This window comes from Bos javanicus, chromosome 2 (assembly GCF_032452875.1).
Source record: "Bos javanicus breed banteng chromosome 2, ARS-OSU_banteng_1.0, whole genome shotgun sequence".
Taxonomy (NCBI): Eukaryota; Metazoa; Chordata; class Mammalia; order Artiodactyla; family Bovidae; genus Bos; species Bos javanicus.
In genome coordinates, this window is record NC_083869.1 from 126,223,973 (window position 1) to 126,335,906 (window position 111,934).

Genomic DNA, 111,934 nt, shown 5'->3' on the forward strand with positions numbered 1-111,934 from the left:
TAAATGCTTTTCTTTTTCAATAGGAATTACACAAAGTAGAATTTATCGTAATTCTGACTACAAACCTACAAGCAGTACTACAGGTAGCGAACACATCTATGTGTGAAGGGGCATGTTTTATATCTCATTACTATCAAGAACAAAACTTAAAAAAAATTAACCTGAAACTTAAATTACCATATGTAAAATAGATAATGAACGGGAATTTGCTGTATGGCTCAGGAAACTCAAACAAGGGCTCTGTATCAACCTAGAGGGGTGGGATGGGGAGGGAAATGGGAGGGAGGTCCAAAAGGGAGGGGATGTATGTATACCTATGGCTGATTCATGTTGAGGTTTGACAGAAAACAGCAAAATTCTGTAAAGCGATTACCCTTCAATAAAAAATAAATTAATTTTAAAAAATTAACCTTGCAGACTTCCCCAGTGGTCCAGTGATTGAGTCCACCTGGCAATGCAGGGGGAAATGGGTTTGATCCTTGTTCCAGGAAGATTCCACATACCCTGAAACAACTAAGCCTGTGCAAGACAACTACTTAACTCCGCACCGAGAGCAGGTGCTCCACAAGAGAAGTCACTGCAATGAGGAACCTGCTTATCACAAGGAAGAGTAGCCCCCACCTGCCACAACTAGAGAAAGCCCATGCACAGCAACGAAGACCCAGCACATCCAAAAATAAAATAGAATTTTTTTTTAAAAAATTAACCTTGCAAGAGGAAAGACAGAATCATCTCTCTATTCTCACTGTAGAAAATTTCCAAAAATCACTGACAGCTCTACCTCCTTCCCTTCCTTTCTCTTCCTGAAAATGTCCATCCTAAAACTACTGGGTAGAAGGGGACAAGGTAAAAGCAGGCACCAGAGGAGGAAGAGCACCACACTGGCCTCAACAGGGACAGGAGGGTGTCCACACAGAGCAGCAACCTGGCTCAGAGGGACAGGTCCAGCAGGGTGAAAGTGACCCTGAACGGGTGGAGGCAACCTGACCCAAGGTATCAGCGCCCAGGTGGGAAGAGGAAGGCATCTCACAGCAGAGATGGTGCTGGCAGAGAAGGGAGATCAGTTACAAGTAGAGGCTTGATTCAATGAGTAAATAAATTAAGAATAATGGAAACCAGATTTCTCAATGTCAAAGAAGTGTGAGTCGTTCAGTCGTGTCGGAGTCTTTGTGATCCCATGGACTATAGCCCACCAGGTTCCTCTGTCCATGGAATTCTCCAGGCAAGAATACTGAAGTGTGTAGCCATTCCCTTCTCCAGGGGATCAAACCTGGGTTTCCCGCAGGTGGATTCTTTACCATCTGAGCCACCAGGGAAGCCCCTGTGTCAAGAAGGGAGGTATAATATATTTAATAGAAAGGGAGAAAAGTAGATTGAATCCCATTATAGTGGATTAAAATTACAGGTAATAGTATGCACTCATGAGCTCAGTTGGTAAAGAATCCGCCTGTAATGCAGGAGACCCCAGTTCAATTCCTGGGTTGGGAAGATCCTCTGGAGAAGGAATAGGCTACCTACTCCAGTATTCTTGGGCTTTCCTTGTGGCTCAGCTGGTAAAGAATCCACCTGCAATGTGGGAGACCTGGGTTCAACCCCTGGGTTGGGAAGATCCACTGGAGAAGGGAAAGGCTACCTACTCCAGTATTCTGGCATGGAGAATTCCATGGACTATACAGTCCATGGGGTCACAAAGAGTCGGACACGACTGAGCAACTTTCACATGTTTTTCAGTATGTATAAGTAAATATAACTGTGTGTGTGTGGACGCATGCACACTCAAATATTCCCTAGCTCTAGGAGGGCCTGAGAGCAGCAGTGCAGTGAAGTCGCTCAGTCGTGTCTGACTCTTTGCGACCCTGTGGACTGTAGCCCGCCAGGCTCCTCTGTCCATGGGATTCTCCAGGCAAGAATGCTGGAGTGGGTTGCCATTTCCTTCTCCAGGGGATCTTCTCAACCCAGGGATCGAACACAGGTCTCCTGCACTGCAGGCAGACGCTTTATCCTCTGAGCCACCAGGGAAGCTCTAGGAGGGACTAAGAGCAGTGGCACCCTAATAGCAATTAGCAGATCTTGGTTTCTAAATTATTAATTGTTTTATTTAATTAATTTTTTTTGGCTGTGCTGGGTCTTAGTTGTGGCACTTGGGATCTTTGATCTTCATTGCAGATGTGGGATCCTAGGGCTATGGAATGTGAGATCTAGTTCCCTGACCAGGGATTGAACACAGGCCCCCTGCATAGAGAGTGCAGCAGCCTAGCCACTGAACCACCAGGGAAGTCTCCAGATCTTGGTTTCCAAATATGATTCTGGCACCCAGATCATGGTTTTTAAATACTGCTGCTGCTGCTGCTAAGTCGCTTCAGTCGTGTCTGACTCTATGTGACCCCATAGATGGCAGCCCACCAGGCTCCCCCGTCCCTGGGATTCTCCAGGCAAGAACACTGGAGTGGGTTGCCATTTCCTTCTCCAATGCGTGAAAGTCAAGTCGTTCAGTCGTGTCCAACTGTTAGCGACCCCATGGACTGCAGCCCACCAGGCTCCTTCCTCCAAGGGATTTTCCAGGCAGGAGTGCTGGAGTGGGGTGCCATTGCCTTCTATTCCCCACTAAAACAGTAAATCAGAGCCTCTTTAGTACTGGTTGACTCCAGGGGCTGGAAAAGTGATATCTTCATATACCAGAAAACAAAAGATGTTTATAGAGTGATGGTGGTTGGTAGTGGTTTAGTTGCTAAGTCGTCTCTGACTCTTGTGACCCCATGGACTGTAGCCCGCAAGGCTCTGCTGTCCCGTGGGATTCTTCAGGCAAGAGTACTGGAGTGGGTTGTCATTTCCTTCTCCAGGGGATCTTCCCAACCCAGGGATAGAACCCAGGTATCCTGCATTTCAGGCAAATTCTTTACCAACTGAGATACAAGGGAAGTCCCAGGCATGTCAAAAAGACATAGATCCCAGCTGGACGGGATGCCCATTGACAAGTCTGTGACAATCTGAGCATCAGAATAAATAATGAAAGTAACAGATTACAAGCCATTGAATAAAACAGGAGACCATGAATTCATACTTAAATATACACAAACACACATATTCAATGTATGAGGAGGAATGTTTACATAGTTTCAAAGTTCAGTTCAGTCACTCAGTCCTGTCTGACTCTGCGACCCCATGAACTGCAGCACGCCAGGCCTCCCTGTCCATCACCAACTCCCGGAGCCCACCCAAACCCATGTCCATTGAGTCGGTGATGCCATCCAACCATCTCATCCTCTGTCGTCCCCTTCTCCTCCTGCCCTCAATCTTTCCCAGCATCAGGGTCTTTTCCAATGAGTCAACTCTTTGCATCAGGTGGCCAAAGTATTGGAGTTTCAGCTTCAGCATCAGTCCTTCCAATGAACACCCAGGACTGATCTCTTTTAGGATGGACTTGTTGGATCTCCTTGCAGTCTAAGGGACTCTCAAGAGTCTTCTCCAACACCACAGTTCAAAAGCATCAATTCTTCTCCTTTCAGCTTTCTTTATAGCCCAACTCTCACATCCATACATGATCACTGGAAAAACCATAGCCTTGACTAGATGGACCTTTGTTGGCAAAGTAATGTCTCTGCTTTTTGATATGCTTTTTTTAAAAAAAGATCTTCATGACCCAGATAATCACAATGGTGTGATCACTCACCTAGAGCCAGACATCCTGGAATGTGAAGTCAAGTGGGCCTTAGGAAGCATCACTACAAACAAAACTAATGGAGGTGATGGAATTCCAGTTGAGCTATTTCAAATCCTGAAAGATGATGCTGTGAAAGTGCTGCATTCAATATGCCAGCAAATTTGGAAAACTCAGCAGTGGCCACAGGACTGGAAAAGGTCAGTTTTCATTCCAATACCAAAGAAAGGCAATGCCAAAGACTGCTCAAACTACCGCGCAATTGCACTCATCTCACACGCTAGTAAAGTAATGCTTAAAATTCTCCAAGCCAGGCTTCAGCAATACATGAACTATACAATTCCAGATGTTCAAGCTGGTTTTAGAAAAGGCAGAGGAACCAGAGATCAAATTGCCAACATCCACTGGATCATCGAAAAAGCAAGAGAGTTCCAGAAAAAAACAACAACATCTATTTCTGCTTTATTGACTATGCCAAAGCCTTTGACTGTGTGGATCACAATAAACTGTGGAAAATTCTGAAAGAAATGGGAATACCAGACCACCTGGCCTGCCTCTTGAGAAACCTATATGCAGGTCAGGAAGCAACAGTTAGAATTGGACATGGAACAACAGACTGGTTCTAAATAGGAAAAGGAGTACGTCAAGGCTGTATATTGTCACCTTACTTATTTAACTTATATGCAGAGTACATCATGAGAAATGCTGGGCTGGAAGAAGCACAAGCTGGAATCAAGATTGCCAGGAGAAATATCAATAACCTCAGATATGCAGATGACACCACCCTTATGGCAGAAAGTGAAGAACTGAAGAGCCTCTTGATGAAAGTGAAAGAGGAGAGTGAAAAAGTTGGCTTAAAGCTCAACATTCAGAAAACTAAGATCATGGCATCCGGTCCCATCACTTCATGGCAAGTAGATGGGGAAACAGTGTAAACAGTGGCTGACTTTATTTTTCTGGGCTCCAAAATCAGTGCAGATGGTGATTGCAGCCATGAAATTAACAGACACTTACTCCTTGGAAGGAAAGTTATGACCAGCCTAGTTTCAAAGTACTTCCCCAAGAGATACTGATTCATTACAAAGAGGAAAAGAGTAACTGGTATATGGGAAAGTCTAGCAGAAATCCCCTTAATCAAGTAATCAAAGTGAACGAACCCTGGGACAAATGGAAATAGGTCCTCCTTGATATATCAGGGTGTATCAAGAACACAGCATCACTTCCAGGGACAGTCCTAGTAGGATACTAACCTGAGTCTAATCACAAAAAAGCCACAGACAAAACCTAATTGAAAGCCATGCTACAAAATAACAACTCTTCAAAAGTGTCAAGACTGTGAAAAGGGGAGGACAGACTGAGGATAAGTTTTCCTGACCAATAGAGGCTGAAGTGGGGCTTCCTCGGTGGCTCAGCGGTAAAGAATCCACCTGCAATGCAGGAGATGCAGTTTCGATCCCTGGGTAGGGAAGATCCCCTGGAGAAGGGCATGACAACCCACTCCAGTATTCTTGCCTGGAAATCTAGTAGACAGAGGAGCCTGGCAGGCTACAGTCCATGGAGTTGCAAAGAATCAGACAGAACTGAGCAGCTAAACAACAAGAAGCTGAAGTGTCATGGTGAAGAATTGCAACGTGTGATTCTGGACTGAGTCCTTTTACTACAGTGATTTCACTGGAGCATTTGATGAAATTTAAAAGGTAAAAACTAGAGATTAGGTATTAATTTCCTGATGTTATTCAATGAAATTAGATGTTAATTTCCTGGCTTTATTCAATGTCTGTTTCCTTATGTTGATTGTTACGTAGTATAGGAAAATGCCCTTGTTTGTAGGAATTGCACACTGAAGTATTTGGGGGTGCTGGGGCTCAGGTTGGCAACTTACTTTCAAATTATTTAAGGTAAGAAAAGTTCCCTGTACTATACTTGCAACCTTTTTGTGTCAGGCAGGATCTTAGTTCCTTGGCAGGGATCAAACTCACGCCCCCTGCGGTGGAAGCAGAGTCTTAACCATTGGACAGACCACCAGGGAAGTCCCAACAACTTTTCTGTGTTTGCATTAGCTTCAAAATAAATATCACTAACATGTGACGAGATGAGTAAAGAGTGTGCACGTAAAATATGTTGGCTCTTATTTCCAGGCACTTCATCAGTAAAAGTACTTTGGTGTTCTCCTGGGTTTGTGATGTTTGTATTTTTGGTCAGCTTATTTTAGTTTATAAATTATACTAACTTGTTTTTTCATTTATTAAATGTTCACTTTCACAACTGATTTTTCTAGTCTTAAAGAAGGCCCTACAAAATTGTATGAGTTTCAGTCCCCATAAAACCAATATTCACGAGTGGCTTTTCTTTTAAAGGTAAGGAAGCTGAGGCACAGAAGCATGAAGTGACGTGCCCAGGTCGCTCAGCCAAGTGCTGAAGCAGGGTTTAGACCTAGCTCATCTAACTCTAGACTCTCCTTCCAGGGAATGCTGTGAAGACATAGGAAGATATAAGGGCATTAAATGAAGTTTATAAGCGCAAGAATTAAGATTATTATGCGATTTCCAAAAAGGTCCACTTTCACAAATTTTATACAATTGTATGATCATGTGAACACATGGCTAGGGCTTCGCCCAGCATCTTAGAGCAGCTTTTTTAGTATGTATGTGTGGCCATAAAATTGATGTCCTTAGTTTGACATTAAACCTAGGTGATCAACCTAATTATAATTTATCAAAATCTACTTGTGCTTTTTTAAAAAGATTATTATGCGACTTTAATTGCATGAAAGATGCGTGCCTGTCCGTGGGGCCTGTTTGCCTCAGTTCCTCAGTCAGGGGAAGGGGGGAGCAAAGTCCTCCTCCAGTATGCCAGAAAGTGCTTGGAGTTTGACACCTAGGGCCTCACTTTGTCCTCACAGCACAGCCCTGCAAGCAGGCACTGTCCTGAGTGACGCTCTGAGGCCCACAGAGATTTGGGGTTCGGCCCACAGTCACACAACTGGGAAGAGAGAGAGCCAGGAGAGGATGTCGGGGGTGGCGATGGTTGCCCAACAGTGTGTCAGCAGAAGGCTTGCCAGGCTGGGCTTGCCAAGGTCCACAGACCTGACATAGCCAAGGACCTTGCCACCAGCATTCACGACCCGGGCCCCAGCATCCGAGACAGCTGCCTGGGGACAGAGGAGCCATGCAGCTGGCTGCAGAGCAACGTTTCTGCCCAGATCATAAGTGGGCAACATCTGCAGCAGTGAGGTGCGGGCCCAGGTCGTCACCAGCTCTGGCTGCACAACTGGCCCAGTGGGTCCAGGGGAACAAGTAAGGATTTTGGAGTCAGACTGATCTGGACTCTGTCTCTTTTTAGTGATGTGAACTTGGGCAAGTCACTTTACCTCTTTGAGTCTCAAAAAGTAAGAATCTTGCCTCAGAAGGAAGCTCTGAAAATTAGAGTGGAAAGTGCCTGGCACATAGTAGGTGCTCAATAAACAGTAGTATTTCACAATCATTCTGCCAGGGCTTCTCAGAAGACAAGGGCCCTTCAAGAGGTCCAGGAATCCAGGCTGGGGAGAAAGAGTTCTTAAGGACCTTATTTTTGCAGGCCTCCCCGCCACCCAGAACTTGGGGTCCGAGGAAGGGGGCCTCCTTCTAGACTGCACAGCCAGGCAAAGTCTTCCCAGCTCCCCCAGGATCCTGGCTCCCTTCCCTGCTGCCTGTTCCTTACTGACAACAGGAGCAGGGCCTCAAGGTTAGGCAAACAAGCAAGTGATAAGGCGCTTCCAGGTTGGGCCTTGCGTTCAAGGCTCGTCCGGCTCTGGGGCTGGCTCCCCTGCTGAGCGCAAGTCCTGCAGGCACCAATAGGGACACCTGCCATGGCCACCTGCTGATTGTGCACCTGAGGCCTTGGTGCCCTGGTACAGCCTGGGTTAATGACCCTGTTTATCCACTTGAATCATCTGATAAAGGGCAGCGGGGCCAGCGGGCAGGCAGCCCTGTGCCCTGCACCCGCTGCTTCATTGACTGAAGTGATATCGGGGCCACGTGGAGCTCCCAAGGCTCCCTCCCCCACCACTTCCCCCTGGGTCCTGCCAGGGTCAGCGTGAGTTTCTTTTTTTTTTTTTCAATGAACATGACTTTTGGAGTCAAGGTTGTTGGGCGGTTCCCCCCTCCCTCCCCCATTTGGGGATATAAATAGCACCCACGGCACCAAGCCGAGGGTGGGAGAGCCAGCAGGAAGGCGAAGCAGATCCTCGACCATGAGCTCCAGCCAGCCAGGGCCCTGCCCGTGCCAGGGTGCTGCAGGCCACCCGACCATTCTGTATACACTTCTGAGCCCCAGAGTCAGGGACCGGCCTTCCGTGGCCCCAGCCCGCGGCCGCTGCCTGTGCAGGCAGCACCGGCCTGTCCAGCTGTGTGCGCCCCATCGCACCTGCCGGGAGGCCCTGGATGTTCTGGCCAAGACGCTGGCCTTCCTCAGGAACCTGCCGTCTTTCTGCCAGCTGCCCCACCATGATCGGAGGCAGCTGCTGCGGGGCTGCTGGGGGCCCCTCTTCCTGCTGGGGTTGGCCCAAGACACTGTGACCTTCCAGGTGGCCGAGGTCCCGATGCCTAGCATACTCAAGAAGATCCTGCTGGAGAAGCCCAGCAACGGGGCAGGCAGCAGCCAGCGGCCCGATCGGCCCCAGCCCTCGCTAGCTGAGGTGCAGTGGCTACAGTGCTGCCTGGAGTCCTTCTGGAGTCTGGAGCTGGGCCCCAAGGAATATGCCTACCTGAAAGGGACCATCCTCTTCAACCCTGGTGAGATCCCAGACACTCCTGGATGGGGGCCAAGGCTGGAGGGGGGCAGGGCTGAGGCAGGGAAAGACACATTCTAAGGACTTAACAACTGAAATCCCTTTGGGTCCTGATTATCTCCAAATAGCCATTTTGCAAAACAAGCTCAGAGAGGCTCAGTGACTTGCGAAAAGTCACACAGCCAGGTAGGGGAAGAGAAAGAATGGGGACTCAGGTCTATTGATGTCAGAATCTAGTCCTTACTGCTCTGCTAAGAAATTTCCCTGACCCTTAGGGCAGAAGAAGGGGAGGGGAGGGTGGGCAGACCTAGCTATGCCTTGGGCACGCCTTCATGAGCAGACTGCATGGAGAAGTTCTGAAGATGAAACTGTGGTTTCAGAAAGACCACGTAGAGAAAAGGAATGAAAATGGGGGTCGGTTGCGGGGAAGAGGGAGGAGTCTTCGTAAATTTCAGCCAGGACAACAAATAGAGGAAGCCTTCTTTTTGATCTGAAAGGCGCCTAGATGAGAATTCCTCACCAAAATGCCCCCAAGGAATGCATGATCAGAGTAATTCATTATAATAATAGCAAACACTTGCATTACATTTACTGTATGTTAGGTCGAGTTCTAAAGGTTTTATATACACTAGCTCATTTAAACCTCATAACAAGCCTAGGAGATAGGTACTATTATTTGTTCCAATTTTACCAATGAGGAACCCGAGGCACAGAGATTGAGTAAATTTCCCCAAGGGCACACAGCTAATAAGTGACAGTGTGGGATTCAAAGCCAGGCCACCCAGGGTCTTACCCATGGTTCAATCCTGCCTCTCCATGGATGGATAAATGAAGTGAAAAATAAATAAATGAAGGAGGTAGTGATGGGGCCTCAAAGGCGCCAAGCTGGTGGCCTCGGGTCTTGGGCCAGTCTTGCCCTGTGGTATTGGAGTAGGCCACTCACCAGCCATCTTTGCCTTCTCTGCCCGCAGACGTGCCAGGTCTCTACGCCTCATCCCACATCAGGCACCTGCAGCAGGAGGCGCACCAGGCGCTGTGGGAGGTCCTGGAGCCCTGGTGCCCAGCAGGCCAAAGCCGCCTGGCGCGTGTCCTCCTCACGGCGTCCACCCTCAAGTCCATTCCACCCAGCCTGCTTGGAGATCTCTTCCTTCGCCCTGTCATTGGAGACGTTGACATCGCGGACCTCCTTGAAGACATGCTTCTGCTGAGCTGACCTTCTCCAGCCCAAGCAGGGCCTGGGTGGAGGCTGGCAGCACTGATTCGGCCTGGCTGTCCCCTGGGTGACCCAGTGCTCCCAGAGGCTTCCCCAGAGCAGCTGGCCCCAGCCCAGCCAGGTGGGCCCTCACTCAGCCACACCCCACCCTGTCCCTCCTCAGTTTGGACACAGTGCTCCAGCTGTCTGGCCAGCTCTTGGTGGTTCCAGAACCTCTGGGCCAAGCTTCCTGTCCCCTCCTGGGGCAGGGTATAAGTTTCCACTGCTCGCTGGGCCAGGAGTTCTACTGACTTTGCACAGAACTGACTTAAGTTATTGGTTTTTGTAATAAAAGGTGTGACACCCCTGGAACTGACAGTGTAGTTTGTACATGTGGAAGGGTCTGGTTCATCTCCAGAGTCCCCCGCCTGTCAGAGGAGCCCAAGAGGAAGGAACTACAGTGACACAGAAGCCAGAACTCAGGAAACTGGAGTTTTGACTTTTCAGGGTGGGACGGTGATTTCATTTCTGGCAGTGAGATTTATTTTACATGGATCTGATCCAGGAGTTAGTATCAGTTCAGGACCCCACACATCCTTGCCTTTATATCAAGGGGTAGGAGTATCCCTCCCTGTTCCTCAAATCCCCTGCTGATCCCTCCCTCTGCTCCTGCCCCAGCCTCCGTCTCACCTCACTGAGAATCACCAGTAAGGAAAATGAGGCAGCCCATTTCCAAATTGAAACAGTTTACGGGAATCTCTGCCATTTGGGATCATTCACTTCCCCTATGGCATCACTGATTCAATGGACATGAGTTTGAATAAACTCCGGGAGTTGATGATTGTCAGGGAGGCCTGGCGTGCTGCAGTCCATGGGGTCACAAAGAGTCGGACACGACTGAGAGACTGAACTGAACTGAACTTCCCCTATTCTTGCAGCAGAGGGGAGTGGTCCCCTGTTCTCCTGATGGGAAGGGGCAAGGCAGTTAGGGCTGACCTGGGGGCTGCTTGGAAGCCAAGGCAGACCAAGGTTTAGCTACCACACCAGCTGTTAAAGTCTGAAACGCATCCCCATGGCAGCTGGCTCACAGCCACTGCCTGAAGGCCCCCTGCATTCTCTCCCACTGCCCCTCAGTGCTCACCCTTCGCCTGGTACCCATCCTCCTGTCCAGCACCTAGAGAGGCAACGCTTGGCACAGCCATGGCGTCCAGGGCTGCTCCATTCAGTGCATGGCTTGTGTCTATTCTGATTGGTCAATGTCTGTGCCTCACTGTTCATTAAATATTTTGAACATCACCCAGTTCACGGTCAATGACCTGCAGGATGGGCAGGAGGGGATGATAACAACACACACGCCTATAGGACCCCCCTTTCTGGCCTCGCTCTTTCTCCAGCAATGAGGCCTGACCTGACCAGGCCCCACCCCCCTCACCACCACAGTCTGGATTCTTCTCACAGGGGGCCAAGTTAATGATTACTCCACAAGAGGTCATTCACTCAGGGACAACAGTCTAGGAGTCATCACTCAGACCTCTCCCTAAGGCCCCAGGGAAAGAGACCACAACTGAATAGGCCATAGACCCATTATGGGCACCCCGTGCTAGCAGCAAGGGTGCCCCTGTCCCTAACCCAATCACCCACTCACCACTCAGACACCGGAATGAGGCTGAAACTCACAGCTCAGACCCCACAGTGAAGACAGATGTGAAACTCGGACCTACACACACCCTAAGTTGAACAACTCAGACATTGCCTACATTGACCCGCAAAACAGACCTTCCATCAGCACACACACATCACAGAAATGCACGGCCCAGATACACTCACCCAGTGACACACGGCAAACACGTTCAGGGAAAGGAGAGACGCTCCCAAGCCAGATGTTCACACCTACGCCAACTCTGCAAATGAATGGGGCACACCAGGGCATGCTCACCATCTTCTGTGTGCCACAGGAAAAAGATCAGTGGCCCCCAGCATAGGGAGACCTGTGCCCGCGCACCTCCAGGGTCTACCCAGAGGCTACAAGTCCAGCCAAACTGCTCTGACCAGCATCAGGGCCTCAGTCACTCCCTTTTCCCATGGTGACCCCAACATCCACTGTCAGAAAGGCCATGTCCTGCTCAACAATCACCCCCAGCCAGGACTAATCATAATCCTTAAATAGAGACATCCTCTAGAGACCAGGAGCAAGCCCTACATCTCTCCACCCTCCTCCCCTCCACCAGAACCCCAGACCCAGACCTCAGCCCCAGGCACCCCTCCCAGCCCTGCCCCCCTGCCACCCCTTGGGCTCATTTCACCTGGAAGATGGATGAGGCAACCCTTTCAAGAGCATATACCTTGGGGGACTTCCCTGGTTTCCCAGTGGTTACGATTCTGTGCTTCACTGCAGGGGGCATGGATTCGCTCCCAGGTTGGGAAACCAAGAGTTCACGTGCCCCAGCTAAGGATCCTGCATGCCACAGCTAATGAATAGAGAGGAGAGGCTCGTCTCCCCATGGGAGCCAGTTGCAGCAGTTCAGGGGTCCGGGGCCATTCTATCGTTTATGTCCCTTCAGTAAGCCCCCCAGTAGTTTACTGCGGCACCTCTCGGAACTCTCAGGCTGAGTTCTTCCTGCCTCTCACCCGCCACCGCCACCCACCCCCCCAGCTCCAATGCTGAGCAGCCATTAGACAGCGCTCTTCTCTGCTATCCACTCCAGCCATTTCCCTCAATTTACCTAATGTTTCCATCATCCAAATAGCTTTCCTTACTAGCCTACCTCGTTCCTTTGCAAATTTCTTTCCTACCCCTCCACACGATTGGGGAGCCACACTTCTATTTCTTGTCTGTGTCTCTTGAGTCACTCCCTGTACCCTAACCAAGCCTTCTAGATGAACATAAAGACAAACTGAGCAAAACTAAAGAAGTAAATTATAATACAGTTTGATAAAGGCAGTAATGCTTTCTCCAAGAGACTGCAAGGTTTCCGAAGGTGGGGCACTGTGCCTTCATTATCAATATTTTAAGAGCAGGAATAGTGCCACATCACTCAGAGAGGATAGAGGAAGAAACAGGCTTAGACAGGGTCTACAACTCACTCAGGGTCTGCAGTGCTCACCCTCTGTGCTGGGATTTGAACTGTGTGACTGTTGAGGCCAGGCTCCAGCCACCAGCACAGGCTGGAGTGAGTCATGGCCAAGATCAGACTGTCTAGAGCCGGCTCAGTCACCATTTACTGACTCTCAGTCTGATTCCTGTCCTCAGGCCCAGCCAGGGATGACTCACTAGGAAGCAGGAGAATGGTATGGCTCTGGGTCAGCCTCAGGTGATTTGATTATCATCATTATTTCTACCTTCATTAGCCAAATCATTGACTGCTTATTAAGCAGTCAGGCTGCTGACATGTCCTGTGCCCTGTGCCGACACTCCCTGGCCTTGAAACAGTCACATAGCCTAGAACCTATGATGCCAGCAAAAAGCCAGTGCCCACTATCCATTCATCCATTCCTGCCATTTTCAACATCCTTCTCTATGTCCACTTGTACCAGACCCAGTGCTAGATGCTGAGGAGCACAGAATAAATAAGATACAGTCCCTGCCTTCACGGAATATCCTATCTACAGCAGAGAAAGACACACAAGTAATTGCAACACAGAGTGATCTGAACTGTGATAGAGGGACATCCAACAGGCAGCAGGGGCTTAGAAATGTGCATGTAAGTGCTCAGTCACTCAGTCATGTCCAACTCTTTACGACTCCATGGACTGCCAAGATTCTCTGTCCATGGAATATTCCAGGCAAGAATACTGGATCAGGTTGTCATTTCCTACTCCAGGGGATCTTCCTGACCCAAGGATCAAACCCAAGTCTCTTGCATCTTCTGCTCTGGAAGGTGGATTCACTGTGCCAATCTGTCTGGATTTGGGAAAAATTCTTCAGCCAGGTGGTGACCACTATGACCTAAAGAGATTGAATAGGGGGTTGCCAGGCAAGCCAAGGGGGTGGGCATTCTAGACAGATGGAACACAGCTGCAAAGGCACAGAGGTATCAGAGTCCAAGAGTGTTCCACTCACTGCCAGTGGTCTAGGGCAACTGGATCCCAGGAGACCCAAGAGTACCAGAGGATCCTGGAGAGGTGAAAAGCCAGCATGTCACAGAACAAGGCAGCAGAGAAAAGCCATCCCAGTGAAACTGGTGGAGGCAACAAGGTTAAGGTGTCAGGGAATCAGAGTTAACAAAGGGAACCCCCCACTCCTGGCAAGTCATTCTGGGGAGCTACTAAACAGTTATGGAGAGCGATGCTCTACACACGTTACATCGATTATGTTATTTAATTCTTACAACTCAGTGCTGGAAGTACTATCATTATCTCCATTACACAGATGGAGAAACCGAAGCACCGAGAAGTTAGATAACTTACTCAAGGTTACACAGTTAACAGTAGTAGGGTCAGGATTTGAACTCAGATGGTTATGATTTAGGTCCTGTGCTCCTTTTTTTTAAATTACTTATTTCTGGTTGCGCTGGGTCTTCATTGCTGTGTGTGGGCCTTCTCCAGTTGTGGAGTGTGGGGGCTACCCTCTAGCTGCAATGCCCGGGCTTCTCATTGCAGTGGCTTCTCTTGTGGAGCACGGGCTCTAGGTGCTTGGGCTTCAGTGGCTGCAGCACAGGGGCTCATTAGTTGTGGCTCGTGGGCCCCACAGCGTGCACACCTCAGTAGTTGTGATGCACGGCTTGGCTGCTCTGAGGCATGAGGGATCCTCCTGGACCAGGGATCAAACCCATGTTCCCTGCATTGGCATGCGGCTTCTTATCCACTACACCACCAGGGAAATCCACAGCTCCTATTCCCTTAAACACTATGCTATCATGAGTCTTTAAAAGTCAGAGATGATCAAGTGGAGAATAAATAACAGCACCTAGACTCTTTCCTCTCCTCACTTCACTGCAAGGCAGACTGACAGTGAAAGTACCGTCTTGGTTACTTTTGGGTTTAAGTTTTTGATGAGAAATCTGGCCTGCTTGTTCCCCCAGGGAAGTGGCCAATTTCCCCCAGAAAGAGTCCTCAGCCACACTCAACAGCACATCCCCACGTTAGTGCCAGGAATATTCATTCCATCAATGATGATTTACTGAGAATCTACTACACACTGAGCACCATTCGGGGTCTTGGGAATTTCATCCCACAAATAACAGTTGCATGTAATCAAAAGTACATAACTTCTCGGGTCATCTAACAACTTTTCCAGAGCATGCCATCTTTATTTTGGCACACACTATTTACTGTATAACACTTACTTTTCAATTCTTGGATTTTTAAAAAAGATAGTTTTAACTAAACATTTTCTGTGTAATATAAAGTATGCAAATCAAACCTGTATAACTTGGTGAATTATCATGAAATGAATACAACCTTGTAATCACTACCCGGAGCAGGAAATAGAACATTGGCAATGCCCCAGAAACCCTTCCCATCACTCTCTCTCCCTCCTGCCCAAAGGGTATCACTAACCCCTGATTTCCAACATGATAAACAAGATTGCTCACCTTAAATTAAAAAAAAAATTTTTTTTTCAATTTACTTATTTCTGTTTTTGGCTGCACTGGGTCTTTGTTGCTATGCATGGGCTTTCTCTAGTTGCGGCAAGTGGGGGCTACTCTCTAGCTGTGGTGCTCAGGCTTCTTATTGCAGTAGCCTCTCTTGTTGCAGAGCACAGCCTCTAGGGTGTGCAGGCTTCAGTAGCTGTGGCACTCAGGCTCAGTGGTTGTGCTACATGGGCTTAGTGGCCCCAAGGCACATGGGATCTTAACGGATCAGGGATCAAACCGGTGTTCCCTGCACTGCAAGGTGGATTCCTAACCACTGGGCCACCAGGGAAACCCAAATTTTATATAAATGGAATTGTACAGCATGTACTCCTTTGTGTTTGTCTTCTTTTACTTGATATTGTATCTGAGAGCCACTCTATGCTCTATGTAGCAGTAATCTATTCATTTTCATTGTTGTAAAGTATTCCATTACACTACAATTTATTTATCCATTATGCTACTGAAGAACATTTGGGCCATCAAATAATATTGCTAGCATTATTCTTGCACACGTGTTTTGATACACAGATGTTTGCAGAACTGGTGCTATATAATAAGAATCGGAATTATGGAGTCACAGAATGAGTGCTCAACTTGAGTAGATCATGCTAGTTTTCTAAGAAAGTGAAAGTTGTTCAGTCGTGTCTGACTCTTTGCAACCCCATGGACTATGCAGTCCAAGGAATTCTCCAGGTCAGAATACTGGAGTGCATAGCCCATTCCCTTCTCCAGGGGATCTTCCCAACCAAGGGATTGAACACAGGTCTCCTGCATTGCAGGTGGATTCTTTACCAGCTGAGCCACCAGGGAAGCCTAAGAATACTGGGATGGGTAGCCTATCCCTTCTCCAGTGGATTTTCCCAACCCAGGAATCAAACTGGGGTATCCTGCATTGCAGGCTGATTCTTTACCAGCTGAGCTGCCAGGGAATCCCAGCAATACTGGAGTGGGTTGCCATACCCTCCTTCAGGGGATCTTCCCAACCCAAGGATCAAACCCAGGTATCTCACATTGCAAGATCCCTGGGAGGGATCATTTCTTGATCCCTTCCAAAGGTAGCAAGTCCTCCAACAACCAACCAGCTTTCCCTAAGCACCTACTATGTGAAAGGCGTACAAAGATGAATACTGAAAATAAGAACAGAAAGCCCTCTCATATCTGCAGCTCCCCATTATCATGAAAACAACAGGGAACTTTTAAGGAGGGCTTACTGTATCTAATATTCTTGTCTGGGAACTCCCATGGATAGAGGAGCCTGGTGGGCTACAGTCCATGCTGCTGCCAGAGTAGGACACGATTTAGTGACTCAACCACCACCGCCACTGTATGCTAGGCATTTACTGAGTACTCGTATATGCATGATGACATTACATTCTCACCACAATCCTCCAAGGGGAGGCAGTAACTTTCCTATCCAGTAGATGAGGAAATGTAGGTTCAGAGAAGTTAAGTAACTTGCCCAAAGCCACACAGTTAGCTAAGGATTGAATTTTTGGCCATACCATGTGGCTTGCAGCATCTCAGATGGAACTCAGGCCCTGGCAGTGAAAGCCCAGAATCCTAACCTACCAGGCCACCAGGAAACTCCCTTTTCTTCATGATCTTAAAGTATACTTACATGTGTATCCTTAAAAAATGTTTTTGATTTGTACTTTTTGAACTTTATATAAGTGGAATATTCTGTGCTTTCTGACTTGCTTATTTTCATTCAATATCATACACCTGAAATTATTGTACTAAATGCCAGTTTTTGCTCTTACAAATACTGCAGCTATGAATTCATATATATACTGTCAAATAAAAAGAAACCTGGACTAAGGAAGGAGAGATTTTATTTGTAACAGTTATTGCAAGGAAGGAAAAGAACTACTGTAATAGACACAGGGAAGCTATTGCAAAGAGAAGCTCTAACCATAAGATCCACACGTGCCTCAAGGGTCAGGCAAAGAGTTTTTCTTTCATAGGGAGGAGTAAATACAGCTAGAAAGAACTTAGTGTGACGAAGTGGGATGACTGGGAATGACATATGAGACAGTAAGTCAGAAAATGCTTTACTCTGAACCCAGACTATTCTTCGGGGGCAAGGGAGCTGTTAAGGAGGAGTTGCCCGCAGCTCAAGCTGGGGGAGAGAAACACAGGGCAAAGTTCATGGACCTGGAGGAAGGAGAGAAGCTAAACTATAGTTAACAAGCATTTTGTTTTTATTGATCTGTGGGGAAAAGCAGTTCATCTAAGCATTTATGAGGCAAAGAATTGGAATTTGGAGTCTGTATCCAGCCTTGCCACAGGTAAACAAGAAGGCACTCATGAGTTTTATCTAAGTCGTAAAAGGAAGGTTGTCTCTTTGCAGTAAGTTGGTTCCAGAACACAAAAGGGTGGAGGGGGTTTCTTAACTTCCACTGTTTTCCAGGATCACAGGGCTTGAGCAAGGTTCAACACTGTCAATACATCTCTTGATAAACACATGCAAGAATTTCTTTAAAATGTATAACTAGAGGACTTCCCTGGTGGTACAGTGGATATGAATCTGCCTGCCAAAGCAGGGGACACAGGTTTAATTTCTGGCCTGGGAAGATTCCACATGCTTCAGCCCAGGCAACTCAACTACTGAAGCCCATGCACCCAGAGCCTGTCCTCCACAACGAGAAGCCACCGCGATGAGAAGCCTGCATACCACAGCTAGAGAAAGACTGCACACGGCAGTGATGACACAGGGCAACCAAATAAATAATTACAAAAAAACCCAAAACATATAACTAGAAGTGGAATTTCTGGGTCAAAAGATATGTGGAGTTCCATTTTTACAGGGTAATGCCAAACTGTTTTCCAAAGCGGTGGTACCTGTTTACACTTCTAACAACGTAAGGGAGCTCCAGTTGCTCTACATCTTCAGGATTTAAGAGAGGATTTGAGGATTTAAAAATGTTTGCCAATCTGCTGGCTATGAAGTGGGTCTCATTATATTTCCTTGATGAAACGAGATTGAGTATCTTTCATTATTAATTAGATGTGTTTCTCTTCTGTGAAAGGTCTTCCGCTCACTTTTCAATTGGATTGCCTTTAGTTGCTTCAGTCGTGTCTGACTCTCCGACCCTATGGACTGCAGCCGGCCAGGCTTCTCTGGCGATGGGATGGATTCTCTAGGCAAGAGTACTGGAGTGGATTGCCATGCCCTCCTCCAGGTGATCTTCCCCACCCAGGGATCGAACCCAGGTCTGCCGAGTTGCAGGATCCCTGGGAGGGATCATTTCTTGATCCTTTCCAACGGCAGCAAGGCCTCCAACAACCAACCAGCTTTCCCTAAGCATCTACTATGTGAAAGACGTACAAAGATGAATAATGAAAACAAGAACAGAAAGCCCTCTCATATTGCAGCTCCCCGTTATCATGAAAATATCAGGGAACTGAGCCACCAGGGAAGCCCCGGATTCTCTTCTTCTAAATGATTTGTGGGAGTTCACCAATACGTTTTGGAAGAATGAATGGATTAACGACTGAAAACGCTCTAAACTGATAATTACAATTAGGTTTGGGAAATCTTAAACACTGTCCCTCCCTCAGACTTCTGATTTGATCCTCACTAGTGTAAAAGAGGAGAAGGCAATGGCAACCCACTCCAGTACTCTTGCCTGGAAAATCCCATGGGCAGAGGAGCCTGGTAGGCTGCAGTCCATGGAGTCGCTGAGGGTCGGACATGACTGAGCGACTTCACTTTCACTTTTCACTTTATGCGTTGGAGAAGGAAATGGCAACCCACTCCAGAGTTCTTGCCTGGAGAATCCCAGGGACGGGAGAGCCTGGTGGGCTGCCGTCTATGGGGTCGCACAGAGTCGGACACGACTGAAGCGACTTAGCAGCAGCAGCAGTGTAAAAGAACGCTGTAACACCACTTCTCAGGTGACTTTTTTCCATCACCACTTGCCTGTCTGTGGGAAAGGGACAGAACGACTTCATTCGAACCTTCCCAACTCTCGGTTCCATAGGCACAATCCCAGCTGACTCATCACCGAATACGCAATATTGCTACGCCTCAGCGCCAGCTCGCGATGTTCTCGCGAGAGTTGGTTCCAGCCGATCATGTGACAGCTAAGATGGCGCTGTCCAGCGAGGCAGAAGAGGAGGCGGTAGTTTACTTAGTCGTGAGCGGTATCCCCTCGGAGTTGCGGTCAGCACAGCTTCGGAGCTACTTTAGCCAGTTCCGGGAACAACGCGACTGTGGCTTCCTCTGTTTCCATTACCGGCATCGGCCTGAGCGGGCCCCTCCCCAGGCTGCTCCCGACTGTACCCCAACTCCTATCCGCCAGGGTCTTGCCCAGACTTCACTCAACGATGCCGGTGCTCTCTCCACTCGGGACTCTAACCCTACCCGGACCCGCACCTGCTGCTGTGTTGTCTCTGTACGGGGGGCCGCTCAAGCCCAGAGGTTTCTCCGCATGTACTCGGGCCGCCGGTGGCTGGATTCTCAGGGGACTTGGTTACCTGGTCGTTGTTTCATCCGCAGACTTCGGTTACCTACTGAGGCATCAGGTACCCGTGGGAAAGAGACTAGACTTGGCCTATGGGCACTGGAACAGAGGTACCTTTCCTGAGGAGTGATGAGGATAAGTTAGGTCCCTCGTTAGGGCTCTTCAAGAGTTTAGATAATTTGTGGACAAAGTTTCAGGCTTAGTTTGCACGGTAGAAAAACTTGGGGAGAGGGGAACCTATTCAGATGATCTTTCCAGTTTGTTAAGTCTATTCCTAGATCCTTTCGATTTTGCACTGACATAGAGGGGTGAAAAGGAAGTCAAGTATTGTTTTTGTTGCCCCTTCTTTGTTGTCCGCCGCCCAGTCCTCTCTTGGCAAGATGCAGTTGCTCAGTCTCCAGCTGTTTGCAATCCCATGGATTGCAGCATGCCAGGCTCCTCTGGCAAGATGCAGATGAAGAGACAAGGTTTTTTATTTGGACTGTTCCCATTTTCTTGGGAAATCACTGATATGGAAACAGGAACCACAGGGCAGGGCCCTCTAATTTATTCATTCAACAAATCTAGCCTGTATTTATAGACTGAGTGTGACTCTAGCTGGTATGTAGAAAACAGTCCGACACAGTCTGTGCTTCGAATTCAAAAAGGAACACAGATTTATAAAAAGATAATTGTTACAGGGATGCCGTTCTAATTGTTAACATTTACTGAACGCTTCCTTATTAGGCACTGTTCTAAGCCTTTCGTTTTCTTATTGACGCCTGACAACAATCCTATAAGGCAGGAGCTATTGTCACCCGTTTTGTAAGTGAGGAAACTGAAGGATGCAGAAGTTATGTTACAAGATGACAGTCACAATATTAATCAGGCATTTTGCTCTGGAGCCTGTGCCCTTTATCTCCCATTGCTGTGAGATGGCAGAGGAGAAACTGATTTCCTAGAAGGATTAGGAGATGTGGCTTTCCATCTGGATCTTGAAATATAAACAGGAGTTTGTGGGAAAGAATGGTATTCAAAGTAAGTGGTATTTACAAAGATACAGAAATGTGAAGTCCAAAAACTTTCAGGGCATGTTAAATTGTTTGATGTGATTGGAACACATGATATGAGGGTGTGCGTGGGATGAGGGTTAGTGGCAGTTGAGAATCAAAAGGTCGTCAGGAACCAGATCTGAAAGAAACCTGTGAGCTTACCGAGGTGATGAGAAATGGCATAAAATTACTAGGTGGTTCTGGTCAGGAAACAGAGGAAAGGACTCTGGAAATGTTTGAAAGGGAGAAACAGTATTAGTGAAAGGATTTAAGCCTTGTCCAGTTTCTGGCTTACGTGTGGCTGGAGACTTTCAGGTTTCAAGTGCCATTCTTCTCCCTGCTTTCCAAGGTTTGGGCTCCTTTCCCTTCAAGACCCGGAAGGAACTGCAGAGTCGCCAGGCTAAGAGTGAAACCTTCACACTGGCTGACCTGAGGCAGCTGCCAGAGCTGAATCCACCGGTGCTGATGCCCAATGGGAATGTTGGCACTCCCCTGCGGGTCTTTTTAGAATTGATCCGGGCCTGCCGCCTACCCCCTCGGATCATCACCCAGCTTCAGCTCCAGTTCCCCAAGACAGGTTCCTCTAGGCGCTATGGCAATGTGCCCTTCACTTATGAGGACTCAGAGACTGTGGAGCAAGAAGAGTTTGTGTACACAGCCGAGGGTGAGGAAATACCCCAGGGAAGCTGCTTGGCAGACATACCATCCAACTCCCGTGAAGAGCCAGAGGAAGAAGAGGAAGAGGAAGAAGAGTCACACTCAGATGACGTGAGTATGGAGCACCGTCTTGTCCTTGCTGGCAGCTTAGAGAGGCAAACGCATTGCTGCTGCCACTCTTCAATTGTGTGTTCCAAGAGCTCTAAACCTGGGGTCCTCAGGAGGCTTCTAAAGACTTGGAACTCCCTGACATTGAATATAAAACTGCATTTGCTTGTGCAGGTGTATGTTCCTTTGGGAAAAGGGACCAGAGCTTTTTTCCAAAGATTCTCAAAGGCATCTTTTCATTGCTTCAGAAGACATGTGAGGAGGGTCTCTTTCATTGATGAAATCTACTGACTAAGAGATACGATCACCTAAGGAAGTAGAGGCAGAGCTAGGATGTGAACCCAGTCCCCTTCGCTCCTTGTCTGACCTCTGTGTGCTTTCATCATGTTGAGAACTCACCTCTGTTTTCTGACCTTGAATCTGTGGATTGAACGCTAGCCTCCAGTCTAACCTCATCAGTGAAAGAGACATTTCTTCTACCTCTTTCTCCAAACTTCATTGTTCACCCATTGAATCAGGAGATTTTGTTATTTATTGGGAAACTTTTTTTTAAATGCGTGCCTTGTGTAAAAAGCAATTGATCTATGTCTTCAAAGCTCCCCGCTCAGAGTTACTAACACATCTGGACCACATCCTTAGTGTGGTACTGTTATGCCTTTTCTTCAGCACTTTCTCTGCAGCAGTGATTCCTGAGGCCTCCTGGAGTTTAAATGGGGCAGGGGGCCCCCAGGATTTTAAGCCAGGAGTCATTCTATCATTCCACAAGTCCAGTCAAGCAGCCGTAAACACAGGGGCTAGCACAGGATTCCAGAGACCCTCTAAAGCTCATTTCCTTCCCTCCAAGAGCCTTCAGTCTCCCTGAAGAGGAAGAACCAGTATCTGCAAAGGGTACATGGTACAGAATGGGTTTGCAGGCTGGTGCTGCCCCTCTCTTGGTGTACCATCTTGGGCAAATCACTTTGCTTCACTAAATCGAAGTTTCCTTATCTGTAGAACGGGAATAATGGTACTTATTCACAGAGTTGTTCGGGTGATTAAAGGAGCTAAAGTATGTGAAGGGTCTGACACAGTTGACAGTAGGTATTAGTTCTTGTCCCTTCTTTCTTTGTGACATAATGTAGAAAAGCATGAACAGTGTATATTGATTAACACAGAAGTTCACAGACCAGTGAGAGTGCTGTGGGCCTCAGTGTGGGGGACTTCATGTGCGCTAAAGCACTTGAGGATTAAGGAGGTGGTGGCGGAAGAGCAGGGCAGAGAGGCCGGGAGAGCGACGTGACCAAAAGTGCAACGATAAGAGTGAGTCAGGCTTGGGACTTCCTGGAGGTCCAGTGGTTAAGATTGGACGCCAGGGAAGTGCTTCCAGTGCAGGGGACACAGGTTCAGTCCCTGGTCAGGGAACTAAGATCCCTATCTGCTGTGTGGTGCAGCTTTAAAAAAAAAAAAAAAAAAAAAGACTAGTAGGGGAAGTGGCCAAGTATGTTGAGAAACACTCAGGGCGTGGAGAGATTGTCAGGTCAGGCCTCAGGGGCCAAAAACATGCTGCTTCTCTGAGAAATCGGGAGGAATAGAGCTGAGGTCCCATCCCTAGGACCTCCTGTGCAGCCAGCTGCCTACCTGTGGGCCTCAGGTCAGGAAGCTGGACAGGCAGGTCTCCTCTCTCCACCTTCTCCCAGGATGATGACCGGGGTGAGGAGTGGGAGCGGCACGTGGCACTGCATGAGGACGTGACGGGGCAGGAGCGGACCTCTGAGCGGCTCTTTGAGGAGGAGATCGAGCTCAAGTGGGAGAAGGGCGGCTCCGGCCTGGTGTTCTACACCGACGCCCAGTTCTGGCAGGAGGAGGAAGGAGGTAATGCTAGCACCAGGCAAGGGCAGGGGTGGTCCCTGCTGCATTCGCTCAGGGCGCTCTGCTCCACGTGGTGGGTTCCCTGGCGGTGAGCCCGACCAGAGGGCTAGGAAAGAGGCTTACATTGTTGTATTTGAGAGACCAGCCATCCTTTCTAGGGGTTGGGGGTCAGGGGAGTGGGGAGAAAATGCCCTCCTCCCAATTCTGAGTGACCCTCCCAGAGGAGAGATTTGAATATACACTCCAAGTTCTAGAATGTCTAGATTTAACTCTTGATAGAACTGAGAGTCCTTGGTTCACTCTGCTTGATGCTTTTCTCTCTGCAGACTTTGATGAACAGACAGCTGATGACTGGGATGTGGACATGAGTGTGTACTACGACACAGGTACTGGGCCCGGGCTTGCAGTACTTGGAGATGGAATGGTGCCCTGGCCGTGCAGTGACACTTTACCAGACCTGCTTAGCAGAGTCTGTGACAGGGCACCAGTCTCTTAAAAGATCACTAGTTGAGTGCATTAAGTGCTGGTTGTGGGCAGCATCTTTTTTCTTTCTGTGTGGAGGAAGGACATGTGGGCACAGCCCTCAGGGAGGTCTGGTTCTGATGGGCAGGCCCTAGTAGAGTGAGAAAATCAGGAGTTCAGGCTCTGGTTAAGAATTTAGATTCTGGAGTCAAGAATCACCTAGGGTTGAGACCTCGCAGTGGTTAAGATTCCCAAGTTTCCAGTGCAGAGGGCTTGGGTTCGATACCTGGTTGAAGAACTAAGATCCCACATGCAGCGCAATGTGGTCAAAAAAAAAAAAAAAATGACCTAGGGTGATATACAGAGTGGGAGGTGAAGACCTGGGTCCTAATTCCAGCTCTCATTTTTTGGCTCTGTGACTTTTCTGCACCACAGTTTTTCCTCATCTGTAAGATGGGACAGCCATGGTTCTTCCTCTTGGCAAACTCCCAGTCTAATGAGAAAAATACAGTAATGACACACTATAAAGATGAATATGTAAATCTTGTGAGGAGGGCCTAGAAACCTGATCTTCCCTACTTCTGCTGAGAGAGACCCTTCCACAAACTGGGCTCTGCTTCCTCAGATGGTGGAGACAAAGACGCCCGAGACTCTGTCCAAATGCGTCTGGAACGGAGGCTCCGTGATGGCCAGGAGGCCGGCTCTGTGATCAGACACCAGGTGGGCACCTTCGAGCGCCATACCAAGGTGAGCATTGTGCCCAGCCCACTGACCCCTTTCTTTTCCTTCTTTACCCCCATTCCCTCCCCTGCCCCCACAGGAGCCCCATGTCTTGAGTCTTCTCTCTTTCCTCTGCAGGGCATTGGGCGGAAGGTGCTGGAACGGCAGGGCTGGGCTGAGGGCCAGGGCCTGGGCAGCCAGTGCTCAGGCGTTCCCGACGCCCTGGATAATGACGGCCAGCATCCCAGATGTAAGCGTGGATTGGGGTGAGTACGGCTGAGGGACTTCCCTGGGAGCCCAAGTGAGCCTTTCAGCTATACCCAGGTTCCCCATTTCCCTCTGGTTCTGGGTTGGGCGCTAGAGACCCCCCAGGGACTGAACTTTAAAGCAGAATTGGAAGAAGTTGATCTGGCACTAGTCTTTTCAAGACTGAGTCCTCAAGCTTGATTAAGGATGATTAATCTCCTGGAGGAGTCATTCCCTCAAGTCTGAGGAATTTGGACTTGATGATTGCTCTTAGGGAGTGACTGTAAGTCACGAAGTGGTAACAGTTCTGAATTTTGTGTACTATTTAAAATGAAAGCAGTATGTGAGGCCCCTGGTTGCTGGCACCATCAACAGATAAGATGAGGGGGCAGGAGATTCAATGCTCTGTCTTTGGGACAAACCAGATATGTTGGTGATGGACAGGGAGGCCTGGCATGCTTCAGTCCATGGGGTCACAAAGAGTCGGACACAACTGAGTGACTGAACTGAAGAAATACATAGTAGCTATTACCCTGTTCTTTCCCAACCCCTTTACTGGGGTAAGAGAGCAACCCTCTCACGGAGAGCCCTTTTTTTGTTTCAGGTACCATGGAGAGAAGCTCCAGCCATTTGGGCAACCGAAGAGGCCCCGTGGAACTGGCTTGGGGCTAATCTCCACCATCTACGATGAGCCCCTACCCCAGGACCAAGGAGAGTCGCTGCTCCGCCGCCAGCCACCCACCAGCATGAAGTTTCGCACAGAGGCTTTTGTGAGGAGTTCCAGCTGTGCACTGAACAGCCTCTCAGAGCCTGAGTGAAAGGTTCAAGGACTCCCCCTTAATCAGGATCACTCATAACTGCACAGTGGCAGCCCTGTGCCCAGCCTTATCTTCCACTGAAGGCAGAAAGAACTCTGGGAGCAGCAGTCTGCACGGTTGTTCAGGATGCTTTGTTCAGAACTTGCCTTCTGGTTGTCTACCTCAGGGACATTTTTACAAAAAGCCCCCGTTATATACTTCCCTTTAATGAAAGGAATTAATGACTCCTCCTCCTTGGTCTCCTAACCCTAGTCCCTATTTTTTGGGCTTGCTTCTGTTGCCTCCCCCAGCCCCTTGAAAAGCTGGACTGGCTGAGGTTATCAGCAAAACCTTACTGGGAGGAGGTTACCATGAAGCCCAGAAAGAGGGGCGTTAAGGACACGGAAGAGGAGAGGGCTCATGTTCCTAAGAGACGGTCTTGGGGCGGGCTCCAGTGCTGGGCCGGGGCAGCGGACAACCCGCCGCAGATGTGCCGGGTCTGCGACCTAACGGGAGAATAAAAAGGTTAACTACCGAATTTCTCTTTCTCTTCGGATTTGGGCCAGGAGTACGGTGGGGAAACCCCCGGAAAGGTCCCTGCAGGGCCCCCAATCGGCTCCACGCCCCAGCGTCACCACTTGGGGCTCATCTCCACAGCTCTCGGCGCCAAGCTGTGTCGTCACCGTGAGGGCGGGACTTCCTCTCCGGGCCGGGCTTTCCCGACGTCATCCGGAAGTCGGGTGCAGGTCCTGTCGGTACCTGGCCTTCTGATCCCCTCACAGCGCGTGGGTTCCCTCCTCTTCCTCAGGCGAGCCCCCGGCATCGCGGCCAGCCCGGGGCGAAGCGCACGTTGGGGGATCCCGTCGTTGCCCTCAGAGGTCGTCTCCGGTGTGGCTCCCGCCTCCCTCCCCTGCCGCGCTCAGCTGCTCCGCACGGAGCCGTGTGCCGGCCGCCCATGGCGGGAGCCGCTCCGACCACGGCGTTTGGGCAGGCGGTGATCGGCCCGCCGGGCTCGGGGAAGACCACGTATTGTCTGGGCATGAGCGAGTTCCTGCGCGCGCTGGGCCGGCGCGTGGCGGTGGTGAACCTGGACCCAGCCAACGAGGGGCTGCCATACGAGTGCGCCGTGGACGTGGGCGAGCTGGTGGGGCTGGGCGACGTGATGGACGCGCTGCAGCTGGGCCCCAACGGCGGCCTGCTCTACTGCATGGAGTACCTAGAGGCCAACCTGGACTGGCTGCGTGCCAAGCTCGACCCCCTGCGCGGCCACTACTTTCTCTTCGACTGCCCTGGCCAAGTGGAACTCTGCACGCACCACGGAGCCTTGCGCAGCATCTTCTCCCAGATGACGCAGTGGGACCTCAGGGTGCGTCTGGGGTCTGGCGGGCCTATTTTGCAGATGGAAGAACTGAGAAAGGGAGGAGGACAGATGCCACGCCCCCATGTCCCTCAGTGAGGTAGGGGCCCAGACGCTTTGAAGTAAAACAGGTGTGAGTTCGAATTCTGGCTTTGCCACTGACTCCACACTATGTGGTCCTGTGCAAGCCAGTTTAATCCCTCTGAACCTGCTTTCTCATCTGTAGGATGGATGTGTCGCTACCCAATTGGGGATTATTGGGAGTATAGAAGGGTTTAAGTGGAAAGTGGCATGATGATTGTTGTTGTGACTTGGTAGGCAAAAGAAAGTGAAACAGTGGAGTCAGATGCAGTGCCCACTGGGAGGCTCAGTGCAAGGCATCTTGTAGGAAAAAGTGTTCCACCTCTCCTGGGATAAGGGTTAGCAGTGGCTGTTAGAATGAAACAGAAGGAGGAGGAGACTAATGGGAAGACTTGCCCTTTGCCCTCAGAAGTCCCCAGTCTGATGGGAGGGACAGAGGCCCTAATGTTCCCTGCCTCCCTGGGCCACTCTCACGCCTTTCCCTTCCTCTCTTCCCAGCTGACTGCTGTTCACCTGGTGGATTCTCACTATTGCACAGACCCTGCCAAGTTCATTTCGGTACTGTGTACTTCCTTGGCCACCATGCTGCATGTGGAGCTGCCCCACGTCAACCTCCTCTCCAAGATGGACCTCATTGAACACTATGGGAAGCTGGGTAAGAGATCCTGTTCTGGAAGCCCAGGGCAGCAGGTGGGCTGGAGTGATGCAGAGATCTCTGCTGAAGGAAGCCGCTTCCAGGGACTGTGTATGGCCTGGTGATAGTAGCCACAGGCAGATCTGACCCCTGCCCATTTATTTTGTGCCCCTCTGTGCCAGATACTATTCTGGGTTTTGGAGACAAGAGAGCTACAGATGGTGATATGTATTATGAAGGAATTAGAAGAAAATGATGCATAGTGAGTGAATGAGAAGGAGGGTGTGAACTGTACCATTTGAGCTGAGTAGTAAAAAAAAAAAAAAAAAAAGCCAGTCAATGCAGAAGTGTCCTAGACAGGGGATCCAGTAACAGTAAAGGCCCTTAGGGAAAGAGCTTTTTGTGTTCAAGGGAAAGGGGATGGGAAGTGGGGGAGCCCAGTATAGCTCAGAGAGTGATAGGAGGAAGCGAGGTCAGAGAGGTGGGCAGGGGCTAAAGAGGAAAGCCATTGATGAATATGAAGCAGGAGAACACCATGAACTGAAAAGGCCCTTTTGGCTTCTTTGTGAATTGAAAGAGGCAAGAATGAAACAGATCCTATAGGAGGTTTTTGCGGCAACCCAGGCGGTGGTTAGTGGGAACGAAGAGAAGGAAATAGATATAAAACTTAACTCAGGAAATAGGATTTGCTGGTGGATTGGACATAGAGGAATTAAGAATGCCTCTCACATTTCTGACCGAACCAGTGGACAGATAAAGGTGGGAACAACAAAGGGAGAAGCAGGCTGGCAGGAGGCAGGGGTGTTGCCTAGGGTTCTAACAGCCAGCGTTTTTTCTCCTGCAAAATTAGTGCTCTCCTGACTGGAGCATCAGTTCTCTAAATACCATCTTCAGCCACAGAGAATGGAGAGAACAGCTGAAAGGAGGTTGTGGAGAGAGTGAAGTGTCGGGGCCTTGTCCAGGGAGGGTGACTGGGTGCCCGTCGGGACACGGAAGGATGTCAGCACCTTGGAGGGGCCGCCTCAGCCCAGAGTCTTGGTCCATCTCTTGGCAAGCCCAGATACCCCATTTTATCTGTGTACAGATTTATGCCTCTCTCCCCCTTCACAGCCTCCATTCCGATGGCCACGTTTGTCCTCTGCATTTCTAGCTCTGACTCTTGCCAGTCATCCTCACAAGAGATGGAGGCACACACCAGATCAGGCAGTTGAGACCCAGAGAAGTTACATGAATAGCCCAAGCTAGCATGTTAGCTGAGAGGAAATCTAAGTGCCAGTGTACCTGGCTGCAGTTTCTCCATTCTCAGTGAGAAACATACCTGTCAGGCAATCCAAGAAGTTTGCTGGAATGGCCACATTTTCTTCCTTGCAGACACGGGTGTCAGTTTCTAATCAGGGCTGGTAAGAATACAGAAAGCAGAGCTCAGGGTGTGAGTCAGTTGGTCCCGACAGCCAGATTCCCTCAACTGACTTCGGGACAGACCTGCTGAGTTCCCAGCTGCCTGAGTTTTCCAGGCAGAAATGGATAATACGGGAAGGCCCACTTTCCTTCTCTTAAGAGGAAGTTTGTATTCATAGAACTGAATTCAGGGACCTCTGAGTCATCTATTCTGATCTTCTCATTTTATGCTAAGAAGGAACTGGCCCAGAAAGGGAAAGTCATTTTCCCAAGAGGCCAGCTTGCTAGATCGATGACTTAGAGTGTGTGTGCCTGGTCCTGGGGGCACTGCTTGGCTGTGATCCTCGTGAGGCAGGGTCCAAGCAGTGTTATTGGTACATGTTCAGTCTTATTACCGTTGATCAGGCACTTCTCTGAACCAGACACTGAGGTTTATGGCAGTTAATCCTCACAGTAGCCTCATGAGGTGGGTAACTGCCCACAGAGCTGGTAAATGGCAGCGCCAACAAGTGAAATCAGTTGTTTTCTTCTTAGTAAGTTAATTTCACTGCCTCAACAAATATTTGTTGAATGAATGAATGAATGAGTGAGTGAGTGAATGAAGGTAAAGGAAGAAAGAAAAAAATAACGTTCTCTGTTCTCAGGTCTTTGCCTGATGCCAACTGCTCCTAATACCAGTTTCTCTTCTCTTTCTTCTTTTTTAATTGAAATATAATGGACTTACAATGTTGTGTTAACAAAGTGATTCAGTTATACATACATAACGTTCAGTTATACATATACATATATTCTTTTTTGTATTCTTTCCATTGTGGTTTATCTTTATCACAGGATATTGAATAGAGTTCCCTGTGCTAACCAGTTTCTCTTCTTAGCCTTCAACCTGGACTACTACACAGAGGTCCTGGACCTCTCCTACCTGCTGGACCATCTTGCTTCCGATCCTTTCTTCCGCCACTACCGGCAGCTCAACGAGAAACTGGTGCAGCTCATTGAAGACTACAGCCTAGTCTCCTTCATCCCTCTCAATATTCAGGTACAAGCATACTTCTTTTTTTTTCTTTCTCTCTCTCTTTTTTTTGGACATGCTGCGCAACTTGTGGAATCCCCAACCGGGGACTGAACCTGGGCCTTGGACAGTGAAAGCTCAGAGTGCTAACTGCTCACAGTGCTAACTGCTGGACCGGCAGAGAAGTCCCGAAGGACATCTCAGTTTTTTTGCACTTCACTTTACTGTACTTCACAGCTACTGCTTTTTTTTTTTTTTTAATGAATTGCAGGTTTGTGGCAACCCTGCATTCAACAAGTGTATGTTCCAACAGCATTTGCTCACTTTATGTCTCCATGTCACACTTTGATGATTCTCACAATATTTTAAGCTTTTTCATTATTATTATTATATTTGTTATGATGATCTGTGATCAGTGATCTTTAATGTTACTCTCTACAGTCGTTTGGGGCACCATCAACTACACCCATATAAGACAGTGAACTTAATCCACAGATGGCGTGTGGATTTTGACACGTATTTTGATAGCTTCGCTGACTGGCTGTTCCCGCATCTCGCTCCCTCTCCTTGGGCCGCCTTATTCCCTAAAACACAGCAGTGTGGAAATTAGGCCAGTTAATAACCCTACACTGGTCTCTGTGTTCAAGTGAAAGGAAGAGCTTCACGTCTCTCACTTTAAAAGCTAGAAATACTTAAAATCAGTGAGGAAGCCATGTCGAAAAGCTAAGAAAGGCCGAAAGCTAGGCCTCTGGTGCCAAACTGTTTGCCACGTTGTAAATGCAAAGGAAAAATTCATGAAGGAAATCAGAAGTGCTGCTCAGTGAACACAGGAGCAGTAAGAAAGCACAACAGAAATCTTTCAGCATATCAGAAAGCTGATATGAAGAAGCATATCAAAAAGCTGATATGGAGAAAGTTTTAGAGGTCTGAATAGATCAAACCAGCCATAGCATTTCCTTAAGCCAAAGCCCAATCCAGAGCAAGGCCCTACCTAACTCCTTCTTGTTCTTTGAAGGCTGAGAGGTGAGGAAGCTACAGAAAAAAAGTTTGAAACTTGCAGAGGTTGGTTCCTGAGGTTTAAGGAAGGAAGCCATCCCAGTAACATGAAAGTGTAGGTAAAGCAGCAAGTGCTAAGGAGAAGCTGCAGCAAATGATCCAGAAGATCTCGCTGAGATAATTAATGAAGGTGACGTCACTAAACAGATTCTCAGTGTAGACAAAACAGCCTTACACTGGAAGGTGTTATCTAGGACTTTGTAGCTAGAGAGGAGTCAGTGCCTGGCTTCAAAGGACAGGCTAACTCTTGTTAGGGACTAATGCATCTCGTGACTTTAAGTTGAAGCCAGAGCTCATTTACCATTCTGAAAATCCTAGGCCCTTAGGAATTCTATTAAATCTGCTCTATCTGTGCTTTATAAATGGAACAACAAAGCCTGGATGACAGCACATTTGTATACATGTTTTACTAAATATTTTAAGCCCACTATTGAGACCTACTACTCAGAGAAAAAGATGGTTTTCATAATATTACTGCTCATTGACAAGACACCTATTCACCCAGGGGCTGTGATGGAGAAGTTTTCATGCCTGCCAACACAACATCCATTCTGCAGCCCATGGATCAAGGAGTCGTTTTGACTTTCAAGTCTTAGTATTTAAAAAATACATTTCTGAAGGGTATAGCTGCCATAGATGGTGATTCCACTCATGGTTCTGGGCAAAGTAAATTAAAAATCTTCTGGAAAGGATCCCCATTCTAGATGTCATTAAGAACATCTGTGATTCATGGGAACAGGTCAAAATATCAACATTAAAAGGAGTTTGGAAAACGTTGATTCTAGCCCTTGTGGGTGACTCTGAGGGGTTCAAAACTTCTGTGGAGGAAGTAAGTGCAGATTGGTAGAAATGGCAAGAGAATTAGAATTAGAAGAGCCTGAAGTTGTGACTGAATTGCTGCAATCTCATGAAAAAAGTTGAATGGATAAGTTCCTTCTCAGGGATGAGCAAAGCAAGTGGTTTCTTGAGATGGAACCTACTGGTGAAGATAACTGGGAAGGATGAAATGGCAACAAAGGATTTAGAATATCACATGAGCTCAGTTGATACAGTAGCAGCAGGGTTTCAGAGGACTAACTCCAATTTTGAAAGAAGTTCTACTGTCATGCTATTAAATGCTGTCAAACAGCTTTGCGTGCTACAGGGAGATGGTTCATAAAAAGAAGAGTCAATTGATGCTGCACACTTCACTATTGTCTTATTTTAAGAAACTGCCACAACCATCTCAGCCTTCAGCCACCACCACCCTGATCAGTTAGCAGCCTTCAACATGGAGGCAAGACCCTCAACCAGCAAAAAGATTATGACTCACTGAAGGCTCAGATGATAGTTAGCATTTTTTAGCAATAAAGTACTTTTTGATTAAGGTTTTTTTTTTTAGACATAATTGTACACTTAGTAGACTACAGTAGAGCTTAAACACGACTTTTATATGCACTGGGAAACCGAAATATTCATGTGACTCACTTGATCATGGGATTTGCTTTATTGGAATACTCTAGAACCCAACCCACAGTATCTCCGAGGTGTGCTTGTACTAGGCACTGGAACGACTCCTCCCTTGGCTATCGGCTCTGACGTGCCTGGGACTGCACTTGCAGACCAAGGATATAGGAAGCGTGGAGGCCTCGAACAGTAGTCTTTGTCCTGGTCTCAGCTCTCATCAGTCTCATTGGCTTCGAGGCCAGTGGGAGGCAGGATTCCAGTAAAGAGGGTGGACCAGACTTTGGCCCTGTCTGTTCTGTTTTGCTGGGTTCTCTCCACGTATGTTACCTCCTCTGTGTAAAAATGGAGGGGTTCAGAAAGTGCCTGGCAAGGGACTTGACCAAGGCCAGAGACAAGTCTTCAGGCTCTTTCCAGATGGGCAACTGACTCTTGACTTTGCAAAGTAGTACCCAACTCTTGTGCCTCTCACCTTGTACCCTGCAAAGGGAACCTGGGAGGAAAAGTGCGTGTTAGATTATCCTTTCTGCTGTGGTGGACTTAAAGAACTTGTCTCTTCTGTTTAATGCCACACTTCTCTCCTCTACAGTGAGGAGGTGAACCCTATAATATTAATCGTACAATTTACAGCTTGTTGAAGGCTTTCTGTATTAGACACTGTGTGTGTGTGCTGAGGACTGTTACATGTACTGTCATGTGATGTAGGGACCATCCTTACCACTTTTATATGGAGGAACAATAAGTTACATGCATATTTACGGGTGCCTGCTGTTAGCTAAATGCTGTGCCAGGCACTGGGGATGTCTGGGCAAACAGGTTCCTGACCTCCAGGGGTGCACAGTCCAGTGGGGGAGTTACTAACTTGTTAATAGTAAGATGGTAGGCTCATAGCCACAGTGGGGATCAACCCAGGGGATGGTGAGTATGCATGGAGGAGCTTATCTGTTCTAATTTGGGTGAGTTGGCAGTCAGGAAAGAAGGGGTGTAGTTGGGCCTCTGGCGACACTAGATATATTCCAGGCCAAGGAAGCTGCATGGATTAGAGGCTTCACGAGGCAAGATGGAGGGGGCATATTTGGAGAATGCAGTTGGTTTGGTACAACCTCAGTTCCACATACCTCTGTTTCTCTCCTCCCTGCTCAGGACAAGGAGAGTATCCAGCAGGTGCTGCAGGCTGTGGATAAAGCCAACGGCTACTGCTTTGGGGTCCAGGAGCAGCGGAGCCTGGAGGCCATGATGTCTGCCGCCATGGGAGCTGACTTCCACTTCTCCTCGTATCCTTCCTCACCAGCCTCCACCGTGGCCAAGAGCAGAAGGCCAGGGGCTGAGGAATGGCCACGTCTGCCCTTACAGATGATTGGTTTCCTGTTGACCAGTGGGCTCCCTGGTGGCTGGTCCCTTGGAAGGCTTCAGGGTTGTTTGTACCTGAGGATAAGTAGGACTCTGATCAGAAGGAGCAACAAATACAGAGGCCCAGCCATGAAGGGGCACTGGTCACTTGGGAGAGACACGAGGGCTTCAGTTTGCCTGGTGTCTTGAACTTGAAGGAGAAGGGGAGATGCAGTGGTCAAGGAAGGTGGGCAGTGGAGGAGTGTGGACTTTGGTCTGTGGGTGGCTGGTGGGAACCAGCATCCTCCCGATGAGCTGAGCGTGATGTGATCAGATGTCCATTTTTGAAAAGCACCTCCAAGTACAGAAAGTGCATTTAAGGGATGTGATTGGAAGCAGGAGCGTTTTTAGTCTCCGGGTGAGAACGGATGAAATGTTAGTATGAGAATAGAAAAAGGGGTGTGGCCTGGGAAAAATACTAAGGAGATAGACAACCAGAGCTGGTGACCAGGTGGTTATAGGATAGAAGGAGGTGGAGCAGAAGTTAGACTCCCAGGTGGTTGGGCTGGTTGTAGGCCTCCTTGGTGGCTTGGATGGTAAAGGATGTGCCTGCAACGCAGGTTTGATCCCTGGATGGGGAAAACCTCTGACTCCTGGAGGGGCACGGCTACCCACTCCAGTATCCTTGCCTGGAGAATTCCATGGACACAGAAGCCTGATGGTCTGTGGTCCATGGGTTCGCAGTCAGACACGACTAAGCAACTAACACTTTGACTTTTCAGGGTGGTTGTGCTCACTGAGGCCAAAAAAGGAAGAGGAGAGGGCAGGTTTGTCAGGTGGGTAGCAGGGATGGGAGCTGAGGGCTGTGCCATCTTTGAGGGGCATGGCTCCAGAGCACGTGCCACAACACAGAGCCGGAAGGTTGGCGCGCTCCAGTTCTCTGCTGCTCAGCACTGTGGGGAAAAGGCACAAAGAGGAGCGTGTGGGTCTGGTTGCTTCAAGGGACTTCTCAGACCAGTTGGTCCCCATGGCCTGAAGCTATAATTAGGAGGAAGGGAACAGGATGGGAGGAACCTGCCAGACACAGTTGGGAGGCAGGCATCACAGAGATCAGATCCTGCCCAGACCAGTTCCCCATCCTTGCCTGTGCTGTCAGCCTTGACAAGCCCCCCATCAGCACCCTGGGCCTCCAGGAGAAGTACCTGGCGCCCTCAGAGCAGTCAGTGGAGCAGGAGGCCATGCAGCTGTAGCAGCAAGCTGGGCTCCGGAGGACAAGACACACGACCCAGCACTGGGGGGAGTGGCGGCTCCCAGTGACCAGCTGGACAGCTCAGCTGCAGCAGATCCAAGAGCAGCCCTCCGGGCTAGAGCTGGGAGACAGGCGTGAGGATACCTAGGCCTGCAGAGGACTTCTGGCCTGAAGCCAGACATGTCGCCAAGCAGAGCATCAGTCACACCCTTGTGAGCTCTGGACGCTGCCACTGGGCATTCAGCACTGACCCACTCGGGCTGTGATGGGATGTGCTGCAATACAAGAGCTTATTTTCTACTTCTTGTGGCTTCCAAACTTTCTTCCCGCTACCCTGGCCAAGGGAGGTGGGAACGTGGGAAGGCCACCCTTCCCCAGAAGAGGCCTGTTTCTTGGTATTCCAGGGCAGGCTCACCCCCAAGCCCAGGACCATGCTGGAGGGATGACCCAGTCTCCAGTGGTGCTCCTTTGTCCATCTTCAGCGCTAACAGTGAACTCAAGCCTGAGCTTTCACAAGCACCATTTCCTAGCAGATTTTGCAATGGTTTATTTTCATTGTATTTATTTCACAGTTTTATTCTTTTGAGGGGCAAGTGTTAATTAGTTTTCCATTTATAGTAATGATTAAAGTTTATTTTAAAATGAAGTTACTTATACAAAATATGTTGTTGAAAGAAAAATATTAGTATATAATACGGTATGAAGGCTGTGGCAAAACGATGACTTCAGGTTGGAAATACTGGTACTTGCTTCTTGTTGGGTGTTGCAGCTAGTTGGGGGCGATTCGTATTTTTAACCAGTAGGTGGCGCCCCAGGCTTTCTTTTCTTTCTTTTTTTTTTTTTTTAATTTTAATTTTCTTTCAGTTGTAGCCTGGAGGCAGAAGGGGACAGATGGCAGTTGTGCCAGTATTCTTATTTGCAGACACTCAGGCCTGTTAACACATGGGATGGGCTTCGCATTTCACAAAGAGCTTCCACACAGACAGTCCTCATATGACTCTCACAGGAATGCCTAGGGCTACAGATGAGGTGGGGAATGGTGCTAACCCCCACTTTATATGAGGAAACAGAAAACTGAGGAGTTTGAACCTCGGTCAGCCTGGCTCTCTCACACTCGCTTTGCTGACTTCTTAAATGGTGAATCCTTAGTGGTGAAAAGTCACGGCCCCTTCTCCCACAGGATTTGTAGCCACTCATGAGAAAGAATTTAGACACCTGTAGAGTATTCCTGGGAGAAGGCAATGGCACCCCACTCCAGTACTTTTGCCTGGAAAATCCCATGGACAGAGGAGCCTGGTAGGCTGCAGTCCATGGGGTCGCTAATAGTCGGACACGACTGAGCGACCTCGCTTTCACTTTTCACTTTCATGCATTGGAGAAGGAAATGGCAACCCACTCCAGTGTTCTTGCCTGGAGAATCCCAGGGACGGGGGAACCTGGTGGGCTGCCGTCTCTGGGGGTCGCACAGAGTCGGACACGACTGAAGCGACTTAGCAGCAGCAGCAGCAGCAAAGTATTCCTGAGTTGTAAATCAGGGGGAACTGTTCTGAAGTGGACTTGAAATGGTGATTGAGCTCTGCTTTCTTAGTTTTGGCCATCAGAGCAGAAGGCAGAGAGGAAGGGGCCATAAGGAGGCTCTTCGGACTGGAGCAGTGTGAAAGCAGTCGACCTGGACTCCCACGCCTGGCAGGATACAGGATAATAACTGGGTGCTACTTCCCCCATCTCTTTCATCTGAGGAGTTCAAAGCACCTCACCCCTTTTAACACTGTACACAGTAGGTGGGGAGTATCAACAGGGCAAGCCAGGGAAACTGAGGCCAGGGGGCACTGCCTGGGGCTGTCTGTGAGTCACCTGTGAGGCTTGGAGCCCGGGATCATGACGCCCAGGCTCTTGGACAAATCCCTCATCAATTAAGGCGTGAGGGTGGGTGCTGTGTGTTTGAAGCTGGTACCAATAGTTGTGGTCAGGGGTTTTGATGCTTACCCCGAACTAGAGGCCCCAGCCACCACCAAAGCACACCAGATGGAAGAAAGGCATCATGTAGAACTTTATGGCCTCATATGCAAGCACCCTCAGCATCAGTGAGTGGGGAAGGATGGAAACACTCCAGGCTTTATTTTCAGGCCTTGGTGTGACAAGGGTGTGTCTCCTCCAGTGGATGGAGCTCTGACCACTTCCCACTGATAGCAACATGATTCTCTGTTCGCCTGTTAGGACGGGCTGGACAGCACAATGCCGAAAAGCAGAGGCATCTGGGTTCCAGGTGAGGTCTGCTCAGCATGATATAGGCAGGGTCAGAGAAAGACTGGGCTTTCCTTGTGGTAAATCCGTCTGCAATGCGGGAGACCTGGGTTCGATCCCTGGATTGGGAAGATCCCCTGGAGAAGGGAAAGACTACCCACTCCAGTATTCTGGCCTAGAGAATTCACGGACTGTATAGTCCATGGGGTCGCAGAGTCGGACACGACTGAATGACGTTCACTTTAGGGCTTCTCTTGTAGCTCAGTTGGTAAAGAATCTGCCTGTAATACAGAAGACCTGGGTTCGATTCCTGGGTTGGGAAGATTCCCTGGAGAAGGAAATGGCAACCCACTCCAGTATTCTTGCCTGGAGAATCCCATGGACAGAGGAGCCTGGTGGGCTACAGTCCATGGGGTTACAAGAGTCAGACACGACTTAAGAGACTAAACCACCAGAGAAAGACTACCCTCGATTTGGCAGCAAGTGACAACTGTCCTTAAGATTTCTTTTTTTTTTCCCCCAATAGAAAAAGAAAACACTTGGAAAATGAAAATAATAAATTTTCTATTCAAATGTATAAATATATATTTTTTCTTTCAGTTTATTTTTCTATACATTCGAAGGATAGCTATAGCACTTATATATATGGGATATATTGTTATAGCTTTATAACCTTTTTGCAGTTAATATTTTTTCAGGTAATTAGAACTAGAAAAATCTTAGAATTTTTTTACCTTTTATATTAGAATATAACTGATTAACAATCTTGTGATAGTTTCAGGTGGACAGCAAAGGGCTTCAGCCACACACATACGTGTATCTATTTCCCCAAACTCCCCTCCTGTCCAGGCCTGCCACATGGTGTTGAGCAGAGCTCCCTGTGTGCACAGAAGGTCCTTGTTGAAAACTGGAAAAACCTTTTTTAATGTCTACATGATAATATTCTATAGTGTGGTCAAAACAGTGTTTATCCAGACTCCCACAGTTAGCCTTTAAATTGTTGCCAGTTTTTTGCTATTATAAATAAGGTTGTGATTAACCTTTGTCTGAGTCTCTGACTTTTAACTTACGATACATAAGTCCTAGAAATAAAATTACCAACATTTTCTAGGTTCTGTGTTCATGTTCCCAAAATGCCTCCCAGAAAAGTGCCACCTTACATCTCACATGCCCTGTCTGGAAGTGCTCTTCTCAGCCCCGACCTCACCTGGCAATCGTGACTTCTGAAGGGAGGAAACCACCCCTGAGTGTCTTCCAAGGGACCTTCTTGGTCATCTCTGTTAACCTCTGTGCATTTCCTGGCTCTGAATTGGGAACCTCCAACAATTGGAAGATAGCATTTGGAACCTATCAGAGACCACAGCTCACTGGAAAGCCTTCCAGCCCGGACAAAGAGGCTGAGGAGTGAGGATGACACCCTAAAACCCACAGAGCTGAAGCACAACCAGTATGCCCTCTGCTGTTGCTGAAGTAGCAAAATGCTCACCCACAGTTGGCTGAGAATAGGAAGCCTGACCCCATTAGGGTCTGTGGGAAGATGAGGCTCCCATCAGCGTCTGAGAGATTCTCAAGGCTTCTGACAGAGATGGGAGTGACTTCCCAGCACCACTCAGGCCCACCCTGTTTTTGAAAGAAGTGGGGAGGCCTACCCACCTCAGAATCCCTGGTGGGAAATTCCCTATCAAGCTGAGTAGCTCTCCTCTCCTTTTTCTTCTCTTGCCTCTGATTGTTGAACCTTTTACTCAGTCAGGTCTGGGCTGCTCACCTCTTCTTCCAGTCCCCTTTGAGTCCCAGATGACACAGACGTCAGTGGCATCAGGCTTGATGAGGGTAGGAGAGAACCATGTACCTCATTTCCAACCCACTGTGTCCTTCATGTCTGGCCAGCTGCACACAGTCCCAGAAGCCTGAGTTCCAAGTGACCTAAGACTGAGGGACTGTGAGGGATAGGCTGGGGGTTTGGAGCCCAAATGAGGTGAAAAATAAATGCTCTGGACTAGCACACAGCAAAGTCGAAATTTTTTTCTCCCCATCCCAAACCCTGAAGCAGTTACAGAGGAGGGAGATGAGAGGGCCCTTCAAAGTTATCCCAAATAAGCACATCTAAAGTGGTGTGCTCACTGTCCAAATACGGCTTCAAGAAATGTTCCCTAGCGCTCCCTTCGCTCTGGATTGTCACCTCTGCCTGTACGTTAATCCTGGAGCCTCCACAGTGCTCTGTGGGGTCACAGAAACAGCAAAGGAGGCATATTGGGACAACTCGTCAGTCACACCCGTGGTCACATCATCGATTCTGAGCTAAAAACCAGTCCCTTTACAGTCAGACAAGGAAATTTCAGGTTAACTTTAGTCTGAAGGAAGAAAAATGGGGAAATGTATCTTCCTCTTGCCTTCTCTTTTAGCAAATATTTATTGAATACCATAATCTGATGTATTTTTAAACACTGTGCCTAGCCACAGATTGAAGACTCTGTGTTCTCAGAGTCTGGGGTTTCTTCTTCTATCCCTAGACAAAAATCTCTATATTTCTCGGGAATTCCTGGGCAATCCAGTGGTTAGGACTCAGAGCTTTCACTGCCAGCAGACCCAGGTTCAATCCCCAGTGGAGGAAAACTAAGATCTTGCAAGCTGTGGCCAAAATAAGGAATTAAAATTTTTCAGAGAGCGGTAAGGGGAAGACTGGGTGGAGATGAGAGATGAATTAGCCCTCTGACAACCCCAGGGCGATAAACCTGTCTGCTGCCCCACAGACATTCCTGGATCCTGACTCAGTGGGTAGGTGGAGCTAGGGGGGTTTGTGAGAGGAGAGGGACTTAGCCCTGCAGAATCCTGCCTTCCTCAACCCCTCTCCTCCTACACACAGCAGGGCTGGGGGTGAAGACCCTAGGAACAGGGTGAAGAATTGAAAAGGAACAGAAGATGTAACCAGGTTAAGGAAATCTTAACTTGAGAACAAGCCAGGAAATTGGTCAACTACACATTTTTTTCTCATTTAAAACAACTCCTTTCTGCTGGGCCATGGGGTGGCTTTAGATTAAGTAGAGGAAGAAGCCTCTCTTGATTCTTAGAAAGTCCAAGATAGGAGCAGGACAGCATAGCATAAGGTGTTTCTTTTCAAATTTATTTTTAACTCATGAAACTCCCAATATACAAAAAAGGCATATGTGTGGCTATTTTAGCCAAAGTGTGGGGAAACTGGGGAACCCCTGACCACTGAGCCCATGTCCTGTGGCAGCTGCTAGGGAAACCTCTGAGCAAAGTTTGAAAACAGCCATTGTGGTTTAAAAATCATGAGCCTTGGAGCTGGACCTGTTCTACTCCCCGAGCACGTAAGTCATGTGTAACCTTGATTATTAGGTTATTTAGCTGCTCTGAGCTTCAGTCTCTTCATAAGCAAAACCAAGGAGATAATATGTGAGGATTAAGGTATGAAACCGCCTGGCATATAGCAGTCACACCGTGTGCTCTTACAACTGTATTCTGTTCTCTAGGAAGAAGCAAGAATAGGGACTTTTGGTCAGAAGAGCAATCTTGGTGCAAGCATCTGAAATTAAGTTCTTCCAAAAAGGCACTGGACACTTGGGCAGTATATAAGTTTGTGTGTGAGTCTCTTGCCTTTCTGCCTTTTTGGAAGAAGCCACAGTAGCCTGCCTGACCCCAATGCCTTGTCCTTCCTAGGGTGCCTATTTAGTCCTGATAAAGTACCTTAACCCCTTCACCTTGCTTCCCATCACCTACTCCTGTGGATTTACAGAGCCAATTTGAACTTTGCTCTCTGAAGTAACTACATGTAAGAGAGAGAAGAGTAGATACCTTCTCGAGAAATCTTAGGTTGTAAATTTTCCCCATACAAGGCAAATTCTTGGAAGAGGAAGATCTTTGTAAGCCCTGGGTCTCTGTTTCCTGGGGGATTATCCAGCAATGCAAAAAGGATAGGACTCTGTTTACTTGACTCTTGGTGAGCCCAATCTCTGTCTAGACAGCCTTGCTTTATCCCAGAACTAGTCGTATTTCCATTTCCACAGTAGAGGACCTGGTACTAACCTGGTTTCCAGGCATTTGGAAGGATGATTTTAAAACTAAGTTTTGAGCTCCTTCCGGTACACGAAACCTTGCTGGAGACAAGGAAGAAAGGAGTAATGGGACAACGTTACCATTTTAAGGGAGCTCTCTGGGGAGTTAAAAAAATAAACCCAGGACATAATTGCAAAGCTAGAGGTAGAACCAAATAGATATGAAACCATGGCTGAATAAATATACCTAAGAGGTGAAAAGAGTTGATAGACTAGGCAGCATATCCAAAGCTTGGTATGTGTTAAAGAGAAAGGAATGGTGGCTAGTCATTTTTGACCTGAAGATGGCTTTGAAATTTGGAAAAGTTTAGAAGAACGATCAAGTGGAGAGGACGATGAGAAAAGAAGAGTGGCCATCATGAAATTTCCATTGGAACTTTGCATTCTTACCGACTTTGCCCTCTGGGGCTGATTTTTTTTAAATTGAGCGTAATTCACAGATCATAAAATTCACTATAAAGTTCACAGTTCAGTGTTTTTTTTTTCCCCATATATTCACAAAATTGTGTGACCATCATGTTGCATGCTCAGTCGCTCAGTCTTTTCTGACTCCTTGCTACCCCATGGACTGCAGCCCGCCAAACTCCTCTGTCCATAGAATTTCCCAGGCAAGAATAGTGGAATGTGTTGCCATTTCCTACTCCATCATCACTATTTAAATCCAAGAAGATTTTATCACCCTAAGAGAAATTTCATACCCAATAGCAGCAGGACTGAAAAAAAATATTTTTTATTTTATTGAAGTACAGTTGATATACAGTGTTGGGTTGTATAGAACTGAACATTTTTAAATGTCAAATTTAGTCCAGGAAAAGATGACCAGAAATGCTCACTGAGGGCCCACCCTGGGTAACCTTAAGAAAGGTTTAGATAGAAAGGTCTGGGACCCAATTCAGAAGCTGGTGCCTAAGGCAGCTCACAGCTAGCTGTCTGGTGATATTCCAAACCATAGCATCTGCTTTTAAAATCTGTCAACACCAACACGCTACCTTAGAGTAGCTCGTTTCTTTCCCCATAGAGGGCAACCATGGGTGGTGTAAAGGGAGTAGGCAAAAGTCAAATGCAGAGAGAAAAGAAAAGAATTTGCTTTCCCAGGACCTACCTCATTAAGAGAAAGTCACCAGACCTGTCTGGTAAGAGAAACCAGGTCACTTCCAAAGCTAAGGGGAAGTCACCTGCTCTTTCCCAGAGTCTTTGACTGGTTTGAAAGCTTAACACTTAATACCCTTCTGAAAAGAGGAGACAAAGGACCCAGACAGCATCTGAGTGGTCCTGCCAGCTTCCCCTGAAGAATTAGAAATTCTATTAAGAGCCTTTTAGTCCATGAGTGTGACCAAACTTGGACTCTGAGGAACCTGATGAGGCTGGACTCAGTTCCCCCAACATTATCAGATGAAGGACTGACCACTTGTGTCAGGCCAGTATTCTCAGGTGATCCAGTGATCAGGCAGGTTGGCCTTGGCAGTAAAGCTATTCCTCAGGACTGGGCCTGATTATTCTGCTTTTGGCACAGAAATGCTAGATAAATCCTGGACTCCCGATGCTGGAAGGATTAATAACAGGTAACATGTATAAATATGTATTATGGGCTACTTTACATACATTTATTTTTCTTAAACTTCACAGCAACTTTTAAGAGGAAGGTACTATTTTTTAATCCTCACTTCACAAATAAGGACAAAAGGTAAGCATGGTTAAGAACGTTGGCCAAAGCAGGCTTGGAGTCAAACTAAAAAGCCATTAGTTCAAGCCCCTTATGATACAGAAGAGGAAACTGAGGCCCGGGGGGCGGTTAATGACTTTTCCAAGGTTGGTGGCTCAGTCGGTAAAGAATCCGCCTGCAAATGCGGGAGACCTGTGTTACATCCCCGGGTTGGGAAAATCCTCTGGAGGAGGGCATGGCCAGAGGAGCCTGGCAGGCTGCAGTTCATGGGGTCGCAGAGTCGGGCACAACTGAGAGACTAAGCGCAAAGCTGCTGCTGCTGCTGCTGCTAAGTCGCTTCAGTCGTGTCGACTCTGTGTGACCCCACAGACGGCAGCCCACCAGGCTCCCGCGTCCCTGGGATTCTCCAGGCAAGAACACTGGAGTGGGTTGCCATTTCCTTCTCCAATGCATGAAAGTGAAAAGTGAAAGTGAAGTCACTCAGTCGTGACTGACTCTTAGCGATCCCATGGACTGCAGCCTACCAGGCTGGAAATCCATGGGATTTTCCAGGAAAGAGTACTGGAGTGGGGTGCCATCGCCTTCTCCAAAGCACAAAGCACAGGGTTGCAAAGCCAGTGAGAGTCACATCCAAGCCTCCTGGGTCAGGTCAGGGCTGCTTGGGCTCTAGAGTGCGATGGAGACACCTTGGTGGCCTTTTTCCAGCCCATATTGCCAGCCAGGCCAGGCCCAGGCACCGCCGGTTGAGCGGATGACTCAGAGGGCGGGGACTGCTTTTTCCGCACGACCCCGCCCCGTCCCGCTGCTCTGAGGATGTAGAGCTCTCGGGTCGGGCGGGTGGCAACTCGTCCGAGTGAAACCAGGAAAGCTCCGCCCCTGGCACTCGGCGGGTGGCGGGGGCCTCTTCTCCCCGCTGTGCATCCCAGCGCCGGCTGGGCCCGGCGGGTGATGGGAACACGCTCCCAGCGCGTTCCGCCTCTCCTTCTTCTATTGGTCAGTCTGGCCCCGGGGGCGGTACCCTGAGCAGCTCCTTCCCGTGATTGGATGACATCAGCCTCGGGCCCGCCTCTGGCCTCAGGCTGTGAAGGTGGGGCTTCACTAGGCGGCCGCAGGCCAGGGAGCGTCGCTGCTGGGAGCTGAGGTGCGGAGGCCGTGGGCTTGGCCCGCCACGGCCGAACCCGCTCTCGGCGGCCCTTCGCACTCAAGTTGCGCCTCTTCGTCAACGGCCCGTTTTATTTTGTCCCCATCTCCGAACGTTGGAAGGCGGTCTTCTCCTCAGACCTGTGCTTTTAATGGCGGCGTCATACCCGGCCCCTGGTGATAACTTCCCTCCGCTCAGATCTGATGGGACTGTTCCCCGCTTTCAGGTCTGAGGTGCTCAGTGCCGCTCACTGCAGCGTCCCCTCCGACCTCACCCCGGAGACTGTCCCCTCACACCTGAGTGCTTCAGCCTCCCACCCCGCGTTCCTGGCAGAGGAGTCTTCAAGCCGCCTTTGCGCTGCTCACCCGACCCTCCCGGGATAGGACCAGTTTGAGGGGACGTGACCAGACCCTGATGGAGATAGCTGGATCCCCAGCCTCTCTCCTGGCTCCAGAGTCTTGCCTGCGGGTCACTGAGCCAGCCCCAAAGAGGTCAGGGTCTCTATAACTTACACACCAATCCCTGTCCCGCCCTTCCGCAATAACTGAAAAAGACAGGAGGAGTGTCACAGGGCAACTTTATTGAGAGGAAACATGGTCACACCCAGCAGACATGCTTTCCCTCTCATCCTGGGTCTTGGTTGCTGCACACACACACACACACACACACACACAGGCACACACACACACACACTTTCATCACCAACCTCTGCCACACAGTTCGGTTTTCAGCTCCAAGGATGGGACACTCCTCAATTCCTAAGATCCATAGGTAGCAGGGGCGGGAGGGGGTTGGAGTTGGGAGGAAGTGGTCAGGTTCTGGGTGGGGGTGGGGTCTGGAGTGGAGGTCGAGGGTGGAGACAGAGAGCAGGGCTGGATGATGACCAGTGGCCAGGAGCGCCTGACAGCTGGAAGCGTGGAATCCTCTGGCTCCAGGGGGGGCCTCGGCTCTGCTGGTTCCTCTCTATGGAGCCTTTCTGAGCTGGGCCAGAGCATTTGGGGAGAAGGGTCGGGCCTCCCACCCCATACAAGTCCTCTCTGCCGGGAGTGGGGGACTGGAGCGGGCAGGGCAGGGCAGGGCGTGCAGCGGGTGCGGCTCAGCTCTGGGGCTCCTCGGGAGCCTCGCCCCCTTCTTCCCCGGCGTTGTCGGCCGTCCACAGCGTCAGGTTGTCTCGCAACAGCTGCATGATGAGGGTGCTGTCTTTGTAGGAGTCCTCGCTGAGGGTGTGCAGGTCGGCCATGGCCTCGTCGAAGGTGGTCTTGGCCAGAGAGATGGCTTCCTCGGGGCTGTTGGCGATCTCATAGTGGAAGACGGAAAAGTTCAGGGCCAGGCCCAGGCGGATGGGGTTGGTGGGCGGCATCTCCTTCTTGCTGATGTCCATGGCCTCCTGGTAGGCCGACCGGGCTGAGTCGATGATGCGCTTCTTGTCGTCGCCAGTGGCCACTTCGGCCAGGTAGCGGTAGTAGTCGCCCTTCATTTTCAGGTAGAAGACCCGACTTTCGGCGTCACCGGCCTCCTTGATGAGGTGGGTGTCCAGCAAGCCCAGCACTGTGTCACACACGCCCCGGAGCTCCGTCTCCACCTTCTCCCGGTACTCTTGCACCTCCGGGCCCTTCTCTTCCGAGCTTTCTTCATTGCTCTTTTGCTCGATACTGGACAGGACCCTCCACGCCGCCCGCTGGCCACCCACCACGTTCTTGTAGGCCACTGAGAGCAGGTTGCGCTCTTCGCAGGATAGCTCTTCACCCTTTTCCACGGCGCTCTTCATGAAAGCTGCCATGTCTTCATAGCGTTCGGCCTGCTCGGCCAACTTGGCCTTCTGGATCAGACTGGCTCTCTCCATGGCTCTGGGGTCAGGCAGACAGGCAAGCGGCGGGCTAACTGGCTGCCTCGGAACCAAGGCCGGGTTCTGTGCCTGTCCTGCTCTCTGCCCGCCTTTTGGCTAGAAGGCCAGGCCCAGAGAAGGGTGGGAGGGGCGGAGGGCGGGGCTAGGGCCCTGGACCTGCCTTCCTCTCCTCTTCGCCCCCACACCCTTTCCGGCTCTTCCTTACAGGCAAAAGGGCTGGGATGGGGGGTAGGGAGGCTGGGGCCGGGGGTGAGTCATCCGGACTGTCAGGGGGAGAGATTTGGGCGTTGGCCTCACCTGCACCGACACCTTTCCAGGCCCCATGCTGCCCCCTCTGGTTCAGGGCTTCTATTACATGCCTACCGTAGGTAGCTATCCCAGTTTCTCAAATCAGATCCTCCTTCACCGTGTTCTTTCAGGGGTTGAGGATGGCTTCAGCTACCTGGCCGCTATGGGCCTAGGCAGAGCCCATAAGCCAGGTGCAGGAGGCTGAGGTTCCCAGTCCTGCCAGGTATGTTTCCCCCATTGGTTCAGGAGAGATAACTCTTTGTTTAGGTAGGGCGGTAGCTTCCCAAGCGCCTTCATACCCATGATCTAACTTAATCTAACCTGCTATGTCTGTGTGAAATGGGCAGGTCTATGACACTACTCCCACTGTAGAGATGGGAACACCAAGGCTCAGAGAAAGATGAGAGTTGCTCAGAGTCACACAGCTACTAAATTTGGCTTTGCTCCCATCAAGTCTTTTGACTTGTGAGCTCCAGACTATTTAAAAGTGACATGCAGGCTTCTTCCGGAGTCTACCTGAAATGGTTCTACCCCCCACCCCTCACTCCTCCTCAGGGTCCTGTCCCCTCTGAGCTGCCAGAATGCCCAAGTGGCAGCTTTCAGAGTGCCTCTTAATGAGGTGTTTAACGAGCGGCCTCTGACGCTCTGGCCCAGCCTTTGTAATTAGTCACCCAGTAGGTTTTTTGGATACCTTCCCCATCACAGCACAATTTTCCCTTTCAAGTTGGTGGCCTGTTGCCACTTGTCTGAGGACTTACCCTCTGGCTGTCCACACCAGGTCACCTGCCCCCTCTGTCTGCCATCATGTGTCAGGGGGTGCACAGAGGGTGGGGACCCAGCTCACTGGCTGTTCCACTTTCCTGCCTAACTCAGCCCCACCCTCTGTCAGAGGCAGGGATGCAGGCCACCCGGGTACCCTGCCCAGCTGGGTACCAGGAGGTGGGGGGCAGGCTAGCAACTGGGGAGAAAAGACAGGACCGAGGAGATGGAGGTGGCTGTGACGCATGTCATTTCGTTTTATGGGGCAGCAGTCCCAGCTGAGTGCTGCCTTCCCCTTCCCCTTCCAGCTGAGTGAGCCTGCCTCTCAGAAGTTTCCCTGCCCCTTCCCTCTGACCACGGCCCCACTTCTGATTCCTGGCAGAAGCCTCAGAGATGGAGACTTCTCTGTTGCCAATCTTTTGTCCCTGTTCTCTGAGACCCTGTCTCCGTGTCAGTTGAAATTTTCACCCAAAGGTGTTGGCATTGCACCTAGGAGGGTGGGTTCCTGCTTGTCTGCTCTACCTCTAGCCAAAGCTCAGATGGGGCTCAGGGCGGGGCTCCCCTCTCTGGGAGCCAGCCAGTTTAATGCTTGAACCAGAACTATTTCACAAGCCTGTCCCTCCCCAGTTCCTCTTGGTGTCTGAACACCCACCCTCTCCTCCTGGAGGGAGGCTTAGGCCAGAACTCTGAGGCCCAGAGGTGAGATCTGCCTCTTTGAAGGAAAAGTAGGGACATGTCTGAGCTGATGCATGTTTTCCAAGGAAGCAAGCAGAAGGGATTTTAGGCTTGCCATCCTGAAGGCTTTGCCTAAATCAGATCACTGACAGAGAAAACAATGAAACATACTGGAATATCAATTTACAGTGTATGTCTAGGTAATAGGATTCTAAGTGGGTTTTTCTTTTTCCTTTGACTTTCCTAGTGTCTTCAGGTTGTCAATGGTGAATGTGTATAATTTTTCTATGACAGAACAGCCTACAATCTTGGAATCAAACTGTCTGGGTTCAGTTCTTACAAGCTACTGTGGCTTTGGGTAAGTGACTTGGCCTCTATGAGCCTCAGTTTTCCTGAATAAAAATGGGGCTTGTTGTGAGCATTAAATGAGTTGATGGAAAGCATAGCAGAGTGGATGGTAACTATTAATATCATGTGAAAAGAAAACCGAGCCTTATTATTATAAACATACACACTTAAAGCACTAATATGGAGCTGATTTCTATGCAATAAGGAAGGGCCCCAAACCAAGTCTCAACCAAAGGCCAGACCCTGCCCAACTGGAGAGACGATGAACGAATGGTCAGAGGCACTCACTCAGCACTACCTCCGCCCTCTCCAGCTCACACATTCCTCTGGCCTCCACAGGCCTTGGGCCCTTGAGGACCTTCCTTGGTACTAGTCATCCAACCTGGGCTCTCCCAGGTCCTGGGGAAAGCTGGAGATTCCAGAACATTAGAAACCTGGAGGGCAGGGCCTGGGAGACCTAGGGATTTTGCAGATGTTTCTGTCTCAAGGCAGGAAGACTTCTCTTCCTGCCACTCTCGCCAAAGACCTGGTGGCGGCTCACACCACGAGCTCCAGGCCCTCAGTACAGTGCTGGTCAGGGAAAAGGGAGTCTCCTCACTCCTTCCCCTCCCCTGCTGAAGCTCAGGGGTGAATTTGGGAGCCAGGCTACCTAACACCTCCTGCCCGCTCTGGCCTGTCAGTCCTGACTCAGTTCCTGTCTCAGGCACCTCCCTTTGCCTCCAGGCGTCCCTTTCCCAAGTCCAGGAGCCCAGGCAGGCAGGAAGCAGCAGGCCCTGACAGGGCATGGGGTTCCACTGTCAGCTGCCTGAGTCAGCAGGGCAGGAGTGGGGTCTGCAGCACAAAGGGGCTTTCCTCATCCCGCCTGCTACCTCCCCACCCTCCCATAGAGCATCCTTCCTACCCGCAGGATCAAAGTCTCTCGTCCCACAGACAACCACTCCTTCTTAACTGGTAATAACAGGCTTTGAAGGGTTGTGGCATAGAGAAGGCACCAACCAGTTGCTATCTACCTCCATTGAGAACAAGGACAGGACTCGGATTGCAGCAGGAGGGACGCTGGTTAGACTTCAGAATGAACTTCCTTGGAAATTTTTTTCAGTCTTGGAATGAGCAAATTAATCAGGTAACTAGAGGAAACTAAAGTGAAAGAAAGTGAAAGTAAAGTTGCTCAGACATGTCTGACTCTTTGCGACCCCATGGACTGCAGCCCACCAGGCTCCTCCATCCATGGGATTTTTCCAGCCAAGAATACTGGAGTGGGTTGCCATTTTCTTCTCCAGGGGATCTTCCCGACCCAGGGATTGAACCTGGGTCTCCTGCATTGTAGGCAGACACTTTAGAGGAAACTAAGGGCTTCCCTCATAGCTCAGTCAGTAAAGAATCTGCTTGCAATGCAGGAGACCTGGGTTCAATTCCTGGGTCAGGAAGATCCCCTGGAGAAGGAAATGGCAACCCAGTCAAGTATTCTTGCCTGGAGAATCCCATGGACAGAGGAGCCTGACAGGCTACAGTACATTGGGTCTCAGGTCGGACACAACTTAGCGACTAGAGAGAGAGAGAGAGGGGAAACTATGGTGCCTTCTCCCATGGTTAGTTGTGAACGAGAGTTCAGTTATTCAGCTAAGAGCTCACTCCACTAGTTGGCTGTCTTTGGGAGAGATATTAGATCACTTTTAAATGACTCAGCTATCTGAGTCTTTTTTCCTCAAGGCACTGCTGTTGAGAGTACCCTACGTCTCCTTGGCCATTCCAGGACACACTGTGGAATTACTGGAAAGAGAATGGAATGAGGTCTGGGTGTGGAACCGCATCCCAGCTTCATTATAAGGCCTTGAGCAGGTCCATTCCTGTCTTTTGGCCTCAGTTTCCCCATCAGTTCAACACAGATCATCACTCAGCCCCTGCTAGCTCTGAATGACATTCTCTGATATTAAGATTTCTTCTCTAAGATCCCCTCCTTCCACAGCAGCCATCTTCATTTCTTAGGTGGTGCAGAAAAGTCAGAGATTGGGAGAGACATGGGGCAGGTGCAGATCGTGGATTGATCAGCTGCGAGACCCTGGGCAATTCCTAAAAAGGCTGTCATCACCTTCTTCATAGGTTTAGGTAAGAGAAGGGGCCTGTACGTGTATTCTGATGTGGGGTGTCAGCTGGGCAAAGGCAAGATTCCATTATCACCCTGGGCTGGGCTCAGTTCAGGGTGTGACAGCCCCAGACTGGAGTTAAACCCGCTGCCCTGGCCTGGATTGGGACCTCTCCAAGTTCAGAGGTCAGCTAAGACTTGAAGGTCTCTGGAACTGAGACCAGGAGTTCTGGAGGGGCAGAGTGACGACAACCCTAGCCACTCTGCCTGTCCCCTCTGGCTTCACTGTGCCTCTTTTTTAAAATCTCTAGAATGGCTCTGACCAGCTGACTAGGCCGGCATTGAGGATAAGCCAGATGTTCTCCTGTAGATTCATCATAGGCCCCAGCCCTGGACCCCAAATAAAGGTGGTACTAGACACTCAAAGGTATGGCAAGAAGAGGGAGATCTTTATTTTGGTTAAAAAAAGGTACAGGACAGTAGACAAGCAGCCCCCCACCCCCATCCCGCCATGGGCTCAGCAGATTCCCTAGGCCCGCCTGGTTGCCTTCAGTTCCTCTAAAGAGCTCGGGGCTGTCAGCGCTAGCCCGCCCCTCGGTGCCTGAAGCAAAGAGGTGACAGCGTCCTCCTTGCGTCCTACCTGCTGGGTGGGGGGTGGGGGGGTGCCGTGGGAACAGTGTCAAACCAGCTATGCTCAGAACAGTCACCAAACTTGTTCAGCAGCGTCATCAACACCCCAGAAGGCTCCTGAAGAAACCTGCTCAGCTAGACTAGAGCTCTGCCTGATCCTGGGGGTGGGCAGGCTGTAAGGCAAGATTCCTAGAGTCTTAACTCTGGACGGATCTGGGGAAGGGGAAGGAAGGTGGAGGAGGGGAGGGCGAGTTTCAGCAGAGTCTGACATCATTGTGCTGACAGCTGCTTTCTGGCCTTCTACACTCTGGCCGTGCGCGTGGAGTAGGAGCAGGGGCAGAGAGGCCAACCCCTGCCTCCTCTGGGGGGGGGGGCCCTAGAGAGAATACGTGTGGGGCAGGCTTGGGGGCAGACCCTGTAGGCACAGACGGTGGCAGACGGGCCACGGGTTAGGCAGGTGGAGGTGCCGAGGGCCTGGCGCCCCCCAGGCCGCTCCTGGAGAGGCAGAGAGCAGTGGTCCTCAGGAGGTCCTTAAGCCCCCGCATACACTGGAGATCCAGGGCAGGACAGCAAAGGAGGAGAAGAGAGAGGGTTAGCGCGATGGGGAGGAGAGAGGAGGCCGGCAGGGAGAAGGGGTGGCCACAGCACCTGCGTCTTCCCCACAGAAGGGCCGAGGCTCGGGCAGCAGGCAACCAAGCAGGAGAGAAAACGGGCAGGTGAGAGAAAAAGCTCAGCAGGACAGAAAGCCAGGACACAAGTTAGTGACCGAGGGCCCCTGCGCACCAGGACCCGCCAGAGCAGGCTCCAGCGCCCCAGGGCAGGTGTGCCATCCTCTCCCGACCTCGCCCTTCACCTCCTGCTCCAGCTGGAGAGCTGCTCTGCGTGAAGCCACTTCCTCTGTCCAGGGTGGGGCGGCTCCTAGCCCTGCGCCCACGCCCCGGCCCTTCTGCTGATGGGGGGGCAGTCCTGAGGGCCCTACCACCGCCAGCACACACACTGCACCACACACCAGACAGATGAATGGGCCCCGTGGGGGCGGCGAGGCATGCGATGAAGATGGTATGGTGTGTGAGGGGAGCGGGCAGTGCTGCTGGCCGACGGGGGAGATACAGTCTTACCAGCTAACCCTCTGCAAAGAGGCCTGTTAGCTCCCCTCAGGCTGTGCAGGAGATGGCAAAATCCTGACAGGTGTCCTCCTGGGGGAGATACCAGAGAGGTGGGCCAGGGTTACGAGCTGTCTGGTGGGGCCCTGCTGCCCAGGCGGGGGTGGGGGCCAGGGAGGCTCTGGCTCTCAAACTGCAATCTACTTCTTTACAAACATTTTCTTAGCTAAGCAGTCACTGGAGGTCAGAGTGGAAAGACAGAAAAGAAAGAAGAACTTAGGGGTTGCAAGCCCCCAGGGCCAGAGAAAGTTGAGGGGATGGAGAGAGGACCAGATGGCCTTTTCCGCCCTGCCTGCGGGGGCCTAGCTATAGCCCTCTGTGCTCGGCCTCCAGCAAGCAGACTCCAGCCAGGAGAGAGCTTCAGCTGGAGCACTGGGCTGCCTGCCCTCTTTCTGTCTACCCAGGCATCACCGACTCGATGGACAAGAGTCTGAGCAGGCTCCGGGAGTTGGTGATGGACAGGGAAGCCTGGCGTGCTGCAGTCCCTGGGGTCGCAAAGAGTCAGACACGACTGAGCGACTAAACTGAACTGAAGAGGAAAGACCAAGTCTGGCTAAAAGAACAGAGGGCTGCCAGTTGGGGCCTCAGCAAAGAAAGAGCAAACAAAAACCAAACCAAAGCAAATCAATTCTTAAAAACAAAAATTTTATTACAAGCAGGAACAAAGAAAACTGGCTTAAATAAAAGGCAGGTCAGAGTCCCCTCCTCTAGCCAGCTTCCTCCCCACCCCTCACTCCCACTGCAGCAGGGCCCAGGGCCCTGAGGCTGGGGCGAAGTGGTTTCTCCCAGAGGGGACTCCTGGTGGCTGTGACTCCTCAGCTGCCTGTGACCCACCAGCCTCTGGAGCAAGGAAGAACAAGGTGCGGGGACTTCCTATGTCCTTTTCCAAGGGCTTTGATCCTCTTAGAGGGCCAAGGAAGGGGACAGAGGGACAATTTCCTATCTATTGTGACAAGAAACTGTCGCTCCCAGGAGAGGAGGGCCATCGTCTAAGTTTCTGGCCCAGATTTAGGCCAACCTTCACTCGTTTCAGCCCACCCTGGTCCTTCCTGGAGGGAGGCCCTCAGTTGGCCACGCTCTAGTCCCTGGGGCTGGGTCCCATACTCAGATCCCGGAGGAGGGGCTGTGGCGAGGCAGCCACTCCCCACAGCCATTACCCCATCCAGCTGACCAGGCCCCAGCCTGTCTGGGCAGGTCCCAGCTGGAAGCCTGACCTGGGGGCTGGGTGGCCGAGTCCAGGCCACTGTTTGAGGTCCTTGGAGGGGGGCAAGGAGGATGGGCTGGACTGCAGCAGGAGCCCAGGGGTCTCCTGTGACCAATGCACACACTCCCCGTCCCCACGGCTCAGGCTGCTCCTGCTGCTGCCACCACCGGCTGGCACCCAAAGGCGATGGCAGAGAGTGAGGCAACCCAGGGGGTGTGGGAGCCAGCCACATTCGTACAAGAGCACCCACACGTGCACACACACACACTCGCTCACTCACAGCCAGAAGGCCTCTTGTAATAAACTTATTAAAACCAAAGTGCCTTCTGATAACCCTTCACCTGGCACTACAAAGATAGCAATGTGGCTGACTTTTTCTTTTTTCTTCCATTAAAAAAAATGCTATGTAGAAAAGAGGTCTATAAAATTGTGCAAAATACCCAGCGTTAATAAACCCGTTTCAAGTATTGCCAGCATGAGTAAAACCTGCCCATCCCCAGACCTGGCCTGGGAGGGAGGTGGAGGGGGGTGCAGGTTGGGCCCTTGGAGAACCCTCCGTGGGCAGAGGGGGGCGAGGCTCCCCCTTCCTAGTGTGCCGCCCAGGAATCATGCAGGAGCTGAGGTCTCGGGTGTCTGGCTGGCTGATTTGGCTTCCTCTGACGCAGGCTGCTCCTCCCACCCACCCCCAACTCCGCCCTCTCTACCTGGAGCCCCAGCTCTAGTCTACTGGCCGACTCCATACAAAAACAAAAACAGAACAAAGAACAACGGCTCTCCCAGAAGGAAGGAAGGGTCCAGACGCCCAAGCAGCCCCCAGAGGCATCCTCTCCGACAGCCTGCTGTCCGGAGCCGACTTCTCAGTCCGGCTTCACCCCCTCGGACCCCGGCTCAGCAGGGCCCAGCAGCTCCCCAACCCGGGAGGCGGCACACTCAGTCCGCAGCCTCACTCACTCAGGGCACGGCTGGGCAGAGGCTTGGCGTGGTCCGCTGGGCAGCCTCAGGGGCCCTGGCCTCTCTCTCCTGGCACTCCTGCCACTGACCAGCTTGGGGAACTTAGGGCCCCCGGCCGTGTGAGCCTGGTCTGGGGAGCAGAGGGTACAGCCATGGCACAGTGTGGGGAAAGCCACGCAGGGTGGGAAATAAATACGAAAAGACTCAAGCAGTCTTGGGCGGCTCTGCTTCCCTTCGGGTGGAATGGGGAGGAGGTCCTGGCAGGTGTGGAGGGTGGCAGGTGAGTGCGGAGGGGCAGACAGGCCAGCAGGTGGCAAGTGCTGAGCCCAGTTCATGGGTGGCTTCCTACCATGCTGGCATCGGGCTTGGCTCCGCAGGCTGGCTCGTCGCTTCTGACGGGCGAGGGCAACACGGTGTCGGACTGCACAAATCCCCTCCGGTCAATCAGGCTTCCAAAAGACAAGAGGGGGACACATGAGGGCCCTACCTGACACCACAGCTCCAGGTCAGGGCCTGGACAGCTGGGTCCATCTCCCAGACGAGGCAAGACCCAGCCCTAGAAAGGCTGCTCCAGTTGGTGGCTCAAGACCCTTCCTTTCTGGAAGGGCCCTCTCTGTACTCTGGACACCTGGCTTTGGGCCACAGAATTTATCCACTATTAATTCAAACTGCCTGGCTTTCTGTCGGGCTCCCAAGCTGCAGGCGAGAAGAGCAAGGACGAAAGGGCATTGGGAGATCCTGCAGTTCGTACTGTCCTTTTCCCAGGGGCGGGATAGGTGACAGGCATATGGGATATTGGGCGGGAGGAGGTGGGGAAGGTGTGAGGAAATCTTACCCCACCCCCAACCCGCCCCCACGGCTTCCAATTGAATTCCCGATCTGGACATCTGGCGCCCCCTAGTGTCCGGACAGATGGGGCGTTTCCCCGCAGAGCTGAGCCACCAGGAGGGAGATGAGGCTCCACCCAGTCCAGCCATCAGCACCGGACAGCAGAGTGCCTCAAGGTAGACAGAGCATTCATTGTGCTGATCCCTGAGGAGTAAGATTACATGTGATATCTAATACTCTTTCTGATATTTTGTACACTTAACTTTTTCTACAATGAGCACACAGGATTACAAATTACAACCCTACTGAATTCCTTTCTGGGACAAGTGCCACACAGCAGGGGATGATGGATGGAGGGCATCTTTGGTGTGGAGAGGTCAGTGATTCCAGAACCTCTTTGAGAGGAGACTCACAGAGCTACCCCACCCCACTCCACACGCATACACTGGCCAGGCCAGGCCCTGTGACCTCCCACACACACCCCCTGGCTTACCTGGGAGGTAGGGGGCCACAGAGCACAGCACAGCAGTTGGTGATAACACTTTTATGGCTGTAGGGGTTGACGGAGGCCTCGCCGCCCCTCTTGTTGGACCACGAGCCTTTGATCTGCAAGCAGGAAGGAGCTCTGAGTCAGGTACTCCCTTCATTTCCCCTTCTAGAGGCTGGGGAAGACCAGCACATTCTGAAACCAATTCTGGCTAGCCTATTGGAGGGAATGTGCCTTTACCCTTTAGTCGTTCCGTGAGAATGTGGGGGTCTGCTGGGTGTCGGGGAGGCACCCAGAAGAGGAGGCTCTGACCAAGACAGAAGTCAGAGCAGAGCCAGAGAGATGCCTCCAGAGGAAGCTTTCGGGGTGCATCATTCCTTCTCTTGCCAGCCACCCAGGAAGGAGGCTAGTGCAAGGGCCCAGGGCTCAGGCTGACCTAGCTGTGAACTCTGGTTCTCCCAGACTTGCTCGTGACCCCGGACAGAGCACTGTTTCTGAGTCTCAGTTCTCATTTGAAAACCAGGGAACTCTAGCAACGCTGTCGAAGCATGAGATGAAACCCTGCCCCTCTCTAGCTCCACGGAGCTGGCTGTCAAAGGCACTGAGGAGACCAGCAGTGAAGGAGACCGGCTTGACTGCACCGTGGAGTCTTCCAAATGTATCTGGCCATGACGCCCATTTCTGCTTAACCCCTAGTGATATCCTGCAGAAACAGCCCCCAGGAAATCACCTTGGGAGAAGCTGGCTGATGTCATTTCTGCTCTGTACCAATCACCCAGCATGTGATACCCTGTCATGCCTGTTAAGTTCCTTTCTCCAAATGACAGGCTGAGGTCAAGGAACGTATTTTCCGTTGGTCCATGGGCCTCTGAGCAATATTAGATGCCAGCCCTGGGACAGATGCTCTCATTTATTGTTGCTTGGAAGGATGGGAGGGGAGGGGTCAGGTCTGGCCCAGGGCTCAGCACATAGTGGGTGCTCCAACAGACAAGGTTTGTTGGTAGAGATCTACAAGGCAGCAGGGGGAGTGGGGAGGCTAATGGAGCTTCAGGCTTCTCTCTTGACCGCCCCCCTCACTAAGGATGCCTCAGAGAGCCCCAGGACTCCCTGAGAACAGTGGAATCGCTGTTGTCTACGAGGACAGCGTGATGGGCCTGAGCTTCCGAGTGCAACCCTGGCTCTGTCCCTTTCCAGCTGGTGACCTGGGGCAAGTCACTCAGCTCGGAGGCAAAAGGACCCAAAGAGAGGATGGAAACTGCAAGAACTCTGGAAATGGTAATGAGCCGGCCAAGTGTATAGCAATGGGGTCAGTGCTGCTCTGGTGGGGTTAGGGAGAAAGCAACCTCGGGGCTTGCCCAGGGTCTCCCAGAGCCCAGCCCTGAGCCCTGGAGGGAGATGCTGGGCTACCTCGCCTCTCTGCCTGCATTTTCCCAGAAGTTTGGGGGTCAGGGCTGCACTGTGGCTGCCCAGGCTCCTTCAGCCCTGCCCCCATCCCAGGATCTGGCCCAGGGATGAGCTGCTGCTCGAGCCTTTACTCACATCTTCATTAGTTGTCAGGTTGGAGGCGACGAGGTAAGTGTGAAACCCTGAGAGGCCCAGGATGGACCAGATGGAGAAGAAGCAGATCACCAACTCCAGCACGGTGAGCGGCGCAGTCAAGGACCCACACGGGACCGGGGCTGGGAGCCTCCCTCACCAGCCTCTCTCACCCATCCCTCTGTGCAGCTACTCCCCCGGAAGGGAGGTAAGTTTGTAACCGTCTATAATCTCAGCAGATCCTCTCCTGGGCCACAAGGAGGGTTCAAGAGCCCCCACAGGGCAGGACAAGCCCAGGGTCATGGACGGAAGAGGGAACTGAGGGTTTCAAATACCAGAGCCACGGACAGGGCACAGTCCAGAGAGCTGGGTATCTCAGGGGGCTGTGCTCCTGGGAGTTCTTGGCAATTCTGGCCCCACAACAGCCCATTCAGAATGGGCTCTGACTTGGGGGTGAACAGGAGCAGCTGGCACGCTGGATTCCAGAGGACAAACATCAGCTCTATCCCATTGCCCTCTGTTTACAGGATGTGGTGTGGGGACCCGCCTCAGGGAAGGGGCCTCAGGTCCCACCAGGGCTCCCCCTTGCCGACAAAGGATATCTCGCTGGTGTCTCCTTCAGAGTGGAGAGGAAGTTGCTTCCCTGAGAGCCTGGGGAGGAAGAGACAGGAGAGGGCATGGCTCAAGGGACAGTGACCACGGTCCCTTGAGCTGGCTGAGCTTGCCCCCGGCCCTCCCGCTTAGCCCTGACCCACCCCCCTCCGTCACCCCTAACTCACGCAGCGTCAGGTGGGTGACCACACAGGCGAAGATGAAGGCCGTCAGGAATGAGAGGGAGAGAATGAATGCATAGAAGAAGCGGTAGTTCCGTTTCCCCACACAGTTGCCCACCCAGGGGCAGTGATGGTCAAACCGTTCTGGAAGGGCCAGGGAGGCAGGTCAGCGCCGGGGGTTTAAGGCCTCCCGCCACAGCTGGGTGACCCCACCCCCTCACCCTGTCCACATGCAACTCTCAGTTCCTCGACACTCCTGGCCTCTGGCCCTTCACCTGCCGGTTCCTCTGTGTCTTGGCTGCAAGGCCACATCCTTGAGAAAGTTCTCCTTCAACCTCAGAGGAGAGTGAGGCCCCTGTTATTTGCCCCACTTCCCTGGCACTTGTCCTTTGCAGCACTTTGCCTACATGGGTTTATATGTTTATTTACAATTAGCAGGTTGGCTTGTAACCCCTTCCCAAGTGCCGTAGTGGTAAAGAATCGCTTGCCAATGCAAGAGATGCAGGTTCGATCTCTGGGTCAGGAAGATCCCCCGGAGTAGGAACTGGCAACCCACAGTATTCTTGCCTGGAAAATTCCATGGACAGAGGAGCCTGGTGGGCTACAGTGTGTGGGGTCGCAAGGAGTCGGACGCGACCAAACACAATAAGCACAACTGTAACCCCTGCTCCACTGTGAGCTCCATGAGAGGGCCTGGGCTGAACCCCAGGGCCTGGCAGAGTCTGGCATGAAGAAGACCCACAGAAAGGACTTGCTGCCTACGATCCTGGCCCCTTGGCAACAACCAATGACCCCTGCTCCTTAGCTCTAGAACAGAGGACCGGGGAGGGGCGGGCCCGCTATAACTTGTGGAGAAGCGGCATTGGAGGCCTAGTCAGAGGGCTGAGCTCACACCAGCACTGTGTCCCAGGGGTGGGGTCATGCCCAGGCAGGTGAAAAGTCCCCTGTGGGAATGTAGGTCACAAGCCTGACGCAGGCCTACACCGGGCCAGCGCCCTTCACAGAGGGTGGGTGGGGCAGATTCTCAGGGAGGAACGACACCCATTGAGTCACCCATTTCTCGGCCTGCTGTCCGGGTGCTCCCCCGGCTCCCCTGCTCAGGGAGTGCTGAGCTAGCGTCATGAGCTCACCGCCCTGGGGACTGTGCACAGTCACCATGGCTCAGCTCACCTGGGTCCTCTCGCAGAGCCTCTCCCTTACAACACCCTCCCAGAGGCACACCTGGGTCCCTGTCTGAGCTGCTGGGCCTCCAGAGAGTGGCGAGAGGGGACGAGACAGTCTCTGGCTCCCCAACAACCACGGCAGTCGTGGGTCAGGAGCTTAGCTTCCAATCCCAGCTCCACCCTCTCTACCTCACTGGCATGAACTCCTCGGTTCCCAGATTCTTGTCAGTCCAAAACCCAGGACTTTCAGCAGAGCTGGCCCTGGGCCACATGTCTAGAATGTCATGCTCCAGACTCTGGATCCTGGACCTGCTGAGGACCAAACCAAGGCGTCTCTATGTCCATTTCAGAGCTGGGGGAGGAATCCACCCACCCTGGGCTGAAGCTGCGATACCACTGGTCACATTCAGGGCCCCTCCCTGCAGCCCCTCCTCAGTCAGAGCAAATCTGAGGGAACCAGACTTCCTGCCCAGATGCCCCAGCCCCCCCACAAGCGACTCCCGGTCTCCAGGGCTCCATCCCTCTCAGGACTGCCCGCGCCCCCCTCTGCTGCCTCCCACTTACCCACACAGTTGTCGCAGACGCTGCAGTGTGAGGTGCGGGGCGGCCGAAACATCTTACAGGTGAAGCAGTACTTCAGCTTCACCACCTGCCCGTTGATCATCACCTCCCGGGTCCGAGGGGGTGGCCGGTACGTGGAACTGCCTGTGTTGTCTAAGAAGGGGAGGAGAGACAGATGGGAGATGGCCAAGCCCCGTCCGGGGGAGGGGGGAGCCAGTACTGCCTGGCCAGGACGAGAGAAGCTTCAGGGAAGCTGCTTTGGGGGGACAAACATTAGGGCAAGATGGCTGCCGAGGGCATCGAGAGCTGTGACCACCCACCAAGACTTGCTGCCAAGCGCTGTGGAGAAGCTTCACACCCCTGCTCACGTGCCACTTCAGGAAGGGCTTTCAGGGAGGGAGACCTGGGAAGGCTTAGTGAGCTTCATCTGCATCTAAACATCCCAGTGAGCTTTATTTGCATCCTTATCGTCTGACCCACCAGGGACTGTAAAGAATCCACCTGCAATGCAGGAGACCTGGGTTCGATCCCTGGGTCAGGAAGATGCCCTGGAGAAAGGAATGGCAACCCGCTCCAGTACTCTTGCCTGGAGAATCCCATGGACAGAGGAGCCGGCAGGCTACAGTCCACAGGGTTGCAAAGAGTCAGACACGACTGAGCGACTAACACTTTCACTTTCTTTCAAACAAGCCTAGATCTGAGTTCTGGTTTCCAGGAGGGACAGAGGACACAGTGAGAGCACGCTATGAGGAAGCAGTCAGACGCAGGGTGTGTGGCGCCTGCAAGCACTGCCCTGCTCCCTGACGAATGCCAGTGTCACACTGCATTTCAACTCTGCTCCAGTTAAGAAAGAATTTTTTAAGAGTCAGTGTCGCTTACAAAAGGAGAAGGGAGATGCTTCTAAATTTAAAGATTTAAGAGATAGAAACCAGTGCAATGCTTGATCCTAGAACGGATCCTGTTTTCAAAAACAAAACAAAACAGGGGGCTTCCCTTGGTGGCTCAGTGGTAAAGAATCCGCCTGCCAGTGCAGGAGACGCAAGCTCGATCCCCGATCCAGGGAGATCACACATGCCTCGGAGCAACGAAGCCCATGAGCCACGACTACTGAGCCTGTGCTCCAGAGCCTGGGAGCCGTAACCACTGAAGCCCGTGGGCCCGAGAGCCTGTGCTCAGCAACGAGGGAAACCATTGCAATGAGACGCACCCCAACTAGAGAGCAGCCCCTGCTCTCTGAAACTGGAGAAAAGCCCGCGCAGCAATCAAGACCCAGCATGGCCAAAACATAAATAAATAAAATTATTAAAAAACAAGACAAAACACAGCAACAGAAGAAAGTTGGGGAGCAAGGGGGAACAAGTGACTATAGATTAAAAATCTGGGAACCATGAATTCTCCTAGACGGGATAATGGAATTGTCATTATGGAGCAGGGTATCCTTAAACCTTGGAGATACATGTTGAAGTATTTACGGGGTAAGTGTATATTTTACTATGTGTATAATTTACTATGAAATGGTTTAACGTGACATATATGTTTGTGTGACACATATGACACACTAGTAACAACGATTTAATCTAGATGGTGAATTTATACAAATTTGTTATACTAATTCTTCCCACTTTTCTGAACGTTTGAAATTTTTCATAATAAAAATTTTAAGAGAAAAAGAAATGCAGAGATACATGATATTCATGGATTGGCAGATTCAGTATTAGAAAACAATTTATTCTCTCCAAATTAATTTTTAGATTCAATATAATCCCAGTTGGGGTTTGTGGGTGTGTGTGTGTGGAAATCAACAAACTCATTCTAAAATTCATATAGAAATCAAAGGGCCAGGAATAGCCAAGGCACTCTTGAAGAACAAAGCCAGGTCTTATACAGCAAGACATTAACACTTATGATAAAGCCTTAGTACTTAAGACAGCTGGGTTTGGGTAAAAGGGGAGAAATGCTGACCAGTGGAACAGAACAGACTCCAGAAACAGGCCTAACATGTATATGATCATGTGATTCAGGACAAAGGCAACATCACAGGGCCAAGGAGGAAAATGGTCTCTTCCTGATAAAACAATGCTGGATCCACTGGATACACAAATGGGGGGGAAAATGTGACTGTCAGAAGGACTTCCCAGGAGGTGCAGTATTAAAGAATCTGCCTGCAATGTGGGAGACGCAGGTTTGATCTCTGGATCAGGAAGATCCCCTGAAGAAGGGAATGGCTACCCACTCCGGTATTCTTGTCTGGAAGATTCCACAGGCAGAGGAGCCTAGCAGGCTACAGTCAACGGGGTCACAAAGAGTTGGACGCGGCTGAGCACACATATTACTGTAAGCCTGCCTCCCACTTAATACAAACTCAATTCCAGATGGACTACGGTGCTCAATACAAAACGTTTTGGATTAAAAAAAAGAAAAACAGAACAGCTTCATGACTCTGGAATAGACAAAGATTTCTTAAATAAGACACGAAGGAACTGATCATAAAAGAACAATTTGATAAACAGCATTTTATCACAATTAAGAACTCCTGTCCATCTAAAGAGATTATTGAGAATGAAAATATGACCTTCAGAGTAGTAGAAGATATGTGCAGTATGTTTATCTGACAAAGGACAAAGGATGTGTATCCAGAGTCTATAAAGAAGTCCTATGAGTCAGTAAGAAAAAAATCAGACAGCTCAATCTGAACGCGGACAAAAGATTCAAACAGGCATTTCATAAAAGAAGCTGTTCAAATGGCTAATAGACACATGAAAAAGTGCTCATACTCATTAGTCATCAGAGAAATGCAAATTAAAACCACAATATGCTACCAGTACATATGCACCAGAATGGTGAACATGAAAAAAAATATATATATATATATGTATATCTCAAGTGTTGGCAAAAATGTACAGCAACTCAAAATCTCATCTGACCACTTTAGACAACAGTTCTGCACTAACTACCAAAGCTCAGCATGTGCAGCCCAGCAGTCCCACTCAGAGGTGTTTTCCCAGCAGAAATGCACATGAGTTGACGTGCACCAAAGCCAAGTGCAAGACTGTTCTTAGCAACAATTCTCAAAATAGCCAAAATCTGGAACGACCCGAACTCCCATCAGTAGTAGAATGGAGAAAAAAACTGTAGTATATTCACACAACAGCATTCTATACAGCAGTGAGAACGAATGATCCTTAATTATACACAACAGTATGAATGAATCTCACAAATGCGTAAGTGCACAAAATGCTCACAAACAGGTAACCGTAATCTATGGTGTTAACAGCCAGGACCATGGATATCCTTGCGGGGCGGGGGCGGGGGGTGACAGAGACTGGAAAGGGGAACAAGGCGGGCTCCGCCACTGCTTCTTGGTCTGGGTGTGCTAATTACATGTGTGTGTTCCCACTGTGAACCCTCAACAAACAGAGCACTTATGAGTTGTACACTTTTGGCAAGCCCGTTATACTTCAGTAAAAGCCTAGGAAAAAGGAAAAAGAAAACAGAAAGTAACTTGTCCAAAGTCACATGTTGGGTCTGCTGGCAGAACAGGGTGCTGAACCTAGATCAAAACCCATAGAGCTACCCAGGGAGCCTCTTGGTGCCCCAGGCCAAGAGGACCAGTGCTCCCCAGAGCAGCGGCTCCTTCCCAGATGGAATTCTGAGTCCCAGGGGCGCCTGGGATCCCCAGCCCTTGGCTATGTTTCCAGCCAGTAAACGAGATTGACTCCCCGATAATACCTCTACTTTGGCCACTTGCTCCAGTGACTACTTACTGAGTGCCTACCATGTGCCAGGCACTATTCTAGGCGCTTGGCATGTATCAATGAACCGGATTCGTGTCTCACATTCTTAGCTACCAGAGACTTTTGCTAGGCTGTCTCTCCACCACCTCAACTGTGGCGTGTTTAAAGTGGAGCTAAACGTCTAAGCATCTCTTCCTTAGTAATGGCAGTATGGTCAAGGCAGGGGGTTTGAGGCGAACAAACATACTCTGAAACTCAGTTTTGCCACAGGCTGTGTGTGAGGCTGCAGTCAAATGAATTTTTCTCAGTTTTATCATCTGTAAAATGGGAATAACAGGGAGGATGAGACATGAATTCTAGCTGCACCTCTTACTAGCTGGGTTTCTTCTGATGATGCCATTTACGAGATGTGTCACAAGGCAGATCATTTAACCTCTCTGCCTCTGTTTCCTTGATCACTGAATGGGAGTAAGGGTACTTACCCCATAGGGCTATTGTGAGGATTAAATGAGTTAATGCACGTGAAGCAGCACAAAGCAAATGCTTAAGAAGTGTACACTGGGGGACATCCTTGGGGGTCCAGTGGTTAGGAATCCACCCTGCAACGCAGGGGACACAGGTGCATCCCTGGTCGGGGAACTGGATCCCACATGCCACAGAGCAACTAAGCCTGCGCGCCACAACCGCTGAGCCTGCGCGCCACCGACTAGAGAGTCCGTGCACCACAATGAAAGATCTCACACGACAGAACAACGATCCCACATACTGCAACTAAGACCCCACCCAGCCAAATAAAAATGAATTTTTAAAAAAAGTGTGCACTGTTATTATCAGCTCATAGAACTACGGAGAGAAAGAAGGGAATGAGAACAGGTCACCGAGTGCTAGTGCGCTAAGCGCTTGCATATATTCTCCTCTTCAACATCTCCGGAGGGGCAGTTACCATCTTAATGTCCAGGCTACCGTTTAGGAGCCTTTTCAGCGAGGCGAGTGACTTGCCTAAGGCCACACAGTGGCAGAATCACGATGTGAATCCAAGTTCCTGAAGCTTGGGCTTGAGGTCTTTTTGTAAATTTGCAATTGCCACAATGAGTGTTATTCTTCCCTGCCCGGTTCCTTATTTCTCCTGATGGCACAATCCAAGGGCCACGAGGCACCTCAAACAGCATGTAACACAGTCCCCGGTCCCCAGCAGATACCCGATGCCGCTGCTCTCACTCTTTCAGCTCACAGATGAGGAAAGAGGCCCAGGGAGGTTACGGGATTTGTCCGAGGTCCCACAGCCGGTGAGTGACTGAGCCAGGGGAACCCAGTCTGGAGTTCCCCGGACAGACCCTTCCTTCTCCTTCATCTGGGCCTGGCCAGTCACTAGGTCTGGTCAAGTTCTTTCTTCATCACCATCCCTCTCCACTCCCAACCCCCATCCCAGCCCAGGCCCATATTACCGAACAGTACCCCCAAAAGACTCTTGCTCCCAATCCCGCTGCCTTTTAACCTGCCCTGCACTCACCATCACATTCCCCTAAATAACCCCTTTCAAGTCACTTCCCAGCTCAGAAACTATTCACTGGCCTCCCCTAAAAAAAATAGGATAAAGGTAAACTTCTCGTCCTGATATCAGGGCCCTCCACAGTTGTGTTCAACCTCCGTTTCCAGCTTTGTTCCCGCCACTCTGCCCTGGCTTCCTGCCCCCCATGACCCAGCCGGGCCTCCCTTCTCTCTGCTCACCAGGACTCACTGGGCCTCAGCAGCAGCCTCTCTGACCACAGGAGCCTCACACACAGCACAGGACATGCCCTCGACCCCGTGCTGAGCTGTGACAGGACTGCTGTGTGCGTACACTGTCTCCCCAGCTGGACACTACATCGCTTGAGAGCAGAGACAGTGGGACCAACAGGCAGCCCTGGGGCCTAGGACCTGTGAGGCAGCAGGCAAGGGGCAGAGACACAGGCGGGCCTGCAGTTTACGCCCTGACCCTCCCACCTGGAGCTGGTGCCCTCTGGGAAGCTGCTTAATCTCTGTGAACCTGCATCTGTCCAAGCAGACAAATAATGACGACCACCTTGAAGAATGGAAAGGATCAGCAAGGGTACAGGTCAAGGAACTGGCACTCAGTGAGTATGTACGTGTGCGCTCAGTCACTCGGTCGTGTCTGACCCTTTGCAACCCCATGGACTGTAGCCTGCCAGGCTCCTCTGTCCATGGGATTTCCCAGGCAAGAATATCAGAGTGGGTTGCCATTTCCTACTCCAGGGGATCTTCCCGACCCAGGGATCGAACCTGCGTCTCCTGCATTGGCAGGCGGGTTCTTTACCACTGCACCACCAGGGAAGCCCTGGTAAGTACTTACAACAGCTGTTTTCATGAGGAGCAGCAAGAATGTGCAACCTACCACACAACCGCACTCACTTCACATGCCAGCAAGGTCATGAACAAAATCCTCCAAGCTAGGCTTCAACAGTATGTGAACTGAGAACTTCCAGATGTACAAGCCAGATTTAGAAAAGGCAGAGGAACCAGAGATCAAATTGCCAACATCCGTTGGATCACAGAAGCAAGAGAATTTCAGAAAAACACCTACTTCTGCTTCATTGACTACACTAAAGCTTTTGACTGTGTGGATGACAGTCAAACAAACTGGAAAATTCTTAAAGAGATGGGAATACCAGGCCACCTTACCTACCTCCTGAGAAATCTGTGTGCCGGTCAAGAAGCAACAGTTAGACATGGTACAACAGACTGGTTCAAAATTGGGAATGGATTGCGTCAAGGCTGTATACTGTCACCCTGTTTATTTAACTTATATGCAGAGTACATCATGCGAAATGCTGGGTTGGATGAAGCACAGGCTGGAATCAAGACTGCCAGGAGAAATATCAATTATCTCAGATATGCAGATGACACTACCCTCATGGCAGAAAGCAAAGAGGAACTGAAGAGCCTCTTGATGAAAGTGAAAGAGGAGAATGAAAAAGCTGGTTTAAAACTCAACATTCAAAAAACGAAGATCATGGCATCCGGTCCCATCGCTTCATGGCAAACAGATGGGGAAACAATGGAAACAGTGACAGACTATTTTCTTGGGCTCCAAAATCACTGCAAACAGTGATTGTAGCCATGAAATTAAAAGACACTTGGTCCTTGGAAGAAAAGCTATGACAAACCTAGACGTGTATTAAAAAGCAGAGATATTACTTTGCCAACAAAGGTCCATATAGTCAAAGCTATGGTTTTTCCAGTGGTCATCTATGGATGTGAGAGCTGGACCATAAAGAAGGCTGAGTGCTGAAGAACTGATGCTTTTGAACTGTGGTGTTGGAGAAGACTCTTGAGAGTCCCTTGGACTGCAAGCAGGTCCAACCAGTCAATCCTAAAGGAAATCAACTCTTGAATATTGAAAGGACTTATGCTGAAGCTGAAGCTCCAATACTTTGGCCATCTGATGCGAAGAGGTGACTTATTTGGAAAAGACCCTGATGCTGGGAAAGACTGAAGGCAAAAGGAGAAGAGGGCAAGCAGAGGATGAGATGGTTGGATGGCATCACTGACTCAATGGACATGAGTTTGAGCAAACTCTGGGAGATGATGAAGGACAGGGAAGCCTGGCGTGCTGCAGTCCATGGGATCACAAAGAGTCAGACACGACTGAGCAACTGAACAATAATAACAAGCAAGGCACAGGACCTGGAGTCTGAAACGTTGGGTTTGAACCTTGGTTTTGCTAGTCACTTGCTACTTTAGGAAGTCCCTTCACCTCTCTGAGCCTCAGTTTCCTCATCCATAAAATGGAGACAAGACTGTCTCACTCTCACAGAGCCATGGTGAGGGCTGAGTGAGAGGCTGGGAGGGCAGCCCTGAGCACAGCACTGGGTTCACAGGAGCCTCAGTCCTGACAAACAGCTCAGGCTGTGACACGTAGGGTATAGAACCCCCCAGCTCCTCCCAAAGCTGTTGATACTGCTGCAAACTCAACCATAATCCTGTTCCTCAGGCCCTAGGTCCCAGCACCTGCCCCTGCCCACTGGTGTCTCCCAGACTTGGATACAGGCTTTGGAGCCAGACAGGCACGTGGATACGAATCTTGGCCCAGGCGCTTACTAGCTGTGTTGTGTGTCAAGTTGCTTAACCTCTCTGTGCCCTCATCTGCTGCAAAAGAAAATGGGCCATAATCGAATCCACCTCCTAGTGCTGTTAGGAGATCAGGCGAGAATTCATCAAGTGGGTTTAGCGAAGTGTCAAGCAGCTGGCAAGAGATTAATAAACACTAGCCATTACTATTACTGGTGTTGTTTCTATGGAACACTATATTCCAAACAACTGATTTATGAAGAGACTTGACAACACAACCCAGCTGTGAGTGAAGAACAGCCCCAGACCCTCTTCAGGGGCCAAGAGAAAAGTTACTGGACCCCTCACTGGATTCCCAGAGGCCCTCCCAGGGCACAGGGGTGCCCACACCTCTCCCCAGGGCAGGAAGAGAACTCCTGCCTGTATGCTCTGGCCTCCAGCAGCCAGGCCTCCTCCTCTCTAAAACTCTGAGAAAGAGGAAGTGAGGCTCTGTGCACCCAGCATCTTCAGACTGCTGGGAGCTGAAGGTGGAGAAGAAAAAAGGGCCACATTGGTACAAGGGTGCCACCCAGATGCTGAGTAAGGTCACCAACTGCAGGGTCCTAGACGGGGCAAAGGAGGCCTTGTGGGCGTGCTGCTACACAGGGGAGCCCCACGTGGAGTAGGGGAAGACAAGCAACTGTTTGCTTTTTCTCAGGTCAGACAGTGCTGACCAATAACCGCCCTGGAGTTGGCCTCAGAATCTTCCTCAACCCCATTCCTCCTGGCACCCATCACCAGTGGTAACTTGTTAGTGCCCAGAGCCAAGGCCTCTACCCACGCCGACCACAAGGCTCAAGCCTCTTCACTTTCAGCAGAGGAAAACCACTTTCAAAGTGAGTGCACATTCCCTGTTTCACTTGTACCCAAACACCCGGCTGGGATGTGTGCCCGACTTTTATCCACTTCACTCCAACAGTACAAGGTGGGGCTGAAATTAGAACCCTTGTCCTCCAGGGCATTCATCTGTCCCTTCTTCCAGACACAAGCATCTGTGATGTCAAGTTACTGTACAAGGCCCAGGGTGGCGGGTAAGGGAGATAGAGCTAAGTACCCAGAGGTGAGTCAAACGTGGTTGCATTGTTACTCAGCGCAGAACACAGTTGTTGCAGAAATGAATGAAGCAGCAGTAATGAGACAGGCTATCCCTGCCCTGCGGGAATCTAAGATCTCCTCCGGGGCTCCGTCTGGTGCAGGCTCTGCCCCAAGAAGTAAAAATGGCACCCCCAGGTGGGAAACTAAAGCCCCCCGGGACGTGGTAATGAGTGGGAGGCTCCTTCTCGCTAAAGGGCTGGGAGAAGGAAATGGATCTCCTACACCTTTCTCTCAACCGAGGGCCTGCTCTGGGTCTCTTCACCCCAACCTAAGCTCCAGAGACACGCAGCCCCAGCTCTGCAGAGTGAGCCTGAATGGCTAGGGCTGAACCAAAATCCCGTGGTTGGCAGGGAGGCCCCTGGGGCTGGCCATGAGCTACTGAGGAGGTGTTAGGAGGGGAGACCGAGCACTTCTACTTGCCCTGCTGGGCCCCGATGCTGCCCTCCCGTTGCCCCACCTGCGGAGGAAACAGCTGTGGGTGCCCAGCTCCCAGGCTTGATGTCAGCCAGGGCGGCCAGGCTGTGAGCACTGAGGTCATTGCAATCTCCGCCTGACCAGTTCTGTTCCTTATGGAGCCCCTGCCACAGGCAGGCTTCCTGGCAGGCCTGGGGATACAGGAAGAGCTTGGCCTGGGGGCAGAGTGAGCAGGAGCAGTGGATAATTACAGAGTCAGCGCAGGAGGCACCGAGTCAAGTACAGTGACTCTGGGACCAGCGTGACCTTATTGTGAAACCTGGCCTGGCCCCTCGTTAGCCTGTGATTTGGAGGAAGTTGCTCAACCTCCCTGAGCCTCAGCCTCCTCGCTGGGTGATGGCAGTTTCGACCTTGTCAGATGATGATGCCAATGAGAGATGGAAAGATGTAACCCAGGGATGGTCAATCAACGCTGTTACCAGTGTCTGCACTCAACACCATGAGAAGACAGAGTGGAATACGTGGGGCAGGGGGGCAAGAGGCAGCATTCAAGAAAGCAATGAGAGGGACTTCCCTGGTGGTCCAGTGGTTGAGAATCCACCTTGCAATGCAGGGGATACAGGTTCGATCCCTGGGTGGGGAACTAAGATCCCCCATGTTGCAACTACAAGCTCGTAAGCCTCAGTGAAAAGATCCCAATAGGGGCAACAGAGATCCTGCGTGCCGCAACCTAGACCTGGCGCAAATACACAAATAAATGTAAAAATAAACATTTAAAAGAAAAGAGAGCAAGAAGGGATGAAGAAGCTGCACTGGATGGGAAAACGGGAAAGAGTGAGACCTCAGGCTCATGCGGGTGGGGGCAGAACACGGCAGCAGAGGGGACCCCGGGAGCCAAGGCAAGAGTGTGCAGTGTAGCTGGGGAGCCGGGGAGTGGAAGGAGGTGAGGAGGGAAGGGTGGCCCCGAGCCCACCTTGGTTCTGAAGGCCAGTGTGCCTCAGGGGGTGAGCTTTCAGGAAGGTGGGGGACGGTGTGTCTCCGGGTCATGACACTAAGCAGCCCTGAATCACGTGAAGAGAAAAGGCATTCCCAGTTTCAATTCTCTTTCACGCCTTGACTCCATCAGGGCAAGGTCTCAGCTCACAGGCCTGATCGTCACAGGCCTCAAAGTAACTGCTTTCCACAGGCAACTGTAACCACCAAGGATTCTGTAACACTCTTATGCTTTTGTCCTTACGATAATCTTCTACTTGGAACAAGTGGCTTCTGCTAACAGGGGTGATACACATTTTCCAATGGAAAAATACATTTAAAAGCAAGCCATTTACTGGAAAACTCTAAAGAAAGGAGGGTACCAAGGTGAGATGCTGAAAGGGCAAAACCACTCAGGTTGTACGTCAATGGCCGATCTTCCGGAAACAGGGCTGAGGGCACTGGGGGCGGCCCACGTTCTGAGCTGGGGGCAGGGGGCCGGGTCTAACGTGGATCTTGGAGAGAAGACTGCGACCGAAGGGAGAGCGGCCGGTGGAGCACTGAGCCAGCGGGGTGGACAATGAGCTGTCCTCCCCGGGGCAGTGGGCTTCAGAAGGACCCCCACGGGAGACATCCTGGAGACAGACAGGATGTGGTTTGTGACCTGCCGTGTGGCGGCGGAGGGAGAGGCAGCTTGTTTCTGTCGTGTGAGCTGTAACCGTGGCTAGGAGAGTGTCTATCACCCGGATTCGGGTGTTTCCATGACCTCCCATCACACCAGGGGCTTTCAGGGGCAATGCTGCCCCCTCCTACCCCTTCTCCAGCTGCCCAGAGCCTGCAGGCGGTCCAGATGCCAGTCTCACTGGCTGTCAACTCAGGGGCTCAGACCAGGGTGGCCCACCACCGCCGTCGGCCTGAGCCTCTGGGGTTTCCCCAGACATCTACCGCTAAAACAGGGACCGTCCCGGGCAAACTGTGAGGCGCTGGCCACCCCACCCCAGACGGTCCTTAGAGGGTGTGAACCCTCGAACCAGATCCTGTGCGCCTGGAATTGCTGTCTATGGGGCCAAAGCGAGAGGATCACACTGTCTGCACGGGTGCAGGTCCCCAGTGACCAGCTCATGTTTATATAAACAACTTCACCTGCCTCAGAGTCAGCCCCCAACCTTCTCGAAAAGGCTCAGGGACACCACAGGCCGTGACTCGCTCCACAGCTCTGGGTGCTGCTGCGGCCACCACCCTCTCCACGACCACCGCTAAAGGGACAGCTCGTGGGAATTTGCCGTATGACTCAGGGAGCTCAAACTGGGCTCTGTCATAACCTAGAGAGGAGGGAGGGAGACTCCAGAGGGAGGGGACAGAGTTCACCCGTGGTTAATTCATGTTGATTTATGACAGAAATCAAACCCATGTTGCAAGGCAATCATCAATCGATAAAAAGTAAATAAACATTTTGTAAAAAGGCTCAGTGATGTTAGTCCTTTTAAAGAAAATATGTTTCACCTTGAGGAGAAGCCTCCAGCTCAAGTTCAGAATTCAAAGGCCCCAAAGATGCCACCTTCCAGGCTAGGGAACTGATCTCAAAGGGATGTTTCCAACCCTGACGCTCAGGGGTCCACAAAACTGTCTCCACCCCATGCTCCAAATTATCTGAAGCATCCGTGTCCAGCTAACACTGCCTGCTCAGCATCCACACCGGCCCCTTTGTCCCACTGTCCTCTCCTTGGGCCCCATTGATGGAGGGGAGCTCCCCTCACACACCTTCCTGTGCTTGAAGTCCACTCACACCTCAGGGTTTGGCTCAGGGCACCTCTCCAGGAAGCCTCCCTGAAACCTCTCAGCAGAAGACACTCCTGGTTCCTTCTATCCTCTTCCAACACCCGATCTCACCTGTGGCGGCCAGACGGGGCTTCCCCCGGGGACTGAGCAAGCCTGGAGACCCCCAGAGGGAGGGTTCACATCAGCTTCGCACCCCAACCCCCACCTCCGTGCCTCCTCTCCCGGCAGTCAGGAGTCAGCATACAGAACTGACTCATGAATGGCCAAACCGATGACATCTAATTGGGAAACATTCCAACTGTCTTTCCACTGGTCACTGAAGGAAGCGAGGAGGGCCTCACAGAGGCTGGTGCATTCAGCCCCCACGTGCAGACAAAGTGAACAACACACTCACCACCTAGGAAAGACTGCTGGGCCTGCCTGACGATTCTGTAACGACCCAGGGCCAAGCCGGAAGGACGAGGCGCTCTGGGAAGCTACTTCAAAGGTATGGCCCCACTGGGGTCACACAGGGTTCCCAGACACTTGAACTGAGACTTAAGAACAAACAGCACGTGGCGTGGAAGACCAGGACGTGTCCCGGCCGCAATCCCAGGAGGAAAAACACAGGGTTTGGGAGCTGAGGCTCCGGGGCCATGGGACCCTCTGCCTCAGTTTCCGCAGCGGCACAGCCAGCCTCATAGCTGCAAGGATCTACGGGAATAAAGGATGGGATGCACTCAGCACAGTCAGGCTCTCCCTGAACCTGGGGATTATTCCGGTCAGTACGACCCAAACAGCTCACGGAGAGGCCGGAGGGTGCCAGGCAGCCAGGCCTCTGCGGCCCAGACTGAGTTGGACATTAATCCAGCCTCATTAGCCCCGACCTGGAGGGAGGAGAAACGGGGCTGCCCGCAACCAGCTGCCGGGTCAGACCTGGGACACTGGAACGGCGGACACCGGGAGGCTGAGTGACAAGGGCCCAGGGGTGCAAGAAGGAAGGAAGGAAGCTGGATGCAGGCTGGGGAAAAAGGCAACCGAGGGTGTGGCCGAGGACAGGCCAGGGCAGTGGAAGGAGACAAAGAACAGACAGGCACGGGTGAGCGTGCCCCCCCAAGCTGCTCCAGAGCATCAGTGGACGGACTTCCAGGACAGATGCCGCAGGGCTCTGCCCCTCGCGGGGTTGCCATGGCTCTTCAGAGGCAGCTGGGCGTTTATTCAAAAGTCTGTCTGAGAGTCACCCTGTTAGAGGAAGGAGCCAACCACGGACCGGAAACCCCCGAGGTGTGCAACCATCCACGTCACTGCTCAGCAGGAAGGAGCCAGGGTGGAGCAGGCTGAGATTAAGGCCCTGGCTGTGGCGGTGCCCGGCCACCTGGGGGGGCAACCTGTGCAGCGGCTCTGGGAGGCCAAGGGCCACCTGGGTGCTGGTGGCACAGGTCCTCTGTGGCCATGCCGGCCTTCCTGCCGTCCCTCAAACACACCAGTCTGCTCACCGCTCCCAGCTTTTGCTTTTACTGTGTCCAGGCCACACGTGACTGGCTTATCTCAAGGCCACCTCCTCCCGAGGGCCGGCCTGACCATCTCATCTAGACCAGCCCACTCCCCACCCCAGCGAGCTCTCCCCAGACAGCGGCAGCGGCTCAACCCCTCATCTCTGCAGGTCCTCGTGTCTTTGCTCGGGTATCAGCTGCTTCACAAGGCATCCACCCCCCTATACAATTGTATACCCTCCCCCCAGCTCTCCCCCTGCCTCCCCAAGCTTCCTTCTTCTCTGTGTCGTAGCCTAGATATTTGCTAACTGTCTTTCTCCTCCCACTGGAATGTCAGCTCCAAGAAGACAGGGATTATCATCGGATTTGTTTGCTACTGTATCTAGAAATGGTGTCTGGCACGTAGTAGGGGCTCAGTAAATGTTTGATGATTGAATGAATAAGTGCGTATGAATTTTTAAAAGCAGGGGTTCTGGTTAGAGTGCCTAGGGTCCTATTTGGGCTCTTCCACTTACTGTGTGACTTGTGACCATTTACTTAACTTCTGAGAGACCCAAGGTAATCAATCAGTAAAAGGAGAATAACAACAGCACCTGTCTCACGGGATTACTGCAGGATTACATGAGATCATGCATATAAAGAGGTGAACACAGAGCCCAGCCTCCTGTAAGTACTCAGGACTATCTGGCTGTCAACACCAGCCCTCCCATGCAGGTATTTCTTGCTTATCCGCTCACTTGCTTATCCTCTGCTGCTTGCACTCTAGCATCAGCTCCAGCTGGCCCTGCTCGTCCCTGGACCCCCAGGGCCTAGCACACTGTGGGAAGAGAAAATCAGGCCTCCTCTCAAATCAAGGAAGGCGCAGTTTGCAGACACAGCCGCAGCTGGAGCAGGAGCCTCACCGATCTGTTTCTCCAGGGCAGCTGCCTCACAGACCGTGGCCCGGGGCAGGATTCCAGGGTCGGTGAAACTTGTCTGCAGCAGGCAGCTCATGACGAAGAAAAACAGGATGGCAGCAATGATGGGGATGGCGAGGGTCAGGTGGCGGGCCAAAAAAGGACAGCTGGAAAAAGAGAGGGAGAGAGGCGTGAGCAGATACCCCGGGGGCTGCCTGGGGCACAGGGTTGCAGCTCCAGGCAGGCGCTGTCATCCCAGCAAACACCCCATGGTCCTGAACGGATGCAGAGGTACGGCCCCTGGGTGAGTGCGGCCACATGCCTTTATGTCCTTCCGCCCTGCCCTTCCGTGCCTAGAGCAGACATCACTAATTGATCCTTGCACTTTCTCCCTGAGCACCTGGCAGACGTGACCAATAGGTCCTGGCACTCAACCCCTGCACTTGGCTGCAACCTCCGAATCCTTCTACACACAGAGTTTCAGGCAGGCGCCACCAATGAACTGGACTGTCACCTGAGATGACTCATCCATGACGATGTTCACACATTTATTCGGTCACTCCACATGTGTTTACTGAGGTCTTTTCCGTCTTCCTGGTGGCTCAGGTGGTAAAGAATCCACATGCAATGTGGGAGACTGGGGTTCAATTCCTGGGTCAGGAAGATCCCCTGGAGGAGGAAATGGCAACCCACTCCAGTATTCTTGCCTGGGAAATCCCATGGACAGAGGAGCCTGGTGGGCTACAGTCCACGGGGTCGCAAAGAGTTAGACACGACTGAGTGACTAACATAATTCCAGTCTTAAAGGCAATACCTTTAACAAGCAGCAGGGATAATGGCTGCTTGTGAGGAAGACAAGAGTCCCCCTGCTCTTTCAATGAGGCTTAGTCTAGTGGGGAAAACAGATATGTAAACAAAGAATTGCCACACAGGGTGTAGCCTGTATAATGGGGAAGACAGAAGTAGCAGAACAGTTAGGAAAGACTGGCTGGAGGAGAGAAAGCCTGGGCTAGAACCTGAATGAGTCGGGTCCGCCAGGTAAAGGGGGGCTGAGGGGAGAGCCTGGTCCAGCCACTGTCACCCAGAGACCGGCATCCCCGCTCGGTTCTGCCAGGCCCCCTGGCCCCGGTGAGCCCCAACAAACAGCCCGCGCACAGGTCTAACGCTGAGGCCCACCTATACTATTAACTAGCGTCCTGCGTGGCCTTCCGTCCCAGGGCCAGGGTGGCCCCTGGCGGGCTGAGAAACTACTATCTGGGGATGACTGGGCGTTGGGAGGCCTGAGTCAGCCCAGGTTCCAGGAGCCGGCGAAGCAGCAGGAACAAACCTGTGGGTTATCTACAGTTTCTGGAGCCTCCGCTGTCGGAGGGTCTGGCCTCCAGAGAGGCCCTTCCCTTGAGGAGCAGAGACTGCCAAAACCAAGGGCTCCCAGGGGGCCACGTGCTGCTCCAAACACATCAGCGGTCCCCGGGCCTGAGTCTCAAACAGAGCTGGGCCCTCCGTGTCACCCACATGACAACTCAGAAAAGTTCACGTACAACTAGACTTCTTGGGAGACGGAGAAGACCTGAAGTCTGAGACTTGCAAAGCCCTCAGAGACAGCAAGTTCTGGCCGCCTGGTTTTACTGAGGGAGGACCCCAAAGCCCATGGGCAGATCCTAAGTCATCTGGCCAGGCAACAGCAGGATGGGGGTCTCCAGGCTCCCAGCAAATGCTCTGTCCATTTCATTCAACAAATACATGTATTTTCTATTGTACTGTAAAATAGTTACTGTATCGAGTGCCTACTACATACCAAGCCCTGTTCTTGGCACTGTGGGTACAACAGTGAGAATAAATTCCTGTTCCCATAGAGAAAGGCAAGAAGCTAACCAAAGCATAAGTACCGTATGTCAGATGGAGGTAAATGTTTTGGAGAATAAGTCAGGGCAGAGGTGGCAGGAGGCTGGGGTGCAGCTGCCTCTGTTATAGGGATGGTCAGGGAAGGACAGGAGAAAGTGTGGGAGGGAGCCAGGTGGCTCTCTAAAGGAAGAACATCCCAAACCATGCAAAGGCCCTGAGGTCGGAGCGCACACGGAGGCTACTGAGCCTGGGAGGGAGGGCACAGGGGACAGTGGGAGGAGAGGGGACAGGGAGGAAGCCATCACCAGGGCTCCAGCTCTTATCTAGAGAGCCACGGGATATTCAGATCTGACGTGGAATTAAAGGAGCCCTCTGGCTGCTGTGTGGGGTAGGAAGCAGGGCAGAAGCTGGGATGCCTGTGCAATAACGCACCCAACCCAACAGAAGAGAACACCATTCACATCAGGAAAGGTCCCTGCTGAGAGCCCTGAGAGAGTCCTCTTACCCTCCAGGCCCTCACCAATAGTGTTCCCCTACCCGGGGCCCCCACCGAGCCCCCACCCCAGTCGAGGCCCAGGTGAGCTCTGGGCCTGAACCCAAACCTTCTTGCCAACGCCACCAGCCCAGGTGAGGAGGAGCAGAGACAAAGAGGAGATGCTCTACCAGCCCTCCTGGAACCCAGAAGTCCTCGCTGCCCCTCCCTCTCTGGGGACAAGCCTGGCACCCGTGAAGACATCCCCTCAGTCCAGAGGAAGTCCTGCTTCTGAACGGACCAGATCCCACACTACGGGGTCACAGGGGCCAGCCTGAGCAAGCACCACTTCCTCCTGCCTCAGCTAGGGCCCTGGCTGGGAGGGCCTGGTGGAGCCCGAGGGAGGCTGGAAAATGCACTTTCAAAAGACCCACATGGGCCAGCCCAAGGAGGTGGATCTGAAACTCAGCCCAGGGGCCATGCTGGGGACCGGTGGAGCTTCCCCAGAGCTTCTGCTTGCTCATTATTGCAGAACTTTTTAACCCACCCTGAGTCAGAAAGGCAAGCTGAAAGGGAGAATCTAATTTGTAGAAAGTCTTCACCTTGCTTCAAGGGGAAGCCCAAGGTTGCAGAAACAGGGCCTGGCAACTGGAAAGGGTACCTGGGGGCCCCTGTCTTTGTGGCAGCCCAGCCAGGGCCCTTGGGAAGGGTTTTCTGGTGATGACAAGTAATAGCAGCAGCCAGCTCTAGACGCCTATTACCAGCTGAAAGCTTACGTGCCTAGATTCATGTCATCTCGTGACACCCTGAAGGGATGGGTAATGTCATAAATCCTGCTTTATAGATACGGAAACTGGGGTCTGAGAAGCAAAGTGATGCCCCAAAGTCACTCACTTAATGCCTGGTGGAGTTGAAATCTGAACCCGCTCGCGGGCTGCAGAGATGGCGTTCCCGACCACCTGGGTAACTGAGTAAGACCACAAAGAAGGGTGGGCAGCAGAAGAGGGAGAGGTGGGACTCACGCAGCCCGAGTGTGTGCATGCAAGGAAATCAGGGAGAGGTGGGACTCACGCAGCCCGAGTGTGTGTGCATGCAAGGAAATCAGGGAGAGGTGGCTCAAGCTGGAGATCAAGCGTACAGTAGAAAACTTCTGATTCAAAGATGTGACCTGGTAAAGGGACACGCGTCCCTTCCTCCATCCCTAAAACGGAGAATCTGTGTGGGCCAGTCCTGGGTCACTGGGGACATGAAGAGGTCAAACGCCCACGGAGACAAATATGACCTGTCACACAGAAATACTTCGGACTCGTGAAAAATAACAAGGCGCTACAGCTGTTCCTGCCATGGAACCAGCCAGAAGGTGCTCTGGAGTGTTGGGAAGAGAAGCAAGCCAGGAAGTCAGGGGGCGGGGGCAGGGGGCTGGGAGATGTCTGGGGGGACCACAGGAGGAGAGGGAAGAGCAGAAAGCTCTGGAGAAAATGAGGAAGGTGCAGAAGGGGAAAGGGGAGGTCTGAGAGGCCCAAAGATGAGGGTCTAGGGTGAGAACCACTGAGGGGAAAGTTAGGGGGTCGAGTCTGAGAGTAGAGAGATGACTAGGGAACCCTGGAGGGAATAGGGAAGATGGCTGGGGAAACTGGAGGTGAGAGTATATAGCCAGACGCCAAGGAAGACATTCAGAAGTTGTCTGGAAGGGATACAGAGATAAGATGTCTGGAGGGGTCAGAAAGAAGCTGGTGGCAAGAGACAGTCCAGAGGCTAGGATAGGAGCTGCAGAGGCCTGGGGCAGCTTCCAAGAAGGCAGAAAGGATGGGCGTCCTGGAGAGACACGGGGAGGGCGGTGTTCCTGGCCAGAAGCTGGCAAAGGCAGAATGCCAGGGAAGGAGGGGGTACTAAGGGAGGGGCAGGGATGAGGCGGCTGGCAGGGACGGAGGGGACCAGCTTAGATGATGATCCACATGGGCAAGGGGGAGATGCCGAGTCTGGGAGGGTTGGAGGGGACCAGGAAGGAGAGATGGGGGATAAGCAAGGAGACGGGAGAGGCCCGAGGGCAGACTCTGAGAGGCACAGGGAAGATGCCGGCCAAGGAGGGGCTGCGAAAGGAGGGTGCCTGGCAGGTGCTGCAAAGGGTGGAGAGTCGGGGAGGTGGTAGAGGAGACGGGGTGCCCGGCAGGCGACCAGAGGAGCTGGAGTGTCCATCAAGGCCTGGGGAAGGTGAGGTGAGCGGCAGGGGGCAACGGGGACCGGAGGGGACGGGGCACCTCGGGGGGCGGGGACGGGGAGGGTTGGGGGGCGCCGCGGAACTCACTCGAAGACGAAGAAGAGGACGGTGGTGGTGAGGATGAGCAGCAGCGTGAGTGCGAAGACGCCGCCGTGGCCGGCCAGCATGAGGCGGCCGCCGCAGTAGAAGCGGTTGCGGCCCGGGAACACCTCCCACTTGCGCCGCGGGCGGCGGCCGAGGCTCCCGCTGCCGCTGCCGCTGCTGCTCCAGCGCGGCGCGGCGGCGGGCGGCGGGGGCCCGGGGCCCGGGCCGGGAGGCGCGGCGGGGCCGGGGCGGCGCGCCCCAGGGGAGGCGGGCGGCGGGGCGGCCCCGGGGCTGATCTGCTGGTACTCGCAGTCCTTCATGCGGCCGGCCGCGGACCTCGGCTCCGCGCCCCGCGGGCCGGCCGGGCCGCACGGGGACCGGGGCCGAGCGGAGGAGGTGGTAGCGCTGGCGGCGGCAGCAGCGGCGGCGGCGCGCGCGGCGCGCGCTCGCAGGGGGCGGCCCCATGGCCGGCCCGCCCCGCCCCGCCCCGCGCGGCCTCCCGCCGCAGCGCCCCCTCCGCCCGGGCTCGGGATGGCGCTGCGGCCGCGCGGCGGCCGGGTCCCGACCCGCCGCAGGGCCCGGACCCCATCCCGGGCCGGTCCGATCGCTGCCGCACGAGGACGCGGCCGCGGAGGCGCGCTCCAGGACGCTTTCTGCTCTTTTGCAGTCAGACCATTTGTTGGGCGTCCCCTGGGTGCCGGGCACCGTGCCAAGCCCCGAGATTTGAGAGGTGATCTACTTCTGGCAATCTGGATTTCCAGGGCCAGGCTTCACCACCCATCTCTGAAGACTTAATGGACAGGCATCTCCCGGGGCCGGCAGGGGTGGGCTCGGGACATAATCTGCTTGGAAGGCCAGCGGCCTGTTAATTACTGTCGTGAACTTCAAAATGCCCAAGGAGTCTGTGCGGCACATCTCTGCCCCCTTCACCCAGCTCTGCAATCAGGACCCAGACCCAGTCTTCCTATCCCCTGATGGGGTGGATGCCACAGGGCCCCAGTGTTTTTCGAGAGTTCAGGGTGTATTCGTTTTTTAAGTGCTGTGTAACAAATTACTACACACGTAGCGGCTTAAAACAACATCTTATATCTCACAGGTTCCAGGTCAGGGGCCCAGGACAGCTTAGCTGAGTCCCTTGCTTAATCTCAGAAGGCTGCAGACAAGGTGTCAGCAAGGCTGCATGCTCGTCTGGGAACTCAAGTGGGGAGGAAAACACCTGCAAACCCACTCAGACTTTGTGGGCAGAACTTATGACTGTCTGACTGAGGGCCTGGCTGTCACCTGGAGGCCTCTCTGGGGTTCCAGAGGCCATCTGCAGTCAGTGCCTTGAGGTCACCCCAGTTCCTTGCCTCGTGGGCCTCTCCAACACGGCTGCTTACTTCCTCAGGCTCACAAGGAGAGTCTCTAGCTCCAGGCTGCTAACGCAGAGTTTAAATAACATAGCTTATATATGTAACTGGAGTGACAGCCCGACACCTTCACCATGTTCTGTAGGTGAGAAGCAAGTCACAGGTCCCACTTGAAGTTGAGAGAATCACACAAAAGCGTGAATACCAGGAGGCAATCACTGAGGCTTCCCTTAGGGTCTGTCCACCACACTGGGATTACTGGAAAGATTAAGGAAAAGTATAGCAAAAAGAACTGGAGACTAGGATAAGAGAAAGGAAGTCAGAATACAGGATGCAGAGGGGTAAATACAGCAACTGTGACGTTCAGATCAGATTAGATCAGATCAGTCGCTCAGTCATGTCCAACTCTTTGCCACCCCATGAATCGCAGCACGCCAGGCCTCCCTGTCCATCACCAACTCCCGGAGTTCACTCAGACTCAGGTCCATCGAGTCAGTGATGCCATCCAGACATCTCATCCTCTGTCGTCCCCTTCTCCTCTTGCCCCCAATCCCTCCCAGCATCAGAGTCTTTTCCAAGGAGTCAACTCTTCACATGAGGTGGCCAAAGTACTGGAGTTTCAGCTTTAGCATCATTCCTTCCAAAGAAATCCCAGGGCTGATCTCCTTCAGAATGGACTGGTTGGATCTCCTTGCAGTCCAAGGGACTCTCAAGAGTCTTCTGCAACACCACAGTTCAAAAGCATCAATTCTTCGGCGCTCAGCTTTCTTCACAGTCCAATTCTCACATCCATACATGACCACAGGAAAAACCATAGCCTTGACTAGATAGACCTTTGTTGGCAAAGTACTGTCTCTGCTTTTGAATATGCTATTTAGGTTGGTCATAACTTTCCTTCCAAGGAGTAAGCGTCTTTTCATTTCATGGCTGCAGTCACCATCTGCAGTGATTTTGGAGCCCAGAAAAATAAAGTCTGACACTGTTTCCACTGTTTCTCCATCTATTTCCCATGAAGTGATGGGACCGGATTCCATGATCTTCATTTTCTGAATGTTGAGCTTTAAGCCAACTTTTTCACTCTCCACTTTCACTTTCATCAAGAGGCTTTTTAGTTCCTCTTCAATTTCTGCCATAAGGGTGGTGTCATCTGCATATCTGAGGTTATTGATATTTCTCCTGGCAATCTTGATTCTAGCTTGTGTTTCTGCCAGTCCAGCATTTCTCATGATGTACTCTGCATATAAATTAAATAAACAGGGTGACAATATACAGCCTTGACGTACTCCTTTTCCTATTTGGAACCAGTCTGTTGTTCCATGTCCAGTTCTAACTGTTGCTTCCTGACCTGCATACAAATTTCTCAAGAGGCAGGTCAGGTGGTCTGGTATTCCCATCTCTTTCAGAATTTTCCACAGTTTATTGTGATCCACACAGTCAAAGGCTTTGGCATAGTCAATAAAGCAGAAATAGATGTTTTTCTGGAACTCTCTTGCTTTTTCAATGATCCAGCAGATGTTGGCAATTTGATCTCTGGTTCCTCTGCCTTCTCTAAAACCAGCTTGAACATCAACTGTGACCTTAAGGATCCTTAATTGTTACACATGCTAAAAGCCACTGATTCATGCCCTTGGTGCCGAAGATTCTGGATTTGATGAGCCTCCCCTCTTGCTCCTTGGCTGTGGAACAAAGTCACAAAGCTGGACTCACAGGTTCAAGGACAGATTCCTGTCCCACCTCAACTGGATCTTCTTGCAACCCTAATTCTGGCTCTTTGTCACTTTATAGAAACTAAAACAATCCGGTTTGATTGTCAGCTACCCTCCTGTCTACCTCACATTTCTCTATTTGTTTCTATCCTTTCCTCTTATCTTAAAGGTGCAGGCCCCATTCTGTCCATGGCCAACCCTCCATGAATGTCCTATCTCTCTTCCTGTTCATTGAGACTACAAATTCATGCTCAGTTCTCTCTATCAATTAAAAAGCAAAACTAAACTAAAGAACCAATCACAGAAACAACTTTGTATGTTTGGCTACCTCCTTACTAGCTTCAGATTTATCTTTTCCCCTCTCGTTTGTTGTTTTTCAGTAGTTCAGTCATGTCCGAATCTTTGCTACTCTGTGGACTACAGCACGCCAGGCTTCCCTGTCCTTCACTATCTCCCAGTTTGCTCAAACCCATGACCATTGAGTTGGTGATGCCATCCAACCAGCTCATCCTCTGTAGCCCCCTTTTCCTCCTGCACTCAGTCTTTCCCAACATCAGGGTCTTCTCAAATGATTTGGCTCTTCGCATCAGGTGGCCAAAGTATTGGAGCGTCCACTTCAGCATCAGTCTTTCCAATGAATATTGAGGACTGATTTCCTTTAGGATTGACTGGTTTGATCTTGCAGTCCAAGGGACTCTCGAGAGTCTTCTCCAGCAAGACAGTTCCAAAGCATCAATTCTTTGGTGCTCAGCTTTCTTTATGATCCAGCTCTCACATCCATACATGACTAGTGGAAAACCTGTAGCTTTGACTATATGGACCTTTGTCCGCAGGGTGATGTTTCTGCTTTTTAACATGATGTCTAGGTTTGTCATAGTTTTTCTTCCAGGGAGCAAGTTTGTCATAGCTTTCTTCTTTTAATTTTATGGCTGCAGTCACTGTCCCCAGTGATTTTGGAGCCCTGGAAAATAAAATTTGCTATGAAGTGATGGGACCAGACACCATTATCTTAGTCTTTTGAATGTTGAGTTTTAAGCCAGCTTTTTCACTCTCCTCTTTCACCCTCATCAAGAGGCTCTTCAGTTCCTCTTTGCTTTCTGCCATTCTTGTCTCTCATTCAGTTCAGTTCAGTTCAGTCACTCAGTCATGTCCGACTCTTTGCGACCCTATGAATTGCAGCACACCAGGCCTCCCAGTCCATTACCAACTCCCGGAGTTCACCCAAACTCATGTCCATCAAGTCGGTGATGCCATCCAGCCATCTTGTCCTCTGTAGTCCCCTTCTCCTCCTGCCCCCAATCCCTCCCAGCATCAGAGTCTTTTCCAATGAGTCAACTCTTCGCATGAGGTGTCCAAAGTATTGGAGTTTCAGCTTTAGCATCAGTCCTTCCAAAGAATACCCAGGACTGATCTCCTTTAGGGTGGACTGATTGGATCTCCTTGCAGTCCAAGGGACTCTCAAGAGTCTTCTCCAACACCACAGTTCAAAAGCATCGATTTTTCGGCGTTCAGCTTTCTTCACAGTCCAACTCTCACATCCATACATGACCACTAGAAAAACCATAGCCTTGACTAGATGGACCTTTGTTGGCAAAGTAATGTCTCTGCTTTTGAATATGCTATTTAGGTTGGTCATAACTTTCCTTCCAAGGAGTAAGCGTCTTTTCATTTCATGGTTGCAATTACCATCTGCAGTGATTTTGGAGCCCCCAAAAATAAAGTCTGACACTGTTTCCACTGTTTCCCATCTAATTCCCATGAATTAGAGGAATTGAATTCCCATGAATTGGGACCAGATACCATGATCTTCATTTTCTGAATGTTGAGCTTTAAGCCAACTTTTTCCACTCTCCACTTTCACTTTCATCAAGAGGCTTTTTAGTTCCTCTTCAATTTCTGCCATAAGGGTGGTGTCATCTGCATATCTGAGGTTATTGATATTTCTCCTGGCAATCTTGATTCTAGCTTGTGTTTCTTCCAGTCCAGCATTTCTCATGATGTACTCTGCATATAAGTTAAATAAGCAGGGTGACAATATACAGCCTTGACGTACTCCTTTTCCTATTTGGAACCAGTCTGTTGTTCCATGTCCAGTTCTAACTGTTGCTTCCTGACCTGCATACAGGCTTCTCAAGAGGCAGGTCAGGTGGTCTGGTATTCCCATCTCTTTCAGAATTTTCCACAGTTTATTGTGATCCACACAGTCAAAGGCTTTGGCATAGTCAATAAAGCAGAAATAGATGTTTTTCTGGAACTCTCTTGCTTTTTTGATGATCCAGCGGATGTTGGCAATTTGATCTCTGGTTCCTCTGCCTTTTCTAAAACCAGCTTGAATAACTGGAAGTTCATGGTCCACGTATTGCTGAAGCCTGGCTTGGAAAATTTTAAGCATTAGTTACTCTTATTAAATAAGAGTAGCTATTACTTCTTTAGTAAGAATAGCTACTACTTCCTTGTCACTTAATCATTTCTTAGCTTTTTGCAGCTTGGCTTCTATGTTACTCCCCCAAGAATTCTATCTTCAGTGGGTCACTAGTGGCCCATTTAGTGTGGTATAAACTGCCCATTCTCATCAACGCCCACAGTTCCCAGCCTCTGCTACAGAGAGACACTGGCTCCTGGCTGTTGGGATGTGAGCGGAAGTGGCAGTTGTAGTTGTTCAGTCGTTCAGTCATGTCCGACTCTTCTGCGATCCCTGGACTGTAATTCACCAGGCTCCTCTGTCCATGGGATTTCCCCCATAAGAACACTGGAGTGGGTTGCCATTTCCTTCTCTAGAGGATCTTCCCAACCCAGGGATCGAACCCATGTCTCCTGCATTGACAGGCAGATTCTTTACCACTGAATCACCAGGGAAGCCAGAAGTGATAGGCTGTCTCATAAAACTCGCAAGTGCTGATCACTGCCCTTTGTCCCATCCACTTGTGGAATGGAGACTCTGAGAACCTAGGAGAATATCAAACCAGATGTGTCCATTCCAAGTTTCAAGGTCCCATTCCTTCTCAGTCACAGGAAAGGCTTAGTAAGACTGAATTCAACTGATAACATTCAATAACATGCACTATATTTTTGTTCTATTTGTAGCTAATAAGTCTGGTGACTACAAGAAATAAGAGATCTTTCATGGGCTATCATGGAAGCTCTGTGACTCTCTGACCATGCTTTGAGCTGAGAGTTTAAAGGCCCCAGCTTGTCATCTTCTTTCTGCGAGGACTCATGCTCTCAGAATTCCTTCTGCGGTCATCATCACTGCAGTCCCTGTAGTCATCCTCACTGCCATACAGTCAAGTACAACAGCCACTTGGGCCCCCAAGGCATTTGCTTTAGTTATCACGCATCACAAATAACCACAGGTGATAATTTGATTAATCATGTTGCCGCAGCATGCCATGAATTAGCAGCATCACATTTCTCATTGGCAAGAAGCTCAACACATTCAAACCCCATGACACAACCAAAACAGTTCCCTAATCCCATCTTCTCAGTCGATTCCCTGGGACCCCTCCTAGCGCCAATTTCTGTATCCCTCAGGGTCCTGCCGATGAGAAAGAAACCACACAAGTCACTGGAGAAAATGTAATAAACAGAATGATTAGCCATTCTAGGTATAACATTGTTATTAGTTATCTGAAAGGGTGAAAAGAAAACAGATTCTATGGAGGCAGCAATAGTAAGAAGCATCTAAACTCCTAGGACTAGGAGAACAAAAGGAAGAGTTTGGAATTACTAAAACTTGGAAACTTAGAAGAGGGGTCCTACAGAGTTGAAACTCAGACCTCTAAGTTTAGTGTTGGTGGAGGAGAGACCAACACTTCTGAGAAAGAGGTGCTACAGAGATGGTGTTGGTGTCTCTGATTGGTACGCCACGAAGCAGGGTCTGCAATTTTTGGAAAAAACTGCAAGTGGATTCAGCTGCTGCTACAGGATGACACTGCTGCTGCTGGGGTGAAGGAGCATAGTTTAGGATGATCTCACAGGAACAGGAAGCAAACTGAAGAAAGCAGTCTTTTCTTCCTCCTCTGACCTCACTATCTCCCTCTAGTGGCCCTTATTGGCAGAGTCAAACATAGAGCCCGCCGTCAATAGCAATGTGATTTGCAAAGTCCCAGGTCCAGTATCTCATAGTAGAAAGTAGAAGGGTGGATTTGGAGCTGAAACAATAACTTAATAACTAGCCCAGGTACCTTCATAAAGTATTGGGAGAAAGAGGTGAATTTAGGTGAGGATTAGCTTATTTTTCAGGCAGAGGAAGTCCAGAAACGATGGGCCTCTCAGGGTCACTAAAAGTGACTGTTTCTGGACTAGAAATTGTATAAGATTGAAAAAGTTCTCAGACAACATGAGTTGAAAGATGTGGTCATCTCTAAGGCAAATATCAGGTGAAGACTGTGGCCTTCCCACTTATTATTTCAGATGACCTCAATGTAGCCATCATTACATTGGAAGTGAGGCAAGGGGATACTAGGAGGAGATAAATATATCAGCTTGAAAATTCTATCTAGAAAAGAACTGGAGTGTGGTTGTGTCACATGGATCTGACTAGAAGCAAAGAGAGCAGAAATCTATTGTGCTAATTTTGTGTCAACTTGGCTAGGCCACAGCATGCATATATTTGGTCAAATATTCTGGACATTTCTGTGAAGGTACTTTTCAGGTGAGGGTAACATTTAAGTCAGAAGGAGTAAAGCAGATTATCCTCCATAAATTGACTGGGTCTCATCTAATCAGCTGAAGGCCTTAACAGAAAAAAGACTGACTTTCCCTGAGAAAGAAGGAATTCTGCCAGTAGACCTGCCTTCAGACTTTTATTACATCAATTGTTCTATTGAGTCTCCAGCTGCTGGCCTACCCAGCAGATTGTGGACTTGCCAGCTTCCACAATCATATGAGCCAATTCATTAAAACCTCTCTATAAAAAAAAAAAAAACACCTCTCTATAGACAGATAAACAGATAGGTATAGATATACACACACACACAATCCTACAGGCTATGTTCCTCTGGAGAATTCTGACTTACACATCAAAAATATTTTGAGGTAATGGTATTGTCAAAGAAACCATGAGCCTAAATTGAAAAAAGAAAGAAAGAAAGAAAGAAAAAAGCATTGACAACTTAAATATAACAGGAAATCTCAAAGGACCCTGAATAGCCAGAACAATTTTGAACAAGAAGAGTAGAGTTGGAGGTCTCACCCTTCCTGATTTCAGAACTTACTACAAAGCTATAGTAATCAAAACAGTATGGTACCAGCATAAAGAGAGGCATAAAACAGACAGCTTAGGAACCCTTGCATATATAGTCAAATGATTTAATAAGGATTCCAAGACCTTTCAATGGGAAAAGCACAGTCTTTTCAATAAATAGTGCTGGGAAAACTGGATATTCACATGTATAAGAAAGTAAGAACTTTACCTTATTCCACATACAAAATTGAACCCAAAATGGATAAAAGCTAAAACTATAAAACCCTAAACATAAAAGCTAAAACTATAAAACTCTTAGAAGAAAACACAAGGGAAAATCTTCATGATACTGAATTTGGTGATGATTTTTCTGCATATGATACCAAAAGCATAGGCAATAAGAGAAAAATAGATGAATTGGACTTCATCAAAACTAAAAATTTTGTGCATTGAAGGGCACTATCAATAGAGTGAAAAGGCAGCACATGAAATGGGAAAAAATATCTGTTAATCACATATCTGATTAAAATCCAAAATATATAAAGAACTTCAACAATTCAACAACAAAGAAACAACCCAATTTAAAAATGAGCAGGGCTTCCTTGGTGACTCAGTGGTAAAGAATCCGCATGCCAGTGCAGGAGACATGGGTTCGATCCCTGATCCAGGAAGAACCCTCATGCCATGGAGCAACTAAGGCCGTGCACCACACAAGTTGAGCCTGGGCTCTAGAGCCCAGGAGCCATAACTACAGAAGCCCATGCACCTAGAGCCTGTGCTCTGCAACAAGACAAGCCACCACAGTGAGAAGTATGATCACTGCAACTGGAGAGTAGCCCTGCTCACTGCAGCTTGAGAGAAGCTTGTAGAGCAATGAAGACCTAGGACAGCCAAACATAAATAAATAAAATTATAAAAAATGGGCAAAGGATCTGAATAGACACTTTCCCAAAAGTATACAAATGGTCAAAAGCACATAAAAAGATGCTCAACATCACTAGTTATGAGGGAAATGCAAATCAAAACCACAGTGAGATACCACTTCATACCCACTAGGATGGCAAGTATTAAAAAAAAAAAAAAATAGAAGAAGAAGGGACGAAAAAGGAAAGTAAGTGTTGGTGAGGCTGTGGAGAAATCTGGATCCTTGTGCATTGCTACTGGGAATACAAAATGGTGCAACTGCTATGAAAAACAGCATAGCAGTTCCTAAAACAACAACAACAGCAGCGTAGAATTACCACATGATCCAGCACTATATGCTTCTCAGTATATACCTCAAAGAACTGAAAACAGGCAACTGTAATGTTCATATGGCTTCCCTGATAGCTCAGCTGGTGAAGAATCTGCCTGCAATGCAGGAGATCCTGGATCAATTCCTGAGTCAGGAAGATCCACTGGAGAAGGGATAGGCTACCCACTCCAGTACTCCTGGGCTTCCCTGGTGGCTCAGCTGGTAAAGAATCCACCTGCAACGTGGGAGACTTGGGATCGATCCCTGGATTGGGAAGATCTCCTAGAGAAGGGAACAGCTACGAACTCCAATATTCTGGCCTGGAGAATTCCATGGACTGGGTTGCAAAGAATTGAACAGGACTGAGCGACTTTCACTTTTCAATGGGCTTCCCTTGTAGTTCAGTCAGTAAAGAATCTGCCTGCAGTGTAGGAGATCTGCGTTCGAACCCTTTGTTGGGAAGATCCCCTGGAGAAGGAAATGGCAACCCACTCCAGTATCCTTGCCTGGAAAATCTCACGGACGGTGGAGCCTGGTGGGCTGCAGTCCATTGGGGTCCCAACGACTGAGCGACTAATACTTAATTACTTTTCTATGTTCATTAGTAGTATTATTTTAAATAGCCAAAAGGTGGCGCTATCCAAGTATATCCATCAACAGACAAATAGATAAACAAACTGTGGTGTATACATACAATAACGTTTCATTGTCATATCTTTTTGCCCTTTCATACTCTGAGGAGAAAAGGAAAGATACAACCATCTGAATGCACAGTTCCAAAGAATAGCAAGAAGAGATAAGAAAGCCTTCCTAAGTGAACAATGCAAAGAAATAGAGGAAAACAATAGAATGGGAAAAACTAGAGATCTCTTCAAGAAAATTAGAGATACCAAGGGAACATGACCCAGATAACCACGATGGTGTGATCACTCACCTAGAGCCATACTCTAGGTCCTGGCTCTAGGTCAAGTAGGCCTTAGGAAGCATCACTACGAAGAAAGTTAGTGGAGGTGATGGAATTCCAGTTGAGCTATTTCAAATCCTAACAGATGATGCTGTGAAAGTGCTGCACTCAATATGTCAGCAAATTTGGAAAACTGAGCAGAGGCCACGGGACTGGAAAATGTCAGTTTTCATTCCAATCCCAAAGAACGGCAATGCCAAATAATGTTCAAACTACTGCACAATTGCACTCATCTCAGTTCAGTTCAGGTATGTCCGACTCTTTGCAACCCCATGGACTGCAGCACGCCAGGATTCCCTTTCCTTCACCAACTCCTGAAGCTTGCTCAAACTCAAGTCCATTGAGTCGGTGATACCATCCAACCATCTCATCCTCTGTCGTCCCCTTCTCCTACTGCCTTCAATCTTGCCCAGCATCAGGGGCTTTTCCAGTGAGTCAGTTCTTCACATTAGGTGGCCAAAGTATTGGAGTTTCAGCTTCAGCATCAGTCCTTCCAAGAGTATTGAGGACTGATTTCCTTTAGGATTGAATGGTTTGATCTCCTTGCTGTCCAAGGGACTCTCAAGAGTCTTCTCCAACACCACAGTTCAAAAACATCAATTCTTTGGCGCTCAGCTTTCTTTATAGTCCAACTCTCAAATCCATACATGACTACTGGAAAAACCATAGCTTTGACAAGACGGGCGCTCATCTCACTGCTAGCTCAAATTCTGCAAGCCAGGTTCAACAGTACTTGAACCGTGAACTTCCAGATGTTCAAGCTGGATTTAGAAAAGTCAGAGGAACCAGAGATCAAATTGCCAACATCCACTGGATCATCAAAAAAGAAAGAGAGTTCCAGAAAAACATCTACTTCTGCTTACTTGACTACACCAAGCCCTTTGACTCTGTGGATCACAACAAACTGTGGAAAATTCTTAAAGAGATGGGAATACCAGACCACCTCACCTGCCTCCTGAGAAATCTGTATGCAGGTCAAGAAGCAAGTTAGAACCAGACATGGAACAATAGACTGGTTCCAAATTGGGAAAGGAGTACATCAAGGCTGTATATTGTCACCCTGCTTGTTTAACTTATATGCAGAGCACATCATGTGAAATGCCAGGCTGGATAAGGCACAAGCTGGAATCAAGATTTCCGGGAGAAATATCAATAACCTTAGATATGCAGATGACATCACCCTTATGGCAGAAAGTAAAGAGGAACTAAAGAAACTCTTGAGGAAAGTGAAAAAGGAGAGTGAAAAAGTTGGCTTAAAACAACATTCAAAAAACTAAAATCATGGCATCCATTTCCGTCACTTCATGGCAAATAGAGGGGGAAACAATGGAAGCAGTGACAGACTATTTTCTTGGGCTCCAAAATCACTGCAGATGGTGATTGTAGCCATGAAATTAAGATGCTTGCTCCTTGGAAGAAAAGCTATGACCAACCTAGACAACATATTAAAAAGCAGAGACATTACTTTGCCAACAAAGGTCCATCTAGTCAAAGCTATGGTTTTTCCAGTAGTCATGTATGGATTTGAGAGTTGGACTATAAAGAAAGCTGAGTGCCAAAGAATTGATGTTTTTGAACCGTGGTGTTGGGGAAGACTCTTGAGAGTCCCTTGGCCTGCAAGGAGATCCAACCAGTCCATCCTGAAGGAAATCAGTCCTGAATATTCATTGGAAGGACTGATGCTGAAGCTGAAACTTCAATACTTTGGCCACCTGATCCGAAGAACTGACTCACTGGAAAAGACCCTGCTGCTGGGAAAGATTGAAGGCAGGAGGAAAAGGGGACGACAGAGGATGAGATGGTTAGATGGCATCACTGACTCAATGGACATGAGTTTGAGAGAACTCTGGGAGTTGGTGAAGGACAGGGAAGCCTGGCGTGCTGTAGTCCCTGGGGTTGCAGAGTCAGACATGACTGAGCAACTGAACAATAACAACACACCTACAATGGAATGTTATTTAGCCTTAAAAAGAATGGAAGTATTTTTAAATTTATTTTTTATTGAAGCATAATTGATTTTCAAAGTTAATTTCTGCTGCAGAGCAAAGTGACTCAGTTATACACATATATACATTCTTTTTTTTTTCTCTTTTTTTGGCAGCACTGCAGAGCTTATAGGATCTCAGTTCCCAGACTAACGACTGAACCTGGATCAGGGCAATGAAAGCCTGGAATCCTAACCACTAGACCACCGGGGAACTCCCTATACATTCTTTTTTATATTCATTTCCATTATGGTTTATCCTAGGATATGAATATAGTTCCCTGTGCTATACAGTAGGAACTTGTTGTTTATCCATTCTATATAAAAAAGGAAATTTTCACACCTTCTATATGAATGAACCTTGAAGTGGTGATGGTTGCACAACAATGCGAATATACTTAATGCCACTGAAATTTATACTTAAAGATGGTTAAAATGATGAACTTTATGTTATGTATGTCTTTCCCCCTCCCCACACACATACATAGGCTTTTGGCTGGCCAAGATTTAAAGTAACTTTTAGGCCCTTCATGCTTGTACCAGCAAGAAGTGGCTGAACATTCACCAAGGAGGTCATACTTCCCAAAGCCCATTTCCTGTGTGGTCATGCACAATAAACAAGCCAGGAGCTGTGAGAAGAGTGGAGAACAACGGACAAAGGAGTCTTTCCGAGAGCAAGTCAGGGTTAATCAAGGAACTCTCCCCAGGCCCAGGGAAGAGAGCTTTGACAAGTCTGACCATTAGAGATTAAGGAGTGCTTTGGAAGTGACAGTTTTACATCTTCCATTCTCTTCTTTTCTGAATAGGAGCTTACACTGAGGTTACCCTATTCTTGCTCTATTATTGTATACTTTCTTGTCAGGTATGGATAAAAACTCCCAACAAAGGAGCAGATGGATTCACAAGAGAATTCCACCAAACTTTTTCTTATGGGTGTGTATACTTTTTTTTTTTTTTTGGAGTAAAGCTGATTTTGGGCTTCCCAGATGGTTTAGTGGTAAAGAATCTGCCTGCCAAGCAGATGTGGGTTTGATCCCTGGGTTGGGCAGATCCCCTGGAGAAGGAATTGGTAACCAACTCCAGTATTCTCGCCTGGGAAATCCCATGGACAGAGGAGCCTGGTGGGCTACAGTCCATGGGGTCGCAAAGAGTTGAACCAAACTTAGTGACTAAATAACAACAACATAGTTGACTTACAGTATTAATTTCAGGTGTACAGCAAACCGAATCAGGTATACATATACATATATTCACTCTTTTTAAGAATCTTTTCCCATGGATAACTTGGTTTTTTAGTTCATCATCACCTTAAGGAACCATATTAGAAGATGGCTGAGCCACCTGGAGCTGAATAGGGTAACTAGATGGGATTTGGGAGAGTCTCCCTTGGGAAGGGTAACTGTTCTTTCTGTGGGAAGGGCAGAAACAGGCATTTGATTCAGAAACACAGACTGAGGCATACTGTGACACACAAATATCTGTGTTCTCTTTGTCCTAAACTCATAGCCAGACTTCACTTCCCACTAGGGTTGCCAATTTAGCAAATAAAAATACAGTATATCCAATTAAATTTGAGTTTCAGATAAACAATGAACTTCTTACATGTCTCCTACAATATTTGGAACATAATTATACTGAAAAAATATATGTCACTTACCTGAAATTTAAATTTAACTGAGCATCCTGTATTTTATCTGGCAACTCTACTTCCCAACCTCCCTTGGGAGTTAGATGTGGCCATATGACCAAATTCCAGTCAATGGAATGACAGTGAAAATCACGTACAACTCTCCCAGCTCTGGCCCCTGAAAACCTCTCCGCAAGCAGAGGACTCTGAGCATCTATCTGAAGGACGGCAGGGTCAGGAAACGGAAGCAGCCTGGGTCCCAAATGACCTGGTGGAGCAAGCATCCCTCCCCAACTCTCTACTAGACTATGATGTGAGCAAGAAAAATCTTTTATTATTAAACCACTGAGTTTGGGGAGTTGTTTGTTACCGCAGTTAGCCTACCCTGATTAATATCCCTAATCCCTAAATTCAATAGCTCTTCTCATCCTTTCCTTAACAGCATATGAGCCTGGTAACCGTTTCTTTCTTCTTCTTTTTCTGGCCATGCAACACAGCATGTGGGATCTTAGTTCCCCGACCAGTGATCAAACAAGTCTTAACTGGACCTTCAGGGAAATCCCCATTTCTTTCTTCTTGAAACTCTCTTTTCCACCTCATACAATTTGTTCCTGGTCTTTCAGTGACAATGACGATGACAATGATGATAATGACAATAAAAAATAGCTACCATTCATGAAGTTCTTCCTACGAGCTAGGTGCTAAGCTAGTGCTTTATCAGGTTTCTCATTGAATCTTCATAACTACTCTGTACGGTAAGTGGTATCACCCCCATTTTAGAGATGCCCCATCCAATACCGTGGCTGCTGTAATTATCCTGTCAGTGCGGAAAGCTCCCTGACCCCCCCTTTGTCTCCAGTTCCACCTTTCCTGGTTTAGGAATGTGCTGATGGCACTGTAAACTCAACATGTCCAAAATGCAGCGATTCCTTTGTTAGTCCTTTTCATTTAATTTGCACAACAACCCTATGAGACAGACAATGTTATTATTCATATCTGCGAGGTAGATCGTGTTATCCACGTTTTACAGATGAGTAAACAGAGGCCTAGAGATTCAGTACCTTGCTCACCTTTACACAGCTAGTACGCAGTGGAGCTGAGCTTGTGGGTTTCAAGGCTTAGATGTCAACAACGACACACCTCAAGTTCCACTCAAACTGAGCTCTCCTCGTTCTGTTTCCTGATGCTTACACTCATTCTCTGGCCTTAACTTTCAAATCCTATCAGTCTATCCCTTGTGAAGTCTTTTCAAGTATTTCAAGCTGGGCGGGACCTCCATCTTGTGTGAATTTACAGTGTACTAACTCTGTAATGTCAGAGAAGGCGATGGCACCCCACTCCAGTACTCTTGCTTGGAAAATCCCATGGACGGAGGAGCCTGGTAGGCTGCAGTCCATGGGGTCGCTAGGAGTCGGACACGACTAAGCGACTTCACTTTCACTTTTCACTTTCATGCATTGGAGAAGGAAATGGCAACCCACTCCAGTGTTCTTGCCTGGAGAATCCCAGGGACGGGGAGCCTGGTGGGCTGCCGTCTCTGGGGTCGCACAGAGTCGGACATGACTGAAGGGACTTAGTAGCAGCAGCAGCAGCAACTCTGTAATGTGGGGTCTTCCCTGGTGGCTCAGCAGTAAAGAATCTGCCTGCAATGCAGGAGACGTGGGTTCGATCCCTGGGTTTCGAAGATCCCCTGGAGAAGGGAATGGCTACCCACTCCAGTATTCTTGCCTGGAGAATCCCATGGACAGAGGAGCCTGGCAGGCTACAGTCCATGGCATCACAACAGTCAGACACGACTGAGTGATTAAAACACCACCACCAGTTCTTGTACCACACTTACCCTTTCCTAAGTAAAATTCATCCTCATCACAAATAAGTTCAAGTAGAGAAATATAGAGCAAAAAGTTTTTAAGTGTCTCTCCATTCCCCAGAATTTATCAGTCTTTCCCTTGATTAATGGTCCTGTGTTTCTGCTAGAAACTATCAAATAGCTATTTGAGGACAAGAGGCACGCCAGTCTTATTCCCCTAAAATAGGCATTACTAAACAATTGCTCAAAGAATCAGTTTCAAATCCCCTAAGCCTGCACACACTACATGTTTTAGATGAAGGTGAGAGGGTCGGGTCAAGAAAAGTGATTATTTTTTTCCAGGGAGGCTGGTAAAGACATGTCAAACACTCCCTTCTCCTCCCACTTTCATTAAAGAACAAAAAAGCATCTACTTCTAGGTACATGAAGGGTCTGGTTTCTGTTTTAGCTGGGTCTCAGAAGGAAATGACTTTTCTCTGAAATTGTAGACGCCCAACCCAGCTGCAGCATTGTTAGACCTCAGGGTAAACAGGAAGCTTCCTGCCTTGGGTCCTTCATGTCCCTCTCCCAGACTATTAAAGACTGTTAATAGGATAGTAAAAAGACAGCTGCTGGCCATAAAATCAGCCCATTCCTTAGTTCCTTAGAGAACAGCAACTAGATCCCTCCAAGGTCAGAGAGAAAACGGTGTCCGTCCCAGGTCACACCAGGTGTGTCCACCTAGCTGGGGTTCTCAGTTATCTCCTCTACGATCAACTGTACCTAGAATGGTCTTTGCAAAATACCAGAGTGATTTAATTCCTTGACATTAGTTGAGAAGGAGAGGTTCCAGTTTATAAGGGTTTCTGGTCCTTGAAATCATTTGTTTCCGGGGTGATGAGATCCAGTGTGAAGGTTAAGCTGAGGCTGCCAAAGCAGTGAAATCACCCCCTAACCTGTGGAGTCTGAGTCACCTCTTCCAGTAGGGGAATAATCGGTCCTGATTACCCGCCAAAAGCGGCAGCGAGGTGCATCCGTGAGGGCAAACCACCTAGTACTTCTCCCTCTGCTGTGAAGAGCTGATTCAGGACCTCAACTCTTCCTGCACACAGGGTGGAAGGCCCCAGACTTGCAGCTGTTGCTGAGGAGAGAGGGAGCAGTTTCTGCCAACTGGAGGGACACTAGGGCAGGGGTGATCATTTTTGCCAAGAAGGGCACTCGGGTGTCTTGGCAGAAGGCAGAGGGCTGTCCTGATTTGTGTGTACATTTTCAGAAGCACTTGACTCTGGACCAAATTCTCTCAGCTGTGCTAAAGCTGGGGCGATGGATGGGAAATGCTTATTGGCCAGGCTGACTAGGAGCTCCAACAGAGGGTGCTGGGGCTCAGCCAGGAGCGTCCCTTCAGCTGGCAAGTTGAGCTTTCAGTCATGGTCAGAGGGAGTGTGTCATAATTCTAATTCTCACAGGGCTCTCCAGAAGCTGCTTATCCATCTATTTTGAAGTTTCTGCTTGCTGGAATTTTTGGTTCAAATGGGGAACGAGTGGTGATGATGCAGAACATCTTACCTGGCTCAAAGAATGAGAAAAAGTAGCTCAGCAGGGATCAAGGATTTTACTACAATTACACAGACAGGCCCATAACCAAACGGGGGCCAGAAGATACCATTTCATTCAACCCTGGACTTACCTACAATTTATCAATTCCTGCTGCTGTGATGGTTCCTCTGATCCTTGTCTACTAATAAAGCAAGCACAGGCACTTGTGAAGGGCAGGAAAACCAGTCACTGCTCACTGAGCTGAACATCTAGTTGCCTTGGGCAGGTTTACTAACACGCGACAGGAGCCTTAGTTGCCAGTGTCAGTGCTTTTCCTCATTCAAAGGAAAGGTCACTGAAGTTACTCCTCAGAGTTGCACCTGAGAAGAGGGAGAGTTTCTTCTAAGTGCTGAAAACAGGAGAACTGGGTATTTTTCTCCAGTAAGCTAATAGTTTCCCCTTAGTTTCAGAAGAGGTAACTGAGGCTTGGGAAACTCTTCCTGGCATGCAGCATGTGAGTGGGGTTTCCTGAGGGACCAGGACTAGGCCTTCTGCCTCCTCATGCAGTGCTCTTATCATGACTTCCCCCGCAAATAACTTGATGCAGAGCATGTGGCAGGGTCTCAGCCCTTAATTTGTGTTATTATTTTTAAAATCTTTATTTTTAAAATTATTTTTGGCTGCACTGGGTCTTCGGTGCTATCTGTGGGCTTGCTCTAGTTGCAGTGAGCAGGGGCTACTCTTCATTGCGGTGCACAGGCTTCTCACTGCAGTGGCTGCTCAGGTTGCACACGGCCTTCAGTAGTTGCTGCACGTGGGCTCAGCAGTTGTGGTTCACGGGCTTAGCTGACCCACGGCATGTAGGAATCTTCCTGGACCAGGAATCGAACCTGTGCCCCCCTACATTGGCAGGTGAATTCTTAATCATTGCACCAAAGGGAAGACCTGTATTATTTTTTTTGAAAGATAATTTATGGGATTTCCCTGGCAGTCCAGTTTAGTGCTTTCACTGCAATAGCCCGGGTTCAATCCCTGCTAGGGGAACTAAGGTCCTGCAAGCCAATGTAAGTAATAAAAATAAAAAGGTAATTCATTACAGATATAAACAAAAGTTTAATATGCATATCTTTGTAAGATCATATAAATAAGTGAACAAATCATGAAAAAACTCATCAGAAACAACATCCCATTTAGAAAAGATGGTCCCATTTTACTTACTATCGCTGCTACACTGTTCAGGCCTCCATCATCACTGTGTGGACTATGACCAGCTTGTCAGCTAGAGCCTTTGATGAAACTGATATTTAAATTTACATGTGGGTAGGTGGTAAGTTTCGGAGAAGGCAATGGCACCCCACTCCAGTACTCTTGCCTGGAGACTCCCATGGACGGAGGAGCCTGGTGGGCTGCAGTCCATGGGGTCGCTAAGAGTCGGACACGACTGAGTGACTTCACTTTCACTTTTCACTTTCATGCACTGGAGAAGGAAATGGCAACCCACTCCAGTGTTCTTGCCTGGAGAATCCCAGGGATGGCAGAGCCCGGTGGGCTGCCGTCTATGGGGTCGCACAGAGTTGGACACGACTGAAACGACTTAGCAGCAGCAGCAGCAGGTGGTAAGTTTAAGACTATCTCTGCTAAGGTTGACTGACAACATAGATCTGGAATAAGATTTCTTCCTTTATAGAGAAAACAGTTACTACTCTAAAATTTGCCACAGCAAGGACCAGAAAGGGTTCTCTAGAGGCTTTCACTTTTTCCATTCCTAACCAACGTTCACCTACAGAGAGAGGTTCTAATGGACGGAGTAAGGATTCCAGGGAGCACAGGCAGCCCCAGAGTGTATTTGTACTTTCAGACCCTGGTTATGTCTGCTTCAGGCCTGTCCCCTAGGTCTCCAGGTTATGTCCAAGGCAGCCAGTTGCAATGGAGGAGTAGTCCCAAGAGCCAGTAAGTCACGAAGTAGCCTAGAACGCATCGTGTGACCAGAGAACAAGTTTTCCAGTTGTACAAGAGTCCCATGATAGAGTTTCTGGGGACCTTTTGTCCTGGTGGAGGGTCCCCTGCAGGAGGCTTCCCAGGCACAGCCTCTAGGGATTTCAGCAGCGGTTCTTGATCCAGAAGCAAGTGAGCTGAAAACCAGTACACAATAGGAGTGGAGGAGCATAAAAACCTGGTGAGAACCTGGAATCATAAAAGGGGGAAAATCCACACATTTATTGGAATGTCACTGTCTCAAATGGGATAAGGCTGGGACCTCCCTGCTTCTGGGTAAACTATAGCTCCCAGACTAGGAATGTATTGTACTGGAAAAGATATTCATTCAGCAGAGCTTAGTATCTGCCTTATAAAGCTGTGTATAACACCAGCCAGGTGACTGAAATGTTACAAGTAAACATAGCTACAGACTAATTACCACAATAATGGGCCAATCAATACTAAAAACTCCATGGGGTCTACTTTTAGCCCAGGACCAGGACTCTAAACTCTCGGCTGGGGACCTCCCTGGTGGTCCAGTGGTTAAGACTCAGTGCTTCAAATGCAGGGGGCCTGGGTTTGATCCCTGGTCAGGGAACTAGATCCCACATGCCACAACTAAAGATCCCAAGTGCTGCAACTCACACCTGATGCAGCCAAATAAACAAATAAATATTAAGCTCTAGGCTGCCCCTGGGGCTTTGGGAACCTGAAGCGGTTCTCGCATGCCCTGGGGATGGTAAAGCAGAAGGAAAGGGGCAGGGGATCCTGTGGTTCAACACGGCCCCTCTGGGGGACTCCAAAGCCAGGTCTCCAAATGGTCTCCCTTATCTCTGGAAACTCTAAGCTTTGCTGGCATTCACTCCAGTAGCTAACCTGGCTACAAACACAGAATGCTACTTTCTATTTCCCCTGTGCCTCTTATTCATATAGCTCGGAGAACTTTAAAGACAGCCAATGTGCACCTCCAAGAAGCAGGAACTGCTGAAGAATGACCAGTATGGAGACCAAAAGACTTCCCCGGAGTCATGCTGACCTGAGGTCACAACCAGGAACAAAAACAATCGGACATACAATCAAACCCTTCCCATCTCTCTCCATCCTCACCACTGACCGAATACCGCACAAGACGTCCCCTCCGAACACAAAGCCCCTGCCAGAGCTCAGAGTACCTCAGAAAGCTGGCATTCAAGGAGACATTCCAGGTACAGCTGTATGTTAGAGGAAGGTCCCAGAGGCATCCTCTGTGCTCATCCCTGTAACTCAGTCAGATCAGGTCCTTTTAGGACTCTCACCCATGCCCTTCCATCTGCCAGAGTGCTCATCCTCTGCTTCTTAAATGGAATTCCTTCTTACTCTTCAGGACCCAGCCTACACATGACACCCTCCTCGCCTCCTTGGACAGCTGACTACTGTTTCCTCTGTGCTTCCACAATGCTTTATCTCAAAAGGATCTCCTCTTCCATTCCGCTATACTGTGCTTTTACCTTTTACTTGTTAAATGTCTGCCTCTCCATTTTGACCACAAGACCCACTAGGGCAGCAATCTTATCTTATTCATGTTCCACCCTTAGTGGTCTGACCCAGGGACTCACAATAAAAACACCCCCAAATAGTAGTTGAATGAATAAATTAGGTACAGGTCACTCAAACGGAAGAAGTCAGCTGTCTTGCCTGTTCCTGACCAGCGGGTGTGGCCTGTGTTCACACCTCTTCCCAGCCAGGAGTCCACCTCACCTGAACATGCATGCACAGACTGCCAAACAGCAGCAGCGCTGCAGCATGGACCAGGTACACAAACACCCGAGGACTGAGGAATCCAGGTTCAGGCTTCTCCAGGGTCTTTTTGTTCTTGCTCCTTTGCATCCCAAGTGTAAGGAAGAGCCAAGGGTGGGTGGTCACGTATGTCCAAGTTGCCCAGGCAACCAATATAGCCATCGGTGCAGCCAGTAGAAAATTGGGCACCTGCTTGAGTTCAAAGTATCTCAAAAAGCCAACATTCCAATAGATATCCTGGATGTAGCTGTATATTAGGGGAAGTCCCCAGGAGCACCAAGGTGGCTTGTTTCCCTCTGCAGTTCGGTAGCCCTGGTCTACAGCTAATTGCAGCAAGGGCTGAGGAATGGGGTGGGCTGAGCCTGGCAGACAGAACTGGGTATAGGCGTAATACTGAAAGAGGGCAAAGGGAAGGCCGAGTGTGAACACTGACAGGAACACAGAGCCCATCAGCTTCAAGAGCTGTCTCAGAGCATTGTGCACCATGAGAGATGAGAAAAAGCCTTGGCACTGAGAATGTATGAGGAAGCCAATGTTGACTAGCCCATTGGAGCGTACACCAGTGGCCAGGGCAAAAAGGAGTCCACTAGTCCAGCTGTGGCCCCTTTCCAGCTGCCCCATGGCGCTGAATGTCAGGAGAGCAAATAAAGCTTCTGAGTAACCAGCAGTCAGGAAGACATTGGCGGGGCTGAGGCAGAAGAGCAGTGCTCCATAAAAGGCCTGGCGGGGACAGCGCAAAACCAAACAGCCCAGGTCATGAAGTGCAAGTGCAGCCAGCGCGGAAAACAAGGAATTGAGCAGTGCTACTGAGATGAGCAGGCAACTCCGTAGGTTCAGTAACCCCCACAGGGGTCTCAGCAATTCAGCCCCAAGCAACAGGACCAGGGGGAAACCAGGGAAGAAGGCAAAGTTGTGCTCATACAGGTAGCCGTGCTCGGCAATGAACAGGAAGTGTTCAGCGTCCCAGTGAGATAGGCCACCCAGAAGACCTTCCACGAGTTGGTCTGCAGAGCCAGAGGGGGCGAGGCGAGGAGGAGAGAAGGCTTCTGCACGATGGTCTGGGATGATGGCATTGAAGACAGCCTGTGGGATAAAGAAGAACTAGTACTTTGGTTGAGCAAGTGGAAGAACTACCATTTAATAAAATGAGGAAGAAAAGACACGTTGGGGAAGAATCACGAGTTCAGTTTGAAGTAGATGTTCCAGTGTAGCGGTCAATGAGGCAGTGATATATATGAATCTTGAGGGTGAGGAGAACCATCAAGGGTGGAGATATAAATTCAGAAGTCGTAAGTGGATGGATAGTATTAAAAGGTGTAGACTGAATGATATCACCCAGGGAAGAAGTGCAGATACAGAAAAGAAGAGCTCTGAAGATTGGGTCCTGGACATGCCATATTTAGAGGCCCAAAGAGAGCGAGGCTCCAGCAATAACGGTAAAGAAGGAAGGGTCGGTGAGGTAGGGAGGAATCAGAAGAGCACAGTGTCATAGAACCAAGCAAAGCAAAGGAGTGATCGGCTCTGTTAAATGTGGTTGACAGGTCAAGTAAGATGGGAACTGAAACTGACCACTGGATTTAGCAATCCAGTGAAGGTCACCAGTGACTATGACGAGAGCTATTTCACTGAAGTGGAGGAGAGAGAAGACTGCCTAGACTGGGTTCAACAGAGAAAGGGAGAAGGGAAACAGTAGATACAGACAACTATCTGGAGGATTTTTGCTGTAAAAGGGAGCAGAGATGGGATAATAGGTGAATGACATTGTGGGGTCAAGAGAAATCTTTTTTTTTAAGTGGGAGGCGTTTGTTTGCCAACGGGAATAATCCAGCAGAATGGAAACCACTGTGTACGCGAGTGAGAAAGGGAAGCGTTGGTGGAGCAAGCAGAAGGGCATGGAATCTGCTACAGAAGTGGAGGAGCTGACCTTAGTTTAGAGAGGACAGACAGTTCACCCCGCCTTCAGCAGTGAAGGTGCAGAGGTGCAGATGTAGGTTTGTGGATGGCTGTGGAGGAAGTATTCAGAAGGTTGTTTCTTATTGCTTCTATTTTCCTGAATTTTCATTCAGGAAAACAAGCTAGAGAAAAGGTGCTAGAGACTTGAGGAAGTAAGAAAAATGTGTAAAGTAAGTAATTTCTGACCCCAGCTCTCAAAATAGCCTGTGCACTGGATTTTCAAATACAAGATGCCTGGGTTTCTTCTCTGCTCCACAACATTGATTTAACCAGTATGGGGTACAGCCTGGGCATTTAGGTTGTTTTTAGCTCTCCCAGGTGATTCTGATAGGCAGAAAAATTTAGAGAATACGTAGGGACTGGACCAGGGAAATACACTAAGATTGCCAGGCAGCACTAAGGACTCACTTGGGTTAATGGTATTGAATTTAAAGAGAGACTAGTTAACAGAGTTGTACGCTTTTCTCTGAGCAGATGCAGGCGCAGAGTACACATGGAATTGAATTTAATCAAGGTTGGGCTTTTGTCTTGTGATTAACACAGGAAGAAGGGAGCAAGTGAGTTGTACATGTATGCATTGTAGACCATGGACTCTAAGCTGGGTAAGAAGGGCAGCTGAAGCCACGAGGTGAGTGAGGGACAGGGAACAGAGCTAGAATCAATGGCTAAGTCCTGAGGGAGTAAACTGCAAAGACAGGAGATAGTAGTTAGATGTATCAGCTTTATTAATATTGAAACCACCAAGAAACATACAGTAATGCTGGGAAGAGCAAGAGTGAATCAGGAGCTAAAACCTTCAAGGAATGAGGAAGAATGAGCTGTCACTAGCAGAGATAACAGAAACAATGAGGGGTAACTGGGGATATAACCTGATGGCAGGAGTTTTAAAGCTGCCAGTGGGGAAGGGGAGGACAACGAAATAGCATTATTATTAAATGTGTTTTTCCCCATTAGACTTTCTCTTAAGAGGAAAGAGATCATGACTTTTTATACTCCCACCTAGCAATTCTTTGAACAGAGCAGGAACTTAATAAAATTTGGTGGCTGAGTGAACAGCACAGATGAAACATGCTTGTTTCCAAATCACCTGAATTAGAACCCCCGCTTCCTGGTACCCTATCCCAGGTGCCATCCAGTCACAGCACTGCTTCCTTAGTTCTGCCAATCCCTCAGTTGATGCTGGTTCAAAGCCATCATCAAGTCAGTTTTCCCAAGCCTGGCCACAGGAGTACAACCTCATTTTTAAGGCTCTTTCCTTTTTGGGTCAATTTCTTTACTAGGCCACTTTGAACAGTGAAACAAGTGGGACAGGACTGACAGTCACAGGGAACAGTCCTCGGCTCCAAGCTGAAGACGCTTTTAACTAAACCTGGGACCTAGCAGAGCCTGTTACGCCGCATATAGTTGGGGAGGAGAGCGGAAAGGAGTTTTCCACAAAGGAACCAGCTATGAGCCTGAGATAATGTGCTTGTGATGAAAGGCACACAGAATATGTTGACAGAACATCCCTAGGCTGCTGACGTACATTCAACAATAATAGATACTGTGGACCTACAAGCAGTGGGTACTGTGCTAGGCACCATATATAGTTCATATATACCTGAAATCGGATTAAAATATTGATCAAGGGCAGCCATGGAAGGGAAAGGGAGTTGCAAAATGCACTGGAGGTTGTGTGTGGGTGAGACAGGAAGGGGACACAGCTAGGGAAAGAGCAGAAGACACTGATGACTAAACAGATAAACACAGATGGTCGCAGGACAGTGCCCCCTCTCTTTCACTCAACTGACTGATACTGTGCTCAGCCTCCTGGTTGGGGACCCAGGGTAAAGGCATCAGGTTACAGAACATCACGGTCTGGTGGAAAGATCACTAGCCCAGGGGTAAGGAAACCCGGGGTATGATCTTGGCCCTTTTCTAACTTGTCTTGTGACTTTAAGGAAGCCATTGAACCTTTCTGGGCCTCAGCCATTTCATGTGTATAATAAGAGATTAATAGATCATTTCTAAGAGTCTGTCCACTTTTCAGCTATGTGGTCTAGGTCTCTAGAGTTCTTACCACGTGGAGGGGCACATCTGGGAAACCGAAAGATGAGGCCTATTCTTAGCATCTAGCTCAGTCATGTGGCAACGGCATGTTCGGGACAAAAGATCAGAGACTGACCTGCAGCACCAGAGTCAGGACACGGCAGCTGACTGCAAACCCCAGGACCTCCTTCCGGGATGGGTCCAGGGGCCACATCCTCTCACCACCAGGAACTCAGGGGGCCTGCTGCCAGGGCTGAGCTCCCTCAGGCTTCTAAACACAAAATCCAAGGAGGAAATGTCACACATGGGCAGAAAGTAAATTCTTGAAAGCGTTCTTCATAGAAACACCCTCCTGCTTCAGCATTATTATGGCAAACTTAACCACCTAACCTCCTAGATGAAGAAAAAGCATCTTAAAGGCAGATGGGACTGCCTCCCATCACTCTGAAGCACTGTATTCTTGTAGGGAAGTTCCACATTTCCTCTAGGCAGGAAGCTGGAAAGCTAAGCTCACAGAAAACCTTTAAAAGCCTGTTGAGAGCCCCTGTGCGGGAACTAAAGGCCTGGGTTCAAGTCCTGACTTTCTCATCCATAAGTTTTCATTTTGTTCTTTTCAGCTTCAGTTCTCTAGGTGTAAGTGAGATTGGACTCTTTTTGTCTGTTTCATGAAATTGTCATGATGGTGAAATGGGCTGAAGTGTGAAAAAAGCACTACCAAATCTACACTGCGGTTGCTATTATTTGGTGTGTGCCCTTTCCCTCTTGCCCAGAATAATACACTAGGTCCCAAACCAGAGTCCCAAAAGTGGGGCATAGAACTGAACTGGAAGACCATAATGACTACACACTCTAGTTAAGCTCTCTGATGTGTGTTCAGTTGGTCTGTTAAATTAAGTGGAGAAGGAAAAGAAAACCACCACTCAGCAGGACTTCAGCCAGCTCATATTGCTAAAACAAACTGAGAGGGACGACAAAGTCGACTACTACAGATGGAGAAACTGTTATTTCCCATCTCTTCATTGGAATGGCAGCAATGTATAAACAACTGCAAAGCCATTCTGAGGGAAGGACTGCACTTTATGGCTTTTTTTTTTTTTTTTTTAAACACAATTCCTTGGGTTCACAGAAGTAGCAATGGCTCTTACAGAACCAGTCAGAAATCAGAAGGGAGGGCAGGAGCATCAGAGGCAGCTCATCAACTTGGGGTGAAGAACTAACCCTAAAGGAAAAATATTGTACTTAAACTGAGAAATTAAGAGGGAGGGCTGGAACACTTTCCTAACACCAAACCTTTAAGTATCACTTGTTTCTGGAATTCTGTGACCCTCACTAGACTATGTGATATGCTCTCATTACCCTCTCCCTTGTCGTCTTTACAGTTATTGCTTATTTAAGTTGTTTATGAGAGCAGGGGTTTTGTCTATCTTGTTTCCAACCACCCTTCCAGAGCCTCGCATTACACACAGGCACATTAAACCTGTGTTCTGATTAGTGGAAGTGGCAGGAACTGGATATGGCTTCACCAGTTCACTGGCTCTGGAAACAAAATCTCTGCTCCAAGTACTCCTCCCACCATATCTCACGTTGAGAGCAAAACAAAGTCATAGAAGCCACAGGAAAATACAATTTTTGCAGAAGCAACAGTTCTCTTTCTTCAGCACAAGGGGGCGCCTGTTGATTACTCCATCACCAGGAGGCCTGGAGGAAGGGAGGGGCCACCAACGCCACACCGGTTTGCTCATCAAAATTCAGTTCAAAGGCAAGCTTTCGAAATCCCCAGAGAACAGCGGTAGTTTGTGAATCTACCCAACATTGCCAGTATCTGACTCGCTGAATCGAGAGGAATCGTAGAAACAAGAACAGCCAAACTTACACGGCCGCTGGTTCTTTATCCTAGGATGAATTCACTTTTTCCCTTCCTTCACTTCCTATCCACATGCAGAAGAGTCGGGAACAGAAAAGCACATAACCCACCTCTGCCTCTTCACCAGGCTTCCATTCTTCCTTTCGTCTCTCGAGACTCAAGCTCTAGACCCAGCGAGCACACAAGACGTGTAGCCTACACTTAGTTTGCAGGCAAACCAAGTAAAAACAAGAATAAAGCCAGTGAGCTCTCCCTCTCAGCTAATTGCGGCCCTCACTTCCCAACAACCCCTTTACGAAAGCAGACTCTGAACTGGCAGGACACTTACAGAGCAACTAGTTTTACTCTTTTCCCTTGAGATAAATATGCCCCAGGGAAGTGAGTAATAAAAACTCTCCAGAGTTTTTACACAGAGAGCTCATTAGACCCTGTGTAATTACCATCGCCATTTTACAGATGTGGAAACTGAGGCTCACTAGATCAAGTGGCACACCCAAGGATATATTTAAGGAGAATGTCTTTTTTTTTTTTTTTTTCTGTCTGAAACATCAGTCTTTTCCACCAGCCCTCACTCCTGCCAAAGCGGATGCGCTCTTTCAGAGCCAGGATCTCCCAACTCCAAGCTCAGTACTTGTCAGATGACAGCGCATGCTCTTGTATGCTTAGGGCAGGGAGGGTCCCATCTGAGCAGACAGGAAAACCTGTTGAATCGGAGCCCTGGACCCTTTGGGTAAGACTAACATCCTCGGGGGCGAGGGGTGTTGTTCGGACCCAGGGTCCTCGGGACCAGAGGCCTTGCTGGCCGCCGGCTTCAGGGGCCGCCTTCTGCCGCCCACCCGGGTCCGAAGCCCTTTCCAGCCGTTTCCTTTTCGACAAGAGTCCCAAGCAGAGATTGGGCATCTCTTCTCTCCAAAGGGCCACGGCTCAGGGGTTACTCCGGAGGGGGCCGGCGACGCCTGGCCCGGCCTACGACCGGAAGGCAGGGGAGGGCGAGAGGCTGTAAAGGAAGGGGCGGCACTGGGAGGCCGCTATGGCGGAGGGGGCGGGGCTCCTCGCTTCTCGGCGGCCTCCGCCTCATTTCCCTCGGCCTCCGTTTGACGACTTCCCTCCCCCGCCCTCAAAACTCCTAGGCTCCGAAGCTGGCGCCGGATCCCCAGCGCCGGCGGGTCTCAACCTCCCAGGCGGGGCCCGAACCTTAGCTCCTCCATCCGGGGCTCCGAGCGGGCGCGCCTGCGCACTGGCTCCGCGGATGGCGGCCCCGCCCCGCTCCTGCCGGGAGTCGGAGCTGCCCCGCCCCCTCCGCAGCGGCCATGTTGATTCCGGGAGAGCGGGGCGGGGACGGCATAGCCCCTCGACTCAGCGCCCCTCTGCCTTGGCCCCTGCCAGCCTTGGTGACACCTGAGGAGTGCCCGCTCCGCCAGCCCCTTCCCCCCGCCTTCAGTTAGTCCTCCAGGGCTGCTGTCTTAGCGTCGGTGCTCTTGGCCCAGTTCGAACCACCCCTCAAACATCCATAAGTTCCCTTGAGGGCCGAGGCCCTCGGAGTTGGGGGCTGCCCTGCGGCCCTTTCACTGAAGCCAGAGCCGCATTTTCCCTCCTGTCAGGCAAGAACAGCTCAGGACAGGGCCTGGCACACAATAGCTGTAGTTTGAGTAGAAAGAAAAGCCTTCTTGGGGTTTCTGTGGCCAGCAGCGGCACCCCGCATCTTGGGTGTGAAGAAAGTGGGGGTTCCCCCGGACTTTCCCCTCCTCCGGCTACTAGGGACCTTCTGTCCTGCTTCAGTCCTCAGCCCCAAGTCAGGTGGCTAATGAGGGTGGTGAAGGAAACTTAAGAGAACGCCCCCCACGACTCCTTTCTCCTTCACTGAAGCCGTTTCTCTCGTAGGAAGTGGGGCCAAAAAAGAAGAAAAAAGAAGCTAACTCAACAAAACCGTCTGTTAGGGAGGAGCGGCCAGTTGGTACCCCTGTAACGGAAACTGTTAGAACAACTTTGCACCCTCCTTAGAGGAAACAGATAATAAATCCTTCTCCGTTGGTGGATTTCTCGTTTCTCAGGATTCCAGAGCCCTTTGTGGTTTCAGTTATCTGCCCTCCAAACGAAGCTAGGGTCTGGGTTAGCCTCTGGCCACAGCCCTGGCTGAGGGAGGGGTTTATCTTCCGCCACAGCTACTCCTGTGGGTGGGAACAAAAGAGGTGGTTGCTATCTCTCCAGGCAAAGACAGGCAGCTCACAGCAGTTCTGTGGGGGCCAGGGACTGTATCTTTGGATTCTTCATAGCTCATTTCAGGCTCTGAGACCTAAATTGCCCTCAGATATTTGTTGTGTGTAAGGTGGATCTATCACGTTTTAGTCGTGGAGTGCTGGAGACGGGGGGGGGGGGGGGGGGGGGAATGGAGCTTAGAACCCTAGGTTTCTCAGTGACACACCCTTGTTCTCGGCTCCAGAGGCATGTGAGTGAGTCGGCAAAGCTGTGGGTTACACTCGTGACTGGGGCCTAAGGTTGTGGCTTGAATCTCTAGACGTCTTTGAGGCTCCAAGCAGTAGTGTCTGCAAGGACAAAACCGAGAAATGAACCATCCTTCCTTTGTGAATTCACAAGGGAAAAAGACATGCATTCTTAAGATTCCCTCTGTTCACACACCAAATTCTCTCAAAAATCTACTTGTGAAAAGGACAGGCGTCTATTGTGACAATTCAGAATGTTTTTTTTAAAACTCAACTGTCACCCTTCAGAGGTAGAACTTTGTCCAGATCTTCAGCTCTACTTTCTTGCAATTTCTCCTTCCTTTCCTTCTCTACTACCCACCCCCCTCCTCTTCCGCTCTGTTTCCTGTTTCATTTTCTGGCTCCTGCTCCGACTGGAAAACAAGGAGGCTGAATCTTGTGCTCACAAAGCTCTGGCTTGTCAGAATGGAGGAAGACTTAGGTGGGATGTGAGGGGTTCTGGGCCTCCAGGACTGTGAGTAAGTAGTGGAGGAGGCAGCTCTCTAGTCTGCTTTTAGAGTCTGCTGCTAAAATGGAGCCTGCAGCCACACAGGGAGCCAGCTGAGCGGCCAGCGCTGTGGGAGAGCCAGGGAGGCAGAGACTTACCCAGGGCTCCCAAAAGATTCTACACCACTCAGCCACTTCCCTAAAGAAGTAAATACGCCACACCACCAAGACACGGTTTCATAATACAGATCTCTGACTAAATTAACCAATGTAAGCAGTGTACCACTGTTTCTAGAATCCTAGAATGTAAGAGAGTTAGAACATTTCTCTTTCTTGAACTTGCCTAGCTATGCTCTTGCTGTTTCCTCTGCTTGAAATGCTTCACTGCCGATTACCCTTTGGCCAACCCACTTCAGGTCTCAGCTGAAATGCCACCTCCTTGGAGAAGCTTTCTCTGTCTACCCCACGGCAGTCACCACCCTGTACTTCCCACCACCCTAATTCTGCTCTCTTTATGGCATTTATGATCACCTGGTTGTCCTGTCCATGAATTAAGTATTTGTTTCATTGTCTTGTTTTCCTCATGGAATCTAAGTGCTATGGCGGGGAGGGGGCCTTGTTCACCAAGGTGTTTCCAGCACTTAGTACCTTGTATATTGTGTGTACTCAGTAAGGATCTAGTGAATACATCTGTTTGTTTAACCTGCACTTTATGGATGAGGAAACTGAGGCTCAGGTGAAAATGACCAGTTCTGAAGTTACACAGCTAGTGGCAGAGGTGGGATTTGAATGAAAAACCTTCCTGGCTGTTTTGTTTTTTTTTAACCACCCCACACTATTTTAAATCTTTCTCAGGTTTACCTCTTTCCTTCTCTTCCTTTTTTCACTCAACTATGGGTCTTTATGGGCTATACTGAAAATTCTACATAGGGCACACCAAGTCTTAACAGCTCCTACCTACTGTTTCCTTCATTAAATTCCAATTTTACCTTTTGATTTACTCAACAAAATAGACTACTATGTAATGAGGATGAGAACAAAACACTGAACAAGACAGACACAGCCCTTGTCCTCATGGGAGATGATGGTATCCTTTTTAAATTAATCTTTAAATGAAACAAAGGTGAATTATTTTTAATGATAAAAGGTACAATTCACAAAGAAGCTAGACATCATAATCCATGATGGTATCGTTTGTTACAAGGATTTTATAGCGCTTGGCACAAATTGCTTGATAAAGTTGGGCTGTTACAACTCCCTGAACAAAAAGGGGAGCAAGTGATTTTCCCATTGACAATGTGAAGGAAGTTTGGTAGTTTCCATAGGATTAGGACCATGGAGTGTCTAGAGACAAAATTATAAGAGACGGCCAAGGCCATCTCCAAATGTGATGGCAGAGCAAAGCAAGGTAGCTAGAGAGAAGTAAGTTGTCAGGTTGCTCCAAGGAAGCGTGTGCTCCATGAGAACTACTAAACTTCCTTCACAGAGTCGGACAAGACAGAGTGACTGAGAACACAATCCTACGGGAAGGATGGAGTAGCTGATGCTGATCTCGGTTTTGAGGGCATGCCATTATGGGACAAAAGTGACCACACTGGCCTCTGATCTGCCAACAGTTAGCAGGCAGTGCTAATGCCTGTGATGACAGGCACATGTGCCTTACCAGAATTTTATGCTCCTTCTTTTATGTGGATTCTTTTTGTGGGCATTCATTGGCAGTTTTCAAGGATGCTGGATGACGCTAAAATCCATCTTGAAACTAGGGGTGGCACCACCAGAAGCATCCTTTTTGGCCTTGCCATATGTATCACTTGAGGATGCCCATCCACCCTGCAACAGAGACCCCACCCTCCTGTCAGTTTCAGCAGTCAAATGCTGATCCTTTAAAGGCCATGGATAGTAGATATTTTCCACCCTTTCTTTGGTGTTTGCCTTTCAGTAATTAGAAAGCCTTGACCCCACAGAGAGGCCTAGTGGGAAGGGACTTAGCCACTTGGGGGTGGTAGTGGCTGCAGGGCAAAAGAGCCAATGAGGTTGAGAGTATTGTTTAGGCTGGACTTGGCAGCTCTCCAGTTATGAAAGAAGGTTAAGGTCATTTGGGGGGTGGGGAGGGAGGAGCCTGGGAAAAGAACTGCTGGCCACACCCCTGGGTTCTCCACTGGCTAGGTTCTATTTACTTCTCCAAAGCAAATTACTCACAGCTCAGTGGCCAGCAGTTCTTTCTGCATGTGGTAACTCCAGTCAGAAACTGGAGTCCAGGCTAGGCTCATCCTGCATTGCAGGAGAGCAGATGAAAGGAACCCAGGAAACCAAACTCCTAGGTAATGTTCCACACACAGCCCAGAAATGCACTTTCTTGACTAGAAACTGGAGTTTCAGAGGCCCAGAGCAAAAATACCCATTAGCAGTATTACTTGCCAAAATATAGATATGAAAAGTTTGCCATTTCGTTTTTTCCCCCGAGAGTTCTAGGAAGGCAGCTTAGTTGACAAACATTAGCCAGATGTCTCTGTTTCCCCCCCTCTCAATGGAGAAATATACAAACTATTCATTCCTGTCCCTGACCTAAATATTAACAACCACACTTCGTTTGACAAACACTTGATTGAAATCAATGGAACAATTTTTACCTCATGCTGAACACAACAAAAACCAAATCTTGCCTGCTGTGCTCCGCAACTAGATCCAGTTACTCCTGGTTGTCCTCCAACCCAGAAAGGAGGTGGAGTGTGTATTAAGAACATGGGCCTTGAAGTCATGGGCCTTTGTGTGTGAGCTCAAAGAAGCTCCTTTTCTCAACTGTAAAATGGGAGCCAGAATACTTACCTCACAGGCACAGAACTGTTGGGGAATTATTTGCAGTACTCTGTTTCGTACACAAGTAGATACTCAATAGAAAGCTGTTGTTTCAAGTTTCACTTTAAACGTCCATGATAATAGCATTTTCTGTTACTGCTTTTGGTTTCTCCATTGTGTCCCTAAGGAAATAGATGAGAGAAACTATATATTGCAACATTAACCTTATAAAAGTAACTGTGTCTGGCCAACATCTACCATTTCATTCAACAACTACTTAGTAAGTGGCTGCAATTGCCAGGCTGTTCTGTAGGACAGGAATATAGAAATGAACCAAATAAACTCCCTGTCCTCAGAGAACTTACATTAATTACAGTGGAAGGCAGTAGGTAAGTACAATATACAATAAGTCTGATGGTAACAAGTGCCATAAAGAAAAATTCAGCAGAGAAGGGAAATGAGGCAGGGGAACAGGTTGCTTTTTTTTCCTTTTTTTTTGGTCGTATCACATGGCATGTGGAACTTCCCCAACCAGGGACGGAAACCCATACCCCTTGCAGTGGAAGCAGAGTCTTAACAACTGGAACACCAAGGATGTCCCAAATCACTATTTTAAATAAGGTAGCCAAAAAAAAAAAAAAAGGTAGCCAGGG

General features: G+C 49.7%; 6 protein-coding genes across 15 annotated transcripts; 3 read left to right on the forward strand and 3 right to left on the reverse strand.

Moving 5' to 3' along the window:
* The first annotated feature begins 7,749 nt into the window (after window positions 1-7,749).
* NR0B2 (nuclear receptor subfamily 0 group B member 2) lies at window positions 7,750-9,990 on the forward strand. Its single transcript, XM_061392322.1, has 2 exons — window positions 7,750-8,430; window positions 9,398-9,990. Exons 1-2 carry the CDS (start codon window positions 7,890-7,892, stop codon window positions 9,637-9,639), a joined length of 783 nt encoding a protein of 260 aa, XP_061248306.1. The 5' UTR covers window positions 7,750-7,889; the 3' UTR covers window positions 9,640-9,990.
* Window positions 9,991-19,240: 9,250 nt separating this feature from the next.
* GPATCH3 (G-patch domain containing 3) lies at window positions 19,241-26,067 on the forward strand. The gene is made up of 7 exons (XM_061392130.1): window positions 19,241-19,721; window positions 21,041-21,459; window positions 23,133-23,307; window positions 23,631-23,690; window positions 24,392-24,513; window positions 24,625-24,752; window positions 25,337-26,067. The coding sequence occupies exons 1-7, from the start codon at window positions 19,241-19,243 to the stop codon at window positions 25,548-25,550; spliced, it is 1,599 nt and encodes a 532-aa protein (XP_061248114.1). The 3' UTR covers window positions 25,551-26,067.
* Window positions 26,068-26,165: 98 nt separating this feature from the next.
* GPN2 (GPN-loop GTPase 2) lies at window positions 26,166-38,435 on the forward strand. The gene is made up of 5 exons (XM_061392309.1): window positions 26,166-26,895; window positions 27,466-27,622; window positions 29,875-30,035; window positions 33,651-33,781; window positions 35,014-38,435. Exons 1-5 carry the CDS (start codon window positions 26,485-26,487, stop codon window positions 35,084-35,086), a joined length of 933 nt encoding a protein of 310 aa, XP_061248293.1. The 5' UTR covers window positions 26,166-26,484; the 3' UTR covers window positions 35,087-38,435.
* A 6,331-nt stretch (window positions 38,436-44,766) lies between these two features.
* SFN (stratifin) lies at window positions 44,767-46,143 on the reverse strand. The gene has a single exon (XM_061392338.1). The coding sequence runs from the start codon at window positions 46,047-46,049 to the stop codon at window positions 45,303-45,305; it is 747 nt and encodes a 248-aa protein (XP_061248322.1). The 5' UTR covers window positions 46,050-46,143; the 3' UTR covers window positions 44,767-45,302.
* A 4,490-nt stretch (window positions 46,144-50,633) lies between these two features.
* ZDHHC18 (zinc finger DHHC-type palmitoyltransferase 18) lies at window positions 50,634-79,002 on the reverse strand. Of its 6 annotated transcripts, XM_061392177.1 has the most exons (10): window positions 78,590-79,002; window positions 73,977-74,137; window positions 59,505-59,654; window positions 57,784-57,921; window positions 57,607-57,655; window positions 57,008-57,110; window positions 55,475-55,587; window positions 54,503-54,602; window positions 51,954-52,031; window positions 51,368-51,383 (listed from the first exon to the last, which is right to left on the reverse strand). In XM_061392177.1, the coding sequence occupies exons 1-9, from the start codon at window positions 78,904-78,906 to the stop codon at window positions 51,990-51,992; spliced, it is 1,173 nt and encodes a 390-aa protein (XP_061248161.1). In that variant the 5' UTR covers window positions 78,907-79,002; the 3' UTR covers window positions 51,368-51,383; window positions 51,954-51,989. The 6 variants fall into 6 exon arrangements, with proteins under 6 accessions (XP_061248146.1, XP_061248161.1, XP_061248155.1 ...); XM_061392162.1 differs by lacking the exon at window positions 51,954-52,031 and having other exon boundaries at window positions 50,634-51,383; XM_061392171.1 differs by lacking the exon at window positions 51,368-51,383 and having other exon boundaries at window positions 51,876-52,031.
* Window positions 79,003-97,049: 18,047 nt separating this feature from the next.
* On the reverse strand, window positions 97,050-108,347 carry PIGV (phosphatidylinositol glycan anchor biosynthesis class V). 5 transcript variants are annotated; one of them, XM_061392198.1, is made up of 5 exons: window positions 106,753-108,347; window positions 105,669-105,753; window positions 103,831-103,965; window positions 99,675-100,796; window positions 97,050-98,144 (listed from the first exon to the last, which is right to left on the reverse strand). In XM_061392198.1, exons 3-5 carry the CDS (start codon window positions 103,906-103,908, stop codon window positions 97,863-97,865), a joined length of 1,482 nt encoding a protein of 493 aa, XP_061248182.1. In that variant the 5' UTR covers window positions 103,909-103,965; window positions 105,669-105,753; window positions 106,753-108,347; the 3' UTR covers window positions 97,050-97,862. The 5 variants fall into 5 exon arrangements, with proteins under 5 accessions (XP_061248182.1, XP_061248211.1, XP_061248200.1 ...); XM_061392227.1 differs by lacking the exon at window positions 106,753-108,347 and adding an exon at window positions 106,395-106,746; XM_061392216.1 differs by lacking the exon at window positions 106,753-108,347 and adding an exon at window positions 106,300-106,746.
* Window positions 108,348-111,934: the final 3,587 nt, after the last annotated feature.

What these genes read in the sequence shown, in the direction of transcription:
- SFN (XM_061392338.1), bottom strand. Translation starts at nt 46,049, where the DNA reads ATGGAGAGAGCCAGTCTGATCCAGAAGGCCAAGTTGGCCGAGCAGGCC.
- ZDHHC18 (XM_061392141.1), bottom strand. Translation starts at nt 78,906, where the DNA reads ATGAAGGACTGCGAGTACCAGCAGATCAGCCCCGGGGCCGCCCCGCCG. An exon ending in CTGAAGGAGACACCAGCGAG is followed by an intron (nt 57,111 to 57,606) that starts ATATCCTTTGTC and finishes TGCGCCGCTCAC; the next exon opens with CGTGCTGGAGTTGGTGATCT. An exon ending in ACCTGACAACTAATGAAGAT is followed by an intron (nt 55,588 to 57,007) that starts GTGAGTAAAGGC and finishes TCCTGCTTGCAG; the next exon opens with ATCAAAGGCTCGTGGTCCAA.
- GPATCH3 (XM_061392130.1), top strand. Translation starts at nt 19,241, where the DNA reads ATGTTCTCGCGAGAGTTGGTTCCAGCCGATCATGTGACAGCTAAGATG. An exon ending in AAGAGTCACACTCAGATGAC is followed by an intron (nt 21,460 to 23,132) that starts GTGAGTATGGAG and finishes ACCTTCTCCCAG; the next exon opens with GATGATGACCGGGGTGAGGA. An exon ending in CTGGCAGGAGGAGGAAGGAG is followed by an intron (nt 23,308 to 23,630) that starts GTAATGCTAGCA and finishes TTCTCTCTGCAG; the next exon opens with ACTTTGATGAACAGACAGCT.
- NR0B2 (XM_061392322.1), top strand. Translation starts at nt 7,890, where the DNA reads ATGAGCTCCAGCCAGCCAGGGCCCTGCCCGTGCCAGGGTGCTGCAGGC. An exon ending in GACCATCCTCTTCAACCCTG is followed by an intron (nt 8,431 to 9,397) that starts GTGAGATCCCAG and finishes CTCTGCCCGCAG; the next exon opens with ACGTGCCAGGTCTCTACGCC.
- PIGV (XM_061392198.1), bottom strand. Translation starts at nt 103,908, where the DNA reads ATGTGGCCCCTGGACCCATCCCGGAAGGAGGTCCTGGGGTTTGCAGTC. An exon ending in TCCTGACTCTGGTGCTGCAG is followed by an intron (nt 100,797 to 103,830) that starts GTCAGTCTCTGA and finishes TTTATCCCACAG; the next exon opens with GCTGTCTTCAATGCCATCAT. An exon ending in GTCTGTGCATGCATGTTCAG is followed by an intron (nt 98,145 to 99,674) that starts GTGAGGTGGACT and finishes TTATGATTCCAG; the next exon opens with GTTCTCACCAGGTTTTTATG.
- GPN2 (XM_061392309.1), top strand. Translation starts at nt 26,485, where the DNA reads ATGGCGGGAGCCGCTCCGACCACGGCGTTTGGGCAGGCGGTGATCGGC. An exon ending in TGACGCAGTGGGACCTCAGG is followed by an intron (nt 26,896 to 27,465) that starts GTGCGTCTGGGG and finishes CTCTCTTCCCAG; the next exon opens with CTGACTGCTGTTCACCTGGT. An exon ending in TCATCCCTCTCAATATTCAG is followed by an intron (nt 30,036 to 33,650) that starts GTACAAGCATAC and finishes CTCCCTGCTCAG; the next exon opens with GACAAGGAGAGTATCCAGCA.